The sequence below is a fragment of the Balaenoptera physalus genome, assembly GCF_965194825.1.
Source record: "Balaenoptera physalus genome assembly, chromosome: 4".
Lineage (NCBI taxonomy): Eukaryota > Metazoa > Chordata > Mammalia > Artiodactyla > Balaenopteridae > Balaenoptera > Balaenoptera physalus.
Window position 1 is genome coordinate 17124037 of NC_138891.1, and position 104696 is coordinate 17228732.

At 51.8% G+C, this 104696-nt stretch overlaps 1 protein-coding gene and 1 long non-coding RNA gene across 5 annotated transcripts; one reads left to right on the forward strand and one right to left on the reverse strand.

Annotated features, from left to right (window-relative positions):
* Positions 1–3806: 3806 nt before the first annotated feature.
* On the reverse strand, positions 3807–81768 carry SLCO2A1 (solute carrier organic anion transporter family member 2A1). Its single transcript, XM_082460672.1, has 14 exons — positions 81453–81768; positions 46148–46285; positions 39196–39358; positions 23654–23881; positions 22766–22864; positions 20693–20829; positions 18785–18863; positions 18110–18274; positions 16887–17076; positions 15106–15271; positions 12633–12796; positions 9253–9317; positions 6633–6756; positions 3807–5799 (listed from the first exon to the last, which is right to left on the reverse strand). Exons 1-14 carry the CDS (start codon positions 81546–81548, stop codon positions 5679–5681), a joined length of 1935 nt encoding a protein of 644 aa, XP_082316798.1. The 5' UTR covers positions 81549–81768; the 3' UTR covers positions 3807–5678.
* LOC309660219 lies at positions 81419–86075 on the forward strand. 4 transcript variants are annotated; one of them, XR_014263282.1, is made up of 6 exons: positions 81419–81535; positions 81785–81927; positions 82377–82450; positions 82602–82663; positions 82743–83555; positions 85707–86075. It is a non-coding gene; the product is annotated as an uncharacterized lncRNA (long non-coding RNA). The 4 variants fall into 4 exon arrangements; XR_014263283.1 differs by having other exon boundaries at positions 82743–82871; positions 83312–86075; XR_014263281.1 differs by having other exon boundaries at positions 82743–86075.
* Positions 86076–104696: the final 18621 nt, after the last annotated feature.

Consider the following 104696-nt stretch of genomic DNA (forward strand, 5'->3'; position numbering starts at 1 on the left):
GTGGGCTGGGGGTACTGAGAGGACCGCTCCCCGAGGGACGGCAGGGCCCACTCAGGAGCCCCTTCCCAGTGTAGACAGAGTCCTGGAGGGGACCTGAGCTAGAAGGACCTTCCTGGGATGGGTTGGCTGGGGCTCTGAGGCCCTCCTTCCAGGCCCAAGTGGGAAGAGGTGGGCACTGACTCAGGAGCCAGGACCAGGGGGCCCCACCACTCCTGGCAGCCCTCAAAACCCTCCAGGAACCGCTAAGCCCAGACACGACTGCTTCTCCAGAGATGACCCCTGCTCTCCTTCATGCACCCTGTGTCCAGTGAGTTCTCAGAACTCCCACAGGTTTTCCTGCTTCCTGATCTCTGCCTGGAATGTCTTTTCCTGCACCTTGGGGTCTCTTGAAATCCAGCCCATCCTGCAAGGATGGATCAAGCCCCTACTCTGATCTCTCAGCCGAATGAGCTCTCAGCACTTGTACCTAATTCTTGCTCCTAATTATGTGACCTTGGAGGTTAGGGATCATATGTGTATCATCTTTTGTCCTCATCTACATCAGGTACTAAGTGAATAAATGAAGGCACAAGTCACAACTGGGAGGGCCTCGTTTTCTCCATTTGTAGCATAGAACTAGTCGTACTGGCCTTTCAGGGCTGGTGGAAGCTCTGGGTGAGATTCCTCCACAGAGGATTGGCTCACCCCCTCTTCCTCCTCAGGGCCCTTCTCTCTGGCTCCTCAGCCTCCCTGTTCCTTTGGCCATTTGCCCCAGAAAGTTTCTCCCATCTCAGGAGAACCCTTCCCCGACCCCGCATCTCCCTCTGCCAATACTCCATCTGCTTCCTCTGAGCCAACCTTCCTGCCCACCTCCCCGTTCCTCGGCAAACTGCCTACGGGCTCAGCTTTGCCTGGAAATCATCTCCTCACCTTTGGGGACCCAGTACTGATGCTGCCTCCTTTGGAGAACTTCTTTTTGCTGTACCCCCTCCCCCAACACCTGATGCACTTGACTTAAGTGTCTCAGTGAGCACCTACGTCCATCCAGGTTCGCCCCAGTGGTGGAGGAGCCTAGCGCTTGTCCATATCTGCTTTCTGTCTCTTCTGAGCTCACAGAAGGATTATCTTTCCCCATCCCTGTGGCAGTTAGGCAGGGACACCGACTAGTTCTGGCCAAGGGGCTGGGAGCAGAGGTGAAGCATGTTACCTCTGGGCCAAAACGTTTACTTACCAGTGCAAGACCTTCGAGGACTGCCTGGCCCTGCCTCATCCACCATGGCAGTGTGTTATGAAATGGACGTACTGAGCCACCGCTTGGAGGCCACTGCCCTGAGAGTCACCCAGACCCACAGTGGACTAAGACGTAAACTCCTGTTGTGTCACGTGGCAGATTGGTGAGGTTTGTTACCCAGCGCAGCCAAGCCTATCCTGACTGAGTTTCCAGTTAAAGGAGTTTGTTAAATGAATGGATGGCTTTGTGAACTGTAAAGATCTGTGCACATTTTAGTTACTGTTATTGTCATCAAGCTGTAGCAGGTGCCTGGGATCAGGGACTTCAGCAAGCTGTGGTGACCCCTGTGTGGCAAGGCAATGACACTGCAGGGGTGGGGTGGAGAGCGGATGAGTGGGTGAGTGGGCAGGGTGTATCTTGGGAGAAAAACTTTCTCTCACTTCCAATTTGCCAAGGGCTTGCCCACCACCTGTTTACATATTTAATCTCTGATTAAAGGTTATAATGAATTCTGTGCTGTTGGCAGGAGATGGACATTTCTCCCAGGTATTTAGTTCTTGTGGTTGTAAAGGATAGTATTTCTTTCCTGGATACACAGAGTTTTTGTTTTTGTTATATTTTCTTTCTCTCTTTCTTGCTCTCTGTCTCTCTCTCTCTCTTTCACACACACACGCACACACACAGCCCCTGTCAATCTCTCTGGGAATCTGTAATATAATATTTTAATATTAATTTGATAGTGACTGGATTCAGCCCCCAGATTAACTGTATCTCTTCATCTTTGAACGCAGTTGGAGAAAATCACAACGTGGCTTTGTTTCCTAAGCGAGACTCTGCTAACCCATCACCAGGTGGGCGTGTCTCCTTGAAGGTCTGTCTGTGTGCAGCTCTCTCAAGGCCTTTTCTCTTGAAAGCCTTTTCCTCTTTGTCTCTTTTCTCCGTGACTATCCTTTAACTCCTGGTGCTATAGGGCTGACGTGGCCCTGGTTAATGAACAGTTGTAACGTTCTTATTACTTGAATAGAAGGTGGGTAAGTGAAATGTTACCTGGTTCTCTCCACCTCTGTTACCTACCATGCTTGGCCCTCAGTAGATTCCCCCACCTCCATCCCATGGGCTAGTGAACTTCCGAGGTAACAAACTGACTCAGTAGGGGAGCTGGAGCAGACAGAGAGGGCTGGACAGCCTGTTATTATTTACATAAAGTTGACTACATGGTCACTTCCTTGGTTTCAGATTCCTCATCTTCAAATGGAGCCTTAAGACCAGTCTGGCCTCCAACATGGGGCTATGGTAAGGATCACCCCAAAGGGCTGTGGGCCAAAGGATAATTTATGGAGATACGGCATTTAATTCTCACTGCATTTTCCCTCTCCTGTGCCAAGAAGGCTCAAGGAAGGATGGGATAAAAAAGGTTCCTGCATACGCTTCCTTTCCTGGCTTTTTCGTTCAGCCCCTGAGGGGCTGGGAGAGGGAGTGGAGCAGAGGGGCGGGCTTCCTAGGACTGGATGTGGGGACGGGGAGCATCATTGGGGGTACACAGGACCCTAGTCTTGGGATCTGGTCTCTTCAGGGTTTCCAGGCTCAGGGAAGAAGCAGGGCTTCTAGGAGGCCTCAGACTGGGAAGGGACCAAAGACCCACAGTGGCAGGACGCAAGGACGTGCAGATGGCTCTGAGAGCCAAACTCAAGGCTGGTTGAGGTTGAATTTCCAGCCAGTCAGCAACATGAGGGCCTGAAGTCAGACACAACCAATATGAAGAAATGACAGTGACATATTTTGCACTCTCAAGCTTGTAGAGGGAGAGTTCCACTCTTAGGACTGGTAGAACCCAATATAAATGTGGGCTCTTGCATTGTTTTCTATGTCCACTAGCCCCTGATTGGAGCCTTTTCCTCCTCCCATCACCTTTGAGCTGACCACAGGCCCAGTGTGGGTCCGTCTCTCAGTGGTCTAAGCGTAAGTGGGCATCCTTGAGGCTCTGATGACCCACCACCCAGGGTCTGACAACAATCCGCACCAGCCTCACACGAGGGGCCAGTTAAAAATACTGCCCCCAGGCCCCCTTCAACCCCATATAAAGGGCCTCTGGGGCTGGGTGGAGAGGGCTGGGAATCTGCATTTTAACAACACACTCTATGAGAGTCCAACACTTAAGGAAGCCTGTTAAGCTTTGCACCAGAAGTGAAATGAAGGTGACACCATTATAGTCCCAGCTGGCAGGTTTGCTGTGGGCCAGTCGTACTGGCTGTGACCAAGTGATCGGTGATGATTATGATATTAGTTCTCTTTGGTGTCATGGACTTAGCTGTCCGTGTCCAACCCCACTTCTGCATATAAACTCAAGGGCAGGGATCAGGGCTCCTGAGAGCCCAGCACTGTGGGGTCTTGACAGTCACCTGCAGAGCTTCACTGAAGGGACAAGAGGCACCTGCTGCTGCTGTGTACCAGGACAATGGGTTAGAGTGGCATCACCTCCCATCCCCATGGCCTTGGGCCCCCAAGGGTTGGGGCAGGGGCAACTCCTCTGGCCAGAAGGTATAGGTTCTTTCTGCTCTCTAGCAGATACACATGACAGTACAAATTCATGACCAAATTATATCAACAGCAGAATTATAATATATTAATAGCAATATCATAATAGAAAAAAGGCTTGGGAGGGCAACCATCTTCCAGAATCTGAAGGTTGGCATTCATTTTTCATGAGCTCAGCTGAAGGTAGTGCCTTCAGAATTTGGTTAAATGGCAGCGAGAAGGACCAGGGTTAGTGGCAGGGAATCATTTTCCAAGCAGGACCATTTAAGGTCCAAAACTGGCCCCTGAGGCTGCATGGAGCCTCCCTTCCAGAGTGAGATCTGTGGAAATAGAGCTGGTGGCTTTGGAATCAGGCTGTCTGTGACAGTGGCTTTCACAAAGACTTCGGTCCCATGGCAGTGTGGCTGTTGACATTCCACCATATGAGGCCTTTCTGGAGGTGGCTTCTGGAAGGGTCTTCCAAGAGCAGTGGCACTTAAGAGATCTGCATGTGGCCACGACCAACGTCCAGCTGCTCCAGAGGACATGGCGAGTCAGCTCCCTGTTTGGTAAAGGCCAGGAGCGGGCTCAGTCCGATGGGGCGTGGACGGTCAAGGTCTTGTTGACAATCTCCGGGTTCTTGCTTGTGCAGCCCCAGCCCTGCCCAGTGAGCCCACTCTGGGAGGAGGCCTTAGTGTAGATGGAGGGCGGGGAAGCTCAGGGAGAACCATGCACCAGCGCCGCCTTGCACAAAGCCGGTCTCCAATAAATAAAGTACTTGTGGATGAAAGGCCTCCCTTGCTGGCTTCTGACTCTGAACCTGCACCCACAGCAGCAGCGCCTCTCGGCCCAAGTCCGGAGAAGGTGCCCAGCCCTCTGGAGGCGGTGAGAAGAGGCTGAGAAAATGCTGATGAGCGTGTTCAGGACCAGGACAGTCAACCTCTCGGGCCTCTACTTTGTGGGCTGCAGATGGCCGAGCAGCCTGGCAGCTTTTGACATTCCCTGGGCTTCATCACCTGTTTTGCGGACATCCCTGACGGCCTCTCTTTACTCCGCGACACACAGGCTAAAGTCCAGACGAGGGAGCCCGTGTGAAGCCACCTCCTCTGCGCCTGGGGAGGCTTGTGGGGGAGGGGTTCTTCCCGCCACTCTGAGATGACGAGCCCTGTCCTCACACCGTGGAGTGGGGCCTGGGCATCACGACTATCCACAGCTGGCCGCAGGTCTTCACCACAGCGTGGCAGTCTTAGTTCGAGATATACCCCCAGAAAGACAGAGATAAACATGCACAGACCCGTGTACCGAAGGGCCTAGAGTTAGCGTGAACGGCATTTGGATGGCCCATCCTTGGGTGTCAGTCCCAGCTCTGGCGCCTGAGCTTGGGTAACTGAGAGGGGACCAGCTGGCCGTACTTCCCAATGGGGCAGCTTCCAAAGTGGCCTCTCGGGGCAGGAAGCGAGGATCTGAAGGGAAGGGAGCCGGCCCCTCCTGGGTTCTGTGCTGGTGCTGAACCCGGACGCAGAGGGGGCTGCAGCCAGCCTCCCCCTCCCCTAGCCTGGTTCTGGCCAGTAAGAGCTCAGCCCTCCCTTCTTCCTCTGGGCAGATACCCAGAGGTCTCTCCGCCTGGGAAACCACCCACTACGGGGCTGGGGGGGCAGGGCTGCCTCAGTGAGCATCCCTACTGCGCAGGATGAGCCTGGGCCTCTGGGGGCCCCTCCCAAGGGGCCAGGGAAGACCCAGCCCTCCAGCTCTGTGCCCCCCCCCCGCCCAGGTGCACAGCGGCCCCAAGGGACCCTGGGGTGCTCTGGGAGGAGGGGACAGGGAAGGCAAATGGTGGTGGGGTTTTCTTTCTTATTTAAGAAATGAAAAGGAGATGCCGTGTTAAAGTTAGTAAATGTGGGCAGGTGTGGGGCAGGGGCCGCTCTCGGGAGCAGGGCGGCGGCGAGGTCGCCTGTCAGATGAGGCTGGCGGCCTTCTCCTGCACGTTGTACTCCTTGCTTTTCTTCACCCGCCAGCTGATGTAGAGGAGCAGCAGCATGCCCAGAGCCTTGTAGCCCACCTGCAGGCCCAGGTACCTGTGGGGCAGGAGACAGGACCCGTGAGGGGTGTGGAGGCTCTGTGGCCAGCATCCCAGTGGCCCGGGCCATGTGTCCTCACCACTCAGGGAAGGATCCGGGCCCACCCAGGTGGGGCCACTCTCCTCATTCCTTTTATCCCCAAGACCACAAGCCTCCCAGGGAGTAGATGTGGGACTCCCAGTCCAGTGCTTCTCGTCCCTGCCCTGGCGCCCCCTGGAGGGACAGAGAAACACTGCAGACCCAGCCGCCTGGAGGGTCCTGCTGCCCAGCACAGCCAGGAGGGGGCACCTTCCCGCTGCCCTCTTGGTCTGCCCCTCTCCAGGCCTTCTATGCCACTCCCACGCCATTTCCAGATCCCATCCAGCCCCCTGAAGCCCACTCTCCCTGCTGTTTCTGTCTGTGGGATGAGGCAGCAGGTGAGGTGGCTGGAAGAGGTGCCGAACTCAGTGGTGCTGCAGCTGGGTGCCGCCTGCCCTTGGCCTCTGCCAGGAGCCGTGATGGGCCACCTCCTTCTGAGCAGTGGGAGGCTGGCCTGGCATCATCATCCCACAGCCACGGCCTCTCCCTTTGAAAAACCTCTTTCTGCTGCTGTTCCCGCCCGCCGAGGGCCAGTGGGGACTGCAGAACGGGGGCCACATCAGAGCAGCCCTTGAGTCTTGGACGGCTCTCTGTGAGCCCTGAAATGCCGGTCACCGGTGGCCCCGCTCCCTGCCCAAGGCAGCTCCCCTCCTGCCCTCTCCCTCGGAGGCCTGAGAGCCTCACAGTTGCCACCGGAGCAGATGACAGCCTCTGCTTGGGCCTGGGGCCTGGCACGTCGTGCGGGCCCTCACCTGTCTCGGAGAGCGTCGTTGTCATAGTAGATGCAGGCCCCTCGCCTTCCAGAGCACTGCGCGCCCCAGCGGATGCAGGAGTAGTCGATGGTGAGGCCGTAGAGGGCTGGAGATGGCAGCCAGGCTGGCGTCAGTGGGAAGAGAGTTCAGAGAGCTCAGGTCACGTGCAGCTGCCAGCAGAGGCGCCCGGCAGGGTGGGGAGCGAGCCCCCAAGTGCCCCTGCATGGCTCATGGGCATGAGCACGGCTCTGCCCCACCCTGGGAACCACAGTGACTTTGGAAAGCAGGAGAGCTTTCCGTGAAGCCTGAATTACTCTTTCACCAGAGGCTTAGAAGAGAAAAGGGGCCTAAGCCATCCTTCCAGGGCAGAGTGAGTCACAGATGTCAGCGTGGGCCTGCTCAGACAGATACCATAGTTCCCACACTTGGGATTGCTAGGCTCCACTGGGTGGCAGGAGGCTCTTGAGGACACCAACTCCTCGGGTCCTCACAGCAGCCTGGAGGTGGGTGGGTGTCCTCATTTTAACGGGAAGGAAGGTGGGCTTGGCTGGCTCACCTTTGCATAGGCAAGTGGGGTTAGGGCTGGACTTTGCACCCTAGTTTTTGGAGGTTCAGATCCCACATTCTTCCACTACACGAAGCTGCCCTGCTGGCTTAGACAACACCCCCAGCAGACCCCCAACACCCTGGCTGCTCAGAACCTCCCAGGCCCCCTGAACTTCCCCACAGCTGAGTGGTGAGAACTGGTCCAGCAGGGGTCACGCCCTACGGCTGCTGAATATTCGGATGAGCCCCGCATCCTTAGCTACAGTTCTAGGCAGTCACTGGACTGGGGAAGGGCTTGGCTGGATCCACATCTGGGCCAGGCCACCCCATTCTCAGAACCACTCTGAAATGCCTCTCAGACTCTGTTTTGGGCCCTGTGGGAAGCTGCTTCTGGAGGAAAGAAAAGGCAGTCTTCTGCTTGTGGCTCTGCCCAGAGGTGGGAACCTTCAAGAACCAGCCTCTCTATTCAGACCTGCTGGCTCCCAAATGTCCAGGTGAACAGGGGATGGAAACTGGACACAAGGACTGACCTTCCTGAATGATGTTCCCTGAATAGAAATAAAGTCCAGAAAAATTTTCAACCAAGTCCCAGTGGGTAATTTGAAACTTGCCAAGTCCTTTTTTCTACCCAGGGTGGAATTGCCTTCTCAGGTGATGAATGGATCCCTCCAGCCTGGGTTTTCTATCTGTGGTGGCCACATTGAATTATCTGAGCTCAAATGAAAAAACAAAGGCAGCAGGTGCTTTGAGCCTCAAGAGAGGGGCTGTTTTCACGGTGGCTGGAAGAAGCAGGGCAGGGCTCTTCAGAGTCCATCCTGGCTGCTGTTGGGCTGGGCGGAATGTAAGGTTTCCTTCCCAGTGGAGGTTTCAGAGCAAGTTATAAATGATAAATTATAAATGGAAAGGCACTGTGGTGACGACCATACCTCTGCCACCAGGACAGGATAGATCCCAGTGTCCTGTGTCCTTTATGCTTATAATATAGGCCAGAGGAGCAGAGTCTGAAGGGGGGCTTCTGGGGCGAGAGGAGCAAGTGGCCAGAGACTGAGAAATCCCACCGAAAAAACTGGTTCACTCCTCATCATCCCACACCTCACCCAGATTTGGTCGGAGAGGGCCCCCTGCTCAGCAGGCCCAGGAGAGACATCACCCACACACCCCAGCGTGATCATGGAAGCTGCTACGGGGTGAAGTGCAGATCAGACTCCCGGGTAATAATGCACCATGGGCTCTGCAGGGATTTCAGCGTTTAAGGTCAGAAAGTGCACCTTGATCACAAATGAAGTCCCTCCACTGCAGTCACCGTATTCCCCGCTGCAGTGCATGCCCCCGGGTCTTCAATAAATCTGTCCTTTTATCTGGTCCCTTTACTCAGTGTAAATCTGTCCTGGAATCGGTCCCTTTACTTAGTGTACCTTCACTGCAAGGGTCTCCATATTAGTGCCCTGTGTTTATCTCGTGCCTGGAGGTGTCCAGAAGGGACAGTCCAGCGTGAGCAGTCTGGGAAAGGACCTGCAGGGCAAGCTGGCTGTTCCCTGATGCCTGCAGGCAGCTCGTCCTCCTGTAGCCAGTCCTGATCTCTGGGCGCAGTTCCCTTCCTCCTGGGTTCTGGGCTGCTCGAGAGCAGGCAGGGTTGGCCGGCAGAGGGCCCCACTTTGCCGAATAGAGGTAGGAGGAGTGGATTTTATCAAATGGAAAGGAAGCCAGGGCTGGGCTCCGCTGCTGTTCTGGTTGGGACAGGAGCACGAGGTTTTGTTTCTACAGAGAATTCTTGGAGAGAGATGAAAAAATACCTGCCTTCAATGTTCTATTAGGCATTCTCAGCTGCACCCACTTTTCCTTTTTCTTACGTAATTTCATTTGGTGTTAATGCCATAGATGGAATCTTTCCTAACCGCAAGTGATGGGGAAACCGCCCATATGGGATTTGGCATTTACTGTTGTGTTGACTGTGTACAGCTTCTCTTTACGACAGAGATGAGACTGGGCTTTCCCCGTCCCCACCCTGCACCCCACAGCCCTCTGAGTCCCTTTCATCTAGGGCCACGAGGAAGGGGGCATCTCTGACACTTACCCAGCAGACGCATCAGCAAGAACTGTACTCCGATGGCAAATGACTTTTCCTCCTGGTTCACCACGCTGAAAAGGCAAACAGGAAATCAGCTGTGGGAGGACTCAGGGCTGTGCCTTCCCTCCACTGGGGCAGCCAGCCTCAGGGCACATCGGAACCTGCCCTCACGTGGCCTGACTGGGTTCACCTGGGCCCCAAGCTCCAGTTGCTCCTCTCAGTGGTCCTCAAAGCATGGTCACTGGACCAGCAGCATCACCCTGGGAACTTACTAGAAAGGCAGATTCTCAGGCCTTGCCTCAGAAGAAGAGTCAGACACTCTGGGGATGGGGCCCAGCGATCTGTGCTGTAAGAAGCCCTCCAAGAGATTCTGTGCACACTCAGGTTTGAGAACCACTGGTCTCTGTGATTTTCTGGACTGCCCAGAGCCCCCTTCAAGAAGCAAAGGGCAGAGCATCTGGGAGCGGAGAGGATACTGAAGGCTGTGTTTATGGCTGCAGGTCTGAACAGCTCCTGTGGTGTTTACAGCAATAGAAGACAGCCCTGATACAAAGTGTAATTAGTGCCCCTGGGCTTTCGGCTCCTGTGTGCAACTAAAAGAATCCTCTACTTTGGGCCGGCTTCGTGGGCATGCGCCCTGTGTGGCCTCACAGGGCCCCACCCTCAGAAAGGTCCCGTGTTTGCTTTCGTGCTCTGCTGTGGCTGGCTTGAAATTCTTAATAATTTTGGAACCAGGAGCCTTGCATTTCCATTTTGCACTGGGTCCTGCAAATTATGCAGCCAGTCCTGCCCCCACCCTTCTTCTCTCAAGAGGAGAAAAGTGCTTGGCTGAGGAAGGAGGTTCAGCGAGAGAGGAGGGAGGCTGTCTGTGGGAGGTCCTGCCAGGCCCTGTCATCCCTGCTGGGCGTGGAGCAGAGGGAGGACATGCCCTTCCACGAGGTGGGGAGCCAGGGGCGGGCCAGCTGGGCCACCAGGCTTCCCTGTGCCCTGAGTGCACATACTCCTGAGTGGCAGCTGGCTGGGGGAAAGCATTCGGGGGCTGAGGGGCCAGCAAGGGAGGGAACTCAGAAGTAATCCCCAGATCTCTGCAAACATCTCTTGTTTTACCTCCATAGTTCTGCTAGCAAACTGGAAAGGGACCTTCTTTCAGCTTCTCAGAATACCCACTGGGGTGAAGCAGCGGGGAGGCACCCACTAGGATCTCCCAAGTGAGAAGTGCCTCAAATCTCAATCTCATGGACACTCCCTTTATTGCCCATAGATCCCTTCAGTGGTCCAACCCATAATAGATGCTTCCGTGTCTCGGTCCTTATCCCTGGGCAGACTCCCCTGGCTTCTCAGCTAAATGGGACTTGGGAACCCCAAGTTGGCTTTTGATAGAGATTTTGAGTTCCTTGTACTCTCTGCCCCTTCAGCCCCGAATTAACCCTGGCTCTCTGACCTCTCTTTCCTGATACATTTTCGGCAAACCTTCACTCCCAGCCTGTGTTTCCATGTCTGGCTGGAGGCCACGACTGACACAAGTAAGGTTTGGGTCACCCACAATGCCATCTTTCAGCCTCACCTTCTCCATACCTCACAGCATCCATTCTTTCATCTTTCCCAGTGGGATTTATCTTTAAATCATTTTGGGATACTGGGGCCTCTTCTCCAATTTCACTCCAGCCCCTGACCAGAGATTTTCTAGAAAAGCCCACCCTGTGGTTGAAATGGTGCTTTACCTCCACTACTTCCCCATCCCTGGGGCTTGACAGTCCTGTGGGAGGTGATCTAACAGGGATGCCCTTCTCCGCTGCTCAGGGACTTCCTTTTCCTATTCCCCCTCCTCGTCATGGCCACCCACACCCCTTTCTCAGGATCACTGGGTCCACCATGGTCCATCTGACTTGGGGTGCAAGAAGGGAAGCCCACTCAGGGGCCTCGGGTGAAAGCACGGGTACTTGGAATGCACGGATGGGGAGCAGCGGAGGAGAGGGTGGTGTTGGGAGGCAATGTGCTCCAAGCATCCCTACACAGTCTTGCGGCGAATGCTAAGAAGGCGAGGTCCTGACTGTTCGCTTCGTGGGCCATTTCCCAGGGTTGTGGCTGCAACGAGCAACCTTGAGGCATGAGGTAAAATCTTCTAGACCAGCAGCAGGCTTGGTCTATATAAGCAGTGGCTCTCCCAAGCTCAGTGTTCCTTAGCTGTGACCTACACCCACTGCAGGTGAAACATACACCTGAGCCCCTCCACGTCACCCAGCAGGACTTGGGGGGCATGGATAAATGAGGCAACATGAGGTTCACACTGCTTGCTGTGCTGTGAGCAGCCAAGTCCTTTGGCTTTGACCCAGGAGTCTCCCAGCCTCTGCCAGCATCCTTGTGGAAGAGTAACAGAAACAGGAGCTCGGTAGTTTGCAAGCTAACTTGTAAATAAGGTAAAATCCCAGACCCTTCCTCATCTCCTAGTCTTCTGGGGAAACTAGGTCATTGCCACCTAGCCAGCTGATAACAGTAATAGCAATAACAATAATTTGGTTAATAGTAATCATTAACCAATATGCAGAGCACCTTGTATTTACAAAGCAATTTACCATATAACCCTGACACCAATCCTTCGAGGTCAATATCATTAACCCCCTTTCATCCGCGAGGAAACTGAGACTTGGTGAGGTGGGCAACACCCAAGGACTTTCAGCCAGTACATGGCAGAAGTGGGCCTTTGACCCTGGCCCCGGGCTTCCAGATCCTGTGTTTTTCCCTCTCTGCTTGCCAGACGGATGAGGACACGAGGGAGGCAGGCAGGGGGTGAATTATGCCCACTTGGTTGAAACCTTATTTTCTCCTTCGCCGAGGGTGAGGTGAAGGGAGGTCATTCCCTGTCCACACCTCAGGGGCACCTCAGTGCTGCTGTAACAGGATACCTCTGTCCTCCCCTCCCACCTGGCTGGCCCTTCCCTTCTGACCTGGCTCCTAGCACACTGCGCTTTTCTCATTTCCATCCTTTCCGTGGCCCTCATTCTGTCTCTGGAACTTTCCTCATTTTCCTTCCCCGATTTTATGTATCCAACTGAATTCTCCTCCGTCCTCTCAGTTCTTTTAGGACTTGAAGATAAGTGAATCTACAGGCGTGCGGTCAGGCAGCCTGGCTTGGTCACGTGGCTCAGCCGTCAGGTCCCTGTGCGGGATGGAGGCACAGGGACCCCGTGAGACACGGAGTGAGGCTGCAGGTAGGGACTCCCAACAGGCCTGGCACAGAAGCCTCCGCCACTGGCGCACCAGCATTATCTCCCTGAATCACCCCAAGAACGTCCAAGGACTCTGAGGGGCACGAAAGGCAGGAGAGCTGAGAAGGGGGCAGCTGGGCACGAAGTGAGGGAAGCGTGGGGACGGAGAGGCGCACTCACCGCAGCACCATCATGTAGAGAGGGTTGTGGGAGATGCAGGCTATGAGCGCCACAAAGGAGATGAGGAAGATGGCCGGGAGCAGGAAGTGGGCGCAGGGGATGGGGCAGGGGCCCGTCTTTGCTGAAGCGGATCCTCCTCTCACGCAGCTGCAGTTCAAGTAGGTCTTGGAAGGAGAGGGAGGGGAATGGGGGAAACCTGCTGTTATTATTTCGACTCCGCATACTCTAAATGCCTGCTCCAGCTCTCGCTCCTCTGCCCTCCCTGGGGAGCTGGTGATGCTGGATGCAGAGGCTGGACAGGAGACCAGGTGGGGGTTTCAGGTGCCCCATGGATCCTGCCTCTGACCACTATTTGGGCAACAGAAACCATCTTCACCAAAACCAGTTGTCCAGCGTGGGCTGGGCTCTTCCCGCAGTTACACCCGCGTCGGGATATGTAGGATTCCACTGCCAGGCACGGCCCACTCAGTGGGGACCGGGGCCTGGGAGGGCCCTCCTCTGGAGCAGCAGTGCTTTTGTGGGTTACTGTTTTTGCTGTTTGTGTGTTTACTGCAGGGACGTTAAAGGAAGATAAAAATAGGAGGAGATAGCAGTGGGAACCCAGAGGAATCTACTGTACTTTCTGCCTGAGAGGAATTCTTCCTGTCTGCAAAGGTCTCTGTCTCAAGTCTGTGAATCCATACGGCTCAACACTGTTGTACAGCTCTCCTTGGTGGCCACTGCCTGTCAGGTGGCCTTCACCTTTTCTCTCACATTGTCTGATAGACCAGCCTATGGTCCAATTACTGTAAGTGTCAAAGTAGTTATAGGGTCAAGATTAGAACTAATGAGCTGGTATGCTTCCTTCTACTAGGCATTGGAACTATGTACCCTCTTTACTTTGGCTACTAGGAAGCTCATAATTAAGTTATATGCAGTGTTGCTGCTACCTCCCTCAGTCTGGATTTTTTTAAACATAGATACTTTTCCTTATAATTTGCTATTTTTTCTTGATATTATGCTAATGGATTTTGGTCTTGATGTGCTTGTGCTGTTATTGGAAACCTGTCAAGATTATTTCTGGAAATAGATGAGTCAGAGGTAAGTAAATAAAGATAAGAAAACCACAGAAGCCACCACAGGCTCCTCCGACTAGAAAGCAACTGAGAGAGCATCTTGTCCAAGTTCTTTGTCCTCCTGCTGCCTGAGAACCACGCTCCTCTGCCCGCAGAGCTGGCTGTGGAAGCAGCCTTGTCCTGTCCTCTCAGGGGAGGATGGTAAATTGGTCTAGCCTTGCCTGTGCCCTCCACACAGGCTTAAAGGAATAAGATGCATCCTCTCCTTAGGGCATCCTCAGGGGAACTGCAAAGACTTCCCAGCGCTCTTAGGAAAAAGAACATCCAAATCCTAACCTGACCCCTGCCTGCTCCCTGGCCGAGCAGGGTGTGACACTTCTCCTCAATCCGCGGCAGCCCTGGCCTTCTCTCTTTTCTCCTGTGCCAGCTCATTCATGCCCTGGGGCCTTGCAGTTGCATTCTGTTTGCTTCGCTCCCAGGTCTTCATAGCGTTTTCTTCTTCTGGTGGTTCAGTTCTAATGTCACCTCCTCAGGGAGGCCCCCAGGCATTCTCTGTCCCATTAAGTCTCTTCATGGCATGGGTTACTTTCTAAAACTCCCTTGTGCATTTATTTGGTAGAATACAAACTCATGAGGGCAGGCACCTGGGCTGATGGGTTCCCCCCTGAATACTCAGCACCCGTGGCTGTGTCTGTTGTTCACTAAGTATTTGCTGAATAACCGCACAGACGACTGGACTTGGTTTGCTGCGGTCTGATCCTGGGAGGCTGGGAGCCGTAGTGCTCTGAGGGCTGGGCAGGACCTCACCAAGTTAGCCTGGTGAGTGTGGGCTACCTGAGTGGGAGGCTGTGGCTGGGAGATACCTGGCCTTGCACAGACATGCCCCAGGCTGAGGCAGCACCCTGAGTTCTAGTCTCAGATCTGCCCCTAAATAGCTGCAGCCTTCAAGCCAGTTGTGTGGCCATAGCTGAGTGTCGAGAGGGATTGAACCAAATGTCCTCTATCACTACTTCCGGCTCTAAGCTTCCAGGTGCACATTACAGAGGCCCACTGCCCTCGATTTATCTGGGCCAGTCCATGTGGCTTTGCAACACTGCCAGGACGCAGACAGGCCCATTAGGATCCGTCAGGGTGAGACTGGCAGGCCTCAGCTGAAGGAGTGCTCTGGCTTGTTTCTGCTCTGAGCATTGTTAGGCCTCAGGAATGTGAATTTGTTGGACATCGGCCCATCTTTAATTGACTTTAGGCTGTAGGCATCTGGTCATGACCCTAGGGAAGGGGAGGTGGAGAGAGGGTGGGTGTGGCCCAGAGGCCAGGATGCTGGGAATGAGAGGGGTGGGGCCCTGCCCATCCCGAGTGGAGGAGCCGGCTGCAGGGGCACACACTCGGCAGTGGCCCGGCGCCCCTCCGGCCCTTACCGGTTGCTTGGAGACTATAGAGCTGACGTTGATTTCACTGCAGCCAGCATGGCAAGGGGAGAGGTACTCAACCCCATCGTCTCCACAGACCGGGTGGAAGGCGGAATCTGGGCATGAGCAGTCCCTGCGGCAGGCGGGAGGCTGTGGATGTATAGAACTTGATGTGCTGCCAGCAAAACAGGAAATGGGAATCAAACAAAGCAAGACCAAAGGAAAACCTCTCCACTCCAGCCCAGCGTGAGTTCCCCGCCTGGTTAGTGTGCCTGTGCGTCTCTGTTTGTCTTGGGCCAGTGCCACCCAGGGATCTGAATTATGTCTATTGGAGCCAACAGTGAATTTGGCATGGCACCTCTACTTCTTCTGCTAGTAGGAGCCCAAACTACTAGTCGTTGGAAATGCGTGGTTGGCAAATCCCCCACTTCAGAAGGGGTCGAGACAGCCAACCAGTCAGGACTCTGATGAGAGAGATGGCAGATGCTATGGGAAAGTCACAGGCAATAACTTCCCTTCCCTTCTCTTTCATCTGAGCTCGGGCTGAGGCCCCTTGAGGCAATCCAGGGTCTAGATGGCTCCCGTCTCTGGGTATACGTAGCCAGCACCCAGGTCACTCCATTCCCCTGAGCTTCAACCAAGGGATTTCACTGGCTGATCTCACCAGTCTTACCATATCTGATATTCCTGATCTTCTTAGGGGAGGGTCCAGATTGGGGCTGATAAACCACAGTTCAGAGCTTTGCTAAAGTAATTATACTAATCCTAGTTAATGGGCATCTCTCATGCTCCAGGCACTGTGCCCGAGGGCTTTTCATGCGCCATCACAGTAAGTCTAGAATTAGTGGTGCTCCTTTTGTGAATGAGGAACCTGAAGATTAGATAAGTTAAGTAACTTTCCCCAGCCAGTATAGAACAGTGCCAGAACTAGGACCTGGTCTGATGACAAAGCCCCGTGCTAAACTCCAAGTAAAAACCTTCTCGGTCTCTCTCAATCCACAGCCAGAAGACCAGTACAAACCAGGGGGTGGGGGGTGAGTGACATCCTGAGTGACACTCCCTTCCCTCATATCCACCAGAGACAGGAGAGTTTCTTTCAAAGAGAAAGAGAAAACACCAAGGCTGAAAAGTATGGCATCTCCAAGTATTGCCACCTCACCGGGCAAAATCTTAAAGAAGAGCTGTTGAAAGGTGGCTCCCAGGAAAAAAGTAACTAACTGCTCCTTGCTCAGCACACTCCCTCATGGGCCTCAAAGCCCTTTCTGAACATGAAGCCAGACTTAGAACTTAAAACCCTGTTGCTTTATGCAAACCGACAGGTATACTTTACCTGCCCTCTTCCTCACCTGCCCTAATTTTTCAAGCCTGCCATCACTTTCCTTGTTCTTTCCCAGATCTTTGCAGGTCTCCGTCTCTCATCTTTCTTTCTTTCTCTCATCTTTCATCTACGCTCAATGAGACTCTGTAATTTTAGCCGGTACAGGGTGGATGCTAAAGGTAGCTATCTCCTGGTTCCTGAGGCTCACAGCACTGCAGATTCATCCTGAAACCAAACGAATTAGGTTTTGGTGCTTCTTAAAGAACAGAACCCTAACCCTGATTGCTGGTGACCCACTAGGACCCTCTGATTTCTCCTCATAACTGAGCACACTATTCAAGATCTGGTTTTCTCAGTTGCCGCATAAGAGATTAGATCAACGAGGGAAAAGGAGAGAGGACAGTTGAAGAAGCAGAAAGGAAGACGCGTGGCAGCCACTGCCAGGCTCTGGCCCCAGCCTCATTCCCACTACCTGCGGGGGTTGACCTCTGCCACGACTGGGGTGGAGCAGCCCATGAAGAACAGAGGGGCACAGAGGATCACGGAGATGGTGATGATGGTGGCAGCCACGCGGGGAATGGTTTGCAGAGAGAAAACAAAACGCTTCATGAGGATTCCTCCCAACAGCATCCCCAAGGCCGCAGCGGGGAGGTTCACAGCGCCTACAGACGGAGAGAAGCTGGTCTGGGTGCACAGGCCTCACGGTGTGTGTGGGCCGCACACTGAGCTGCACCACAGACAAGGGCGCGTGGCTTCCTGGAGCGACATTCAATATGATTAATTGCAATAGTAATAAACGACATTAACTGAGCATTTACTGCAGAGTTACCTTGACATGGCAGACTGCCCCGCCTGTGCCAAGAATAAAGAAACAAGTGGGGCCCTTGCAGCCAGAGGGGATGTGGGTTGAATGTGCACTTATTAAGTGCCTTTCATTACCTGGCCCGTCCTTGAACTATGACCACATGGGGTTAGCAAGGCACTGGTGGTGCCCCCTGCCTGATGTGCTAGTCAGAGGCCAAAGGCTAGAGGCGTGAGGTCACAGCCAAGAGCCACACAGGAGGTCAGGGGTCACGCCCTGACCACCTTGCCACTTCCACACGGTCAAGCTCACCTGTGAATTGGGCCCCATAATTCCCTTGGGTACTTGGTGGGACCACATCAGTGTTTCTCACCCTCAGCTGCAAAAAACACCGATGCTGGATGCTGGATATTCTGCTTTCATTGATCGAGGGTGGGGCCTGGGCGTCCGTATGTCTTAAGGCTCTCCAGGGGAGCCTAAAGTGCAGCGGGGACGGAGAATCACTGGGCCCCATACTCCTTATCCAGGTGAATGTCTTCAAGTCATTGGAGAAGAAGGAAAAAACCCAGAGGCATCTTGCCCAGCTCCCAGTTCAATCCTCTCTCTTTCCTTTGTCGCCCCTGATGATGTCAGGGCCTTTGGGAGGCAGTCAGGCTTTCAGCCCCTCTGGCGGGGAGGAAGTCATCCCCCAGCCTCCGCCCACTCCTGTCTGGAATGATAGGGGCCTAAGAAATCTGCCAAGAGCGGTCTAGATTGCCAACCTGGAAGAATGTCCTTAAAATTCTTTCTCTCGGGCAAGAACCCTCTGGCTCCTGCCTGTGTCCGGTCTGGGGGCTCCCGGCCCTGGGAGGGTGGCGGGAGGGCCCAGCCGCGGCGGCACCCGGGAGACTCACCGATGAGGAAGTTGGCGTAGGCCGCGGAGGCGCCGTACTGCTTCTCCAGGAACTTGTTGAGGAAGGTGGAGAGGCCGGCAATGACGGAGGAGAAGGTGCACTGGGCCAGGACCACCAGCATGAAGAGCGGGTTCATCAGGAGCCTCAGGAAGATGCGGGGGAACCCTGCCAACAGACTGCCGTCAGGGCCGGGCCTCCGGGCAGTGGTCACAGGGTCCATGACCCTGGCCACTGCCCTTCCTCCCCCCCAGGCAGCTCCTCTCTCTTCCTCAGGGCAGAATCCAGGCCCTGAGCCGTTCAGTGGCCTGTTGGGGGCACACAGCCACTCGGACTCCACTCAACACGCACATGGGCTGAATGAAAGGAGGACAGGCCTGGAAGAAGTCAGGCGGAGGGTGACTGTACATGATGGCTGCACCCATGGGCAGGGAGGGGAGAGGAGAGCGTGGGCCAGGCGGTGCGGGTGGCGCTGCCTCTGTCTGAGTTTGGGTCTCCTGCCATGTGCACAGCAGCAGTCACCAGGGCCCCTGGCAGAGCCCCTCGGGAGGGGTTGGCCAGTTTTAGACCACCTGCTCTTGGTGCCCCTCACCACGCCTAACGCCACATGGGCTGGTCTACCCCGGGCCGCCCCCACCCCAAGCCAGCCCTCCCAGGGCTGCCGGGTCACTCATTTACGTTTAATGAAATCCACCAGGGAGCTTCTTGACTTGGCCTCTTCCATCTTCCTTGCCTCATCCGCTATGGTGGGCGTCCTCTGAAGGCGGCGAAGGGGGTGAGGGTTAATGACCCAGGTGCCCTGCAGCCACCTTCCCTGGGCCCTTGATCCTTCTGGTCTTAGTGGCTCAGGGCTGGGCAGTGGTCAGCCGCCCCGCGTGTGTGTGGGAGGGCGTCCAAAGCCATCACCCCCTGCGTGTCAGTGAGACCGGTGCTTGGCCACCGACCAGGACGCGTCCATGCCAGGGCCTCCCAAGATATTATTTCATACCTGGGCATATTATTTCGTATCTAACTGTTGGCTGATGCCAAAAGGCATCCGAGTGGATCTCACCCCTTGTCTGTCTGTCATGGCTACACTTCTTCCCTGTCCTCAGATTCCAGGGGCTGCGGGCTTCTGGGACGCTCTGGTCTAGAATGACCTCTGTTTTCCAGCTCTCTCTTTCAATCTCCTCTATGGAGTCCCTTCTTTCTTCTGGGCCCAAAGTTGGGTCCTGTTCGAGGCTCTGACCTGGCTCTTAGCCTGCACTTTCTGGGCAAACCTCCTCAGTGAACTCGCCTTCCGCTTCCGAACTTGTTAGCTGCAGCCTGAGGCCCCCAGCTCTGAACCACCACACAGACACAAGGCCCTTGAGCTCTGACACCATTAGGATCCCCCAGGGGACTCATCAGCAGGCCTAGGAGCTCCCATTCATTTAGTGCTTTCTCCATGGTGGGCACCGCACCCAGCGCTCTGCATGCAATGTCCCACTCCTCACAACCTCCTCCCAAGATAGGGACTCTATCGCCAGTATTTTAAAGCAGAGGAGACTTAGGAGCAAGGAAACTTGCCTAGGATCCCTCAGCTAGTTTACCAGCAGCAGAGCTGGATTCAGGTTTGCCTCCCCCCAAAACCACCCCGATGTGCTGCCAACCTCTGAAATTCTTCCTCAAGACAAGCGGAGGCCCCTCTACCCTCGCCCCTCCCCCAAGCTGGGCCTAGATCTCACACACCTCATTGCCAGACGTCCAGCTGTGCCTCTGGCTCTGAACCTCGGCACAAATTTTTGCCCCTCTCAGCTCACTGCTGAGTCCTTCTCGGCACCCCCTCCGAGGACATCTCCCCCTGCCCTTGCCTCAGCTGTCCGGCAGCCATGGCCTCCGCCCTCAGCTGCATCCCCCATCTCTACACTGGCCTCATCAGATCTCCAGCCTTCATTCCTTCCCAACTCTCCAACCTCAACCTTGACCCAGCTGCCATGTTGTCACCTGAGTGGGCACCAGTCACTCAGAGTTTCATGGGATCAGAACAAGTTTTAGACCCTTCAGCCTAAGGTCAAGGCCCCCACCCAGACTTCTTCCCCCGTTTTCCATTCTCATCCTTCCCTGGTTTCTTTCCCCAACAGATATGACTGGCAGATGCAGGGCAGGGCAGTCGGCTCAAAGTGTGCTCCACTCGCAGCCCACCCTCACGCTCTGCAGCACGAAGAATCCCCTTCTTACTCAGTCCTTTAGGATTAGACAAGACCGGCCCTATTACATGCAAAAGTCAACTGCTCCAGGGCACATATTCAGCTTTTACTGGCTCTTAATTCTTTATCCCACTTTAGATGAACTCAGTGTTTCCCCAGACTACATTCCCTGGAGCCCTCCTAATCTCTGAGATGCTAACATGGTAAAGGGAACACTGATGAGATACCATCTTTTGGAAATTCACAAGCACTCTCACCTCTCAAAGTTTCTCAGAGGTCCTGTATCATGAAACTTGTTTAGATTTCACCCAGAATTTACTTAACTTGCTGCAACTTCTCAGCTTTGTTTATTTTCTACCTCTACCTACTTTTATGAAACTCTTATAATCGGTAGAATTGTGAGTTCTCAGAAGCTTACCTCCATTCCTCTGGGCATTGCTCGAGGAAAGAAAAAAAAGGGGAAAGAGGTAACAACTAGGCAGGCTGAGGAAATGAGCAGGCCCAGCCACCAGGCTCCTATCCATCGGGGGTCTCCGGGGCTCAAGTTAACTGCAGCTGAGGAGAAAACAAAGGACACAAGTGTTTGTTGGATGAATGCATGATCTCACCATACTGATCGGGGGAACTTTCTTCCCATGATGGAGAAGAGGTAAGCTGTGAGCTAGCATCTTCGTCCAGACGGCATTCTCTCTCCAGGCTACTCTGGGGTCTTCTCAGAGAACGGAGGCCACTGGGCGGATCAGTGAGGTTAACTTTGGCCTGCAAGCGCCATTTCATTGGTCAGTTTTCAAACCCATGCATGTATTCGTGGTTTCCAAGCCTGCACTCTTAATCACTGGATGCTACTGCCTCCCAACTTTATTGATCCCTAAGAAAGGAGGCCTCATAATCCTTAGGTGCTCAAAAAAAAACCACCAACAGAGTAGGCCACCAGGCCTCTGAAGGAGATGCTTTCTTCTTTGTAGTCTCCCATCCACATCTAAGGGTCTGCCACTGTGCTTCTCTTTGTAAAGAAACTACATGGGCACGGAGGGAGGGAGAAGATAGCAGAACAGCCCTCAGCCCAACTCTGTCCTGGGCACTGTCCCTGGTGCCCTGGGAGCTCAGTTGCTAGTCTCTTTGGGCAACGAAGAGCCAGGACCCAACTCAGGAAGTGCCAGTGAAGGGCAAAGATGGCTTGATCCTGAGCAGACAGCTCCGCTAGCTTTGCCCTTTCATTTGAAGTACAGGTGGATGACCCTGAGCAGCCGACATTGTGGTCAGACAGCCCCAGGGACAGGAGTCTACGGGCTCTGGCAGCAGGACTGGGCTAAGGCCTGCCCACATTCTTTGTGGGACAGGCAGGTTCTGATCTGGGTGCTGGGCACTGGGGGGTGGGGGGGGTGTTATTCCTGAAGGTCTGGCTTGGACCTGCCTTCCAGCCACATCTGGCCTGTGGGAACTTACATATCACCCACACACGCCCCACACATTGCCCCCCTTGGCTCTGTCCGGATGGTTTCCTCCACTGGGAAGGCCTCTCCCATCACCACCTGTGTAACTCCACCCACATGGGATGCAGACCTCACCTCCCTGGGAGGCCCTCCCTCATCACCTCATGGAGGAGCACTTTTTCTGCCTTGGAACTGTCAAAGCACTTTGCCTGTCCCTCTGTGACAGTGGCAGCCTTCCCTGCCTTGTGGGAGGCTGGGGTGTGTAAGGCAACCTCACAATAGCCATATGCCCTTGCAGGGTCCATCCTGGGGTCGGCTCCCTGAACGGTTAACTCAGTACATGTGCTCCTGTCTATGGATTGTACTTTCTCATCCTAAGATACACAGTGGCTTCATCCAGATCACTTTTTAAACAGCTCACTCCTGTCAAGCTCAATATATATCAGGCATGTTCTAAACATTGCAACATCTCTAGTTCACTATCATTAGCCCCATTTTACAGATGAGGAAACTGAGGCACAGAAAGGATGAAGATACTTGCCCAAGATCACTCAGCCAGTAGAGGAGGCGGAACCAGGATTAGACACAGGTTCTCTGCTACCTGTGCCCACATGGTTAAACACGATGTTACACCCCTCTGGATGGGAGTCATAATCCATGTGTGTATTCTATGTAGTGCTTCTTCTTCTCCCCAAAAGAGCTCTTATCAATATTTTCTTAAACAATCAAAACCATCTTAGAATCAAAGAATCATAGAGCTCTTTTTAATACCACCACCAAGACAGGCAGCTGTGGTGGCAACACCTGAGGCCCTGCCCTAGGTCTCAAGGTTTCCCGCTGCAGAAAGTGTGATTTCTTAGGGCAGAAAGTGTGTTTTCTTCAGCAGCGCATCCCCCTTGCCCACCCCCACCCCGGGCCCTGGAGACAGGAGGCCCACGCTGTCTGCTGACTGCAGGAGGGAGGGAGGGAGTGGGTGGCGAGGGGGCCGTGAGCATTTAAAGTTCAAGCTTCATCCTTGTCCTGATTGGCTGGGGGTTGTGGTCCTGGCACACACTCACCTGTGTCCACCCTGCCGTAGTCCACAAAGATCTGCAGCATGACTGAGCCCAGCAGGTACCCGAAAGCCGGTCCGAATACAGAGATGGCAAATAAGATGGCTGGAAAGGGGAGGAGGAAAGGAGGCTGAGAGGGATTGAGAGGGTGGCAGCCACGGGCTCTTTCCCTTGCTGAGGGGTTCCTGAGACATCACCCCATCTGTCCCCTGGCACTGACAAGTCCACACCTGTGGCATTTACTATAGGCACGGCTGGAGCCACTCAAGATCCTGAGATGTGCGGAACCAAGCTGTTTCTCCTCCAGCCAGATGCCAGAGAGATCCGCTTGCCCGGAGAGAAGCGGCCTCCTTGGCATTTACAGATGCTGGCCCAGGTGCGTGTTGGTGGGCAAATCTCCTTGCAGGTACAGTGTGGCAGTGGCAGCCCTGGGGGAGCTTGTGGGCCACAGAGCCTGTGGGTGTGGTCTGACTGGTCTGGGCCGTGGGCCCTGAGGATGCTCAGTGTGGCTTGTTCTAAGGGAAGGACTTGGTCAGTCAGATGGTCATGTGCTATCTGCTTTGCATATGCTTCTTTGAGGCCAAACTTTTCCCTAAGTGGGTGGCTCAGAGAACATGTGTGCCCAGCCTGTGCCCAGACTCGACAGACGCAGTAGCTACTGCTGGTCGAGGAGCTGCCCGGTGCCTGCCCTGGGACCAAGGGCTCACATACATCACCTCAGGTACTCCCACGTCCCCAGTGCACAGAGACTGTGGGCCCCATCCTGCAGGTGAGGAGCTGGGGCCTGGGCCGGGACTCAAACCAGGTGTGTCAGATCCCCAGACAGCTGTACGCATTGGCTGGGCCACGTCAGGATCCGACCCCATCCCGCAGCCCTCTTCAAGCCCGACTCACAGATGTACAGGGGCGAGTTGTTGGGCTCCGAGAAGTCGTCCACGTAGGAGATCCCGAACGGCTGGATGGGCACCGTGCCGATGCCTGCCAGCAGCTGGGCCACCACCATCAGACCCCACATGCTGCTGGTCTCCTTCCGGGAGTCCTGGGTGCTGCTGTGGCACTTGCTGGGGGGCAGGCCCTGCCAGTGTTTCTGACAGAGCTCAGTATGGAGGCGGCTGCTGTTCCCTGCAATGAGACAGGGGGCGCCGGTCACCCCCACCCTGGAGTCCTGGCCGCATCAGCTGGCCTCCAGACCCGGCCTTTCTCCCAGGCCTTCTGGGAGCGGCTCTAGAAACAAACGTGAGAGGAGGGGAGAGGGTGGGCTCCCTGCCCTGAGGCGGCGTGGCCCTTGTCAGGTGTGAGAGCCATCCTCATCTCCTGGGGATCCATTCCTTCTCCTCTCTGGGTACAGGTGGGGGGCTGGGCATGGAGGGATCAGTACCTTCCTCCCTGGGAAAGAGGAACCCAGGCTTGTCGGCCTTCAGTGCCCCTGTGCGCAGCTTCAGGCTCGGGCCCCCAAGGTTTGGTTCACTTCAGCAGGACAGAGGTCATTCTGTCCCACAGAAGATGGTGTCACCCCCAGCCTGGGATGCTCGCCAGGGGTCATGACTCCCACAGCCCTCACTCCTGGATGAACCCGGCATTGGGTCACGCTAGAGAGCCCTGTTGTCCAAGGCATTGAACGTGCTTACCCAACCTGGCAGCTCCCAAGGATCAAGAACCTGGGAAGCTGAAGGGACTTTGAGACCGTCTGGTTTAAACCCTCCTGTTACAGATGGGGGGCGAGGCTGCACCTTCTGTGAGGGCCCCAGAGGCCGCAGTGTGGCCTGTGGGCACCAGTGCCTGTGGCTCTGGGGACCTGGCCAGGCTGGACGGCCACTCCCATGCCACTGTTTCCAATTTGGCCCACACGAAACAAAGAGCGCTGTCAGCTCCCTGAGGCCTTGAGGGCTCCTGAGGGCTCCTTTCCATGAGATGCCTTCTTTCCCAGCCTTGTAGAAGCCAATGGAAACTGCTAATGTCCCTGATCCCGCTCGCTGGAGTTCCGTTCCACTCTCATTTGTGGTCCTCCCAGAGACGGCAGAGCTCTGAGCTGGGTGGGCCTCAGAGTCCCACAGAGAGGAAAAGCGAGGGCCGTGGACGAGATCTGTCCATCACACTGGACTCTGCCCAGTGCTGTTGAGCTCAGGGCTCCTCTGGACGGTGGGGCTGGGGAGGGGTCTGCCCTCATCGTCCCCTCACCTCTCGCAGACACACATGCTAGTCCAGCCTGGCCCCAGCATCTCCTGTCCTCTACACTAGTGCCTGTGTAGGACATGTTTAAACACCACTGGCCTAGGGGGCTCCCCCATCGATCAGGGGGCCCCTTGGCAAAGGGGGCCAAGACGCCTGTCTGGTCAAGGTCATCCAGACCTGACCCCAGCTGTGTGCAGGGGAGCTGTGTGCACCCAGGCCAACGGCCAGCCCCAGACTTTTGTGAGTGTCCCTCTGTACCTTCCTCCTCCCACTCCACACCCATTGTCCCACCTTTCAATTCAGGGTTCAGATAGAGAGTGGTCTAACCACATGGGTAAATAGGAGGCGCCTCTTAGAATTAGAGTGGGGAGGTAGCCTTACTGACATGCAAAGACAGCTGTAACATCTTGTAGATTCAAAAAATAACTAGTAGTTTGGAGAAGAATATGATCCTTAATTTATAAAATGTATGCAGCCTAATGGAATTTTCAGAGAAAAACTCTGGAAGACCATGGTTCTCTCAGGGTGATGGGATTGTGGTGATCTTTGTGTGTGTGTGTGTGCTTGTCTCAGTGTACTTTCTAATTTTTCTATAATGAACACAAGATACTTTTGAAATAAAGCAACAGTAAAAGCTTTTAAATTAAAAATAATTTTTTCATAAAAATATATAGCCAAAATTTAACAATGTCTCTCCCGCTTCTTATTTCTTTGTTCCACAGCCATTGCCCTAGGCCTGCAAAAGGCAGGCCCATCACACTAGGGCCGAGTTTCTCTGCCCACCCCACCTTCCCTGACGCCTCTCCTTGCTTGTGTATTGGGCCTTTCTCTGACTTACACGCTTTACTGTAGAGATCCAAGTTCCAGCGCCAGAATTTTTAAGCTTCTATTTACTGCACAGGCAGACACTGCCAAGGCTGTGACGTACATTTTGTCCTGCTCACAGAGGTTATTGGCCCACATAAGTGGTTGCTCTGGGGCAGAGCTGGTATTTGAACCCATGTGTGCCTGACTCAAAGTCCTTAATGAAATCAAATCTGAAATGGCAGCTTTGAAAAGACACAACACACATTTTTCAGGGATGGAGGAGCCAGGCCTGGGGAGATTCCTCTACCCATCCCTAGTTACATTCAAACACATGAGCCCTCTGACCTCTGTAAGTGTCTGGGAACTTCCTCTCAGGTAGAGGTATCCTGGAAAGGGGCTGGCTGCTGGGAGTTTTGCTGAAATCCGAGACAAAGAGACGAAACAAACACATGGTATAAAGAGTCAAGAAATTGGCTTTGGTGAAATAAGCCAGACACAGAAAGACAAATACTGTATGATCTCACTTATATGTGAAATCTAAAACAGTCAAACACAAAGAAGCAGAGAGTAGAATGGTGATCGCCAGGGGCTTGGGGGAGGGGGAAATGGGGAGGTGATGGTCAAGGGTATAAAGTTTCAGTTATGTCAGATAAGTTCTGGAGATCTACTAGACAGCGTAGCGCCTATAGATAACAATACTGCACTGTATACTCAAAATTTACTAAGAGGGTAGAACTTAAGTGTTCTTACACACACACACACACACACACACACACACACACACACAATAATAAAGGGGCAGGAGGAAACTTTGGGACGTGATGGATATGTCTGTGGCTTTGATGGTGGTGATGGTTTCATGGGTATACTAATCCTCAAATTCATTAAGTTTTATACATTACTATGTACAGCTTTTTATATGTCAATCATATCTCAATAAAGGCATTTTTTTTTAATTTTGTTTGTTTGTTTGTTTGTTTATTTATGGCTGTGTTGGGTCTTCGTTTCTGTGCGAGGGCTTTCTCTAGTTGCAGCAAGTGGGGGCCACTCTTCATCGCGGTGCGCGGGCCTCTCACTATCGTGGCCTCTCTTGTTGCGGAGCACAGGCTCCAGACGCGCAGGCTCAGTAATTGTGGCTCACGGGTCTAGTTGCTCCGCGGCATGTGGGATCTTCCCAGACCAGGGCTCGAACCCGCGTCCCCTGCATTGGCGGGCAGATTCTCAACCACTGCGCCACCGGGGAAGCCCCATTTTTTTTTTTAAAGAAAGAAAAATTGGTTTTAGCCCTAGGTAGCTGTGTGATCTTGAGCAAGTTTCTGAACCTCTCTGAGCCTCAGTTTCCCTTTAGGCAGAGACCATAAGGTGGCTGGATAGGGAGAGTCCCTATGGGTCATTAAAGGGCTAGAAGGCTATGGTTCCAGAAAGCGGAGCAGGCATGAAAAACTGGACCCGCTGGTCAGTCAGCATGGCTGATGACTGTGCCTGCCCTTTTGTAGGAAGGCTGGTGTGCCTCAGTGATGCTGCAAGGGCCTGATTCTCAGGATCGTCACTTTAGTCTGGAAGCACAAAGCTGTGAAATGTTCCTGCTGAGGAAGAGCCCACTCCTCACCACACTCAGGAACCCTCCCACCAACACTGCCCCGTGTCCAACATTCAGAGACGGGGCTGTGATGCTGGCACACTCACGCCCATCCCCAGGGGGAGGCCCAGGTGGCTGTGGGCAGGCAAGGCCCATAGATGTTGGAGCGGCTGGGCTGGGAGCCTGGGACCTGGGTTCTAGTCCTGGATCTGATTCCTCACGTCAGTGACCTTGACTTTGAAAGCCCTCAGAGGATTCCGGGGAAGGGGCCATGCCCTGCAGAGGGTGGGCGGTAGCCGAGGGCCAGGCTCACAGCTCACTCCGTGCCCTCAGTGCAGCAGCCACACGGACACCCCAGCGGGTGAGCGTTTACACGCTGTGCGCTGTGCTAGTCTTTAGAAAAAGACCCCACTACCCTTCTCAAGACCATATGGGCAGGTTCAGGAATGAGGGCGGAGCCGGCTGCCTGGCCCTGGCCACCCTCCGACCCGTGCTACCAACTGGCCAGGTGCGGCTGTGCGGTCACTCAAACAGTTGGCCGCACGCCCTGCTCACCTCCCTCCACCAACTTTGACTGAGGTGACACACATCTAAAGGGCTCGTAAATTAAAAAGCTGCTCAAATGGGCAAGTTCTCAAATGGGCATTTCTTTTCAGAAGATTCAAACAAATTTCGAGTAGATTTTATAAGAGGAAATGAGCAAAGTTTGGAGTTCCCTAAAACTGTGGGCTACTGTCACTTGCAAATGTGCTTGGCTGAGCTGCCTGTCTCTGTCTAGGTGTGACAGCAGCTCCCTGTCACACGTTGTCTTGTCGGCTATGGGGTGGCAGGGCCAGGTCTCCCTTAAGTGCAAGGGTGGTGTAAAGATCACCCAAAGGCAAACGACCACACTGGGAAAGTGGTGCAAAGAATTGGCCCCTGCTCCCAGTGCAGCCACTGAAGGACTACACCCAGGCCCGTCAGCTCCCATGGACGATGCCTGCCTCACAGGGAAAAGCTGGGATGCTGAGACCTGAAAAGACACCTGGACACACCTTCCAAAGCCTTCTGTCTGCTGTGGTACACACATCATCAAAGAAGCAACCGCAACATTGCCAAAATATTGGTCAAATCAAAACCACAGTGAGATACCATTTCATACCCTTCAAAAAACAGAAAACAAGTGTTGGGTAAGATGTAGAGAAATTAGAACCCTTGTGCGTTGCTGGTAAGAATGTAAAATAGTGCAGCCACTGTGGAAAACGGCATGGAAGTTCTTCAAAAAAAATTAAACATAGAACTACCATATTATCCAGCATGTACACTCCTGGGTATTTACCCAAAAGAATTCAAAGCCGGGACTTGAACAGATATTTGTACACCGGTGTTCATAGCCAGAGTATTCACAATAGCCAAAAGGTGGAAACAACCCAAATGTCCATCAGATGAATGGATAAACATAATGTGATATACACATGCAATGGAATATTATTGAGCCTTAAAAAGGAAGGCTTAATACACATGCTACATACAAAATGAATGAACCTTGAAGATATTATGCTAACTGAAACAAGTCAGACACAAAAGTACAACCATTGCATGATTCCATTTACATGAGGAACCTAGAATAGACAAATTCATAGAGACAGAAAGCAGAATGGTGGTCGCCAGGCAGGGGCTGGGGGAAGGGGGAAGAGGGAGTTAGTGTTTAAGGGGCACAGTTTCCATTGGGAAAGATGAAAAAGCTCTGGAGATGGATGGTGACAACGGCTGTACAACAGTGTGAAAGTACTTAATGCCCTGAATTGGACACGTTTAAATGGCAAATTTTATGTTATATATATTTTACCACAATAAAAAATACAGCCTGGTATCCACAGCATACCAGAGAGCACGTGGGGAGGCACCAAGCCCAGTGCTGTTGGGGAGAGGGTTTGGGAAGGATTCTCAGAGACAATAGCCTCTGAGCTGAGAAGGATCAGCAGGAGGAGACAGAAGAGCCGTGGTGAGGAGGGGAGAGCTCAGAGGTTCAGCGGGGTCAGTATGCAGACACCGCCAGGGCGAGGCCCAGCTGCTCCTGGAGGGCTGCCGTGTCCCGCAAAGGGGCCTGGATTACATCCTAAGGAGAACCCAGAGGGTGACGATCAGGAGGGGGACAGTACATCTAACACACTGGAGGGATTAGCCAGTGTTCAAGGCCCGTGTGTAAAGAGCGGAACTGACCCAGCCAAGAGCTACTTCGGTGGTAAAATAGGTGAGGCTGCGTGTTGCCTGAGAGGCAGGCAGGGAGCGCTGGTCCACTCCACGGCTGCGAGCACGGGGTTGCTCAGCCCACGGCGGGTGTGTCAGGTACACAAGGCCAGGCTGGCTGTAGGGAAGCAGGAGCCTCGGAAACAAAGGGCCAGAGAATAAGTCTTTCTTTTCAGAGTTCTAGTTCTTGATTTTGCTGATTCTTATAATTTTACTAAAGTCACATTTATTAGAACATTGTTGCTGGCAAAATTATTTTTTGTGTGCCATTTAGCGGTCATCAAAGATTGTAAAGATGTTGACTTATTAAGTCTTTACATGGCATGTTGCACGGTGCACCAATGCCACAAAAATCCTCATGAAATTTCACCTAATGAAGTGTCCAGGAGGCAAAATTCTCTGGGGATCTTTTAACTGTTATCATTAACTTTTAGAATGTCAGATTACATGTCAGAAACTAACTGCCTTTATTAAAAATGTGTATTTGGGGACTTCCCTGGTGGCGCAGTGTTTAAGAATCCGCCTGCCAATGCTGGGGACACGGGTTTCAGCCCTGGTCCGGGAAGATCCCACATGCCACAGAGCAACTAAGCCCATGTGCCAAAACTACTGAGCCTGCGCTCTAGAGCCCACGAGCCACAACTACTGAGCCCACGTGCCACAACTACTGAACCTGTGCTCTAGAGCCCGCGAGCCACAACTACTGAGCCCGCGTGCCACAACTGCTGAAGCCCGCATGCCTAGAGCCCATGCTCCCAACAACAGAAGCCACCACAATGAGAAGCCTGCGCGCCACAATGAAGACTAGCTCCCCACTCGCCACAACTAGAGAAAGCCTGCGTGCAGCAATGAAGACCCAACGTGGCCAAAAATAAATAAGTTAAAATAAATAAATTTTTTAAAATGTTTACTTTAAAAGATAATCAATTGGCCCCAAATTAAATCCAAGTCTACTGAGATCCTCTTGGGCTATTCTACATTCCAAATTGATTCAAGATCTCCCAACAAACTCTCTTTTCCTTATGCCTGCCCTAAATGGGGCCAAATCCACCCCAGACCAGGCTGTGACACAAGCAAAAGGGAAAGATCAGTTCCTCCACCTGGGAAGCAGCAGCTTGCTCTCCGTCCTGGAGGCGGGGTGCGGCAGTGGGTAGGACCCGCTGCTGGTGAAGGTGTTTGTCAGAGACAAGGTCTGAGCTTTCCAGGAACTCACGCCTGGGCCTCCCTGCGGTGATGGTCGTGGCCAGCTCACTCTGGTGAGGACAGAGTCTTCTAGAGTTTAGAACATTAGGCTCTTCTCTTAAAAAGAAGAAGACAGTGATGGAGTGAAAAGACCTGTATCAGGACCCACCGGCAGAGCCGTGGGGCTCCGCTTTCTGCAGCCCACCCCACCCCTCTCCTCCCTGGAGCAGAAGAGCTCGGGCCACGTGAAGAAGAGAGAGCAACCCCTCCCCGTTCCTCAGGCGTTCCAGCAAACGTCCCACACCCAGTCCTCTCCTTGGACTTACAGAAGCTCACCGCCCTCCTCCTCCCACCTGCCCACCATTAGATCCTGTGATATGGTCAGAGAAACGCCTGCTTCTTCCAGCCACCACGGACTCGGGGGCCACCCGCCTCTGCCTTGCGGGGCCTGGGTAAGGGAGGGAGGGGGTATGTTCCAACTGGCTGTCAGTCTGTTTCTCATCTTCCCTGAGGCCCACTTCTGGAAGGCTCAAGTTTATCAGAGCACATTCTTCCCACAAGACACCAGAGGTCTAGCCGTGCCAGTTTTCACAGGGCTAACTAGAAACAAGTCGGGACCTCTCCCCTCCTCCAGCTTCCCCACCACCAGCCCAGATGCACACCAGTCAACCCTCTGACTCATCCCACAATTTACGTACGCAGAATTTCAGCTCTAATTTCTGAACCCCTCCGTGGGTTTGGAAAGTGGGGACGCGGTGGCAGGAAGGGCTACCTCCCTGGAATGGGACCCACGGAGACGGGTGGAGCTGGGCAGACTAAGGTCTGGCCTCTCCATTGTTCAACGACACACGTTCTAGGTGTGGCCAGGCTGAGGCCAGCGGGCTGTCAAGGGTCTAATAAGAGGTCTCTGCACAAAGATCCAGTGCTGGGGCCAAGACAGGACCCTAGAAGGGTTGAGCACCGTAGGAAGGCTGTGGCGAGTGGGCTTTCCTTTGAGTAGTCCTTCCTGTCGTCTGGTAGAGGAAAGAGAGAATTGTGCCAGGAAACAAGAGGGCAGCACCTTGAGAGCCACCCGTTACCTCCCTGCTCGGAAGGGGGCACCGTTTGCGAGTGAGTAGGGCCAAATGAGGAGGAGGTTAGCAAGACCCAAACCTCAGAAGCAACCCATAAGAGAACAATAGAGAAAAGCAGCAGTGCTTCCGGAGAGTTTTCTGGAAGCGTGGCCAAAATGCCAAGCCTCGAGCTATCAGCAAACTCCTGGAACCTCATTCAGAATGTTCCACTCTGAAAGACCTATTTCCTCATCCTCCTAAATTCGGCCACTCAACAGTTCTTCCCGAATCTCTGGCAACACCCACTGGCAGGCCTGGAACAGGCTGTCCTGAACTTACTCATGACTGAGATCTCAAAGTCATTTATAAAGTGACTTGTTTGCATATCAGAGGTGATTGGGTCCCCATGGAGTTCACAAAGCCTTGTCAGTCCATCATGCCCCTGTGATAACATGTGTTCTCTTCCAACTAGACTAAGCCTCCGCTTAGAAAATGATTTCTATGGGCACGTGCATTCTGACTTTTATTTTGGGAAACCAGGAGAACATATTCTTCTGCACTAGCTGGGGGCTGACAGCCTGGGTCACATGGTGGAGCAGTGCAAGGAATTCATATTTTGAAGTCAGGCAGACCGGGTTCAAATCTTGGTTCTGCTGCTTCTGGTCAGGGAACTCTCAGAATCTTCGTCTCTTCATCTCCAAAACAGATACAGATAATCCTACCTACCTTGTAACATTCTTATTCAGATGAAAATGAATAACAATGTCATAACCTGGGATACAGTGATCACACAGTAAGATCCATATTCATCCAAATAGGCCAGAAACGGAGAAATTTAAACAGATGAGGGAGATGGCAGAACCCTGGAGACAGGCATTATTGCCCAGGTTTTTAAGGACTTGGGGACTTGGATCCAGAAACTTAGAGACAGGTAAGATCAGCGCTGGTCACTAGCAACGGATGAATGTAATAGAGGGGTTGAGGGCAAGTGGGTTGCTTGCAAGGATTCACATCCATGCAGGAAAGGAGTGAGCTTAGGTGAGTGGAAGAAGGGGGCTCCCCTGCTCTGCTCTCAAGACTGAGTTTCCGAGACGGAGACTGAGGCTGGACGCCCCTTCCGCACTGCCACCCTGGCACTAGAGGGGTCATGGGGAAATGCCTACTTGTATTGAGGAGGCCATGGGACCAGTGAGCTGGGCATGAGAGGGCAGGTCCACTGTGCGCAGTGTGACAGGCTGGGCACCATGCTGCTGGCAAGGGGCTTGCCCCAGCCCCACCCTACCCCACCCCACCCCCCCCCCCGCACACGCGCCCGCCCAAGGAACCGCCACCAGGCCTCGGAAAGAGGCATCACCCAGCTCAGCTCATCATCAACACTGTTTCTTAGTGGATAGGAGGGAAGCAAGACACACCCGAGGCAACAGGATGGCGGCTCAGAGCCATTTAATTTTAGTATTCAAAGAGAATGTGCGCTTAATTTGCACCCTCAGTTGGGAGTGAAGCAGAACTTATCGTTCACAGATTTATTAACAGGCTGATGAGGAGCAATTTGAAGGGGGAAAAAAAAAAAAGGGATTAGCTGAGCCAACATGAGTTCATCAAGAGCCAGTCATGCCAAACCAAGCTCATTTCCTTTGTTAATGGGGCTCCCAGACTGGCAGGAAGCCATAACACGGTGTTACTTGAGTGGAGGAAGCCTTTTGACAAAGCCTGTCATGATATCCTGACAGATATCCAGACCAGAGGTGGACACGTGGCTGAGTTCTCCAGGGAGAACTGCTCAAAGCGTGCCCAGTGGAGGCGCAGATGGGCCAGTGTGACCTGGGAGGCACCACGCAGCACCACTGCCCCGGACCTGGGGACAGCTGAGAACAGCTGACAGATTTGTGAAGGACATGAATGGTGCGGAGCCGGTGGCAATGGCAAATAAGACAGTCCAAAGGCTGAAAATTCAAGATGAGATCCCAGGCTACAAGGAGGGGCTCCAGCCAAAGGGACTGAATCTTCTGGAGTCAGCTGCGGCTGCTGTACCAAAGAATCATAGCCTGGGAGGCTTACACACAGCGGAATTACTTCTCAAAGTTCTGGAGGCAGGAAGTCCAAAATCGGGGTGCCAGCATGGTGGGGTTCTGGTGAAAGCCAGACTGCTGGCTTCCCGCTGCACCCTCACGGGGCTGAAAGAGAGCCAGACAGCTCCCTGGCCTCTTATACAAGGGCACGAATCCCACCACGGGGCTCCACTTCCATGACCTCCCCGCCTCCAAATACCTGACTTCTCTTTGCTGTTTCCCCCTTGAGATCTCTGAGCCTCACATCCCCTGACGGTGGCCAATCCAAGCTCTGAATCCTCAAAAGTCCTTTTGTTCCTGAGAGAAAGAAACTGCTTCTGCTGGTTTCCTGCCTCGTGGTGTGGGTCGCTCGCTGCCCGAATGTGCCTGCTGGTTCCCTAGTCAAGCCTTTGGGCCACAGGAGGTGTCTGGGCACAGCAGCCTCGAGTGTGGCAAGAAGAGCAGAAGCTGCTCCCTGTGTCCTCTGGGGGTCCTTGGGGACCCAAGGCCTCGGGCAGGAGGCATCAATGGTTTCTTCAAACCACAGTGCCCCAGGGAACAGGGGCTGGCACCCTGCTTCTGTGGGGCTATCCCCGACTCCCTGACAGTTTTCCTGGGGCAACCATAGCCACTGGAATTGTAACCAGCCTTCCTTTTCCATGCTGGCTGCTGACTCTCCCCAGGAGACCCTCCCCGCTGCCTTGGGTGGGCCCAAGACACACAGTCCGCCAGGAGTCCCCAGGACGCCGCTCTCCCCAGAGGAGCAGGACGCAGGACGCAGCCTGGCCCCTAGGTGTCCCTCCCCTCCGCACCAGACACGGAGCAGGCCTGCAGCCCCCAGCCTCACTCCTGAGCAAGGGAAGTGAGGAACAAGCCTCCAGGGGAGGGGGAGTCACACTCAGGTCTCTCCTGGGGCCAGGGCTGGAGAAGAACAAGGGATCCCGCCTCCAGGCCAGCCAGGGGGGGTCGTGACTCTCCCACGAAACAAACGTTAAGAGAGCCTGACAGAGGCAAACGCTCTCAGGTCAGCCGCTGGGGCCGTGCCTTGGAGATGCCCGTTCTCCGCGGCCCCAGCTCCTTCCCCGGCCTTCCCGCTGACACGCAACACAGCGGCCTGGTGACTTCTGTCATTTCTCCACACGCGTTTCTCTTCTTTCCTATACTGTGCGTTGAAAATGTGTTCCACATCAGGTCTCGTTAGCTTAGCTGTGCTCATCCGTTCAGGGCTGTTTCCCTCTCAGTTGACTTGATAACACCCATGTGTTTTGTGACTCGCCCCCACTGCTGCTTTCCCCCACTTTTCAGGTTAAACAGATCCAGCTGGCCGGGCTGTGCACCTCCCGCTCCGACCGTCCACCCACTCTCCTCCCCAGCACACACGTGCTCCCCCCGCCTCCCTAGGCACCTCCACCCTAACAGCGGCCCTGCTGCCCCCCTCGTCCGTCCCCGCCTCCACCTCCACACCCACGCAGACCCCACACCTTCCACCGGGCCGCCTCCTCACAGAGGAACGCCTCCCTCACACACTCACGCTCACCCCGCAGACACGCTCCCTTCCCCCACAGTTCCGAGCGGGTCCCTCTGGCACCACGGCCGGGTGCTCCCCCGTGAACTGCCCTGAGCGGCTCCCCCAGTGGAAGGACCCTGCGTGGCACTGGGGTTCTGCTCCAGGCCGGCGTGTCCTCCACCGAGGAAGGGGCGCAGTCACTCAGGAGCCCGAGGCTCCCGTCCCCGGGCCTGCCCACCACCCTCCTGCCCAGGGACGCCTCTGATGAACCAGCGTGCGTGAGGGACTGGCAACTTCATGAGCAGAGGACTAGAAAGCCACTCTTCCCTTTCTTTTTTTGACTGCTCCAAAAATACAACTCCCCCCGCCCTGCTCCTCCCACAGGAAGCCCCTCCTGTGTGCATCCATTGTCTGGGTGGGGCCGACTTCCCTCTAGACTTGGCTCAGGACCTCTCACAGGTTACACCTACTCCTACCAGACACTTGTTTCCGAAGACCCTTCTCTTGTCTCCCAGGAGAACTGGTCTCGGGTTGGCCTGTTTCCCACCTATCCAAACCTCTCTGAGCCTTCCAGAAGTGGTCTTAGAGGCTTTGGCTTGGTGGCTAGGCTTTTCTCTAAAGGCGCCAGGCGTATTTCCGGACCCCACTGACATTTAGCAAATCTAAACATTCATAAATGTCTGCATGGCCTTTTTAAAATTAGCCATGAGCTGTTAAAGGTCTCTGTGATTCCCACAATGTTCAGCTCCTCTTTAATTTTTTTCCCTGAAACACAGAGTTACTTTCCATTTCCCATGTTCATTTCTGGAGCAGCTTTGCTCCAAGGGGAAAGAGTCAGCAGTCAACACATGATAATAGGTCTGGGGGTCATTGCTCATGAGGAAGAGATTTCAAATACCACATCAAGGGCAGGCAAAGAGAAATGTGCTGAACAGCTAACACGGGCCAAGCACTTTATCTATACTATGTAGTTTTAATTTTGCCCTCAGAACACACTGAAAGTGGAGGTATTATTGTTCCCATTTTACAGATGAAGAAACTGAGGTTCAGAAAGATGAACAGCAGCTTGCCTAAGCAGACTTAGCACCTAAATGGCTGAGCTGGGATTTGAATGTCTATGCTCTCTCTACCCAGCATACCAGGTGGCTCCAACTTAAGGGTCTGGGAATAGAGCAGAACAGCAGCCTAAGCTTCAACCAAGAGAAATCCTATGGCCTCACATATAAAGGTGCATCAAGGACTATGCCAAGGGAGGGGCCCCGCTCCGGCTATAGCAGAGGACAGCTGTACGGTAAGGACCAGGGAGAAGCTGCCTTCAAGTGCCCACAGGATGCCCAGCCCATTGGCTGTGAGCTGTCAGACTCTCCAGAGGAAGCAGGCGCTTCCTCATCTGGGACTCTACTTACCCAGCATATTACATATACTGTCCCCAGCACCGCTTGTTATAAAAGCCACTGCTTAATGGTTAATCCATGTGCCAGCCCCTTGGCTAAATTCAGAGCATGCATCCTTCAGCCCTCGCAGCCCTGCGAGGGAGGGTCCATTTTATACAGGTAGGAACTGAGACTCAGCTGCGGAGGAAGTGGCCCAAGGCCATGCTGTTAGGGGGTTTCAAAGCCCAGCTTCACACCCCGGACCGTCCAGATTCATGACATCATTCAGGGTGGTGCGTTTAGTGAAATTTGTGTGTGCCTGATGGCCCTGCATAATTTAAAACTGAAGTTCCCATAGGAATACATTTGAAGGAAGAGTCGTATTTCAAACTTTTCCCACGAAGTGAGATCTTATGAATATTTTTGTTTGCACATATTAGCACAGCACATGCCCCCGCTGTACTGGCACTGGGAAGATGCCCTGAAGGTAGCCCAGCCCTGAGCACTTGCAGCTGCTGCTCTGATCCCAGCCAGCGTGAAGGAGACTGTGTCCTATTGTTGCAAATAGAATTTACACAAACAAAAAAGCAAGGAAGCTCACCCTCCTGGACAGCGATTCCTCCCTGCAGGCTGACAGGCAAGCTGTGGTCCCTCTCACAGTCCCCGTCTTTCCTCTCTCAGTGGAGGTGGGCTAAGAGCACTGAGGCAGAGAGTTTGCCTCAGAGCAGGGAGGATGGTGGTGGAAAGGACCCAAGACGCCCGCCCATCCCTAACAAGGAGCAGAGTGATTGCTTTCAGAGGCCCGCAGGTCTCCAGCCGCTCTCTGTGGTGGCTGCTCTGTGTGATGCAAATGCCCTTGGTATTCGGCCCAGGCTGGGGGAGCCAGCCCCCAGGCTACGAAGGCCATGGTGTGCGGTGCCCGGCAGGATGCCCTCCCCGAAGCCTGGCCCCAGCACCCCAGGTTCCCTTGCTGATTTCATTAGCCCAGTCTTCATGCGGACGGGGAAGGGCAGGGACCATGTGTCTGGAGCAGGCTTGGCACATGGCTCTCTGACGTGGCCAGCGACTCCTGACTCTCCTTCAGAGCTGGCCTTAGACCCCTTGTCTAGACCGAGGGGGAGAAAGAGCTTAGACCCCTAAGCTTGGGTCTGTCTTCCTCCTGGGCCTACTTGAAGCAAGACTCAGGCTTAAATAGTCCAAATAGATCCAAGGCCACAGTGAATTTATGGTAATCACCAGTGATCAGTTCACTGGTGATTACCAGGGAGGTGGGGAAAAGATTCCCAACCCAACAAACATTTCATCATTACACATCGCTGTTCCTGCTCCATTCTTTTTCCATTCCAGCCACCCACCTCCCCACTGTAGGTCTCACAGCCTATAAAGCATTCCCGTTTGGCATTCTAAGTGACTCCTCTCTCGGACTCGATCTGCATATATGACTAAAAACAAGCCTGGTATTTAAGCAAACAGGAATCAGTTATCCCCTCAGCGCATCCCCAGGTGGCCCATCTATCCTCAGACATCTTCAACTCCAATACAGCAGACTGAGAATAAGCATTTAGGGACTGGGCCTCTCACTTGCTGCTCCTCACAAAACCACTGCCACATACCATATCCCTTAAAACAAGTGCAAATTGATCCCACGCCAATACATTATCATAAAATTAGCTCCAAAGCAGTGATGTTCCCAGGGTGCCAAGTAAATGCAAATACAAAACCACCCTTGGGGCTATTTCCTACCCAGACCACACAAAATTTCCACAGGGGAAAAAAAAATCCCACTGCCAATGACCGCACCATCAAATATTACAGAACATAAAGGAAACACTCCACCATAAACAAGAGCAAGCAGACACAGAATGTGGGAGGATTAGCAATCTCAAAATTTGCACTAATAAAACAATCCAAAAAGGACTATAAAATAAATACATCTAAAATAGTTGAAGAAACTAAAATGAAAATAGAAATCATAAGGAAATACCAAGAAACCATGAAAGTGGGGCAGACAGATTTGAAAAACGATTTGAAAATAATGTTAAAGGATGTACTTCAGGAAAAAGGAAGTTAAATCAACAAGGGTGGGTGAAATGCAAGAAGCAATGGTGAGCAAAGAAACCAGTAATCTTGTGGGTAAATATAAATAAGTACTGAAATATTTATAAATAACAACTATATTAATAATGACCACTGGGAGGAGGGTAAAGACAGGCAGAGCTAAAATATAGTCAACAATAACATGGAAGATGGGAGAGGATGGTCGGCATCCAAACATCCCAGGATCCCACCAAAAGCACAGGAGGATTGAGTGGGTATCTCACAAAGTTGGTTGGGGTGCTTCTGGGGCAATGGATACCACTCTGGGCTATGCTGTCCTCTCCCACCAGAAAGTTTCCTCGGCTTTTCTCCCCAGAGCGTATCTGAAAGTCAGAACCTACAGAATCATGTACCCTCATCCCCTTGAAGCAAGAGTGGGAGGCCACTTACCCATGCTGGTCACGGTGTATTGGTAAGGTTCTGAGAGGAAGTGTGGGAGGGTGAGGACAAAGGCACCCGAAGCCAGGAGGAGACCCCCCATGCCGATCAGCCGCGGACGGTGCACCCGGCTGCCAAAGTAGCTGACAAAGATGATGAGGATGGCGTTGCTGATCTGCAGAGAGAGCAGAGGAGCCAAGTGAGACCAGAGGCTCTGTTCTCACTCACCCACAGAGTGGACCTGACTGTCATAGCAGAGAGGCAAGAAGCTGCCTGGTGTCACCCAAGGGCCCAAGCAGAGCTGTGGTGCCAGCTTTGCCAGGAGGGCCAAGCATGCAGTTTCAGCTTTCCCCTGTTGTCAGAAACCCTTCCCAGCCTCAGCCTTCTAGACCAGACCAAGAGAAGTATCTAGAGACCACGGGAAGCTCAACCATTAGGACCAAAGCTTTTGGGGCCAAATTCAAGAAAGCTTCCTATTCTGGCTGGCTCCTAGGAACGGTACATGTTCCCTAACTAAACTCCCTAAGGACTCTGACTTCATAGTCAGAATAACCACCAAGCAACCTTCACTATCTCGTTTCATCATGCAACAAGTCTCATTTTTGCAGACGACACCACTGGGGCTCAGAATATTAAGTAACTTGCCATGTCCATGAGGTCAGGAGGTGGCTCAAACAAGGACTGCCTGAGTTTAAAGTGCCCCGTCTCAACTACAGTGGTCTACTGCCCCTTGGAGAAGTGAGTTTCTGCCCCAGCAGCTCTGCTCCTAATCGGCTCTGGCCCTCCCTGGGTTGGCTTCCACCTCTGTGAATGAGGGATGAGGACTAGGGCGCCCTAAGTCCCTTCCCAGGTGGAAGCACCAGTAACTCATGTTCCTGGTGCTCCCTGGAAAGCGTGCTCTCTGAGCCCCACCCAGAGCCAAAGAGGGGAACCGAAGGCCCCAGCTTGGGGAGCAGGGTCTTAAATGGTAACAGGGGTGCTGGCAGATCTTCTGACCTCGACTCCATCCAAAGAGATGGTCCTCTGCCCCAGAAGGTAAGTTCACCTGAACCAGACGAGCCCTGGATGTCAGCGCTCATAGCCCCTGCCCTGTCCACACCACAGTCTCCTTCCGGCTGTTAAAGCAGGTGTCCCTGTCTCAGGAAATAGGGACCAGAGTCTTGGTATGTGGCTCTTGCCAAGATTGTCAATGACCTCCTCACTGCCAAGTCCGCTGGCCAATTCTCGGTTCTCTTCTCACTTGATCTCTCAGCACCATTTGATTCAGTTGACCGTTTCTGCCTTCCTGAAACACTCCTTTCACTAAGTTTCCGTGACACCATGTTCTCCTAGTTTGCTGCCCCTGGCTGCTCCTTCTCAGTCTTCTTGGCTGGTTCCTCTTCGCCTCCCTGATCTCTCAACTCTCAGAGCTCAGTCCCCATACCTCTGCTCTTGTCTTGGGGAGCTCAGCCAGTCCCACGGCTTTCCTTGTTCTGTATGCGCTTCTGATTCCCACAGGCCCCGCACGTCCCAGAGCTCATTCCTCATCTTCCACCCAAACCCTGGTGCCCCCCTCCCCGGTCCTCCTCCTCTCAGTAGACGGCACCTCATCCTATGAGCGGCTCAAGCAAAACGTCTGCGCATGGTCCTCGACTGCCCTTTCACGCCGACATCCAACCATCAGCAAATCCCATTGGCCGGGCCTTCAATGGCCCCTCAGAAGCCAACCACTTCTCACCACCTCCACCACTACCACCTGGTCTCAGCCACCATGGCACCCTGTCTGAGCTTTGCCTTCCACCCACCGCCACTCTTGCCTCAGAGCCCTCTATTCTCCTCCTAGCAGCCAGAGTGGTCCTGCTGAAATGTCAGACCGTGTTCCCTCTGCCCAAATCCGATATGGTAACAAAAACAAAGTCGTTCCCAGAGCCCCCGAAGCCCTGAGGAGCCTGCCCCTTCCCCATCACTGCTTGCCTTGCTCCCCTCCCGTCCCCCTCCCTTCCTCCACCCCAGCCACTCTGCCTCCTGCTGCTCTGTGAACACAGGGCCTTGGCACTGGCTGCTCCTTCATCTTACACGTCTGCGGGGGGCTCCCTTCTCAAAGAGCCCTACTTTAGATCTCTGCTCAGGTTGAACCTTCTCATTAAGGCCTTCTCTGAAAAAGAAGGGGGTGGGGTGGGTGAAATGGGTGAAGGGCGTCAAAAGTACACACTTCCAGTTATAAAATAAACAGGTCCTGGGATGTCACGTACAGCATGGCGACTATAGTTAATAACCCTGTACTGTATATTTGAAAGTTGCTAAGAGAATAGAGCTTGCAAGTTCTCATCACAAGAAAAAAACTTGAACTATGTGAGGTACTGGTTGTTAGCTAGACACTGTGGTGGTGGTTTTGCAATATATACGTATCTCGAACCATTATGTCATACACCTCGAAAACAAATATAAAGTTAAATATCAATAATATCTTAATTAAAAAGGAGTTATTTAAATATAACTTATATTTGTAAAAATTAACAGAAATAGGGCTTCCCTGGTGGCGCAGTGGTTGAGAATCTGCCTGCCAATGCAGGGGACGCGGGTTCGAGCCCTGGTCTGGGAAGATCCCACATGCCACGGAGCAACTGGGCCCGTGAGCCACAATTACTGAGCCTGCGCGTCTGGAGCCTGTGCTCCGCAACAAGAGAGGCCGCGATGGTGAGAGGCCCGCGCATTGCGATGAAGAGTGGTCCCCACTTGCCACAACTAGAGAAAGCCCTCGCACAGAAACGAAGACCCAACACAGTCATAAATAAATAAATAAAAGAACGTGAATTTCTAAAAAAAAAAAAGAAAAAAATTAACAGAAATAAATTATAATATATTTAAATATATTTATAATTTAAATATAATTTAAAGAATAAAGGGTTATTTAAAATGTAACCACCATGCCTCTCCACGATTTTATTTTTCTTCATAGCATTTACTCTGATCCACCGTGTTTTATTTATTTCTATAAATAAATGTCATATTTATCATTAGAATGATATATGAGCAGAGATTTTTGTCTGTCTGTTCATCCCTGTCTCCCCAGCACCTAGAATGGTGTCTGACACATAGCTGGTGCAAATGGTAGGTTTTTTCAAGAAGAGGACACGATTGCCCAGGAGGCCCCTTCTGTGTGGCCAAGAGTAAGAATGGTTTATGACACACGGAGAAAGAGGATGTGAAGGTGGGTGAGGAGGCAGCCTAGTCTGATCGGGAAAGACGTGGTTCTAGGACATTCTGAAACAAGCACCTGGAAACAAAGCTTTATTCTTATGCTTCCTAGATTTCATTCCCTTTTGGTTTCCCCATCATTTTGCATGAAATGATTGTAAATGTCAGACCATATCAGCTAAGCTAACTGAGGCTGACTTGAAAAGGTCTGGGAGAGGGACGGGAGAGGGCCCCAAAGGGACCCAGGGAGGAAGGATTGGGGGGTGACCCGCCCCGCCCACCTGGAGCGGCCCTTCCTGCGCTCCCCCCTGGGCCTGGGCTGGCTTCTAGGAGGGAAGCTGGGCCTCTACAGCTGTTATGCCTGATGCTGGCTTAAGACCTTGGTTCCCAAATCTTCCTTCAGCTGTGGCTTTCCTTTGAAAAACTTTATTTTCCCTAATATTAAAAAAAAAAGAAGAAGCTGTTCTAGCTGAGGAGAACAGGGCCTCTGCAGCCCAGGCCTCAGCCCCTCGGCCCGGAACTGGCCCCTAAAACAGCTCTGTGGACTTCGTGTTAGAGCATCTGAAGGTTATCACACAGCCCATTTGTAACACATCCCTGCCCATGCCTCAAACCAAAGGGGCCCAGGGCAAACTGACGGGGGGCATTAAGGGTGGCTGACTGCGTCTGCTCAGCCCTGGCCGTGGGTGGGCCAGGGAAGCCGCTGCTTCACCGGGCTGGATGCCCAACGTCTTCCGTGCCAGCCAAGCCCTCCTCCTGCCGCTGGCCTGTTACACCCAGCCCTGGTCTCCCCTTCTCCTCACCCTCTGAACCCCAGCGAGACTGGGTGCGGCGTGAAGGCTCCCGTCCCCTGGAAGCTGGCTGCACACTCCAGGCATCCAGATGGGCTCACCTTCCCCTCCACCAGGCCTGGTTCTTTTCTCACACCCCTCAGGCTTCTGATAGGCAGCTGCCTTGCGGTCTGCGGTGCCTTCAATCCTGCGCTCAAGCAGCTGCCAAATCCTGCCTTTTCTTCCTTTGCAGCATTGCCGGGGTCCTTTTCTCCCCTAACCGCTCAGGCCTGGCTGTGACAGCCGCCCAGCCATCTGACTTCGGGATACACTGTCCCCCACCTCAAGTGTCTACCAGGCACCTCTTCCAGAGGGTTCGTCTTCACGAGACTGTGCACCCGGGCCTGGCTCTGCTCAAGAAGCCAGGCCAGTCCCTTACTGCCCACCCCAAAAGCTGGGAGCCTCGAGCTTGAACATGAAGGCCCCTCTGATTTGGCTGCTCTCTGCTCTTCCGGTAAGACTCTTACTTTCTTACTCAGTCTGTTTCTAAACGCTTCGGTCAGAATCAACGGGATTGTAGAAAAGCCCTTTGGCTGAGTACCTCTTCTTCTCCACACAATCACCCATCCACTCCCCCTCAACACACACAGATACACAGACACACACACACACACACAATTACACACACAGACGCACACAGATAAACAAATACAGACAGACAGACACACGGATACACACACAGTCTCAGATCACAGATACACACACATAGTCATACACACAGACACACACAAATACTGAGACACACAGAGAAACAGATATACACACAAACACATTTTCCCACTAAGCACACACACAAGATTGTTAGGTTCAAGGAATTAACTTTCTTATGATATTTGCCTCCAACCATGCCCATAGGCATGTTCTAAAACCTGATTGTTGAAGAGCTCATCTAAGTTTAGAAAAGAGAAAATTTAATGGGTGAATTATTTTCATTTTTTATTGAACTATAACCTGGGGAAATATTTTGCCCCTTATTTGCCTAATCAGCCTCCTGTCGCAGACTCTGCCTCGTGTCCCAGCTAGCTACTCCCTGCCCCTTGAAAATTCCAGTTGTTCCTGGACCCACATCTTTGTTCCAAGCATGGGAAAAATAAGAATGAAAATTTAACCATCGAAGATCATAGATTCAACTATCATCCGAGCCGTGGTGGAAGAGAGGATTAGCCTACACACCAGCTCTGATATTGATTAGTAGAGGTGCCTAGAACACTGTGTTGAGAAGGATTCAGAGTCTGGACTCAGCAGAAAAGAAGACTGCAGTTGATTAGTGATGTCTGCCAGGGTCACGGGATAGGACTGTGATGACACAAATGTCAGAGATTTGATTTTCTTGTGTCCTTCATGAGTGAAGACAACATGTGCCAGAAGCATTATCAAAGTCACAGGCCAACATGTAGAAGGGTGCATTCTGTGTGAGGGGTGCCAGGTCCCTGTCCTGTAGGAGAGCACAGCCTACATGGAGGGGAAGACCCCTGTCACTGGGCATCATCAGGAAGCTCTAGACACAGGTGCACAATCAGGTAGACAGAGGCATACGTACGCACGTGTATACACACACACATTAAAACACACGGACACAGACACACATCCAGAAAGCAGTGAAGGCATCCACGTGGGCCTGGGGGTTCAGAGGAGGGAGTTTGAGGCCCATGAGGCCAGCAGGCATGACTGATGGGCCTCAGGGCTGTACGTGTGCAAGTACGTGCACGTCACAGGGTGGAGGAACAGTCCATGGGGAGGAGGAGTGCGTGGCGACCGTCAGACAGACCTGGGCTCCCATCCTGGCTGCACAACACACATGTGCGGCCACTGGGATGGGGGTAGGCTTTCTGCCGCAAGCTTCCTGTCTGGAAGACGTGACTGTGAAGAGAGCCCTCCTCCGAGGACTGCAGAGGGATCTGGCACAGGCGTGGCGGGGAGGGCTCCTGAGGGGCACTGCCGTGTGGGCCGTGGAGGGTGCAGGAGTCAAGGGTAAAGGGGCGTTTCCAGCAGGGAGCAGGCTGTGGGATGGGGAGACTGGAAGGTGGGGGTTGGGGGACGTTGTAACGCTTCCCACCTTCTTTTCAGCCCATCCCAGAAGCTGTCTGGGGAGCCCAGACTCTACTGGGTCGGTTGTTGGCCTGAATTTCACTATGTCAAGGGAAGATCTAATTGCTTCTGGGCTCCTGGGAGGGGGAGGCCATGGCCTCCATGCCAGAACAGTGGGCCTTGTGGAAAGAAAAGACAGGAGCCAGGCCCAGGGCCCATCTCCTCACCTGGAGCCGACGATGCTGCAGCCACGATGCAGGGGCTTGCTGCCTCCCCTGCCCCTTTCTCCCTGGCTTCCAGTGACTCCTAGCTGACCCTGCCCTCTGACCCCTCACCCTGGCCTCTTGGCCCACCCTATCTTCCTCTAACTTTGATGTGCCATCAGTGAGGGACAGTGTAAACTCCATGTGGCTGGGAGGTCATAGACCTCTGACCTTGCCTGGGAGCCAGGGCCACTGAGCAGCTCTGGCTCCTGTTGCCCTCCTAAGACAGGAGCTGCCAGCCTGGGGCTGCTTCCCTAGCTGCATGCCTGGGGCTCGTCTTCCCCTGGACTGGGGATGAGCAGAGGCCACATAACCTCGTGGGTGGTCACAGAACTCAATTAGAGGCACACAGTTTGGAGGCAGCAGCCCTGCACACCTGGCACAAGCTGCTGCCCTTCCTGAGCCCTGGTGCCCTCAGCTGTCAGCGGGGAGGAGCAGAGTACCTGCTCGCAGGGCTGCTGTGAGGAGGTCAGGTGCCTCCAGAGGCTCTCAGCTCAGTGCCTGGTGTAGGGCAGCCTTGGGAAATGTAGCTGGCTGTCTCCATCCCCCACGGGTCCAACCCCGCACCCCCCGCCCCGTTCTTCTGCTCCTCCCGAGCCCCCTCCCAGATCCCGTGATCAGGGTGGTGCCCAAGTGGGATCTGATGGACTAGAGCATCCTGCTTACCTCATTCAAGCTGGAAATGAGACCTGAGGAAGAACTGGAGAGGCCAAAGCGCTTCTCAATGGTGGTGAGGCTGCTCTTGAAGTAGGCGCTGTACAGGAGCTGGCAGAGCTGCAGCAGGCCATGGCACAGCACGAACACCTGGGGAGGAGACCTGGACGGTGAGGCCTCTGGACGGTGAGCCCTGACCACCCACCTTGGCCCTCCATGCTGGGGCACAGAGGCCCAGCAGCCTGGCTCCGCTCCCCTGTTAGTTGGGAACACTTTCTCCATCAGGTGGTCCTAGGGTGAAATGTCATCACCCTCAGACCAGTTTCACCCATAGCCTTAGTCAACACATGTGAACCATTCCCATCATTCCTGCCATTCTTGTCACATTATCATCAATGGCAGGAAAACCACAGGGTTGGAGAAGCATCCCTGAGGGAAAGGCCTAACTCATCAGCCATGGCCCAGGGCATTCAGCACCTGGAATTGTTCTCTGACAGCTCTGCCCTCCCTCCTGTGTCCTGTGAGGGCTGAGGCCCACATTCATGTCACTCCCAGGGGCACAAACAAGCCAGGGGTCACACTGCTCCTGCTCCTCTTGACCTGCCCTCCATTCCCCTCCCTCCATCAACACCCATCCTCCCAGGCCCACCTCTCATACCCCAGTGAGGCTCCGGGATGGGCTTTCACACTAGCCCATTTGAATGGAAACACTAGCCAAGCTTGTTACCACCTCTTACATGGGGTATTTGCGGTTGTGCTGGCTCCTCTCCTGAGTGGATGATGAGGGCCTGGGGAAGGCATCCCACCCTGCCCCATATGCCTTGTCCTGTGGGTATGAGTAAATGTGACAAGTAAATGTGGTTGATGGAGAGGGTGGAGAGGGCTTGTGGTATCTGGAGTCGGCTGCAGGCCGAGCTCTCCTGGGTCCTCGGCTGTTGGGCTGAGAGCAGGCTCAGAGCTCAGAGCCCAGAGTCCCACATCCTGAGTTCCCTGGAATTGCCCCTTCTGGAGATTCACTCTTCCTCCAGGGAAGGGTGGGGTGCCATTATGTTTCGTAGTCTGCCAAAGCTCTTCCCTTAATTGAAGGGCTGGCATCTCAGGAGAGCAACTGGGGCTCCACCTTCATTTCCGTTTCCTTGTAAAGCCAAGCCAGCCCCTCCACAGGGGCCCCGCTCCAGGCTGTAGGATCAGAGCTGACTTCCCCTCTCCTACCTGTCAAGGCAGGGCCTTTGTGAGGCCAGGGTGCAGCCCTAGTTGCCTGCCCGTGCATCCAAATCTAAGGAGGTCATCACGCCACGAAAGCAGACACCAGTCCGAACTGCTGCCCCCCCACCCCGGAGCCCGCGGGGCCTCCTCACTCCTCATCAGTGGCAGAAGGAAGCGGGTCCACCTGGAGTCAGGGGCAGCCCTCCACCCCTGCCCCCATAGGGAGGCTCCACTTTGCTTCATTTCATATACTAGAATTCTTAATATTCTGTGATAAAGGTACCCTGGAAAATGATCTAGTCTCTCTTACAAATGGGGAAACAGAGGTCCAGAGAGGGAGAGAGGGGGAATCCTAGCGCCCCAGAGTTGGGGAAACCAAGGGTCTGCGAGGGCGGGAACTGGCCATGGCTGCTCCACTGTGTGAGAGGCAGGCCCAGAACCGGTCCACGGCAGGCATCTCAAGTGCCTGGCACTAAGCCCACAGTGCCTGCCACATCCAGGACAGAGACAATTTGGTCTTGGATGCTTTGCCAGATCCTCTTCTTCTGACCGTCCCCTAAAGGCTAATGCCCCCACAAACTCTGTCTGTAGTCCCCTTCTCTGCACACGGCACCCTTTCTGCACACATTCATTGGAAACCCCATTTGTGGTGCCCACATCTCAGACCCTCCTCCAGAACTTCCCCCAGAGCTTTTACACTCAAGTCCATCTCACTGTGTGCTGGATGTGTCCACGTGTACATTCTCAGACCCCTCAGACTAATCGCTTCCCAAATAGGGCTCAGGGTCCTCCCCCACAAACCTCTCCAGTTTTTCATTCATTCCCCATCACCTTCACTCAGTTCCCTAAGCCAGAAACCGGGAATCCTCCTGGATGCCTGTTCCTCACCCCCTGGCATTTGGTGCCACTGCTAAGCCCTGTGATTTCACCTTGGCGTCTCTTGTATTTGACCGGCACTTCATCTCCAGATTACGCCTCGCCTCAGGCTCTCTCTTCTAGATTCCTTCAACAGCCTCTCATAGATCTCCTGTCCGTCCCCTCAAACCTTCCATCCCACCACTCCAGAAAGAGCTTTATCAAACACCGATGTGAGCAGGTTACTCCCAAATTAATACCTCTCACTGGCTCCCCACTTCCTACAAGATAAAAACCAATGCTCATGGTGTGGTATCCAAGATGCTACAGGTCCTAGACCCTGCCTGCCTCTTTGGCTCCACACCCTGCCGTGGCAGATCATGTTTCACAAAGATGGCTACACTAATATCTCCTGTCCCACATACACCTCTAACAATGGGACAATGACATTCGTTCATCAAGAAGCGGGCTCTGTGTTCCCTCCCTTTCAATATGGGCCAATCTTAGGTATTTGCTTCTAAGGAAGAGAAGGAAGAAGTGATGCTCTGTGACTCCCGTGGCCAAGTCCCGAAAGTTGATAGTGAATCCCCCAGCTCTTTCTCTCTTGGGACCCTTAGACCCCAGACATCACACTATAAGGAAGCCCCGTCTTCCCTACTCACGGGGGGTCCACATGGTGGTGTTCCAGCCAACAATTCCAGTTAAAGTTTCAGCCTGCAGCCAGCATCAGCGGCCAGACATGTTACTGAGAGAGCCTTCAGAGGATTCCAGCCTTCAATGCCAAGTGGAGCAAAAGTGAGCTATCCCCACCAAACCTTCTACAGATGGCAGATCTGTGAGCAAACTAAATGTTGCCACTGTTTTAAGCACTAAATTTAGGGCTGCTTTGTTATGCAGCACTAGAGCTAGAACACCTTGTCCTTCAAACTTCATCAAGGTCACACTACCCCACAGCACACACCCATTGTCTGCATCTTTGCTCACAATCTGCACAAAATCATCTTCCCCGCCTTTGTCTGGATAACCCTTCGGTGGCCCCCTTGCCCAGCACGGGGCTCAGGTATGTGTCTAGTTCAAGGTAGCTTCTGAAAATCCCAGCACCTGATGCTGACTTCTGCGAAGAGGTATCTTGACGCCTTGGCACATGGCTGGCATTTAGGGCAACATCCAGCAGAGGATGAGGGCTGTCATAACAGCCTGGGGGAGAGACAGTGAGGGCTGAACCAATGTCCAGGGCAGTGGGGAGGTGGGCAGGGGCTGATCAGAGGCTCCTGCAGAGGTTGAATTGACAAAGCTGTCACTGATCCCAGGTGGAAGAAAAGGGGCAGTGTTTCCAGCCTGAGGGCTAGGAACGGGGCAAGGCTGTGTGTGAGACGGGGGCCCACGAGGAGGAGTGTAGATGGAGAGGGTGGACATTGAGTTCAGGTTTGGAACACCCGAGGTTCTGAGCATAAAGCTCAGAAAAGACTGGTCTCCCTCTAACCAAATTAGTAATGAATTAACAGGAGTGACTAATCTCTACTCAGTTCCCTAGCAGTCTCATGAGAGGAAGGTGAAGATAGTGGGGAAAAAATCTGTCTCAGATCTTTTCCTGAAAGATAAGCCTTTGCTTTTTCCAGTAAATACAAAAATCCCTTCAGATATGAGGTGGAAGACTCCACCTAGAGCCAGCGGGTGCCTTCCTCATCCCACACACTCCCCCAAAGAGCCAACCGCACCGCCAGCTTTCAGCCACGGCAGTGCTGTCAGGTCGGGGTGCCTTATGGGTGCCCCGGCAGAAGATGCCAGGTAAAGAGAAAGAAGTGGATGGGTGGTTCCCGCAGAGCTTTCTGGCCTGAGCTGCTCAGGGTCACAGCCATCTGGTCCCACCTACTGAGCTTATGTGGACAGGACCCAGGCTGCTCAAACTTACCAAGTACCCGCTCCATGGCCAGCATGACATGGAGCAGCGAACACTCGACACCATGCAGGACACCATGCATGGACATAGAACTCCAGCCCCCGCGAGAACATGGGGCTTATGAGGATAAGCAGGTGGATTGGTGGGAGAAGGGAAGGTGCGCTCATTGGGTTGCAACCCACCCCCTGCCACCACTATTTAGACAACATAGTGTTGTGGAATTTGATAGTTTGGGTTTGGGAGTCAAACAAGCCGAAGTTCACATCCTGACTGTAAGGAATGGCAAGACCTTCGGCCACGTATTTGACCTTCTGACAGCAGTTTCCGCACTAGTAAATGGAAGCTGTGATAATACCTGTTCCTGCTGCCTTGTGAGGCTTGCACGAGAGAGTCTGTGTTTAAAGGCCTGGCGCCCTGCCTGGCCCACAGAGAGTGCTCCACATTCTGGAGGGATATGTAATAAGCTCAGGCTTCCTCCTCTCCCTCCTCTTGCCCAAATAATTGAACCTTTCTGTTGCTTTCATGTCTCCTGTGGCATGAAAACTCTAGGATAGAATTTCCCACAGTGTCTTAGGCAGATCACCACTTGCTTGAGATGCTCCAAGTTGAAAGGATTGGAAAGAAGAAAAAAGTTTGGAAAACTTTGCATGCTATAATCCTCCCTTGCGAATATTTACAATTCACAATAGCGTATTAAAGGCTCTAAGAAAACCTTCAGTAAAGACCGTCTTAGCTTTGTTTTACCCAACTTTCACCATAGCTTCTTTAGCCATGTAACCCCCTGTATATATATAAAACAGATTCTAGCATTCTGCAGAATATAGCTTAGGGCAAGATTCCATGTCCCTTTTGAAAGTAGCTTATGGTAGAATCTGGGTCTTGAGATTTCTTCACAAAAGGAAAAGAAAATAAAGATATATTACATGGGCTGTATTATCTTTCTAAAAATAGCACACCAGCATTTTCTGTCTCCTCACTCTACTTTTTTCCTTTTTCATAGCATTTATTGCTTCCTAAAATTACATCATGCATTTGACTTCTCACTTATGGACATCTACCCCCACCAAAATGCAGACTTCGCAGAGGAAAAATGATGTGTATTTTTAAGATGCCACATCCCCGTTGTCTGGAACAATGCCTAGTCCTTAAATGGGGCTCATTCACTGTCAAGTGAATGAATATGTCTTTAAATAGTCTAACTGATGAACCCTCTTCCAGAATATGTATCCATCAGAGTAGCCATTCGGGAAGCTGCAGATTTGTTCCAATGATCTGTCCTCAATCATAAATTTCCCCTTCAGCATTGCTTTTAATCAGTCTACAAGCCACAAAGTTTACAAGGTACAAAACATCATTAGTCAGCTCAGCTGCCCCACTTACTCACTTGGCTCAGCTCGAAATCATTTTTGGATATTTCTAAACTCAAATTAAAAAGTTAAAGATTTGCATTTATGTTTGAAGAGACTTTCTGGGGTGGTAGAAATATTTTATATTTTGATTGTGGTGGCATTTACACAGGTGTATGCATTTGTCAAAACTCATCAATCATTTAAAATCTGTGCACTTTATTATATGTAAACCATACCTTAATAAAGTTGATTTAAGGATCTTTTTAAAAAGATCTGCAACCAGGAAGGTATTCAAAATAACGCTCTGAGCCTTTGAAGGGAATTCCGCAAACAGTTTTTAAAAAATACTATGAGCATGGGCAATGTCATTGGAATAGATCTGTTTATTTAAGGGGTTCACTTTGAAACCATCAAAACCCATGTAAATATCTATGTGTGTGTGTGCTAATGTAAACATCTAGGTTTTCCTGTGTGTGTATGTGTGTGTTAAAACTATACATGTCTTTAGGCACATCTTGTAGAAGAAAGCTCGAAGGGAAAGTTAATGCAGGGGGAACAACATTCTTGTAGGGTGTGGCGGGCGGGAAGCTCTAAAACTTCTAACTGTTCATGTTCACAGCTCTATTCTTTTTCCAATCTTAACAAACATGAAGAGGAAGTTTGACGAGGAAGGAAGCAGGGAGATTGGAGTGGTCATGAAGATCTTTCTTTAACAATGAGGACTCTTTTTACCACCTTTGCCAGAGAGCTAAGAAAGGTTGAAAAGATGCTGAGATGCCAAGTGAAGGTCCAGAGTGGGGCCCCAGGCCCCAGCCAAGCTTCAGAGCTCTAAGTAAGTAAATAAGTAAGTAATCAGACCATAAGGATAAACCATTAGGACAAAGAGTGAAACCCTCACAGCACAGGATGATTCAGAAAGGATCAAAGTCCTGCCTAGCCATGGTTTCCTCTGCTCTACACGTTCATGACCCTCTTTTCCAAACTAGACATAAGAACTATGATCTGAGGCAGCTAATTAAGAGTTACAGGGACACTGGGAGAAGTTCTGAAATGTGGACCCCACAGGGTTATTACCTGTTTAACCACTGGCTCTGCTGTCAACCAACTCTGATTTCATCCACACGCATCCTGATAAAGGCAAAACTCTAGAAAATTCAGCTGGTGCCTTAGGTCCGCTAGGATGTGATGTCTCTGAGATAGTTTAATACACTTAGGGAGCCCAGGAGTGGGAAGAAAGCCATTCAGGAGCAGGAGATGGGGCTGGACTGGGACATCGGCTGTGACCCCCCAGTTTGGAACAATGCTCTGATCCATAAATGGCAGATGTCAGCAGTCTAACTGGAACTATTCTTCGGAAGGAAGGAAGGAGGGGAGGGAGGAAGGGAGAGGAGGGAGGGCGGAAGGGAGAGGAGGGAGGAAGGAAGGAAGGAAGAAACGGGAGGGAAGGGGAGAGAGATGAAAGAGAAGAGCTCAGGGAAACCTTCATCTCACCCTGCCCAGCAGTGCAGGGAGGGCTCAGAGGAGCGCTGAGGGCTGCTTGCAGTTCTCCTGAGTGAGCACCGAGACTCCGAAGTGCCGCTTGCTTTAGCTCCTCCAGCTTCCACAGGTCAAAATCTGGCCCCAGAGTCCATGCGGTTCCTCCTCTCTGGGCTGGAGTGGACTGTAGCCCAGAGGCAGGAACAGCTGGAGGCTCACATGTCTCTTGGGCAGCACCAGAGCTGCCCAGCCATGGTGATAACCCGGCTGGCTTTGAGCCACACTGGCTTTCAGAAGCTCTTTTTCACGGTCAGCTGGAATCCCTCCTACAATCATAAATCCACTTACACTTATTTTCACTTTTTCATTTTTTTCGTTTATTTTGAATCAATGTATCACATGCGCATGTTTAAAAAAATTAAGTAATATGGAAGGGCTTAGAATGACAAGGCCAGCCCTGAGCCCAACTCGAACCCACCGCCAGTACTGCAGTGCAGGGACAATCAGTCACCTCTGGTTTTCGTGTTTCTGTTGATTACATACACACATCTCAAAATAATATGCTTGTTCTGCAATTTCTTGATTTATCACTTTTGACTGTGTGCCATGATAGAAGAGCATTTAGCTCACTTATTCAGGTCCCACCCCTCTCCCTATTTCCCCCAACTTTTAATAGTTCTATCAGTATTTGCATCCTTATTGAATCGCTTCACTGTGTGGCAAGCAAGCTGGGAGCCAGGAGCAGGGCTTCTGCCCTGGGGATGCACCCGCACCAGCTGACTGTCCCTTGGTTCATGGAGAGAAGGCCGCCTGTGCTTTCCCTGGGGTAAAGCGCTGCTCGGTACTAGCCCCTCGGGTTCAGCTTCACGTGTCGTCTCTGCCTTCTGCCACGCCTGCCCACTCTGAATGCGCTGCTCCCCATGGCTGTGCCGAGTCCCAGGTCCACGGGCTCCCCCGCTGCCGGCCCCACCCACGCACTTAAGAGTCCGCCCTCCCCCTCTCTGTTCCATCCATCAACACTTACATCTTGCTGAAGCCATTGGACCGTTTCATCCACTCATAATCCCTCTCCCTTTCTTTTTTCTGTCACTGGTCTTTACCATTTTTGAATTCATTGCTCTTATCCTAATGAGAGTGTTGGAGATGAGGGGAGACAAACGTGATGAGCCTTCCATCTTGAATTATGAACCCAATCTACCTCCTGATGAGGAGTCCAGTACACAAATTGATAATTCTGTCCCCACTTTTTCAATGGGGAAAGAAAGAAGTATGTACTTGTCAGTGGACTAAGTGGTCAAACCAAAAAGTGTAGCCAGGCCCTTCTCCACAACCTTCCCTCCCCCACCCCCAGGACACTCATGCATCCTGACACCTCATGATTTGACTAGAATCTTCCAAAATGGTTGGCGTGTCTCCAACAGAAGGCTGGAGAGTGGTGCTTGCTTGGGGTGTCTCCCCATCGCCACTTAAATATTTCTATGTTTTTAGTGTCTCTATTCTCATATCCCATGCTCAGTCCTGGTTGGAAGTTCACCAAATGGGTAAGACCTGGGAGGTGAGGCTCAGGGCTCAAGAGGCCCTAATGCAATGGGGACAGAGAAGGAAACTCAGAAACGGTGATTCCCGGCTGTTTCCCAATGATCTCAGAGAGGCAGCATCTGAAAGGGGAGGAGGGTCTGTGGGTTGGCTCCTCTGAGGCCCCTCAGAGCTGGAGGGGAGAGGGGATCCTTCCCCCATCCTGCCAAAAGAAGAAGGAAGCAAAGCAAAGGTGTGTCCTGGAGTAAAAGCCTTCGGCCTACTCACCCCTCCTGTACCTTCAGCAGGGTGTGACTTTGGATCCGAACCATGGCCCAGTGGCCCCAAAGGGGAATGTCTCTTTCAAGAAGTGATTCAAGAAATCAAGTATGTTCCTGTGTAGCAAGAATGCTGGAAAAAAGATAAAGTTCAGAGATTCAAAATAGCTAGCCTAGGGTCCAAGGTGGTGGTAGTCACAGTAGCAGGAATAGAAGGTATCTTTAGTATCATTCGTGTTATCATGAACTAGAAAAAGGCTTTGATAAGACACAGTCCTGGGGACCCTTGGAAGTATAAAAATCAGAACAATCACAGAAAAACACAGATTTTCCTCACAGCTTCCTTGTTCCCTAAGAGGGCAGTGACCAGGCTGGAGAGCTGGGACCAGGATCCTGCCTGAGAAGGGAGGCCAGCTGAGCCAGGGCCCCGACAGTACCTCTGCTCAGTGCAAGTGTTCTTTCCGGGGCCCCCGAGCCAGCCTCTACTGTCCACACCGTGACCTTCCTGTCCGGCGGGTTCTCCTCTGAGGTCTGTGGGAGCTGCTCCAGGGAGGACTGGAGCCTCAGTGGAGGCCAGGAGGCCACCAGAAAACAAAACAGGCCCAGGGGACCACGGTGCTGAAGTGGCCTATCCCACCGTTCATACTCCTGGGGGGTGGGGTGGGGCTGGCCAAGTACCTCTAGGAGCCAGGTCGCCAAGGAATTGGGTTAGACCGGGATCTTTTGGCCATTTTTTAGATTAGTCCACTCAGCTTAGAAAAAAATCTCACCTGAAGGCCTCTAGGTAAGAGAAAATTTAACTGGACAATGGAAGTCCCAATCCACATAATTCTGTGGTTTTTGTTGTTATTGTGAGCTAGGAAAGGCCTTTGATAAGACCGAGTCCTAAGGGCCCTTGGAGGTATAAAGATGAGCACTATATGTAAAGAAACTCATGGATTTCCACGGCAGCAGCCTTGTTGGAAGCGACACGGCCACGGAAAAGCAAGGCGGACGAGCTTCCTAGCTCCTAACACCAGTAATCCTCACACACTTTTGGCTGTGGTTGTTTTGCTCTGTTTCTCCCGGTGGTGCGTGTCTGAAGCTCAGCCCCAGGGATGAAGAAGGCAGATGGCTGGGTTGACCTGGTGGCATTTGTGAGGGAAGATGAAAGAGCAAAGGGCGAGAGACCGCCTGAGGTGACCAGGACCTGCAGTGTGGGCTTTAGAAATCATAGATGAAAAAAAAATTCTGGAAGAGATGAAACATAAGCGCATGAGACTAGATGAATTTATCAGATTAGCTAGAAGCATGGTGCTCAAAGTTTCCCATAAAAATAGAAACTTTGAAACAAAATTATCATTGACATTTATGTAAATATGTGTCCAAATTCTTCTTCAGAAATTTCCAAAGTCACATTTTTTTTTTAAGTCAGAAAAGCTTTCCTTCACAGAAAACAAGTGCCATTTGTCTTCTCTGGAAGTTGGCACAAGATCAGTTTGTTAGGTGAAGTAAGGAGCCATTAGGGAAACTGCTTTGAATCCATTCATGGCAGGAAAAGAACATTCAAACTGTATTAATATAGAAACTTCACCTATTTTATATTCTTCCTATTCTTTGTGTAACAGGATGGGATGTTAATATTTTTCCTCATCTCCCTGAAGGGTTTGCAGATTAAGCTCTTCCCTTCCTGCCCTCAAGGAAGGGGAATTTAGTTTTTCAGAGAGAGAAAGTGGGGTGTGGGTACGTGGCATCAGAAGAGCCCAGGACCCTGGGAGCTGATCCCTGGGAAGCCAGCCAGGAAGGAGGGACCCCCACTGCCCAAGAAGCCTGGTTCATGGCCACAGGGAAGCATTGAGGGGCTATATTCCTCACTCATCTTGTTTGTTTAAAGATTAACTTCGGTCTTCCTGTTTGTTGGTCACCCTGTATCTTCTGCATCTGGCTGCCTATCTGGCACGTAACAAATGTTCAATAAATATCTCCTGCATAAAGTGAATCCTCATACCACCCTGAGAGGCAAATATGATTCTGTTGGTTTATGGATGAGGAAACTGAGATTCAGGGAAGCTTACAAAGTTCTCATGTCACACAGTTGGTAAATTGTAGTAACGGATTGAAGCCATGTCACGCCCTGGTTCTGCTCCACCCAGCAGCCCAAGCGCATGAGAGTTTGGGCAAAGAAGGCATCACTGACATTGTTTTCACCAAGACTGCCGGTTACCTAACTGCCAAATCCAGTGGGCTCTCCAACGACGGCTTTACCCAAGTCCTGCGGCATCTGACACTCCTGTTGCCCCTCACCATCTGTGATGTCATCGCCACCCCCGAACTCTTGCAGGCTCTCTAAGTGTTTCTCCTTAGAAATTCTTGTGGGAGCTCTTTCCTGCCGCCTCACCCGAGGTTCTGTCCTCAGCCCCCTTGCCCATCTCTCTGCACACACTCACCCTGGGGGTCCTACTCGTCCACCCCAGAGGTCATCCTCGGCGGTGTGCTGGAGTCTCCATGTGGACCTCCCACCTCAACCCCCTGCTTCCCACGCAGTTCAACTTTACTCCCAATCATCAGTATCTGAAATTCACGCCCCAAACGACTATCGAGTATCGTTAGCCGGCGCTGCCTCCTCTGGGTTCCAGTTCTCGCCCTGGTGCTTCGACCTCCAAACCAAGGCTCCAGCCCACGCCGCATCTCCACCTCCACTGCCACCTCCCCTCCAGACACCATCTGGCCACTACCACAGGTTCCTACCCTTTCCCCAAGCCCACTCCTTCCTACTTCCAATCTATTCTTTAACCAGCAGCCAGAGTGATCTTTTAAGAAACTTTATTTAAGTATAACATTCACCAAAAAAAGGCACAAGTCACAAGGGTACAGCTTGATAAAAATGTCACATGCCGAGGACACGTGAGGGACCAGCACTCAGACAGAGAAACAGAACATTTCCGGCTTCCCAGACGTCCTCTAGTGCCCTCTCGGTCACCCCCCACCCCCCCCCCGGGGTAGCAACTCTCCTGGCCTCTAGCAGCACAGGTTAGTTTGTCAGTTTTGTATTTTACAGAAATACGATCATATAGTGTGTCAGCGTGATCTTCTGAAGATGGAGACCAGAGCCTGTCATGACACTGTGAAAAAACCCTCCAATGGATTCCCACCAGCTCAGATCAAAATCAAGCAGAGCACCCCAGCCTACAGGGCCCTCCCTGTTCCAGCTCCCATCCACCTCCGGCCTCACTGAGCTTCCCACCACCATGGTCTCTCCTCGGGTACTAAGCTACCTACATTCGGTCTGGGGTAATAGGCAGTTGAAATTTGTAGCTGGTTGGAAAACTCATGGCCCATGTGAGATGATGTGTTGCCTCAGAGCCTTTGGTGGTGGGGCCCATTCTCTCTATGGAGGGAGGGGCTCTTCATTCCCACCCCCTCCCTTGCTTAGCTTCTACTCACCTATCTATATGATGGCAAAGAATGTCCCTCCTGTTACACATTCTCCATTGTTACTTCATGGCCCTGAGCCCAGATTGCAGTTACAACGACCTTAAGTGTTTGGTGCCCTGTGGCAATCCTGGCACACAGAGCATAGCTGTTGCCAGCCAGCTGGGCGGAGGAGGAAAATGACCACAGAAGCCCTGCTGCTACTTTGTGAGGAAGAGGCAGTCCACTCAGCAAATATCTGGCGATGAACAAATCAACGGGAAAGAATGAATTTCAGGGAATGACACCACCGGTTACATAGACACCTGTAAGCCATAAGTAAGTGGATGTAAAATTATCAATGTGGATCATGAATTCCTTGAACAAATAGGTCTTTTTTCTTTTTTTCCCCCTGCTACTGTGCCCATTTATCTCCCAAGGAGGTAAATCAATTACTTAGCAAACCCTTGTAAATTCTTTCACCGTCATCAGGGTGACACCCAGAGCCAGAGGCACATCAGAGCTCCCAAACATCTCCATTTGGAGAAATGAACCCCTGGACTTGTGTTCACCTCTTGGCCCTGCCAGGTTTTTTTAGGAGGAAAGAGACTGGAGACATACTGAGCAGTGAGGGAGGTTGTGTCTGGGTGTCCCCCCAAGGCTGCCCGGCGGGGAGTCTGAGGTTCCATCGGGAACAGTGGGTGCCCCGCTGGGACAGGAAAGGAGCCCTCGCCCAGGGAAGCGCTGCCCGGCAGCCTGTGCCCACCCCCTCAGAGGCTGCCGAGTTCCTGATAAACCACAGCACGCCCAGCTTCGAGAACCTGTAACAGAGTCAAAGACAGAAGACGCCTGAGACGAGGGTGGGCCCGCCGCCCACCAAGAGAGGCCAAGGCACAGGCGTGCGTGGACGCCACGACGCTGGGACTGCTCCTCGTCCCACTGGCCCTCTCGCTAGCTGCTCTGGTGTCAGAGCGCCTCCCGATGCTGTGGCATTCCGGAGCCGCACGGACGCAGAAGGCGTGTCCCGCCTCCGCCTGCGCTCGCAGAGGCGGGGACTCCCCTGCGATAGGCTGTCAGTGGCAGCGACGCTCTCCTGCGCGGAGGCATTCCCATACCCCAGCCTGATTATCCCAGCATTCCTCTGCCTGCCGGGGACCCAACATTCATAACCACGGCTGTTCTCACAGATGCCTGCTTCCTTCCAAGACCCCACCCCCCACCCCCATCACTGCAAAAGCCACGGCAGCTCCCTGAAAACTCCGTGCCAAGAGGAGAGGCCCCCGGCAGCCAGGATAAGATGTTCCCAGCAGATGGTCCCTACACAGGACAATCCCTACACTTCGTGGGCATGCCGTCCCTCTGCTTTTCTAGCGGCAGGTGGAAGGGTGGCAGGAGGAAAAGACTGTCCAACATTCAAACCTCTCTATCCCATCAGATGCCTCAAGAGGATGACGTGTTCTCCCTAAGTGCTGAGCACAAATCCAGATCCCACCACCTGCCCTCCGGGAGATCCCTGGAGGGGCGTGGAACCTGGTGGTCCCGGCTCCCCACTGACCGGTGACAGTCAAAATACCAAGGATGTTGACCCAAAGGGCTGCACCTCCTGCAGATGACTCTGGCAAGGAAACCAGAATATCTGTCGCCACCATGCCCTGTGGGCCTCCACTTCACCCTCTCACAAGCCCCTCTCCCCTCCAACCCCCCAGGTGGTCCCCCAGCATCTCCGTTATGATCCTCACGACTGATCTCACCTCTCTCTCCACCCTACTCCCTCTGCCTCTGCTAAGGACATTCCCTGTCACCTGTGCTGTCCCCAGCCTCTTTGTTGGGTATTACGGGCTGAACTGGGTCCTCCAAAAAGATATGTCAAAGGCCTAACCCCTGGTACCTGTGAATATGATATTAATTGGAAATAGGGCCTTTGCAGATATAATCAAGTTACGGTGAGGTCATACTGGATTAGGCTGGGCCTTAATCCAAAGACAGGTGTCCTTATAAGAAGAGCAAGTTTGGGAACAGAGACACAGGACACTGGAGGCACAGAATGGAGTGATGTGGCTAAAAGCCAAGGATTTCTGGCAGTCACTAGAGGCACACCTGCAACTCCCTTGGTCCTCTTCCCTCAGTTCAGTGACAGAATCCTGTCCCTCTGGCCCAGATGTCCCCAGCTGACCCTACTAGAAACCTGGTTCACCTCTCCCGGCCCCACCACCCTTCCTCTTCCAGTTTCGGAGAGAGTCTGCGCTCACCTGCTCTCCAGCTGACTGAGGAAGCAGGTTGCCTTATTTTTCAATTGTTCGGGTCCCTCCAAATTCACCCAGCTATTTTCTTAAGTCCGCTATTACTCATCATTGTCTTCTGTGGACAAACACCAAGACAGCCGTAGCCTCCTGCGCTGGTCACCCATTTCCTGCCTCACTCTCTCCTACCCTTGATTTGATTGCCTCTGGGCTCCACTCCCCTGCCCTGGGTGCCCCCCTCTCATTCCCAGGCTCTTCTGCCTTCTATCCACACCTGGGGGGGCCTGACTGCTCACGTTCCATGAGGATTTTCCCCCAACACAGACCTCTCCTCTGTGGGAGCCAAGTAGTTACAGGAAGCCCGTGTGGAGCGGAGGGGCCTTCCTTCTCTCCACAAGCTGAGACTGCTTCCTTCCTTCCCTTCGAAGCTGTCCTGTAAGGTGCTCTGCCTTCTCGGCTGATGGCAAATTCTCCCAGGTAGCAGAGTCAGTCTGCAGGCATTTCTCCACAGGCCAGAGAATGTCTACCCACCATTTTTTTTTAGACCTTGTGAAAGACAGAACTCCAGATTGATTGACTTTTCCACACTTGCTCTAAACCTGAGCCCGCAACATGTGTACCTGAAAGAGGCCTCCTCGCCTTGCAGGGCTGTGCAGCCCCGTCACACTGAACTTGAACTCAGCCCTCTTCATCCAGGTTACAACTCCTTGTGCATGCTGCCCTATGCCTAGAACATTCTCCTGCCCCTTCCCTTGCCTCCTTGCTGGCCTAACTGACTCCCCTGTCAAGCGCTGTTTGAACATCGCTTCCCCAGGAAGCTTTCCTGGTCCCTTATTCAGGCTACTCCGCTGCTGACACGTACCCCCACAGGGACCTGTGGACCCCTCTCTCCGACGCCATCACACTCGTGATTCCAGAGCAGTGATTCGGGCATCCGCTCCCGAAGACCCTCATTTACTTCAAAACATGCACAAGTCAAGACATCCTTCACTGGAGGCTGTGTCTCCCTATGAAGACTGAAATGGCACCTCCCTCTGGCAAAGGTGCAAGCACAGTTTACAGTTCCCGTGGCCTGCCAGCTTTGAAAGATCTTATTGGGGGCTGTGTGTGTGTGTGTGTGTGTGTGTGTGTGTGTGTGTGTGTGGCAGGGGGTACATTATTGCTAATTTTGCCCAGAAGGAACATTTGAAGTAATGTGGTAAGCAAATATTTATTGAATATCATTATGGGCCAAGCATATTCCAGGGGAGACCAAGCAGGGCTAGACTCCTCTGGGGCAGTTTGTTAATAAGATGGGGTATGTGTACACAGTAGTGGCAACTACTCTCAAGGCAATATGGCAGATGCCAAAGGGGCTCAGGACACACGAGGGTGAGGGAGAGGTCCCTGGAGAAAGTGAGGTTGGACTTAGGTCTTTGAGGACAAGGAGAACATCAGAAAGTGGAATGGAAAAAAGGGGCCATCCCAGGCCCAGAAGGCAAAATGAAGAGTAGAAAAACACAAGCATGATTAGGGGTCAGGAAATGATCTGGTTCGTCTGAGGAAGTTCTGGCTAAGTGAGAGGAGAAAACCAAGTCAAGTAAGAGGATTGGTACCCGAGAGGAGCCACAGAATTTTCTCTCTCTCTGGCCATCACCGACGACTTCTGAGCAGGGATAACGCATGTCAAACATTTTTAGAAAGGTTAAGCTGTAACAGAGTAGAGGCAGGGAGGCCAATGAAAGATCTTGGGACAAGGTCGAAGAAGTCTCTAGTCAGGGGGTGGCAGTCAGCAGGGACATCATCAGGGGAGAAGGTCATGACCTGATGACTAAGGAGAAGTGGGGGATGGTGAGTGGGCATCTGAAGACCAAGGAAAGGGAAGCAAGGAGCTCAAAAGACAATGCGGAGCAGGGTGAATGGTGGGAGGCAGAGGTGGGCTGTGGGGCAGGGGAAGACCCAAGTGGACATCCAGGGAGCCATCCCTGGTTTCAGGCTAGCCGGCAGGTACCTCTAGGGAAAGATGCCCTCACTTCTGACAGCTCTTTAACCCCACAGCCCAAGAAGAAAGGAGAAGATCCCCTCAGGACCAAACGGAATCCAAGGACTAATCACTACATTAAAATGGTGACTCAGTAGCTACTATTTGGGGTCTTGAAATAAATCCCCCTAGGGCTTTATGTTGGCACTCTTTGAGCAAGACCGCAGTTGTGGGAAGATGTCTTGTCCTATTATCTCTGTTACCTTTTGCTCCTTCTCCCAGAGGTCAGAGCCTCATGCCTTGTTAGACTTCACACAGCTGCAAGTCACCATCTGTAAGATGGACAGGTTGCCTGCAAGGAGCCCCAAGGATATCTCCTAACAGAACTTCACTTGCTAAATTTGCAGAAGAATCAGGAGGACAAAGGGGCTTTTGATGAGGCTCTCTGGGACATGTGAATTCTGACTTGAAAGATAAAGGATCTGGCGCCTGACAGAGGCTATTTGATCTCTAATATGATTTGGTCCAAGTCCAGTCTTTTGCCTAGTCTTTAAATGGGTAGAAGTCTGCCCATCTGGTCCCCTTCTCCAGGGGTGGGCAGCTTTGTCACTGAAGGCTGCATCAGGATGAGGGTGGTCAGGGCATCTACTTGGTCTTCTGTAGTCACCCCCGGCCAGCACAGTGGCCTGGGACATCTTTGTCCCAAGGAGCCTCTATTCCAGCTCTACTCTCTCCATCACTTCAACTTATTTCTGGACTTTTCTGGGCTGAGGGCTGCTCCTTCCATGGCCTCACCTCCTGGACTTCCCTATGTGCCTCCCAAGGTGTTCCCGTTGCCCTCCGCCATGTCTGCCTTCCTTCCCACTCCACTCTTCAGATCAGCAAGGAGCAGGGAAGAGGGAGAAACAGTTGCGGGGCCTGGAGAGGGGAAGGTAGAAGAAACTGGGTGGGATCCAGCCCTCGGCTGACAGGAGAGGATTTCAGTCAGCACTACAGAAAATGCCCAAAGCCTTTCTTGGAAAAGTTTCCTCAGGTCCCAGGTTTGGCCTGAGAGAGGAAAGGAAACTGTTACACGGAAAGGTCAAGGCAGGGGGCCAAGTGAGGCATGCTAGCCTCTTTCCCATCACAAAGCCACGTTTAGATGAAAGCAACTGAACATCCTTTCCTGGTACCCACACCTTCCGTTGCTCCCTCCCACCCCTGCTGCCCAGGGCCCCAGGGAGCGAGCAGGGGAGTGGGCCACAGGGATCTCCACTGCTGCAGGGAGGGGTCGTTAGGCTGTCGAGGTCTTCTCTGTGCCGTGAAATGGCCAGTCTAAACACAGGAAATGAGGGCAGGAGTGGGAGCAAGGGGAAAGCAAACCAATTCCTCAAATTCCCTGTTTACCTACAGTAAGCTTTAAGCTATAAATATCATTAGTTACAATGCCCCTGACCTCGGCCTCCGAGAACATTTGCCATTTCCAAACTACCTGTGGGAAAAAAGAGAGCAAAATGGAACTCAGCCTAGTACAGCACGCCTGTGTGCCCTGAGCTCCCCTGGAGATTCTCTGAAGTCCAGCGTGTGGCCGCCGTGCTCCTCAAGGCTGAGAAGGCTCTGCTCCACCCCACCCCCCTTCCTCTCTCCTCAGGGAGCTCTGGGAGGCCGTCACTGGCCTGTCTAGAATGCTCCCCTAAGTTCCTCCCATCAGTTCCTCTCCACTCGAGAGACTCGTGCGCCCTGGGGACCATTTCAGTTTAATACGATTACTTCCCATCAATCACTTAAACGAATACCTTGGGGACAAGAATATCACAGCCACCTCAGTGCCCTCTGCCTGTGAATCAGTGCTCTGATACGTGCCTTGCCTTAGAGCAGAGATTCTCGACCTTTAGGGTGCATCAGAGTCGCCTAGAGGGTTTGTTAAAGCAGCGTGCCCCACCTCCAGCTTTGGATTCAGTAGATCTGGGGTAGGGCACAAGAATTCACATTTCTAACCAGCTCGCACGTGACGCTGAGGCTGCTGGTACAGGGACCACACTTTGGGAACCACTGCCTCAGACTCGAGTAGGTCCCCCAAACTCTAACCCAAATCCTTACTTCTGGGCACTTCCTTCCTGGAGACAAGGCCCAACGTCTGTGTAAACCCTTTACAAAGGAATGCAGGTAAAACTGAGACACACCCTTGATGTCTCTGCCCTCCCCTTGGCCATCTGCCCATCTGGGTACGGGGTCTGCTCGCACAGTGAGGCCCTGTCCACGCTGTCATGTGGGCCGAGAGCGCCCCACAATTAGCTCTGACTAGGAACTTCCATCCACCTCCCAACTCCTTTGAACTGCCTCGCGTGGAGCTCTTGACAGCCAAGTACAAGGGAATGTGATTTCCTCTTCCACACCTGGTCTGTTTGGCTGGACTCTCTCCTGGCAGGTTTCAAGACTCCTGAATGAAATCATCAATAAGCATCTTTAGATAGGGAAAGATTAGCTGAGCAAATACTGGACGCCTACCAGCCGCAGCCCTGGGAGGAGCAGACGTGAGCTCACCCACCTTTCCAACACTGCGGGAGATTCATGTCTGCAGCCCAGGGGGCTGTGACCTCAGCAGCAGGTCACAGAACAAATACTGGTGGGCAGCGCAGGAAGGGTCATTGAGACGCTGGTGATATGCTGGGCATCTGCTCTGAGTAGGGGAGGGAAGCACAGCCCGATCGTGGAATTTTCAAACTGTGGGAAGAAGAGGATGGAATGCCCCATTGCGAGCCTCCTTGTGGAAGCTCGCCCCGAAGCACAGCTTCCTCCCATCAGTGACGTCAGCAAAGCCCCTCTGGTCGCCCCCCCACGCCCCTCCTTCTGCAGGTCTCTTGCCCAGGGGTGCTCACCTCTCCTTCCTGCGGGACACTCTGTCCCATACTTGTCCTGAATGCCACTGCCCTTTGACCTGTGACAGTGCTTTTGACTTGTCAATTTGGCCACGCTACAGTCCCCAGTTATTCAAGCAAACACTAATCTAGGTGTTGGCTATGAAGGGAGTTTGCAGCTGCAATTAAAATATATAATTTTAAGGAAGATTATTTTAGATAATCTGCTAATCTGGGTGGGCCTGATTCAATTAATCAGAAGGCCTTAAAAGCAGGGTGGAGAGAAAAAGAGAGAGAGAGAGAGAGAGAGGGATTGATTCCCCTGAATAAGAGCTTTGGCCCAATGCCTGTGATCATCCTTTCCTGACTGCCTGCCCTGTGAATTTTGTATTTGCTTATTCAGCCCCCACAACTGTATAAGCCAATTCCTTGAAATTAATCTCTTAATGCATATATATATATATATATATATATATATATATATACACACACACACACACACACACACACATACATGTGTGTGTGTTTGTATCTTCTATTGGCTCTGGTTTGATTAAACCCTACAGTAGAGAAAATAATGGCCTCCCCAATGCCTGTGTACTGATATCAGAACCTGTGCATACGTTGCCTTACATGGCAAGAAGAACTTGGCTGATATGATTGAACTAAGATTCTTAGCATAGGGAGGTTATCCTGGATTATCTGAAAGAGTCCAATGTAATCACAGGGGTCCTTATAAGAGGGAGGCAGGAGGGTCAGAGTCAGAATAAAAGATGAAAAGGAGAGATTTCAAGATGCTGAACTCCCGACTTTGAGGATGCAGAAAGGGGCCAAAAGGCGAGGAATGTTGGTGGCCTCTAGAAACTAGGAAAGGCAAGGAAACAGATTCTTCACTAAAACCTTCAGAAGGAACACAGCCCTACCAACACCTTGATTTTAGGTCTTCTGTCTTCCAGAACTGTAGGAGAGTAAATCCATGTTGTTTTAAGCCACTAGGCTTATGGTGATTTGTTACAGCAGCAGTAGTACACTAATACAATCCCTGGTTCATATCAACCCTCCCCATCTTACCCCGCTTCAGTGCCCTCACTCAGGCCGCTTCTTTTCCCTCGGCAGAACCACACCTCCCCTTTTTTGACGTCTCCTGGGGTCTGTTCTCCAACTTTCCACAGGAAGTCTCAACAGTCTTGTCTGTTCAGCCCCCCTCCTGAGAACAGTGCTCCCCCTTATTTAGAAAAGGGTACCTATTCAACTATGAGAAGCCCCCAGAGACCCCACCTTGCCTCAGGGCACGTGACCCAGCTGAACCAATGAGAGTCCTGCCCCAGTAGTTTTTCAGGTTGGAACTAAATGAAGGGCAGCAGGTAAGCTGGTTGCTGACCATGACTCAGCCATGAAGAGGATAGAGGTTTACAATGGAAGACAATGACGAGGGGAATTAAGAGAAAAGGAGAGAGGAGATGGAGCCAGCTGGCACTCCAAGCCACCTGCCCAAATCCTTCACACATTTTTCTATTGTGTTTCTTGTCTTTTTCTTGTTGGTTAGCAGGAGATCTTTGTATAGTCTAGATATTAGTCCCTAGTCAGTTTAATTTAATTTTATTTTTTTTGAATTTTGTTTTATCTATTTTTTATACAGCAGGTTCTTATTAGTTATCTATTTTATACATATTAGTGTATATATGTCAATCCCAATCTCCCAGTTCATCCCACCACACCGCCGCCCTGCCACTTTCCCCCCTTGGTGTCCATACATTTGTTCTCTACTGCTGTGTCTCTATTTCTGCCCTGAAAACTGGTTCATCTGTACCATTTTTCTAGGTTCCACATATCCTAGTCAGTTTTAGACATTGCAGACATCTCACAATCCGTCATTCTTTTTGCCTGAAACACTATTTTCTGTTATTAAAGTAGATAAATCTTCCTTCTTTAGTTGGTATTCTCCTGATATATCTTCTTTTGTCCTTTGATTTTCAACATTTTCTTTTAAAGAGCATGAAACTAGATTCTCTCTCTCTCTCTCTCTTTTAGGCAGTCTGTCTCTAGCTTTGAAATGGTGAAAGTACTCCATTTTCTGATAAACCTAGATTTATGTCCACCTCATTTTATTGTGCTCCTATTTACCATAATGTTTTTTGTTTGTTTGTTTTTGTTTGCCTTTTATTCTCCTCTTTTCCAGCCCTCTTTTGGTTGATTAGGTTTCTACTTTTTACAGTCTTCTGCTTTGGAAGGTATGCATTCAATGTCTTTACACTGAATAATTACCCATACATTTTAACTTAATGTTTGACTTAAGAAAGACTAAAGTTAATTAATTATTCCACTCTCCTCCCAAGCAAGCCAAGGACTTAAGATTTTAACTCCAAATTTCCCTGCCAATTCTTCATATTATTGGTATGTCTTATTCTACTTCCATCTTTTCTGCCCTCCATAAATCATTATTATTTTTGTCTATTCACAATCAATAATTACTACCATTCTGTATCATCTTTTTCTGTGTTTGATTTCTTGCTTTATGAATTTCATCCTTTCGTAGTTTATTTTAGTAGGACTCACGATTAGTAAATTCTCTGCCTTTGTTTGAAAATCTCTATTTGTCCTCTTGAATTATCATTTAGTTATAACATTTGAATTTGGTGGTAATTTTCTTTCAGCATATTGAAACGTATTCCATTATTTTCTAGTATATCTATTTATTTTGAGAAGACTGTTATTGGTCTAATTATTGAGTCTTATGTGTAATCTATAATGTTGCTCTAGTAGCTCTTAAAGTTTTTCTGTCTTTACTGTTCTGCAGTTCCAGTATGATATGTATAGGTGTACTTTTTTGTAAATTCCTGTCAGAATTTACTGTGCTTTTTTATTTTGAGGTACCATATGTCTTATTAATTCTGGAAATTCTCTGTCATTTTTTCAGTATTGACTATCACCTATTCATTCTTTTCTCTTCTTGGGGACTCATTTCAGACTTATATTGGACTTTATTTTTACTGTTTTCATGTCTCTTAACTTGCCTTTTACAGTTTCCACTTCTTTTGTTTTTGTTTTGTTTTTTTACTCACGAAACTATACTTTATTCAAATCTCATTAGCTTTTCTCTTTTTCTGTCCCAGGATCCCATCCAGGACACCATATCACATTTGGTTATCAGGTCTCCTTAGGCTCCTCTTGGCTGTGACAGTTCTCAGATATTCAGACATTCCTTGTTTGGAGAAGTACTGGTCAGGTATTTTGTAGAACGCTTCCTAGTTTGGGTTCGTCCATGATTTTCTCATGGTTAGACTGGGGTTATGTTTTTTGGGGGAGGAAGGCCACAGAGGTAAACCGCCCTTCTCACCACATTAGTTAAAGGGTACATATTTTCAAGATGACTTATCACTGATAATGCTAACCTTGGTCACTTGGCCAAGGCAGTGCTTGCCAGATTTCTCCTCTGTGACGTGTCACAGTTTCTACTTCTTTATTCCTCTGTGCTGCATTCAGGTGACTTCTTCAACCCTATCTTCCACTTACTAATTACCATTTAGTGCAGATGTCATTAAGTTAAGGACTTCAAATTGGGAAATTATCTAATCTGTTAATTAACCAATCACTGTACCTAATCTGCTATTTAACCATTCGCTGAATTTTTACTTTCTGTATGTATAGAATTCCCATTTGTTTCTCAAGTCTGCCTGTTCCTTTTTCACAGTGTTTGTTCTTTCCTGGTGTTTTCTATTTCTTCTTACACTTCTTTAAACATTTCAATGTATTTTTATAGTCTCTTTCAAAATGTTCCATTATCTTAAAATCTTGAGGTGCTAATCTTCCTCACTGAATATATGTACTGCCTGTGGCTTATGATGGGTCATTTCCTGTATAACTGTTTACCCTAAGCTCCTCTTCCACGGCCATTGTCTTCTCTTGGGGATTCCAGTTGGTCTGGACTGTAGAAGTATCCCTCCAGAGTGGTTTTGCTCTTGTGTCTACCAGATGGCAAAGAATCGTCACCAGCCCGGAATGAATTTCTTATCCTAATTTATTTGCTTAGAGATTCCCATACCGTGTGGATAGTATACATTCTGCTTCCAAGTCCATGTGGCATGGACTTGGTGTTTTGATTTCTCAGCGGAATTATTTTACCCAGAGGTCCTGTTAGAGATATACCTCTTACCTCTAACAGGGTGGTGGGCAAAGTTTTATGGGTTCCTTTCTCAGCAAGGGACCCAGTTTCATGCATGAGTCTTCGTGCCAGCTCCCCATGTCATCTTCGATGCCTGTATGATTACTAATACCCAATCTGCAACAGGAGTTTCTTGAGGGTTTCTTTACACACAGCTTCCCCTCAACCCCTGCTGGTACAGTCATTGTTTGGGTGTCCAACTCATTCATCATTTCTTGCCCCTGAAGATTTCACTTTCTTTCTTCCAAGTTCAGCTCTGCATTTAAATATTTGATGGTGTTCTATTTTATGCAGCAACTCTAAGTATTTGTAGTAGGAGGGTCCCATGTTTTGTAAACCTGTCATATGGATGAAAACTACAATTCACTATAGTTCTTTATGACCCATCTTATCCCAACTAACCAGAGCCTTTGGAAGACAGGGACCTTGCCTGATTCATGGTTGTATTCCCCATGCAGAGGCTAAACAGCAGAAGCAAGAAGGTGGCATGTTAGAGTTCAGAGTCTGCAGTCTCAGATGTATTGAGCAGAACCCAGTTCTGTTTCTACCTTCTCCTCCCTCACAAAACTCAGTTCTTTCCCCTCTTATTTGACACATCTTATAACTTTGCATCTATTTGTGCATCTGCCCACTGTTTACATCTCTCATGAGGGCATGGCGCACTCTGTTTTGTTCATCACTGTACCTCCAATGGTTGATGGTAGGTGATCAATAATTACGTGTTGCATGAATAAATGAACAAATGAATGCATCTCAGGCAGCAGTCCTTACACCATTCCTAGCCTCAGAGTTCTGAAACCCCTGCTGTTTATGACATCAGCAGAGTCCTGCCTTGCAAACAGTGGGTCACCAACTGACTCAAGGCTCACCAAAATGACTGTGTGAAAGCCAACCCAGGGATGTCACCACATCCTCCCAAGTATAAAACTCCAGGCTCAGGACCAGACCCCAGACAGCCCTTAGCAGATCCTGTCCCAGACTCTGCCCTCACCACCTCCCCCTGAGGCCCATTCTTCCTACATGGCACAGAGCTGATCAGGTACACTCACTCGCCTAAGATGTCTGGCCAACCCTTAGGGCTGGATTCCCAAGCTCTGAGCCAGTCCTTGGGAGTGGGGCAACAGAAGAGCAGAGAGGCCTTCCTGGACAGAAACACTTCTCAATCTTCCCAGAAAAGAAAATGTTCCATAGTTTTGCCTCTCTTTAAGCGTTAAAGCATTGTTATCTGACTTCACCTCCATCACTGAGGAGCCATAAGACTCAAATGAAATAATAGATGTAAAAACGCAGTGACAACAGTGATGGGCACAGGAATGGTCCTTATAGACAACCCCGTCCCCTGGCTGCCCTCCTGGCCGCATCTCTGGTGCATCCTCAGGGACCTGGAGACCAGCCTCCTCCCACCTTATGTCTCATTTCATAGACCACAACAACAGATCTCACGGCACCAGGCAAAGGTGGGTGTCCGGGGGGTCACCGCAGACTTCAGGGTTTTTAATTGATAGTTTTTTCTAATTATAAATGCAGGACATGTTTATTGTAGAAATATGGAAAACATAGAACGTCACAAAGAAGAAAAAACGATTTATAGGATCCCACTCAGAGCACTATCTCCGTTTAGGTATACCCTCTTTAAGTCTCGTGACTTTTAAAACTCTTGATCATCTCTTCATACAGTTGTCCATCCTGCCGCCTCTACTTAACATTATAGAACGAACCCTTCCCTCAAGTTGAAACTATTCGCAATAAAACTTTAAAACGTGTCTTGTAAATATCTCATAGATGGATGTCCCATGATTTATCTATCGCCTTGCCAATAACTAGCTATGCAAGTCGTTTTCCTCATTACACGTTTCTGAACAGATGAGTTACATGATAAAATGTTGTTCAGCAGACTGGGTTTCCATTTATTTGTTCAGGAAGGGTTTCTAAGCCACTTGGTCTCTGTCCCCACCCCATGCGGGGTCCCTGGTCTCAACGCTTGTGTGCTGTCAGTGAGACAATGTGCCACAAGAGAGGAAGACTGAGGAAGAAGGACGTTCCAGGCCACCAGTGTCAGATTTGGTTCAGGAAAATGAAACAATAAATAGGAATAAGCAGCCCTGCTGTGTCTGTCAGTATGGGGACGGAAGTAGCAGAGCCCTGGCTGGGCTGGTTGGGGTTTGTGGTGGGAAATGGAGAGCAGCCACAGAGGACAGGGTCTTAAGACAGAGTGCCCGAATTGCAGCTCTGTCACTGTGTGAGGTGGCAGTTTCCACAGGCTGCCTGCCACCTTCCTCCACTACACAACGTGGACAACATGCACCTCGCGGCACAGAGAGCGTTTCTGAAAGGACCTGCCCTTGTTATTTCACTAAATGTGGCACACATGGGTGCCCCCCAACAAAGCGTTTGCGTTCACAACTAAATATCCACACGTCCCCTTATGCTTTATCACACAGATGTGGCCTAATAAAACGTGTCTGTCTTTGTGATGATAGCTCAGAAAATCATAATTGCGGCTAAAAATGTGTTGGTGCTGAGAGTGGGAATTCTAAATATTTGTGACTTTAAGGTAAACCAATACAGGCTTGACTAACGCCTGTCCCCGCTCCTTGTTAACTGTACGTGTTTATGTATTAAATTCACATGATGACTCAGTGGGCCTGCGCTTTCCCGGGACACAGAGGGAGGAGTCTGGCGCGGCAGCGAGCCCAGGGGGGCAGCCTCCTGACAGCTAAGGCAGTGTGGAAATGAAGCGGGAGCCACGAGGCCCTGAGGCTCACTTTCCAAGTCAGTGACAAGGTCCAGGGCTGGAGACAGTCTGCTAGACAAGGCCGGTTCTACCTCGCTTGGGCTCGGCCAGTCTGCGTGGGTGGGATGTGGGTGTTACAGCCTGGGGCACAGGCAGGGGTCCACAGGAACGTTCCCACTGCATTAGGCCGGATGCCCTCCGTAAGGGTCTCTGTCAGGCCCCTTGATGATCAAGTCAGGGACTCTGGTCCCAGTGAGCCCCTTGTCTACTCGCTCCAGAGAGATGTCGCCCAGCTGGAGGCCGGAGGGTGGACCCAGTGACCTGTCCAGGGCTCTTGCTGGACTCTCCATGAAAGCTCCCAAGTGAGGGAGAAGCGAGAGCTGGGGTGAGATGAGAGAAAGACGGGGATAAGAAGGAACAGTGTGAGAGCCGGGGCGGGAGCAGGCCTTGGGCTCCTGAGAGCATAACAAACTGGGAGGGTCCCCATCATGGGAAGGTCTCTTCTGGTTCCAGGAAACCCCGGGCCCACCAGCCTCCCTAAAGCCTGAGGTCCCCTAGTGAGCGATAACCAGAACCAGCGAGGAAACCTTTGTGATCTGGGACAACAAGAGTCGGAGGGCCGCACGTGCCCCTCAGCAACACCCACCTTTAGAGCCTGGCCCGGCTTTTAGAGGAGGGTAGCCCAGGACACGTGGCTTTCTGTTTCAACCTAGTTAGAGGGACTTGTGGGAGAGCGGAGACTGCTTTCTACCAGAAACAATGAGGAGAGTGGCCAGGAAGAGGGGGCTCTGCTAGCTTCACTCTGGGGGATATACAATTCTGAAATTCAGTAATTCTATAAGTGAGGGGCACCATGTTTCTATAGCTCAGTTTTATCATTACTTGTATGGATTCTATACAGTAAGAGGTTAAAAATGCTGCACAAATCACAACAGGGCCAGGCGGGAGGACTTCCATGTACAAACAAGAGGCATAAGTGGGCCCTGCCGCTTGATTTCTCCCTGGAAGCCTCCAGTTCCTTCCTGCCATGAGTCCTTGAGGCTTATTTCCATTGCTGGGCACCATCCCTGGCTCTCCATGGGCACCTCCCCTGCCCCACAGTCAGTGGGTGGAAGTCCATTCTTGTAAAATGGCAGTGGGATGACCAACTTATCCCAATCTGCCCAGACAGTTTCAGTTTTAAAACTGAAAGTCCTGTGTCCCAGGAACTCCCCTCGGTCCTGGGCAGATGGAGGCAGTGGGTCACATTGAGAAGCAGGGCCCTACAGGCCACTGTTTCTTGGAAACGTGGGGGTCTCTTCGTGAGCTGAGTGCAAACAGCGAAGCCTAGGGAAGAGCTTCCCGCTGTAAACACGCAGTAAAGGCTCACGAGTGAGTGAGGCCCAGGCTCCGGCATCCACACTCAGCTCCCCACCACTTCCCTCAAATGCACTGTGAATTAAAGGCAAAGCAGCACAATTTCAGAAGGGCCTGGAGCACAGGCAGGAAAGACGTGTAAAACAGACTGAGAATGTGGTCAGTTTAATTCCATCCTGAAATCTCTCTGGCAGCCAGTCGGGCAGGACAAGTGTGGCTCTGGCAGCCTGCCATGCTCCCCCTCCCCTCTGCCACTGCCCCCTTTCCCCAGGCCAGCAGGGGCCTCACCGTGTTCTCTAGCCGGCTCCTCTCCTGGGGTGTCCCACAGGCTCAGCCCAGGAACTGTCTGCTACTCACACCCCACACCTGTCCCACTTACATTTCCTAGGTTCCCTCTATGCCCAACAAGCTGGCTGGGTTAGAAAAACTAATTCTGACTTGAGGCTTGCTGTGTTGTTTCCCAAACTCCAGCTGGGGTCACATCTGGGAGACGTGAGCTAGACATGGCATAGCTTCCTGGAGCATCAGTCTTACTCCAAGATTTGGGGGGAAATACAACATATTATTTGGAAGCATGTAGATATATTGTGGAGGAAAATATAAAATACACTTGACTCTAGGATGAAACATAAAATACTACAGAAATGTAATATTCATGATTAGTTAAACCACATTTCCAGACACCACCCTTCATCCCCTTGTCCTGCTCCGTTGTGGAGACCGGTCACTCCCTTCTAGAATTCAGGGCATCTTGGTGGGCAGATTGACAACCACTAGCTTGCTATACCCTCCCTGGTGCCCTCTGCGTTTTAACTGAGGCCTTCTGTGCTCTAGGCCAGCATCTCTCAAGGGTGTTGGATGGAGCATCCTTCAGAACATAAATAGGTATGGCTGGTGTTTGGGTAAACAAAATAAAACTTGTCATCAGGACTCTCAGGTTCCTACAGGACTTGGTGCACACTAAATGATAAAGAAAGGGTTCGTGTGCCCATATTTATAGAGGCAGCGGTCAGCCCTGTGGGGGTCAGTGCCAATGCTGACCAGACTGAGTGTCCCACAGGTCACAAGTCCTGCGGTTACTGCGCTGCCTGGTGCCCTCTCCCCAAGCCACAGCCTCCATAGCGTCTCCACCCAACGAGGCAACGAGGCTGGGAAGACAGCTCTGGGAGAGGGCTGCTCACTGGATAGGACCATCCCCTCCATCCAGTGCACAGTGTAGTCTGAGACTCCTGGCCTTGGGTTCATCCTTCACCCCGATCAAACGTAATCCATCCCAGGGAATCAAGGTCCACGAAACCAAGAGAGCTGGGATTGATCGCAGACAACCCGGCCAGCCGCACCCTCCTCTTTTGCCAGGTTTCAGAGCAGGTCTCCTGGCAAAGCTCAGACCCAGCTGGCCCTGCTCCTGGTCTCATCTCAATCAGCAACTTAGCATGAGATGGGAATCTGAGAACCTGAAAGGACCTCAGAGATCACTGAGCTCAGGCCCCAAGGTTCACGGATGAAAGAATCCAGAACTGAGAGGCATTCTGGGGCCGTGGGAAGAAAGGGGCTGGGAGTGATGACTCTGGTGGGAATTCCTGCTTTGCCATTGACTGGATATGTGGTCTTGGATGTGCCTCGATTTCAAGTATGAAATGGAGATGCTGATACCTCCCTTGCAGGGCTGTCATTACGAATAGGAAAAGCTTAAGAACATAGACTGAAAAATCAAATTCAAGGGAAAAGACAACCATTCAGCTAAGGCCAGAAGAAAATCTGGAAACATGTAAATATGTAAGATCCCATTCACCTACTAAAAGCAAGCTTTAAATCTGTCCTTAAATCTTCCTAAAAGGCAAAGTAGAAGAGAAACTGAATGGGTTATAAGGTTTGGTAATCATTCCATTGCAGAATGAAAATCAAGTTTTACCTGATATCAAGACTTGCTGTTTAGCTGCAGTAATCAAGACATTGTGGTATTGGCAGAGAGATATACACATACATCAATGAAGCATGATAGAAAACCCAGAATGGGCCCACACAAGTATGGCCAACTGATCTTCAACAAAGATACAAAGGCAATTCAATAGAGAAAGGAGAGTCTTGTCAACAAATGGTGCAGGAACAATTGCATAACCACAGGCAAAACAATGAACCTTGACCTAAACCTCACATCTCTACAAAAATTAACTCAAAATGGATCATAGATTTAAATGTAAAATTATAAAACTTTTAGAAGAAAACAGAGGATTTCTCCTTCAGGAGTTAGGATTTGGTGAAGAGTTTTTAGACATGACACTAAAAGCAGGATAGAGAAAATTAAAAATTGATAAATTGGACTTTATCACAATCAAGACCTTTTTCTCTGTGAAAGATTCTGTTAAGAGGATGAAAACATAAGCTATAGACTGGGAGAAAATATTTGCAAACCACATGCCCAACAAAGGACTTGTATCTCACCTATATAAAGAACTCTCAAAACAACAATATAAAAATCCAATTAGAAAATGGAGGGACTTCCCTGGTGGCGCAGTGGTTAAGAATCCGCCTGCCAGTGCAGGGGACATGGGTTCGATCCCTGGTCCGGGAAGAACCCACATGCCATGGAGCAACTAAGCCCGTGAGCCACAACAACTGAGCCCACATGCCACAACTACTGAAGCCTGTGTGCCTAGAGCCCGTACTCCACAACAAGAGAAGCCACCGCAATGAGAAGCCTGAGCACCGCAACGAAGAATAGCCCCAGCTCACCGCAACTAGAGAAAGCCTGAGCGTAGCAACAAAGACCCAACGCAGCCAAAAATAATAAAGAAAGGAAGGAAGAAAGAAAGAGAGAGAGAGAGAGAGAGAGGAAGAAAGAAAGAAAGAAAGGAAAAGAAAAATGGACAAAATATATGAACAGATATTTCAGTGAAGAGCATATACACATGGCAAATGAGCACATGAAAAGATGTTCAACATCACCAGCCATTAGGGAAATGCAAATTAAGACCATGATGAGATCTCACTACACACCAATTCGAATAGTTAAAATACTCTACTTCCAGTTCCCTGTGACCTTGCATAGGTCACCTCCCCTCCTGGGCCCATTTCTTCATCTGGAGGAGGTTCCTGCCGGTGTTTACATTCTATTGTTGCATAAAAATGGGGTCCTCTGGTTTATTTTCACCAGGGGCAGTGCCTTTCTGTAAGGGTGGAATTCTTAAAAAAAAAAAAAAAGGATAGCTAAAATAAAAAGCAGTAACAACACCAAATGCTGGTCAGGATGTAGAGAAACTGAATTTCTCATACCTTGCTGGGGCAAATGTAAAATGTTATGGCCACTCTGGAAAACAGTTTGGCAGTTTCTTTTAAAAATCAACGTACAACTACCATATGACCTAGCAAATGCACTCCTGGGCATTTACCCCAGAGAAATGAGAGTTTATGTCCACACAAAAACCTATACATGATTGTTCATAGCAGCTTTATTTGTAATAGCCCCAAACAGGAAACAACCCAAAGGTCCTTCAATAGGTGAAAGGCTGGACAAATCACGATACATCCATGCCATGGAATAGTACTCAGCAATAAAAAGGAACAAACTATTGATACATGGAACAGCTTGGGTCGATCTCAAGAGCATTATGCTTAATGAAAAAAGCCAGTCTCAAAAGGTCACACACATATTGCATGACTCCATTTATATAATGTTCTCAAAATGACAAAATTACAGCGCTAGAGAACATATCAGGGATAGGAGTCGGAAGGAGACCTTTGTGGAGATGGGATAGTTCTGTCTTGAAGCAGTGGGGTGGTGGCTCCCTGAATCTGTACACACGATCGAATGGCCTGGAACTATACTCACACATCGTGGCGATGTCAATTTCCTGCTTTTGGTATTACACTGTAATTATGTAAGGTGAAATCCTTGGGAGGAACTGGGTAAACACAGGACCTCTCAGCACTGTTTTTCCTATGAATCTATAATTATTTCAAAATAAATCCCTCTTCCACTTGTTCTGTGGCAGCACAGGTCACGAATTCATCACCAGGAGACACGAGGAAAGCTAGGAAGGGCTTTGAGCGTAGTTACAGGAGGAAAGGGTCTAAGTGACCTTTGACCCCCACCCCACCCATTCCCATAGTTCTCCCTCCCCACCCCCCAAACCATCCTCCAAAACTGCCTCCCCAACACACACACACACACACAAGCAGGGCAAGGTGGGCCTCTCAGGGGACAGACACCCTGGAGATCATAATATATGCGGTCCCCAATGTCAGAGAAATACACCCTGGGGAAGGAGGAGCATATCTTAATCCACCAGGTTGACGAAGGAATTCTTTGGCCCAGGGGATTCTCTTCAGAGTGTCTCCCCAAGCATAGATTGCAGGTTGCTGGGCTATAGCACTTTCCTCTGGAAACTGAGAAGTTAAGCCCAAGCTGCTGCCCCATGATTGGGGGTCAGAGGCCTCAGGACGTTATGGACACAGGCCAGGACAAAGCACCTCTCCCTCATTTGGGGGCCTCCCTCCCAGGTCACAGGTCACAGGCCACCAGAGCCACCCAGGCCAAGCTGTGAGATTTGTCTATCCCTTTCTTCCCACTGTTCTTCCCCAGCCTTCCGTCCCCACTGACTGGATATCCATTATTTCCCTACACTGGGGCCCTGGGTGCGTTTAAGTTCCCAAAATTTGGGCAGCAATTACCAATCGACCACTCCTTCTATAAGACAACCTCAGTTTGGCCCCAAAAGTTTCATTTTCAGAAGAAACAGATCTCTTTCAGGCTGCCAGGATAAGTTAGCCAAAAGGCTCCCCGCTAACTCCCCCACCCCTGCCCCGTAATTGTTGAATGAACCTGTTTTTAATTTAGAGCTTTGGCCTTCTGGATGCCGAACTGCTCCCTCTGACAACGACTGGCGAGCAGGTCCTCTAGTTCTTAAGAATGCTGTAACCCAGAGGCAATTGAGACTGTCTCTAGATTAAATACGATTGTATTGACTCCTGCAGAAGGAAGTACCAAAAACTCACCCTGAGCCTGAGAGTCACCAGGCTCTTGCGATGAGATCAGGAGGAATGAAAGGGTCTGAGCCTGTTAGCGCTTACGCGGATCTGTGCTGCAGCCATGGCAGTGGCCCCTGGTCACGGCTGGGATGTGTGTGCCACCAGGGCCTGGAGAAAGCCCTGACCGCTCGGAACAAGCACATCTGAGGAATCTCCACGCGCTAACGCTGAGCTGACCAGTGCCGTGCGACAGAGAGGGCCGGGCGCTCAGGGGTTAGGGGTTCTGACTTGGAGGCTCACGTTCCTGGTTCCTCTACACTCCACCCTTTCTGGCTAGGTATCCAAGCCCAAAGGACCAGCCTCACTAAGCCTTGTTTTCCTCATCATTAATGGGGACAGTAACAGAATCCCGTTGACAGAGCTGTAATGAGGACTGCATATGGGTAAGATATTTCCATAGTTCCCAGTAAATTCAGCCAGATCTGTTGTTGTTTGCTACTATTGCTATTTTTGGATATTATTATTAACTGTAGTTTTTCTTAACTATTAACTATGTCTAATAGAATGAGTCGTAATTGGTGGAATAATCGATCCTTAAATGACGTTTGAATTCACAGTCTCGTTTGTTGAGGCGAGAACTGACCTCACAGTGATGCCAATCCCAGAAAGCCCAGTATGGTTTACAAAGCCATTTCCTCTGCCTCATTCCACATAATCCTTACGAAGGCCTCCTCCACCCTGCCTCCGGGAGGAGGGAATTGTTCACATTATCCAGTTTTTTTTCACATAAGGACTCCAAGGCTCAGCAGTGCTTCCCTGTGTTACCTAGTTAGTAAGGGGATGGCATGGGGCTTGGATCTGAGTCCCCTGGCTTCATCCCCTTTCCCTAAACCATATGGTATGTGGCGTTTTGCAGGAACGTCATAAAGCCTATTGGTTAGTCTGTCCCAACAATGAGGAACCTAGAAAAATGATGGGTCCTCAGGTTGGGTGTCCTGTGTTCCTCCCATGTCACACATGTCACGACATGTGCAGTCCGTACCCCCCTGGGAGGGTGCATGGCAGCCACCAAACCTCTCATTGGGAGAAGGAAATCTCTCATCAAATAGCAAAGCCCCCAGAAGCCAGCCCTACCCCCTGGAAGAAACGAATTCAGGGAGTTTAACTAATGGAATTCCAGCCCCCAGATTTGCCTTGAGATATTCAATCTCCTACCTGGTTTCAGGCGGGTAAGTGAAGCTAAGTGGAAGTTGCTCCTAACTCTGGTCTTAGAATTACTGCGGATCAACGGAGGCAATGATTAAAGGAATCTGGTTTTTAGAGTTCAGAAAGACTATTAACTGGTATGAGCCTTCCAGAGGCCAGTTGGCCTGGGTCCAGGCCTCAGGCACGTGTGGCTAAATCATCAGCACGTGATAAATTATCTTATTTTTATAGATCTTCAAAGAAACTGCTGCCATAAACTCATTTATTTTAGGGACTCATGGCGGGTCTAAATGGATCAGTCTCGTTTGGGGTTACCCTCGCTGTCAGCTGTCCCTCCTGCTCCCAACCCTAAGAGTGGTGAAAACAGAGAGAGTTGCCCCCACCCTGGCTCCCTCCTGGGCCTCTCTCTTTTCAGACCACCCAACCATTGCCCCTGCCCTTTCCTCCCAATTCCCAATTTATAAACCCCAAATTTTCCACAATTCTCTGCTGAAACTTCTCTAAACTCTTTTAAATGATGGAATCAAAACCACACACAGTGTTCTCATCAGGGTCTGGCCAAAGGTGAGGAGATTTGAGGATTATTTTAAACTATCTCAAAATTTCTATGTCTTATTTATGTCCAACCATGGAATCAATTCAACCTTTATTTAGTGTGGTGTGGGGAAAGAGCAGAAGCAGGAGTGGGGAGCCCAGCTCTACTGCTAACAATATGAGTAAGTACATAGATGGGCTCCACTGTGACCTCCAGATCCTTTTCTGTTGGACACACATAACTGGCCCACAGAGACCCCCCATCCTCCATTTGTATGTTCTGGGTTCCCCTTAATTGCGCCACTGGAGGCATTACCTAGCCCCATCTGATTGTGTGATTGCCGGAAACAACCTCTCTGCACCATAATTCCCACCCTGACCCCAAGGAGCCGAGACCTGGACTTTACAACCTCCCACATCCTCACCACAGGAGATGCATTCCTCAGTTGCTTCTGCCGTGCCAGAAGAGGCAAAAAAGCCCGAGTGTGGATTCAACCATTCCAGTCCTCTTGGACCTGTGAGGGGGTGGAAAGCATTCCTGACCCCCTGGGGGGGAAAGCGTCCTCACCACACTACTGCCTACACCCCTTCACCTACTCCCCATAACTTGCCAGGCACCTGCCTAGACTTTACGGAATAGACTGCAAAAGCCTCTGCTTTCCTGGGGCCAGTTCCGGACCAGGAAAGCTGGTCCAAGAGCTGCAGTGTTGGTTGCCAGCCTCGGGGGAATTCTCAGCATTGCAGGCAGCAGCCCGTTCAGGTAGCAGAGCTCACGCGCTGCCGCCCTTGGGGAAGACGAAAGCCTAGCAGAGAACAGCCCTTCTGCCAGCCACCCTGGATGAGATGGGCTCTGATCTTCATCTCAGAGGGACCCCAGCCTGTCCCCTACCAGGCGCAAGACACGGGCAACTCCAAGTCCACTCCCTTAACGAAGTAACTGCCTACAGGAGCCCAAAAAGGTGCCCCGGAGATGTTCTTTTTCAAAGAACAGAACAATTCCCTCGGCTAGTGCCAGGACTATCTGAATAGAATTGGCCCAATAGCAAGTACTTTCATCGCCCTGTTTCCTACCCTGACGAGGGCGTGTGAGCACGCGCGCGAGCACATACTCGCGCAAACACATACACACACGCACACACGCCCAGCACGCGTTTCCCTGGCCAGGTGCCCCCTCGCCGGCGGCGCGGGGCCCGCGGGGATGCGTCCCGGAGCGCGACACCGACGGATAGACGGCGAGGGAGGGAGCCCGCCTCCCCAGCGCCTCCCGAGCGCCCGCAGCACCGACGCCGGGACCCCGCCGAAGGTGCGCCCGGCGCGGCTCGGGCCAGGACGTCCCGGGTTCTCCGCTCACCTTAACGTTGCTGAAGATAGAGCGGGGACAGCGGCCGGCTCGGCCCGCAGAGGCGCCGCTGCCCTGGCGCGCGCCGGGCTCGGGTAGGAGCCCCATGGTGGCTGCAGCGCGGGGCCCGGGGTGGGAGGCCGGGCGAGCGGGGCCGGGACGCCTGGGCTGCGGCGGGCGGCCGGCGGGTGGCGGGTGCGGCGTTGGTGGCCGGAGGAGGCACGCGGCGCGGCCGGAGGAGACTGAGCGCGAGGGTGCGCGCCCAGAAGTTTTATAAGTGGCCGCCGCCGCCGCCGATGATGAAACGCGCGCTCCCTCCTCCCTCTTTCCCTCGGGTGTCAAAGGCGCTGCGAGCCCCCGCCCCGCCGCCGCCCCCTCAGACAGGTGTGACGCGGTGGCCAGCTGCGCTTGACCTCGTTCCGGCCGGTGTTGTCTCCGCGCCCGCAGCCCTGCAGGGACCCGCGAGGCTCGATCGCCCCGGGAGAAGGTCCCGCCCGCTGGAGGGTGGGGGCGGGAGGGGGCGGGGGGTGGCGGGCCCCGGGAGGGGGAGGTCTGAGGGAGGGGGCGGGAGGCTGCGGAGTGGGGGGGCGCCCGGGGCGCTGACGGGGCGGGGTGAATGCCGCGGGCCCGCAGGCTGCAGGGGCCCCGAGAAGGGATCGGCAGGGCTGCGGGGGCCGGAGGAGGCTGGCGGAGGAGCGAGGGTCGCCGGGGGGGCCAGCGGGAGCCAGGGGGTTCGGAGAGGCGCCGACGCTTGTGAAGGGAAGCGGAGCCTCCGCGCCCCTCCCGACGCGCTCAGGGAGGTTTACGGAGTCGGTCTCTGCTTGTTTGCACTCGCCGAAAACCTGGGCTCTCAGTTCCGGTGATGGCTCTGATACTTGCCGAGGCTCTGTTTGCGTTCAGGACTGATTTATATTTAAACTGCTCTTTGCGCTGCAGAGGGGCCTGGTAACAAAGGTGGAGAGGTGGGGGCCGCCCCGGGCTGGGCCTGGACTCTCTGGACGGGAGCCAAGGTAAACTGGAGGTGCTGTCGAGTGTCAGCATGGCTGCGCCTGGCCTGGAGTGTTGAGGGGAGGCAGGGCGGGTCGTGGACAAATGGGATGCACCCACTGATCTCCTTTTCAGGGCTGGAATAGAACAGACGCTTACTTTCTTTTCCCCAAGATCTTTTCCACCAGGAGAGGTAGTGCAGAAAAGAGAAAGAAGGTGACACTTTCACGAGAAGGGTAAGAAGGGTCTGCCCAGAGCAGCTGCAGTAAGGAATCCAGTTCTAGGGGTATTTTTCTAACTCCCTAATTTCTGTAGTTCTCTGCAGAACCAACCTCTTCAAGCCCCCACCCTCACATCCCCACTCCCAGCTATTCCCAGGAAAAGATGCCCCTCAACTCCCAGGAAGATTCGGCTAAGACAGGGGCCACAGGACAGACGGACCATGTAGGTTTCTTACTTCTACCCAAGGCCTGATGCCTTTCTGGGCCTGGTCTGGGCTGTCCGATGTCCAGGGGCTTCTCCTTTCTACCTGTGGCCTAGGACCCTGGACACAGTGCTGGAGAGGAAAAGCCATTGGACAGTGGGTGGCCTTGGGCCACTTTACTCACCCACAGATCGAGGGGCATCAGAGAGGCTTTCCAGAGCCCTGCAGCAGCCCCAGATCCAGAGTAGGCATGAAACTCTGGTCACCAGTAAGCCGTCCTAGAGAACTTGCAACACAAGAACGGCCTTCCCCACAGAGCACTCAATGTGTGCTGGGCGCTGGGCTGTAGCAGCCATGGTGGATTGCTCCAGGCATTCTGCTGGCACCCCCAGGCACGATGCCACAGAACCCCAGCATTAGCCCAACAGTTATCAGCACTGTCACAATCTGGATTTTACAGATGATGATGAGGTCAACCAAAAAGAGTGACTGGAAGTCATACACCTAGTAAGCGATGAAGCTGGAACCTGAACCCTGCTTTCCTGACTCCAAAGCCCAGACTTGCAGCACTATGCCCTTTGAAAAGCTATCTATTCCAGCAGCCTCATTTCACAAGTGAAACCAAGCAGAGACCAGAGAGGCCCAGGCCAAGGTCATGGTCACATTAGGGCCGCCATGACTGGAGCCTCTTCCTCAAACCTTGAGTGAGTCCTTGCCGTGGTCCTCTGACAGAATCCTAGGCAGGGTCAGCCTCTCCAACCCTCACCTTGTCCTGATCCATTAATCTTGCCTCTGCCCACTGTCACGACTAGCATCATCTTTAAAGGAAAGGTCTATTCAGAAATGCCCACAGATGGTTATCTGCCATCAACTGCCTTTTCTATGGGGGAGTGCAGCTAAATGTAATGGAGACCCAGCTGAAGTTGGGGCCTCAATGAGATTTATTTGTCTTTCATAATAAGAAGCCACTAGTAGGTAGTCCAGGGGTCATGACCTAGGTCCCTTCAAGGTTCCTTAGCGTGTGACTCCCGTACTTATGGCTGGCTCATCGTCACAAGATGGCTGCTCCACCGCCAGCCTCCTCTCCTAATTCCAGGGAGGAAGTGGAAGACAGAAAACAGGAAGGGGCCGTGAGCACATCAGGGAAGCAAATCTCTCCCGCGCACGCTCAGCTACATTTCCTTAAGCCTTGTTGGCCCAAACTGGGTCACGTGGTCACCCATTAGAAGGCGGCTAAGAATTGTAGTTAATACTCTAGCTGCTTCCTTTCAGTGTCTACACATAGGGTAACCCATTTCCCTCAAAGAACACCCCCAAGGTCTGTTTCTAAGACTCTTCCCAGATCCTTTGATTTCAGCAAATACTTCTCAGCACTAGAAAAACAAAGCACAAGGACAGTTCCTTGTGAACTCTATGAACTCAGGGTGGGAGTGAGGAGAGAAAGCATCAGTGTGACATAGGAAAAGAGCAGTTGTGCACATCTGCTATGGGAACACAGAAGAGGGGTCCTAACTCATCCTGGGGCAGCAGGAAGGTTTCCTGGAGGAGGTGACTTTCAAGCTGAGCCCTAGGGACTGTCAGGATTGGGAGGATTAAGGTGAAGGAAGGTAAATCTGCTCCATGATTTGAGTCTGGCTGGAGCATGAGACCTGGGGACAGTGGGAAGGTGTGCAGTGAAGAGGTTGGGACAAGAGTGGCATGTAGTGAAGTGTAGGTCTTATCCCCGACATAATGGAGAGCCTTTAAAGGCTTCTGAACAGGGGGTGACGTGGGCTGTTTGGCATTTTACATGGGCCTCTCCGGCAGCGGGGTCAGAGTGCAGTGGGGCAGTCTAGAAGGCATCTCAGGAGCTCTGTGGGGATGACTCCCAGGGTCTGACTTGGGCAACCTCCATCAGTGACACCAACTACTGGCAGAGGGGACCAGAAGGGGCAGCAGCAATTGGGGGAATGCGATGAGTCCTTCTAGGTTCATTTTGAGTTCAGACTGCCTGGAGCACATGCAGGCAAGGTGTCCAGCAGGCAGATTGGTACAGGGGTCCAGTGCTCAGGGCGGACGCTGAGCTAGAGATTGTGGCCTGGACATCCGCATGGAGGCAGTGGGTAAGCCTCAAGAAAGGATGAGTCTCCTGGTGAGAATGTGTTGGAGAAATAGGTCCAGGACCAGCCACAGCAACATCCAGGTTGCGCAGGGGATGGAGCCAGCAAAGGAGACAGAGGGGAAGAGCCCAGCATGGAGGGAAGTAAACCCAAGAGTGCATGTCTACATGTTGATATAGCCCCGGGGTAGTGTTTCGAGGCGGAGGTCAGGAGCATGCCTAGGATGGTGAAGAGGGAAGATAAGACCCAAGGATGGCCATCGGGCTGGCTATAGGCTGGCACCGAGGACCTTGGCAAGAGTGTTTCCAGTGAGTGATATGAGCAGAAGCCAGACTATGTGGGCTGAGGAGGAGCTGGAAGGGAGAAAGTGCAAACGGAGGCCAACAGAACTTGCCCCAAGGGTGCAGAGGGAAGAAGAAAGATAAAGGAGCTGAGCAGCTTCTCATCTCAGCCCTGAAACCTCCTGCTTCCTCTCCGCTTGAAACTGGAACAGTTACATGTCCCGCCTCCAGGCTTTTGCTCATGCTGTTCCTCCTGCCCTGCTGCCTGCCTCATAGCACTTGGTTTCTACCCTTCAAGGGCAGTTCCTGTTACTGCCTATTCTGGGCCCCCATAAAAACAGTAGAACCTGTCACATACAGTATCCCCTGTCACTCAGGAAACTAGAGGTCATTATGCCCATTTCACAGATGAATAAACTGAGGCTCGGGGCTCTTCCCTAACACATACCATGTGTTCCTGCCTTTATTTTCACAGGTTCCAGTGGAGACAATACATGTGTTGCTGAGGGCACAGACCCCAAAGTCAGACATAGATGCCACTACCCTTCACAAGCTGCGTTACCTTAGTTGGACTGCTTAACCTCTCAGCTTCTCTGTGCCCATCCTGGGGCTGTTATAAGTGTGTGAGGTGGTGCCGAGAGTTCCTGGTGCTGGTGTGGGAGCTGCCGGTGCCTGGTGGGTGGTGGGATTGATGGTGTTCTCTTCCTCCAAGTCAGCTGTGAGCTCCTTGAGACAAAGGTTCTGTGTTCATTCTCTTTGCGTCCCCCATTTGGCTGAGCATATCCCGTTGCTTTAAAATGTTTATTTAATGGAATTTAGCTGAAATAAAGTCCAAAAAGACGTAGTGACTGGGAAAGCCCTCATTGCTCCTGAGGCCTCCAAGCCCTCGCTGTCTCTGTCAACCCCCTACTGCCTGCATTCCGGGCCCCTCCCTTCTGCCCCCTGGAGGCCTCCCTCGTCAGCCTTGTCGTCACTGGAGGCTGGCCAGGGGCCCCTTGGTGTGTTTATCAGTCCCCGAGCCACACCCAATACTCCTGTAGCCACTAATGGAGGTCTGTTGACAATTTGGACTCAACTACGATCTTTCATTAACTCTGCCCACCTAGCTCCTTGTGTGCCAAGTTGGGGGGGTGAGGGGGGCCCAACGACTACCCCGCCACCAAGGTGGAGGGCACCTCTGCAGCCGAGTGCTACACCACTTTGTCAGTGTCACTGGTGGGGAGGCCCGGTCCCCTGTGAGCCGCCCTGGCCACTAGTTTGTATTTTTATTGGACAAACATGCAGTGTTGACAGTCCTTGCCCCGTGCTGGTGCAATGCTGATTCATTTAATCCTCAAAACAGCCCAATAAGAGGGATTACTTTTATTAGTGCCATTTTATATTTGGAGAAACTGAGGCACAGAGAGGTTAAAATAACTTGCTCAAGGCCACAGAGCTAGGAGGTGGCAGAGCCGGGATTCAAACCCCGGCCTCTCGGTGTAGAGTCCCAGCTCCTAGGGGCCCCCGCTCGCAGCGTTCGGGCAGGACAAGTGTAGCCCCCCACCGGATGGACCTTCAGGGGTCTGAAGCCACCTTGGGCCTCACCCATCCCTGCCCCCTCAGAACCTCCGCTGCCAGCAGCACACCCAGCCCAGAGTGCTCTCCCTGAGTGGGGGTCTGAGCACAGCCCGGGGCCCCCGGGACCCTTCTAGATCCAGCTCTGAGGGCCCTCAGAGCACCTGCTGCACGCCATTCTCTCGGCCACTGGGCCCCTCCCGGGGTTGACTTAGCTCCCCACTCCCCATGAGAAAATGCAGCCAAGAGAGGAAGGGGCAGGGGTCCCGCTCCTGGGACCCCAGCTGCGTCGCATGTTACCTGGGGTACACCAGTGCTCGCTTGGGGTGGGGCACACAGATGGGATGTTCGCTTTCTTCCAGGAAGGGCTTCTCAAGGCCTTGGTGTCCTGTTCCAGCTCTAGGTCTCACCCAGTGCAGGTCGCTCACTGCTATGGCAGGAGACGCAGCAGGCGCAGAAAAAAGAGAGACCACAACAGGGCTGGCCCTGCACCCCTCCCTGTGAGCGAGGAGTCCAGCCGGGCCCCATCCTCTGTGCTCCATCCACCCGGGTTCAGGTTGTCCCCAAGCGGTGTTATCATAGCCCGTCCTCCTGCGTGATCACCAGCCAGCCTCCCTGCAGGGCTTGGACTGCACCTCGACTTCCTGATCCTGCTGGGGTCATGCCACACACTGTCGGCGGCGAGCATCTACGGTGTCCTTGGCCCTTTGAGGGCCTGGGGCCCGTGGATCCTGTCGTTTGGATGTTACCAAGTAACCAGAAAACCAATGCTTTGTCTCTTTGCCATGACGCTTGTTTTTGAACTGTTTGTTAATCTTTATATTATAGTCTTTCAAAAATAATTTAACTGTGTTTGAACTCTACTCCACCCATCATCCCACACCACTGTTAAAACTTTACTCAGGTTTCTATTTTTCCCGTTTCTTTCCAATAAGCATGTTTGTACTTAGAAAAATCACAGTATAGCATTTAGCTCTTACTTTTTACAATAAGCATTTTTCCACGTTGAGAGGGGCTTGTCACCCTCTCTTTGAATGGCTGAGTGGGCAACCAGGAGTTATTTAAGCCCTCCGCTGCTGTTGAATGTTGGGGGTGTCTCTAACTTTTGTCTTTTACACACAGGGACTTGATGGATAACTTTTTGCAGAAAGCTCTTTGCCTTTGGACTGCTGGCCAACAGTGTAGTTCAAACACCTCTAGATATTTTCCTCTGTGATATTCAAAATCATTCCTCCTGCTGCATTTCTACCCCTTAGGTCTTGTCTCCTCACCAGTGACACCACTCCTGGCCCCTGTAGAGGAAAGCCAGCACCCCAGGGGAATGGCCTGACTTGCTACTGTAAAGTCCACCCAGGCCCTGGGAACCTCCTGGGGTCTTTCTTGTCTCCAGTAGCCCAGACAAAGCCCTGGAACTCAGAGAGCCAACTCAGGGCTGATCCACAGATGCCAGGCGGTGTGGCTGCCTTGATCCGACACTCTGTCCCCCATCCCCAGCTCTGGAGAAGGAACTGTAGGCACCTTGTGTGAGCTTCTTCCCGGAGAGAGCTGACTCCTTACCTGTATAGTCAAGGCATTGGGCTCCATGGTCCAAAGAGGGACCTCTTGTTCTCCCAGCTCTGTCAGCTTACTGGCTGTATCACCTAAGACAAGTTGCTCAACCTGTCTGTGCGAGCTGCGTGGGGAGTGAGCAGCTCCGTGGTGGTCACCATTGTTACCGTTGTTGTTTTCTGCTAAGCCAGCAGTGCTCCCTCCTAGGCCCTGATCCTTCCTCAGTTGTTCTCTGCTTTCTCCTTCGGAGGCCTCCTTTCTCCAGAAACGTCTCCCCAGAGGCTTCTGCTCAATGGAGCGCGGGAGACACTTAATCCAGCCCCCTCTGTGGAAGCTGAGCCTGGGGGGGGCTGTCACCTGTCACCCCAGGCCAGAGGTGCTTGAAGGCGTGGGGGGCCCAAGCCTGCCCATCCCTAAGGAAGCTTAACTGGAGGCCCATTCTCCCCTAATGTTGGGGATGGAGTTGGGGGTCCAGGAGGGGAACTGCAGGATTAGGCCTCCTCCCAGGACCCCTCTCCTCTCTCCTCCCCGAGGTGTCCCCTCTGTGTGCACTGGAAGAGGCCAGGCGTCCCAGCCCCAGCCCTGGAATTCCACACCCTCTCCTGGGAGCCCAAGGCCTGGGCTCTGTCGTGGCTGCAGTGCACGCGCGCGCACACACACACACACACACACGTGTTTCCTGCTCAGAGGTGCCCCTCCTTTCCTCACCCTGCCCTCTCCTTGAATCTTCACACCTGTCCACAGCAGGGTCACCCCACGGAAGCCCCGACGAGGGCACGCGCTGCGCACCTTTTCCATTTCCTAAAGTTCCCATTTGGCCTGGACGACGTCCCTCTGGGGCACCTGGATCCCGCTCTGCTCCCTGTCTGTCGGGCTCTGGGTCGAGGTCTGGCCTCGCGCTCCCACTGGTCCCACCTCGCTTCTGGAAGGAATTTGCTTTTTCGTCAGTCTTGCTTCTTCACCCATATCTCCTCCTCCTGTGTTTGTCCGGGTCTGTGGCCTCCTCACTGGAAAGGCCTCCAGCTCCCTGTTTCCTTCCCTCCCACCCCCCACAGCTCCCAAGGGTGTTCTGAGGCCTGCTTCTGTCCCCCTCGAGGAGAGGGAGCGGGCCCCGCCTGGCTGTGCACACACCCTCCGGCGCTGTTTGGACTGACCCCATATCAGGTGGATTGTGAGCCTTTGGGGCAGGGACCGAGTACAAACATGAGCGCAGACGGTGGGATGCCCCCCGGCAGACAGGGCAGGAGCCCAGCTGTCAGTAGCGCCCGCTCCTCCCCATGCGGGCGGGGCAGCTCGTGGGGACATGCTTATCACACAGGCCTCACTTCCCAGCTGGGCAGAGCTTGGCCTTCCCAGCTCCCGGACCTGACCTGACGGCACTAGCGCTTCCTCTGACAGTTACCCACTCTGCTGCTCTGCCCTCTGCCCGCCCCCGCTCTTCCAGGACGCATCAGCTCTGCGTTCTCAGCGGTACCCTTGGGGCCTCTAAAGCTCCGTGGGGCCCTTCACCTGGGCTGGGGTCCCTAACACACCCTGGGCCCTGTTCCCCATGCGCTGAGTCACCTGATGAGGTCACTGGGAGTCAGGCCTCCTCCCTGTTCATGGGTCACCAGGAGGGATCGCCTGGGGGTGTGGCCCCATTGCTGGGAATTCGGGAAGAGAATGTTGACTGCTTCTGTGCGCAGCCAGCTGGGGAGGAGGTGGAGGCGGGTGATGGGGCAGGATTCCAACCCAAGGCTGGGGAGTCCACAGCTCCCTCACACTGGGGTGTGGTGGGGACTCCTGCTCTGAGAACCTCCCTCTGGCCACAGTAGTAGGAATGATGGCCAGAGAAGTGGGCATCTCCCGCTGGCCCCTCCCCAGATCTGTCCCACTTCTGGTGGAAGCACCCGACCTTCCTTTGGGGTACCCCCTCCCCACTCTTAGGTTATGAGGTTCGGTGGGCGGACCCCGCTGGGGCAGAGGGCATGGGGCCTGGCCCTCTACTGGAGCAGTCAGGACCGCATGCTCTCTCCTGGGGCTGCCAGCAGGGGGGGGGCCTCCCTCAGGGAGGGGTCTGGGGCATTCTGGGATAATCTGTCCCAGGATGCGACCACTGAAGGAGCAGAAATGTGGGACAGAGGTCACTGAGGCCTGTGACTGTGTCCTTCAGGCTCTGGGTCCTGCTGGACCTCAGCATCTGGACGTTGCGATTCTGTGAGCCAATTTAAGTTGTGTGGAGCTGGATTTCCTGTTGCTGGCATGTAAAAAGTGCTAATGAATCCGATAAACCAAGGTTTGGACAACACCAGGCAATTCACAGAGCAGCCTCAGAGCTAGGATCTCACTTAACCTGGAAGCTGCCTTGCGAGGCAGGTCTGGTTGTTACTACCCTGCTTTCAAAGAACGAGAACGAAGGCAAGAGGTGAGCGTGGCCTGGTGCCTGGGTCTTCTGAACACGGACCTCGTCCTTCTGCTGGGTCTCATGTGTCAAGGAGCCCTAATGCCGTGCTGGAGTTGGGCCCTGGAGGTTGAAGACACAAGGGTGGAAGCCGGACTGCCCAGCACCTGGGGAGATGGCCGAGCTGCAGAGGCTCCGAAAACATGTGGAGAAACAGCTCCGTGGGTGTACACGGTCACTAAAATCATGCTCACGAAGAATCTGCAGTAATGAGGAAAACGCTATGTCATGATGTCAAATTAAAAATAGGACAAACATTTATAGATTACACACACACACACACACACACACACATATAGAATACTTGCAATTATGTTTTTCAAAAAGCTGGTGCATAGAATTTTTTTAAGGCTAAAAGAAAATACAGCAAAATGTAAATAAAGATGATCTTTCCATGGTGGAAATGTGAGTTTTTAACTCATTTTTTTCTACATCTCTCTCATTTCTATGATAAATTTACTTTACAGTGAAGCAAATATAAGTTTTATAAAAAACAAAAGAAAGAAGGAATCACTTGGTCACACAGCAATTTTCCATACGTACCATTTTCAGAATTGAAACCAAACCGATCCCTTGTCTGGAAGGGCGTCAGGGAAGCTACTCCTGGTCCAGCCCTGCCTTGACCACTCTCCCCTGGTGCTCAAGTTCCAGCCACTGAACGCGGCCGAAATTCACATGCTTCCTGTTCCCTCCTATGAGAGCTTGGCTACTCGGAGGGCTCATGTCACACCGCTGCTAGGCGGGGGCCCCCTTCATGGTGCACTCCAGCCCACAGCAGCCTGCGGGGAGCTCCGGGCATTGTCCCCCTTTCACTGGGGGGGGGGGGTAAACCGAAGTTCAGGGAGCCTAAAACTTTGCCCTCAGCCCCAGGGCTGGTGAGGGGCAGAGCTGGAACTTGAACTGCAACCCGTCTGATTCCAAAGTCCACACCACTGGCCGTGCTGTGACGTGGCCTCTATTCTAAAAGCTTCCTGGGTCACTTGTTTATTTGTCCCTTTCACAAATATTTGCTGAGCATCCACTATGCCCATGACACAATTTTTATTCACAAAGGAGACTCGTAGGAAATCTGAGACAATTGCATACCCCAGCAGCTCATAATGCAGCCCAGCCGCCCCAAAGGAGAGCGTGTGCAGCCTGGTGGGGTTACAGGATCATCCTTCGGGCAGCGGTCTGAATACACCACAACTTCTATTATAGCTGCTTTCTGTCTAATAATTTTTCATTTCTATTTTTAAGCATTTATAATATACATGATATACTGATATAGTGACATCCCTATAAAACATACGTGATACATCTTTGATTGGCATATAATCTTGTTTATATGTTTATATACATGAAACTGTACATTGGGATGATCAGGAAAGGCTTGTGGAGAAGGTGGGAGCTGCACTGGGATGGGCTGTACCCAGGCAGAGTGAGACAAGAGGGCATCAAAGGCAACACGAGAACGTGACCAGCCACAGCCCCATGGAGATGTGTCCGGCCTAACTCGGGGAGTGGGACTTTGGCTCGGAGCCTACAGAGCATCGGCTGGCCCTGCCCGCCTCTGGGCCCCTGTGTTTCAGCTTGTGTTCACCCAGTCCGGCAGCTAGGCTCCTACCCTGGCCTGGGACATGGCCCTGAACTCAAGGTCTTTGGAGGCAGATCCACTGCCTCCTCCACCCCTAGACCCTCCATGCTTCCTACCAGACCCAACTGCTCCCACTGTCCTGCCCCTTCCAGCCCAGCCCACCTTGAACCCTGGGTCTGTGGTCCCCATCCCCCACCTCCTCAGCCTCTGCCTCTCTGCTCCCTCCACCTGCATCTCGAGGAACTGGCTGCCACCTCCCTGTGCCCTCCTGGGCAGAGCTGCTCACCCTCCAACACCCAGGCCCAGGCAGTGGCTTTAGGGCTGGCTGGAGGCTTTCCCCTGGGCCCCAGAGACCACTTCCAAGCCTCTGCTCTGTGAGCCCTGCCTCTTGCGAGGCTTGGACTTCCAGCCCAGGCCCCCTCAGCCCCTCCTCATTTCTGTCTCCCAACCTTCCCCAGGCCCCTCTCCTCATTTTCCAAGGCCGTGACTCTGACTCAGAGCTTTTCCTCTCGGCCTCCACATCACTGCCCCCTGGGCAGCATGGATATCCACATGAACTGACCCCCAGCCCGCCACCCCACCCCACACCCTCAGTCCTTGACCTCCTCCCAGCACAGGGGTCACCTGCAGCCACAGGCGGGGGGCCTCGCTCCCCTGGGAGCTGCTCCACCCCCGGAACACCCACATTCTACTCCGGCTCATCACTCTGCACCCGGCCTCGCATTTCAGAGTCCAGTCACACGGTGCTTTAATGCCTTCAATTCTCCCATTTATCTGTCCCCACCTACTTCCACTTCCTTCCAGTCTAGAAGCCAGAGAATTTCCGGCAAGGGCTGTCCCTCTTCTTGACCAAGAGTGGCCAACCCTCAGGCTGTGCCCTGGGTCCATCCCCTTCTGCTTTCCTGGGCAGTAATTTGCTCCCTCGGATTTCCTCCCTCCCCACTGCAACTTCAAATCTCTCTCATTTCTGAACCTCTTCTTTCAGCAGACTTGCTTCTGTTTCCATGTTTCCCCACATTAATAACAGAGGAACCACTCACCCCTTGGCTTCCACTTGCCACTGTCCTGTTTTTTTGTCCTCTTTTACGGTCCAGCTTCCTGAGATTGTCTCTGTTTTTCTCACCTACCACTGATGGCTCAACTCACTGCACACTGGCCTGGGGATTTCACCATCACAGTGGACTGCTCATGACAGGATCACCAGGGACCTTGTTAACTTATTCCCTGGACGCCTGGGTTCTTCTCCTGGCAGGCTCTCCGCAGCCGCGAACACGTGCTCATGGACGCTTTCTCCCGGCTTAGTCTGTACACCGCCCCCTCCTGCTTCCCCTGCCCCGACTTCGGCTGCTCCTCAAGTTCCCTCCCAGCACCCTCATGGTACATAGCCCTCAAACACCCATGGGAGCTTCTGAGAGGCCAAGAATTTGCATTTCTTACAAGTTCCTGGGTGCTGCTGCTGTGGCTGGTCCACAGACCACGCTTTGAGAAGCACCACTTTGGAGGAAAGTGCCTTGTCCTGAGCCCCTCAGTGAATAAAGCAGGCTCATTGCAAAGTGGGGCCCTGCCACCCAGACTGGGAGAAGGTTCTGGCTCCACTTGGGCTCGGCTTACAACAGTGAGGCCCTTGACCTTGGGCTGGACTGACTCTTCTCTTGACTCATTTTCCAACTTATTCTTGGTCATCGTCGCTGTGGCTGGAGAGCAGGAAATAGGTATTAATGGTCATTAATGGTGCTAAAGGCGGAGGTAAGGGGCAGTGACGGCCATCCGAGAGTGCTCTGCCTGCTCCCGGGTTAGACTCAGACCTTCCTTTCTTACCGCTGCATTTTCTCTATGCCACATTCTTTGTGGTTTAAAGGCACACAAAGCTATGCTTCCTCAAAGACCTGAAAAAAGGTATCTAATAATTGCATTCAGAACTATTACTCAGTTTCCTCTAAGGCCATGAGCTCCCTCCCCAGCACCCGCTTCTGGGCTGAGGGTCAGAGGACCCTCCACGCAGGGCAGATGCCCCCCTGAAGAGGAAACAGAGTGAACTTATTCCTGCTGTAGGAGCTCGCTCCCCAGGGGCTGAGCCTCAGAGCTGCCCGGCTCCTTCCTCTCTGCCCCAGCAGCCTTCACTGTGAGCCCCTGCCAAGGGTCTGCCCTGTTTTCCACAGCCGGCGTGGACTGGCGGGCTGATGGTATCTGCACAGCAAGGAGGGCTGGCATGCTCGTGCTCATGAATGCACGAAGCCGCTGAGGCAGGGGTTGAGTTTCTTTGCATGAAGCCTAAGAGTGACGCTTTCTTTGGTAAACACTGTAATAACATGGTACTCACTTCCTTACCACGACCCAGATCTGACTCAGTCATTCAAAACAGCCACACTTTAATACAGCCCGTGGAGCAGTGCCTGGATCCTTGCCTGGCACTCAAGAGATGCTCGATAAATATTTGTTGAGTGAATGAATGCGTTCACTCCAGTATAATCTGTCCATTCCAAGAGATCTGACGTGATCCCGGCTACTCTCAACTAAACTGAGTTTTTCCTGTTTCTTTTTTTTTTTTTTAACATCTTTATTGGAGTGTAATTACTTTACAATGGTGTGTTAGTTTCTGCTTTATAACAAAGTGAATCAGTTATACATATACATATATCCCCATATCTCCTCCCTCTTGCATCTCCCTCCCACTCTCCCTATCCCACTCCTCTAGGTGCTCACAAAGCACCGAGCTAATTTCCCACTAGCCATGTGGCTGCTTCCCACTAGCTATCCATTTTACATTTGGTGGTGTATATATGTCCATGCCACTCTCTCACTTTGGCCCAGCTTACCCTTCCCCCTCCCTGTGTCCTCAAGTCCATTCTCTATGTCTGCATCTTTATTCAGGTTCCTGCCCCTAGGTTCTTCAGAACCTTTTCTTTTATTAGATTCCATATATATGTGTTAGCATATGGTATTTGTTTTTCTCTTTCTGACTTAACTTCACTCTGTATGACAGACTCTAGGTCCATCCACCTCACTACAAATAACTCAATTTCGTTTCTTTTTATGGCTGAGTAATATTCCATTGTATATATGTGCCACATCTTCATCCATTCATCTGTCGATGGACACTTAGGTTGCTTCCATATCCTGGCTATTGTAAATAGAGCTGCAATGAACATTGTGGTACATGACTCTTTTTGAATTATGGTTTTCTCAGGATATATGCCCAGTAGTGGGATTGCTGGGTCGTATGGTAGTTCTATTTTTAGTTTTTTAAGGAACCTCTATACTGTTCTCCATAGTGGCTGTATCAATTTACATTCCCACCAACAGTGCAAGAGGGTTCCCTTTTCTCCACACCCTCTCCAGCACTTATTGTTTGTAGATTTTTTGATGAAGGCCATTTTGACTGCTGTGAGGTAATACCTCATTGTAGTTTTGATTTGCATTTCTCTAATGATTATTGAGGTTGAGCATCTTTTCATGTGCTTGTTGGCAATCCGTATATCTTCTGTGGAGAAATGTCTATTTAGGTCTTCTGCCCATTTTTGGATTGGGTTATTTCTTTTTTTGATATTGAGCTGCATGAGCTGCTTGTAACTTTTGGAGATTAATCTTTTGTCAGTTGCTTTGTCTGCAAATATTTCCTTCCATTCTGAGGGTGGTCTTTTCGTCTTGTTTATGTTTTCCTTTGCTGTGCAGAAGCTTTTAAATTTCATTAGTTCCCACTTGTTTATTTTTGTTTTTATTTCCGTTTCTCTAGGAGGTGAGTCAAAAAGGATCTTGCTGTGTTTTGTGTCATGGAGTGTTCTGTCTATGTTTTCCTCTAAGAGTTTTATAGTGTTTGGCCTTAGATTTAGCTCTTTAATCCATTTTGAGTTTATTTTTGTGTATGGTGTTAGGGAGTGTTCTAATTTCATTCTTTTACATGTAACTGTCCAGTTTTCCCAGCACCATTTATTGAAGAGACTGTCTTTTCTCCATTGTATATCCTTGTCTCCTTTGTCATAGATTAGTTGACCATAGGTGCGTGGGCTTCTCTCTGGGCTTTCTATCCTGTTCCATTGATCTATATTTCTGTTTTTGTGCCAGTACCATACTGTCTTGATTACTGTAGCTTTGTAGTATAGTCTGAAGTCCAGGAGCCTGATTCCTCCAGCTCCGTTTTTCTTTCTCAAGATTGCTTTGGTTATTGGGGGTCTTTTGTGTTTCCATACAAATTGTGAAATTTTTGTTCTAGTTCTGTGAAAAATGCCATTGTAGTTTGATAGGGATTACATTGAATCTGTAGATTGCTTTGGGTTGCATAGTCATTTTCACAATGTTGATTCTTCCAATCCAAGAACATGGTATATCTGTCCATCTGTTTGTATCATCTTTAATTTCTTTCATCAGTGTCTTATAATTTTCTGCATACAGGTCTTTTGTCTCCTTAGGTAGGTTTATTCCTAGGTATTTTATTCTTTTTGTTGCAGTGGTAAATGGGAGTGTTTCCTTAATTTCTCTTTCAGATTTTTCATCACTAGTGTATAGGAATGCAAGAGATTTCTGTGCATTAATTTTGATCATCTCAATAGATGCAGAAAAAGCTTTCAAAAAATTCAACACCGATTTATGATAAAAACCCTCCAGGAAGAAGGCATAGAGGGAACTTACCTCAACATAATAAAGGCCATATATGACAAACCCACAGCCAACATCATTCTCAATGGTGAAAAACTGAAAACATTTCCTCTAAGATCAGGAACAAGACAAGGTTGTCCACTCTCACCACTATTATTCAACATAGTTTTGGAAGTTTTAGCCACAGCAATCAGAGAAGAAAAAGAAATAAAAGGAATCCAAATCAGAAAAGAAGAAGTAAAGCTGTCACTGTTTGCAGATGACGTGATACTATACATAGAGAATCCTAAAGATGCTACCAGAAAACTACTAGAGCTAATCAATGAATTTGGTAAGAGTAGCAGGATACAAAATTAATGCACAGAAATCTCTTGCATTTCCTGTTTCTTTTAATCCTTCCCTTTTTAAAGTTCTCAGATGGGGCATAAAACAAATCCTCTTTCATCCTGCCTGGAAACATGGAGCAGTCATGTGCAACCAATGCACACATGAAAATCCCTAGTCACGGGCTCCCTCTGCACTCAGCCAACCCAGCCCTCCCTCCATGGGCCCCACCCCAGAGGGAGCCCCCGGCCACCTTCTGATGGCCCCCCAGTGGGGTGTAAGGGCTGCCTCCCCTTCTCTGGAGATCTAAAGCTCCAGGAATCTGCAAGGGCAGGTATCCCCTGGTGACTGTGCTGGCATCCCTCCCCTTGTAGATTCCTCGTGACATGATGCCCCTTGTTCCCAGGCCTCAGGAGATCTGGGGCCTCAAAAGAGGACTAAAGAACAAAGAAGAGCCAGGGATGTGAGCCAGGGGTCAATGAAAGGCAAATGAAAGATGTTTTTAAAGAATTGATTCTGTCACCAACTTGTAAAATAAACTTGCTTTTTGGAGACAAGAGTTGGGAAGATTGCACCCAGCTCTGCTTCTTTTCATGCCCAGTTTCTCTTGTTGATCGGGCTCTCAATGACAGAACCTCACCAATGCAGGCATAGCCCTCCCCTGTAAGGAAGTCAGAGTCTTACTGGGCAGACAAAGCCGTCCTAATCAAAACGGCCATGCAATGTGACCATGTGGCAGAGGTTAAAGAAATCACTCTACAGCGTGTCATGGTATCATAAATGGTTATTGGTGAATTTGGTGTCATATTTTTCTAGTTTTGAACGAATTAGAAAAAAATTCATAACCATTTACAAAAATGCTAAAGTTGTGTAGCTAAACTCATGTCAAGTACCCCCCACTGAAAGTGGTCCTTTCTTTGGGCAGTGTTGCCCCAGGCCCCCAGCCTCAGAAGACTCCCCGTGTACTGCTCCAGCAGTTGACTGTTGTCCCCCGAGGCCAGCCAGGCTGGCAGGGCTCATGCTGGATGGGGTTGGGCAGCACTGCCCAGCTGGGCCATGTGGCCCAAAGTCAGAGACCCAGGTTTCCCTCTCTGGGCTTGGATGCCTGACTTGTTGGAGCAGAGCCCCTGGAGAAGAGGGAGCAGGAAGTCCGTTCATCAGTCAGCCGAGGCCGGGGTCTGCCGCCCTCCCATCCTGGCCCTTTGCCTCCACAAACAAAAGGCAATGCAGCTCCTCTCTCTCCCACTCCTTCTGTCAACATCTGATGCAGTTCGTGACCTGGCATCTTCAGGGAAACCATGACGAGAAGAAATAGGAGTCAACCTGCCAGCGATTTCAGCCCAGACTGATGTCGAGGGAAATGTGGCTACCACCCCCTCGAAGCTGGGGAGCAGGCAGGAACCCAGTCCTTGACCCCTCCCAGGGCTGACCGGGGCATGGGCACCTCCCCAGAGCCCTGTGCTGTGATGCAGGGCAGAGTGTGTTGCAAACGTCGTCTTTTAGAGCAATCATCCCAAAGTGTTTCACAAGCATATGAATAAACACATCAGCCTAAAGTGTGATACCTTACAGGAAAAATTAATAAGCTTAGCTAAGTTTTCAAATATTGGATATTTTTCAGTAAATGTTGATTCCATTTGCATATCTCCAATCCACAAGTATTATTAAGAAGATGTATTATTGAAGATGAAGAATAGAGAAACCTTATTTACTATTTAACTTACAGATGCATACAGTGGTATAACTAACCTGGATAACATCCAGCTCTGAGCTCACGTGGGAATCAGTCACGGGGATGCTCACGGTGTCTTTCGCGCCTGAGTGCAATGTTGAGCTGAGGGCTCTTGTTATGCTGCCTTCTTCCTTTCTAAAAATGTGTTCGAGCTGCTATAACAAAACACCATAGCCTAGGTGGCTTATAAGCAACAGAAATTTACTTCTCATACTTCTGGAGTCTGGAAGTCCAAGATCGAGGCATCAGCAGATTCCTGGTTCATGGACAGCATCTTCTCGCTGTGTCCTCACAGGTGGAAGGGGCAAGGGAGCTCTCTGGGATCCTTTTTATAAGGGCACTAATCCCATTCTTGAGGGCTCCACCCTCATGACCTCATCGCCTCCTAAAGGCCCTACCTCCAAATACCATCACCTTGGGGTTTAGGTTTCAACATATGAATTTGGGGGACACAAGCATTCAGCCTATAGCAATGCACCAAGAAGAGGAAGAAAAGCAAGAGACATGGTGAAAGCATAAACTCAGAGCACTACGCAGCTGGTAACCACTGCAAAAACTGATGCGCTGGAGTGACCTCTGGGGGGATGAGGGTCTGGGTATCAGTAAGATTGGCTAGAGGCTGTACGCACTTTACCCCTGTATGCACTAGAACCCAAGAGAGGGGCATTATGCCAGGAGAGGCCTGGGCCTGCCCACACATGTAGATCACTGACAAACCTCAGTTCTTTACTGCCAGTTACAAGCTGCTTGCAGAGCCTCTGACACTGGATGGCATGCACCAGTGGATATAGGTGCCAAGTTAGGGTCCCCAGATAAAATGCCGGATGCCCAGTTCAATTTGAATTTCCAACAAACAACAATTTTTTTTTAGCATATGTATGTCCCAAATACTGCATGGGACATGCTTATACTAAAATACTATTTGTTGTTTACTGGAAATTCACATTGAACTTGGTGCCCTTTATTTTTACTCGCTAAATCTAGCAACTAGCTACACTAGGTGCCTGAGGGCCTTTCCGGACCAAGTCAGGGTGCTGATGACAAGCATCCACCTGGCCAGGCCTCCCCAGACACTCAGGTCAGGGGTGCGCCCTGGTCAGGTGACAGCAAAGCCACTCTTGAGTGACCTCCTAGAGAATGGAGCCATTGAATCCATTCCACAAGCGAGGGTCCTCATCCTATAGCATTTCATCTCAGACACAGGTCAGTGGGGTAAAAATAAACAATAGCCAAATTTAACGTGAAGATTGTGGGTGAAACTGAATCTAGATGCTTTATATCAAACGTGTTACTGTTTCTTTTTCTGAGGTCACAGATGTCAAAAGTTTAATGGGAGAAGGACTTAAAAGAGAGTTCTCTCTATGAACTTTTTCTGTGAATTGGGAAAAGACTACCGTTATCTTATTTGAAATGCAGAACATACCTACTCCAGCCTGAGAAATGTCAAGGATCCACCAGGACACAGCTTGTTAACAGACGGAGACCTCGGAAGTGATGGGAGAGGGATCCAGGAGAGCAAGTCTCGGACAGAGCTGAACCATTTCACAGGGGCCAGGAGAGGCGCAGCCGACCTGAAGGCAAGCGGTGTTTTGGGGGAAGCGGTGTTGCCTAAGGATGCACAGCATCTGTGGGGGCACACGGAAGCCTGGGGTCTATGTGTGTTTGTGGTGTTGTCACTGTTGGGGGCACTCTGGAGAATGCAGAGCCCAGAGGACTGGCCACCAGAGCCCCAGGCCCTGGGAGGGCAATGCACAAGGGCAAGTCAGGCATAGCCCAAGTGGGAGGGGGCATGGGAAGCTGAGGGTTGGTAACCCAGAGAGAAATCCGGGTCTGCTCATGGCCTGCCCTGCCACACAGAAGGGACCCTCCTGGGAGTGGGGGGGGAACCTGTCTGAAGGGTTGGAGACTAGAGCTGAGAAGCCCAAGTTTATTACCCTGGGAGAAGTCTTGGGGGGACCCCAGGGCCTGTCGGGTGAGTGTGGCCCGAGTGGGAGTGGTCAGGGCCTGCCTGGCACCTGACCGGGCAGGAGGGGACAGTGAGGTCCATGACAAAGCGGCCACACAGAGGGAGGCACCCCGCATGGCCTGGGGGGAGAGAGGTGTAGGGAGCCACGCCGTCTGATCTAGGCTGTTAGCACACGGGTCAGGGGTTTAGCTCCTGCCTTTACCTGCTGTTGGCCCATTGGCCAGGTGTCTCCCACCAATGCCAGGCCTGACAGCTGGGTCTGGTCCCAGCTCAGGCACCATCTCTGTGTTACTTTGGACAAACCATGCCTCCTCTTGGGAGCTGTTTTCTCAGCAGCATGAGGAGGCCCGTTCCGTGTGCTCTGGGAAGTCACAGCCTCTCTCATCGGGTGGGCCGTGTTGGCCCAGCACAGCCATTGGCATGGACCCAGCAGGTTCTGAGCCCGCGGCCTCCACGCAGGATGGCCCGCCTTGGCACCTGAGCCGGGCACCCACCTCCAGAGCTGCCCCACCTTTCTCGGTGTTTCATCAAGGGAACCTGAAAGTGAAAACAACAGAAAGAAAAGTGAAACCAGCCTCCCCTCCCTGGGGGAAGGGCAAAGCAGCAGCAGCCCAAGTGGCACAGGCAAAGGTCACTCTGTGTCCCTTGAAATGAAAACCCAGAGAAACCTTTGGGACTTGCTCATTCCTGTCTTCCCTCAGCAGTTCCTGAACGGCTCTGGTTCCTGGGACACAGCAGGCCCCGTAGAGGTTCTCATCACAGCCCTGTCAGCCAGGTGACCTGCTGGCTGCACCCCACCCCCCGATCCTGCGCTGGGGCCAGCTGAGCCGCTGAAGACAAAGGGTCATCTCCCCACACGCCGGCTACACAGAGTCACACACACGCCTGGGCACGCACAGCCGTCTGTGCACGGGGCCGCACTCACACCTGTGCACACGACCCAACCTCAGCTACCCCTGCAGCTCTCCCCAGACACAAGCCTGCGCGCACCCACCCTGGCATGAGCACGCTCACGTGCACGGACACAGGACACCCTGCACTCTGGCACAGCCACCCTCCCTATGTGTGCTCACACCCAGTGCACACACACACACAGACAGGGGCACGGACTCTCTGCCGATGGCCATCAAGCCCCTGGGGCTGCCGTTCCTCTGCTGGATGAAGCAGGGACACCAGCTCTCTCCCTCCACTGCTGTCCTGGAATGGTCTCCACCTCCTTCCTGAGCTCGACCGACGGGACAGGGCCCCATAAATGCATTTCGTTCTGTTTGCACTGACCCAAAGGGCGCTTGAGACCCAGCCCTTCAAAGACCAAGCCACCACCTACCAGCTGCTTTTCCCACACATTTAACATGAAGCGCTGGAGGAACTGGCATCCTGGGCCCCTGGGCTCTCGGGCAAGTTCATATGGTTCTTTTTATTTCCACGTTAGAGAGACTCTTCCAAGCTGCCAGAAACACAGACACTCCAGTTGGTTGGAGTGATGGCTGGTTTTCGGAAAGGAAGACGGGAAGGACAGAGAGAGATACACAGGCAGGACCTCGGCAGTGTCCTGAAGTCAGGACTTGGGTTTGGGTTTAACACTAGGAACAGTGAGCATTTGTTGAGCGTTTGCCCCGCCTGGCTGCCGGCACAGCCCCAGACACCCGACATGCGTTATCACATGATGCTCACAGCAGTCTTATGGAATAATTCCCATCACTGGCCATTTGAGGAGGGTGGTGAGGCTGAGAAGGTCTGTGACTTGCCTGCAGTCCTACAGCTAGTAAGTGCAGGGCTGGGATGCAAGCCCACGCGGTCAGGAACCCATCCATGTGCCCAGGAGACACCCCCTCGTCCTGCCGCTCCCAGAAGCTGGCGTCTGTGACTCTTGCCCTGGTGGATCTGCCTTTCTCTCATGATGACTTCCCCACGCCGCTGCGTGTCTGTCTGTCTGTCTCTCTGCTTCTCGCTCTGTGCGTCCCGATTTAAAAACTCCCTGAGAGGGGACCCTCAGTGTCAGTCGGATTCCAGCGGGTGGGAAACAACCTGAAAGCAAAGCCAGCAAAGCACTGGCCAGACTGGGCCCACACTCCAGCTCCTTCCTTTCCCACAGCGAGCAGCTGCCTTGGGGCAGGGCCCTCATCTGTGGTCAGGACAGCTGGTCACTCTCGGAGCCCCTGGGGATAGGGCAGAGGCTCCACTGACCACAGATTGTCCGGTGTGGTTTCAAATACTGTGACTGGAAATCCTTCCTGAACATATTTCTTGTTTTCCTGACTTCGTAAGATTCATCTAGTAAGCATAATTGAATATCTACAAAAATTAGTCAGGATTTTATGATTCCTGGGACATCCTTCTGCATTCCAACTGCATCAGGCAGCCGAAGCGGAAGGTACGGAGAGCTAATGTGTGGTGGTAACCAGGAAACTCCCTAAATGTCTTTTTAAATATTCCTAATGGGTTATTTGCCTTCATGTTAATATGGAGGCCACAATGAGGAGGAAATTCCCTGGCAGTGGGTTCAACGAGCTTAGGCGTCGTCGTAGTATCCGCTGCAAATGCAGGCAGGCCCCCTGGGAGAGGCGGCTTCCTTCCCCCAGGACCTTCCAGCCCAGGCTGCAGAGGACCGCCCGCACGGAGGGGCCTCTGGGCACACCTACACGTGAGGGGCCCTCAGCCAGCTCCTGGGTCCTCTGCCTTCCCAGGAGCTCCCCCCGCTGACAGGGAACAGAGGTGGGGCCTCTGGTCCCGCAGCCCCATAACACCCGCAAACACAGGCTGCTGATCCAACCTTGGAACTGCCAGGAAAAGCCCATTTCAATTCGGTCCTTTGTGCAATTAGATTAGAGGCCACAGACCTCGACATCAGCGTGTGGTCCAGCTTCTGTTAGAAAACATCCATATTTACGGAGGAGCTTGAAGGAAGAAGCAAAAGTCCCATACCCTTCACTGGAAATAATTGAGTGGGATGGAATATTCACACCCAAAGCTGCAGTCTGAATTCTGGACCCCGTCCAATGTCAAACAGAATTGCCTGTGGATCTGAAACCCCGCGTGCCAGCAGCTACCTCGGAGGCAAGGCTTTTACAGGACAGCCAGCTCCTTGGGGGCTGTGCCCCGTGCTGACCAAGGGGGACTGACCTTTGGAGTCTCCTTCAGCCCAGGTGGCAGTCGGGCGCAAGGCCGTGGGGCTGGAATTCGCACTTCTCTCCCCACGGGCCTGGGCGCCTGAGTGTGGGCGGCCTGGGGAATGTTGGCCTGGCCTGCAGTCTCCTGTTTTCCTAGGTCAGGAGCCAGTCAGATGAGGAGATGGCCTCAGACCATGTGTTGCAGTGTGACAATTACACGACAGTAGACTAAGGCTCACAGTTATGCCTGGATTTTTTAAAGGAGTGTGTGTGGGTGGCCTTGTTTTGCCAAGAAAAACCTTGGTTTTTTCCCCTTAACTCTGCAGAAGAAATAAGATACATTCTACCACGGTTTCACAGGACTCCTAGCCCAGCACCTGACTTGGAAACCCTTCCAAGAGGGTCCCCATTCATAACGTTGATATGTGGGTCTCAGTGCCCTGACCTTTAGCCTGCATTCCTGACAGAAGCAGTTTAAAGGGGTGCGTGACCTGAAAGGGGGACAGGGTGGGCGGTTCTGGGGGGGCAAGTGGACCCACCATAGGCCACAACTAAACAAATCTGGTTCAGGAGAGGAGGGTCTGGAGATGAGCAGCCCCAGCGGAAGTGATCCCTGAGCCGA

Excerpts from the sequence above, each read along its gene's own strand:
- SLCO2A1 (XM_082460672.1), bottom strand. The coding sequence starts at position 81,548 with ATGGGGCTCCTACCCGAGCCCGGCGCGCGCCAGGGCAGCGGCGCCTCT. Across the intron at positions 17,077-18,109 it reads CTACGCCAACTTCCTCATCG|GCGCTGTGAACCTCCCCGCT; the intron begins GTGAGTCTCCCG and ends CTCCGTCTGTAG. Across the intron at positions 9,318-12,632 it reads CTCTACATGATGGTGCTGCG|CGTGGTGAACCAGGAGGAAA; the intron begins GTGAGTGCGCCT and ends TTGCCTTTTCAG.